Below are 128,387 nucleotides of genomic sequence, written 5' to 3' on the forward strand. Positions count from 1 at the left end.
CTCAGACTTTGCATAATATCACTTCCTTAAAATATGTCGAGGCTTTTTAAAAATGATCTAATACTTAATTTTGTATTTACTCATCTATGCATGCCAGTAATATTGATTCCTTGTTAAGAGTATGATTATATTCATGCATCTATATTCTTTTAAATTGTGCTATTTAGATCTTTTATATTCTTCCTCACTTCCTGCCTGCTTTACTTTATCAATAATTGAAAAAGAAACATTGAATTGTCTACTGTGAAGGTGGATTGATATTTTCTTCCTGTGGATTTATTTATCCTTGATTCATGTATTTTAAGGCTATATTATTAAATGCATATATGAGTCAGTGTCATGCAGCAAAGGGAAGACCCAGTCAAACACCGTAATTATGGAAAATTATAGTAAGAGATCATTTTCAAGATGTGGACAGTTGCAGGAAAGCCACAGGGAACATGCAATAATCTGGAGCTAGTAAGAGTTGAATATAGTACAGTACAGTGAGTGTCCAGAATGGACAAAGATAAGTGAAATTTAGCAATTAAAAAAATGAAAACAGATTATAAAATCAAATTAACCTTTGAAATGACCTTGCATGGGCCCATAAGGATCACCTGCTATAAACTAAGGACTACAATTTATTCAACCTATTGCTTTTACTTTGTGTTGACATACCTCTCCCTCTTTCACCCAGGAAGAGAAAAAGGGCAAAATCAAGCAAAAAATAAAAAGACTACTAAAACAAGGGGAAAAATAAGTATGCATCGAGAATTTTCCCAATTCTAGCCATCACCCTAATAACAGATAGCACAGTAACAGAAAATGATTTATAATGGGATGGTAAAGAATTCATTGCTTATTAAACATATAGTATGTATCATGATAAACAACAATGACTTCAGCCTTTGAGGAAATATTCTAGGAGAGGAGAGAGAGAGAAAAGCAAATACCTATAATGTTTCACCAGTGTTCTAACATTACAGAAAATATTGGATCATTAACCTGAAAACCCGTAAGAGAAAAATAAAAGAAGTAAACTTTAAATTTATGTATATATCCAGTCTAATAGTATTTGCTTTATTTTTACAATGACAACCACATGTACATTGGCTGCGGTAAAGGGCCTGTGGGAATTTTTCCCTCTGGTCCCTCTTGTGGCTTTTAATTTAAGGTATCCCCAGCAATGCTTTCCTCAACATTTATTTTGGATGGAGGATTCATGAAAGAGTAAGAGATATTCCATATCTACTTACTATTTCATAGCACAGTCACAGAAAAATAAAAGGAACCAACCTGAAGAATTTCCCTATTTTCAAAAAAATTTTTTTTAATTTCACAGAGGTAAGCAACCTGACTGATATATATGCATATGTGCATGAGTACATGTTTGTGTGTGTGCGTGAGTATGTTTTCAAATTGGGAAAAATAATTGGGATAAATGTCAAGAAAATAATTAGGATTTTGAACAGCACAAAAATTATTTTGTAAAATTTTTTGATCTTAGTAATTTTTGTGTTCAGATTACTCTGGAATAATTTCCCCAGCAGTTATTTTGAAGAGAGGGCACTCAGGAAAATCTAGGTGGTGATTTGATGACAAATTGAGGGTTTTGAGATTTTATTTTTATCAATGAGAGCCATTTAAGCCCAAAAAATATGAGCTTCTGAATTATACAAAAATAGGTTAGATACAGAATACTTGCGTAACTTGTGGTTCTAGTTTCCTTATTTGCAACAAAAGAGCAATAATGCAATTATATATATTCCTTATCGGATCATAGTGAAAATAAAATGGTTAGTACTTGGATAGTATTAGTGAAGTGTCTTAGAACATATTATTATTAGTAGTATATGGAATTTAAAATGCTACTCTAAATATATCAAATAAATAAGCACATAATATTCAAATTTCAACTTTTTTTTTTTTTTTTTTTTGCTATTTCTTGGACCACTCCCACGGCATATGGAGGTTCCCAGGCTAGGGGTTGAATTGGAGCTGTAGCCACCAGCCTACACCAGAGCCACAGCAATGCTGGATCTGAGCCGCGTCTGCGACCTACACCATAGCTCACGGCAACGCCGGATCGTTAACCCACTGAGCAAGGGCAGGGACTGAACCCGCAACCTCATGGTTCCTAGTTGGATTCGTTAACCTCTGTGCCACGGACGGGAACTCCTCAACTTTTCTTTATCATAGATGTGATAAATATTTAAAGAAACAGAAAAAAATCATATCAAGTTGTCCTTGATGGATTTTTACACTATATACTCTCATGTCCTTAGTCAAAAATCCTAATTCCCAGTAATTATATTTAGATGTTTATTTTTTTCACACTGTAGTTGACCTATCCTTGCCCACAATTCCTCACAGAGATTTTTCTCGAGATTTTTAAAGTTTGAAAGGGAAAAAAAAATATGGACAAACTCTTTAACTGAAAAGTTTGTAAAAAGTGAACAATTTTTTACTCCCTAAACCCTGTGTATCTAAGCATTTATTTGTGTAGAGTATGAGTGTGTACCTGTGTGTGTGTTTGGATGGGGTAAGAGAGAGAGGAAGGGAAGAAAGGGAGAGAGAGAGACACAGAGTGAGGGAAAGAGAGAGGAGGCACCTAGAGTATTTATGGGGTCTAAACAAAAACCAGGAGGAAAATGATTTGAGGATGAGATCCGGGATATTTCTGCATAAGGCAGTTGTTTCAGAGAATTCTACAGACACTGCTTTGGAGGATGTTTTTCTATATGGGACTATGTTTTTTGCAACTGACGTCCATCACACATTGAGCAGCAGTGGATCAGGCGTTAAAGATGTCCAGGCTTATCAGTGTTCAGGAAACATTCTATTCCAAGAGCTGCAATCTTGTTTTTCTACAGTTTTCTTGTAGAATTTAATGTTATCATTAAAATCATTTATGTCCTTTAATTGATCAGATTCTTCCACATTAAAAAAATGCTAGGCTTTGGCGTTCCTATTGTGGCTCATCAGTTTCCGAACCCTGCTGATATCCATGAGGATGAGGGTTTGATCCCTGGCCTCGCTCAGTGGGTTGAGGATCCCACGTTGTCGTGAGCTGTGGTGTAGGTTGCGGACATGGCTTGATCCCATGTGGCTATGGCTGTGGCATAGGCTGGCAGCTGCAGATCCTATTCAAACCTCAGCCTAGGAACTTCCATATGCTACACATGTGGCCATAAAAAAAAAAATTACTAGGTTTGGATAATATCTTTTTGTACATAAAGATGCTGTTTGCTAAGCTCTGTTTTAAACCCACAACAAAGTTATAGCAACACTTTCATTTTTTCCTTATACTTTATGTGTCTAATAAGATTCTTTAATCAATCCCCTTGGGCAGAAGATAAAAATCCATAGTTAAAACCAATAAACTGATGAAAATGCTGGTGCCTATTTCCTTTCAGAATAGTTAGTTGCTCTCCAAATATTTGTGAGAGTATTTGACAAGTTAGAATCATAAGCCCCTTTATATTGAGTGTTCCTTCCATGTCATTCATTTTTTGCAGTTAACATAAACAAGTAGATTCAGCCTTATTGCAGCACTTACTAGTTAAAGAAGGAGACTCAGAGAAGATGAATTGCTCAGTGTTCACAACAAAAAAGTAATAGGATATGAGACCCTGAATGTTCATCTTTGTTATCGTTAGGGCATCCGTCAATGAATCCTCTTGTTCCCCACTGCTGCCGTTAAAAACAATTTATTGAAATGAATAGTCTTTTGGCAAAATGTGATTTTTTTATGGAAGACATTTGGTTATAGGTAAAGGTGATGGTTTCAAGATACTCTCTGCTTCTAGGTACATTACATCAAAGTGGCAGCCACTGTTCTAAATGTGTATTTTAATCAGCAGGTCATCTTTTACTCACACTGAGTTCTTCAGCATGTCCGCAGAAAACAACCAGCTCTCCAGTCTTTCTGATGTTTCAAGGGTGACCTCTAAAATGTGCTTTTAGAATAATTAAGAAAAGGAGGAACTTTTACATAATAATCACCTTTATTCCATATGTTCAGGTGCCCAGCAATTGTGCCTCAAGTTCCCCATTGCTTGCCTCTCTGTGCTCTGAATCCTGACCATAATTGCCAGGAGGAGGAGTTGCTGAAACTCTTAGCTACAGACTAATTAAGGCTATTTCTCTACCATATGTCTAGCTTTTGTTTCAAGAAAAAAAGTTTAGTTCCAATGGATATGTGTCATTTTCATTTGTGATTTAGACTTTATGCATAAATTATATGTGGCATAGAGTAGGGAAGGGACTTAGAGTTGTACAGATGGTATCAGCAGAAGGGTATAAGACCCCATACTCTTTATAGAGGTGGAATAGAGCTGGTAGTACTTTTGGCCAGTAGATGAGGTAGCATAACTGTGCAAAGCATAGAAAATGGCATCAAATAGAGGTTCATGTCTTGGGTTGTACTTAATATCTTAGTGATTTTGTGGAATTAACTATTTTTCTACTTCCTCACATGTAAAATGAGTATCCAAAAAGTAACTCTTCATGAAAAATATTTACAAAGTTCCGGACATGAAATACACTCCCCCTAAATTTCACTTGAAATATGATACTGTTAATCTAAAAAGGATTTAAAAGATTAAGTCTGAAATAAATCTTGTGTGACCTACATCTTTTTAAATGAATAAACATTCTGAAACTTCGAAAGTTTTATTAAAGATGTATTATGTTCTGTGTCATTTGTGATGAATTAAGTGTCTGTTGGTTATGCTGGACACACCCCAATCTCATGGAAAATCAAAACAATGTCACAGAATTTGTATTTATGAGGCTGTGGGGAAACAAGCAAACAGAGCTACTGTTCCTTTTCTTGTTCCTGCTCTGTTACCTGACAGTCTTAATGGGAAACTGTGTCGTCTTACTCACGATCACCTGCAGCCACCTACTCCAACAACCAATGTACTACTTTCTCGGCCACCTTTCCCTCATGGACCTCTTCTATACCTCCAGCGTGGTCCCCAGGCTAATGAGGGACTTAGCTGCAGCAAGAAAAAACATTTCCTATAACAACTGCATGACCCAGCTCTTCACTGCCCACTTGATGGCAGGTGTGGAGATACTCATCTTGGTGTCCATGGCTTTTGACCGCTATGTTGCCATTGTCAAGCCCCTGCACTACCTGGTCATCATGAACCGGCAGAGGTGCACCATGCTGGTCATTATGGCCTGGGTTGTGGGTTTTGGACACTCTATTGCTCTCCTGCTGGTGATGCTCAGTTTACCGTTCTGTGGTCCCCATCAGATAGATCACTACCTGTGTGATGTGAAGCCACTTTTGAAACTAGTATGCAGCGATATTCATCTTGTTAATATCTTCATGATTGCAAATTCAGGGGTGGTGGTGATTGTCGTTTTTCTTGTCCTAGTAATTTCTTATATAATCATATTATATAGTCTTAGAACACACTCCTCTGTGGGGCGACGGAAAGCTCTCTCCACCTGCAGTTCTCACATAATGGTTGTAGTTTTATTCTTTGTTCCTTGTATCTACATTTATGTTTTACCTGCTGGGAATGAAAACAAGGATAAGGAAATCTCTGTGTCTTATACCGTGATTGCCCCCATGCTGAATCCTCTCATCTATACTCTGAGAAATGAGGAGATGAAAATTGCCATGAGGAAGGTGTGGTTTAAAATAGCACACTTAGAAATAACGCAAATGAGATGATATTCATTGTACCTTTTATGGGTATCTCCATGGAATTTATTATTTGAGATAGAAAGCATTTATGCTTTTTTGGGATGTTGGACCTAAGAAACAAATCACTCTTATTCAGATTGCAATTTGCACGTTAAAGCTTCCCACTCAGTTCTGGGTGTGACCCCATGGATCTGAGGCATAGAACTGTCCTTCTAAAGCGCATTACTGATCATATCAGAGCTATCTCCAAAAAATGACATGGAACCCTACTTTTCTTGAAATAAAATCTAGCCTCCTCACTTGTTTATCAACTATCTTCCTAAATTGGCCCAAGTTGAATTTATTCATCTCAGAAGTCACAGGATTGGTACAAATCATTACATAGCACTTGTATGAATTATTTTAATAGGCTTCATGGTCAGGGAGATGTGGGTGACTACTGACTCTGAATCTTGGCAGTTTGCTTTAATGATATGCATCCTTCTTTTTTCAAATATCTATGAAATTAGTAACATTTGTGTTCCATAAAGAAGTAATAGTCCTTTAGCTAACACTTACAAAGTTTTAGCAGGGCAGATGACAAACTGGACACTCATGGTTGGTATTTTTGTCTTGCCTTAGTTTCTTCCTCTGTTTCCCCTTGCTTGGATGCGATCATCCAAAGAGAGTGGACTTTACTGCATTCCCCAAACTTACTGTAAAATCTTATTCATGTGCCTTTATTTCTCTCTCTCCTCTGCTTGTAAAGACCCCATCCCTATGCTTTGTGTCTAATGTCTTACATATAATTCACAGTCCTAATGTTTTCTTATTCAGAAGATTTTGCAGCTCCATCAGTAGACCACACATATTTTTTATTCCATCTCTGTTTGTTGCTCTTCAGCTGTATGTATATTCTATTTCCAATAATTTTATGCTCAATACTGGTGTTTCTTCTTATGAACTGTGTTTTTCCAGTTTGCCTAAGACAGAAGTTTATGTGCTATATCTTTATTTTTCTTGTGTCTCTTTATTTTTTAGCAATGAGCCTGTGCAAATTAAGATGTAAATAAATAGTTACTGAATTAAGTTCAAAGATACTGTCTTCTTATTTGACTGTATACATTGCTATTATATATCTAGAATTTTCACCTATGTCTCACAATCATGCATTAATTGTAAAATAAATAATGTTAGTAAGGCTAAAATTTTAATATATACTCACATGTGTCTATGGGAGGGAACAGAATCCAGCATACTCCCAATCCCCTCTAGTGTCTTTTCACTTATTTATCTTATGCAACAAGGAAAGTACTGTTTTATCATTTCTCTTCATTTCCTTTGGATCACATAATCCCACATCAGCTCTGTGTCTTGGTTCCAGTTTCTCTAAATGTCTTTCTCTACCAAAGCACTTATGTTTTCTAAGCAGAATACAGAGTTGCTTTGATTGACTTATTCCTGCTCGACACCAAAGGCAAAGTCAAGGAAAAAACATGAAGGCAGTAGTGTTTGTCTTTAATGTCAGGGAACCCTTCTTTTGATGTTTGACATTTAATAACGTTCACATATCCAATAACATTTTTTCTTCTTGGAGCTATGGAAACCTATGGAATAATGGGGAAAACATTCTGTCTATTCTATAAGAAATTACATCTGACTAGTTATTTATTCATAGTTATGTTTAACTGGGTGTAATGTAATAATTTTCCAAAGAGAAGTATTGGAATGTAGTATGTATATTTGTGCCTATGTTTATGTGATGTTTCTGTCTGTGTGGGTATAGAGGGGGAGGTGGGGTTGGGTGATCTTGAGGATGGGTCAGAAGAAATGCTTATCCCATCGGAAAGAATGCTCTGCAGCTGTTGTGGCCCAGGGCAGGTCACTCTAAAGTGTACCTCGGTGGCATATTAATTATTGAATTAAAATGACTTAAGAAATGGCCAGTGCAAGTGGGACACTTTGACTATCCTCTCTTGTCCCTAAAAGCAGGAAATAATCTCTCATGATTACTGCAGTGGGTGGTGAAAGATACCCTTATAAGATATCCTTATCTTTCCACTGCCCAGTGGGAGGAAATAAGGGTCAAGAAGCCTCTACAACAAACTGCATTACTTCTTCACTAATTTAATACCCAAGTCCAGTCTTTTCTTAAATGTCTTACTAATTGAACACTCAAAGCATAAGTTTATTTGTTCCATCAAACAATCCTTCACCAATTTTTTGTTTTTTTCCCTCTGCAAACTTTGGCCACCACTGACTGAGGTCCCAGTTGTGTGACACTCCCATGTGCATGAATTAAAATCAAGAGCGGTAGGGGGAAAAGATCCCCTCCTGTCTCACACATTTAAAAAAAGCCCACTTATTTTTATTATCATTTATTTTCTTTTCTCAAGGGTCTACAAGATTTTATTGGCAAAAAAATATAACTACATCATATAGTAGTTCTACCGAAAACATACATTGAAATAAGATTAGTTGCCTATTTATTGGATGCTCTTTTTTGGAATTTACTTTCCTTCTATAGCACAGTGCTTAATATCTTCAAATATGACTGCCAAACTAAATTATAGCAGGTAAGTCTAAATACAGAGTATTTAATAAGTATTAGTGGTTGTACATGTATAATTTATAAGACTATCTATATAGGAATTTATTTAATTTAAAAATCAACAATTAATACATTTTATTCGAGGAATACCTTAACCAGCTAATGAACACTAATATTAAAAGGCTCACTTTTTAAAATCCCATGTGTGAGAAAGTACCAGACTGGAAGAAGTTTAGAACTCTTGGAAGTGGCCTAAAGGATTGGGGGTCATTATCATTTTCTTCAACCCTGTGTCTAGACACTTATGGACTATTCTTGTAACACCATAGAAGAGCCTATAATGATGGTCTCAAATAGCCCAGAGAAAAAAAATTCCCTCATCCAATTAATTGAACACCCATTATCTTACATATTGATCTCTTTCTCTTTTATTTGTGAGAATGTTTAAGTTTTACTCTCTTAGCAAATTTCGATTGTACAATACGGTGTTATCTGCTAGAGTCATGCCAAAGGGCCTGCAATATTTGTTTCTGTACCAAACCATTTGCTATAGACCAAATAAAACCAAATTTCAAGGACCTTTAGGTGTGGACCAAATGTCTTATGCTTATTTTGGACAGGCCCAAAAGTCCTTTTTAATTTTTGCATATATGAGTTTTATTTTCCTTTTTTCTTTCTTTGGATGTGGCATATAAATGATGCCATTTGGATATTTGGGCTAGCAGACTTCTGGGCCTGTCCAAAATAAGCATGAGACATTTGGTTTTATTTGGTCTATGGCAAATCATTTGGAACAGGACCAAATATTGTGGGCCCTTTGCCGTGGACCAAATGTTGTATGGGTATTTCAGACAGGGCCAAATGTCCTGCACAGAGCATATTCTTTCTTTTTTTTTGTCTGGCCTATTTCATTTAGTATAATGCGCTCAAAGTCCGCCCTTATTGTCACAAACAGCAGGATTTCCTTCTTTCTCATGGGAGAATGATATTCCATTGTATATATGTATACCATATCTTCTTTATTATTTCATTAATTGATGGGTGACCCTGATATTGTTTCCATTATTTAGCTATTATGAAAAATGCAGTACAAAGCAATCATAATTTCAAATGATTGTATCTCTACACTAAGTCATCAACTTTCACAGAGCCCTTTGAATTTACTGAACATCTGATGGATGCTTCAGGTGAAAGTAGACAATTTTATTTTACCTCACATTATGGTAAATTTATTATAAAATGTGCTATAATATGAAAAGGGTCAGCCACAGGGAAAAATAGGACTTACAGATCAATACAGACTAGGTGGGGACATAGCAGACACACTATCTAAAGACTTACTGAGTCCATAGCCACCTCCAGACATGCCCCTAGGCATGGCCCTCCCCACCAGATGGCCAAGACCCAGCTCCATCTACCAGTTGGCAGCACCAGCCTATCCTACCAGGAAACTTGCACAAGCCTCTAGACCAACCTCACCTACCAGTGGGAGACCCCAGAAGCAGGAAAACTATAGCCCTTCAGCCTACAGACCAAGTCCACAAACACAGGCCAGATACTACCCTGTGACCAACTGGCTCCTGGCCTTGAATGTGATATGTGAGTGCACTCACTGGTGGGATACTATCCCATTGGATGTCTCCTACAGAGAGACACTTCACCAAGGTGAAGAATCCTAACCAACCTACCACATACATAAAAATACAAATAGCAGTTTAGACAAAATGAAGTGACAGAGGAATATGTTTCAGAAGAAGGAACAAAATAAAACTCCAGGAGAACTATGTGACACAGAGAGATATGCAATCCACCCAAGAAAGACTTCAGAGCAATGACCATAAAGATGATCAAAGAACTCAGGAGGAGCATGGATGCACAGAGTGAGAACGTAGAAGTTTTTAACAGAGTTAGAAAATGGATTCCATGGTACATGCCTCTCTATTGCTAAAGCTATGTATTATAGGGGTGCCACCTATGTGGGCTGCTTGTGGCCTTCTTTTGTGTCAGGATGGCGATTGTAAGTGGTCTCCTAGGTTTGACTGGCCCTGGTTTTTGTTGGCTGCCAGGCCTTGCCTTATGTGATGGTTGCCAGCTGCTGCTTAGTGGGATCAGGCCACAAAATGACTGGATGCAGAAGCCTGAGTGGCCCTGGAGCTAATGCTTTGCAGTATTGTAATCTAGGAAATCTCAGGCCTGGTGTCTACCCACTGGTGGATGAAGCCAGGTTCTTGGGCTCGTACAGACCTACTGGCAGGCAAAGCCAGGTCCTTGTTCTGGCTGCAAGTTCCAGGGGTCCCAGAGTTGGTGTCATACTATTTAATGGGTGTTCTGAGTTGCTGACATGACTGTCATTGGGATCCAAGATTGTCCTGAAGCTTGTGTTGGCCTATTTGTGGGCAAGTCCAGGACCTCGCTGGTCCCAGGGCTGGTATTGGCCCTCTGATGTGTGGGCTGGGCTTGTAGGCTGTGGAGATATGATTTTTCCTGGGGTTTTTATGTGCCTACTGGTGAATGAGGCTACTCCTAAGTCTTACAGCATTCTTGCTGGTGGGCAGGGCTAGGGATTCTGGGGCTGGTGCCTGAACATGTTAGATGGATCTGGGTCCTGGGGTATCTGGCTGCAGGTCCCTGAGGATTTCAGCACTAGTGGCTGCACATTGATGAATGGGACTTCCTCCTTAACCCTCTGGTTGCCAGGGCCGTGTCCAGGGATAGCTTTGGGTTCATGGGAATATTTTTTTCTTCAAGATGAACTATTTTATTTTTTTTAAGATTTATTTTTTTTTCCGTTATAGTTGGTTTACAATGTTTTGTCAATTTCTGCTGTACAGCAAAATGACTCATATGTTAGAATATATGTATTCTTTTTCTCACATTATCCTCCGTCATTTTCCATCACAAGCGACAAGATGTAGTTCCCTGGGCTATACAGCAAGATCTCATTGCTTATCCACTCCAAATGCAATTGTTTTCATCTATTAACCCCAAATTCCCAATCTATCCCACTTCCTCCCCCTCCCCCTTGGCAACCACAAGTCTGTTCTCCAACTCCATGAGTTTCTCTTCTATAGAAAAGTTCATTTGTGCAGTATGTTAGATTCCAGATATGTGATATCATATTGCATTTGTCTTTCTCTTTATGACTTACTTCACTTGTATGAGAGTCTCTAGTTCCATCCATGTTGCTGCAAATGGCATTCTTTTGTCTTTTTATGGTTGCGTAGTATTCCATTGTGTATATCTACCATGTCTTCTTAATCCATTCATCTGTCAAAGGACATTTGGGTTGTTTCCATGTCGTGGCTGTTGTGAATGAACAAGGGGTGCATGTATCATCTTCAAGGAAAGTTTCACCTAGATATATGCCCAAGAGTGGGATTGCTGGGTCATATGGTAGCTCTATATTTAGTCTTCTGATGTATTTCCAAACTGTTTTCCATAGTGCCTGTACCAATTTACATTCCCACCAAGGGTGTAGGAGTGTACCCTTTTTTCCGCACCCTCTCCAGCATTTATTATTTGTTGACATGTTAATGATGGCCATTCTGACAGATATGAGGTGGTACCTCATAGTAGTTTTGATTTTCATTTCTCTAATACTTAGAGATGTTGAGCATTTTTTCATGTGCCTGTTGCGCATCTATAGATCTTCTTTGGAGCAATGTCTATTCAGGTCTTCTGCCCATTTTTCAATTGTTTTTTCTTTTTTTTTCTTTTTTTTTTTTTTTTGCTGTTGTGTTGTATAAGTTGTTCATATATTTTAGAGATTAAGCCCTTGTCAGTTGCATTGTTTGAAACTATTTTCTGTCATTCTGTACGTTGTCTTTTTTTTCCTTATGGTTTCCTTTGTTGTGCAAAAGCTTGTCAGTTTGATTAGGACCCATTGGTTTATTTTTGTTTGGATTTCTGTTGCCTTGGGAAACTGACCTAAGAAAAACATTTGTGAGGTTGATGTCAGAGAATGTTTTGCCTATGTTTTCTTCCAGGAGTTTGATGGTGTCTTGTTTTATGTTTAAGTCTTTAAGCCATTTTGAGTTTGGCTTTTCTGCCTGATGTGAGGGTATATTCTGGTTTCATTGATTTACATGCAGCTGCTCAGTTTTCCCAGCATCACTTGCTGAAAATACTATCATTTTCTCATTTTATATTCTTGCCTCCTTTGTTGAAGATTATTGATGATAGGTTGTCTGGGTTTATTTCTGGGTTCTCTGTTCTGTTCCATTGTATGTATGGATCTGTATGTCTGATTTTGTACCAGTACCACACTGTCTTGATGACTATGGCTTTGTAATATAGCCTGAAGTCTGGGAGAGTTATGCCTCCTGCTTGTTTTTTTCCCCTCAGGATTGCTTTGGCAATTCCGGGTCTTTTATGGATCCGTGTGATATTTTGGATTGTTTGTTATAGTTCTGTGAAAAATATCTTGGGTAATTTTATGGAGATTGCATTCAATCTATAGATTGCTTTGGGTATTATGGCCATTGCTTTATAAGCCTGTTTTTATGTGATTATCACACTAATTTGATTACTGTAGTTTTATATTAAATTTTGAACAAGGAATTATGAAACTCCCAACATTCTATTTTCTTTTCAAGATGATTTTGGCTATGGTGTCCCTTGAGATTCTATATGAATTTTCCAGATAATTTTCCATGTTTGCAAAAAGTCTCCTAGCAGTTTTGATAGGTATTGCTTTGAATCTATATTGTTTTATTACTAATATCCAACAATATTAAAATTTCTAATCCATGAAAATGTGTTATTTTTCCAAATCAATATCTAGCTACTGATTCTGAAAAATCATAACTATAAGGAATTGGATCTTGTGATTATGCAAGTTAACAAGTACAACTGCAGAGTACATCTGCAGAGGCAGTGTCCCAGTTTAGTCTAAAGGCTAGAAACTGCTGTAAACTAGTAAAAGTCAATGTCCCAGTTCAGAGTACTAAGCAGGAAACTTCTACAGAATCATGAAGAACTGATGGTTTACAGCACAAGTCATCAGACAGGAAGAGCTGATGTTTCAGTTTGAGGTCTTTAGGCAGGAAAATTCTCTTGTACTTAGGGGAGGCCAGCCTTTTGTTATTTGCAAATCTTCAGTTGATTGAATGAATTGAATGAGAGGACAATCTGCTTTACTCAGTCTACCAATTCAGATGCTAATATTATCCAGGAAAAGCTCACAGAGAAAGCCCAAAACAATGAGCAAATATTGAGTACCTCATGGCTTAGTCAAGTTAACACATAAAATTAGCCACAAGTCTATTACTTGTCAATTTAGCATCTATATTTGTATGTTTTTAAACCCTAGTTAATCTCCAAGTAAAGATAATACCAAGATAACAAGTCCACCTAACATGGCACAACTCTCCTGTGCACCACTGAAATCACACTGAGTCCTTCCCAAGAAAGAAAAGGACATCCTTGGATGATGTATACTCTTCTCCGTGACAGCCTGTAACCTAAATACTCTGATGGGAAATTAACAACCCTTAAATACTATGGTAGAAGGTCAATATAACATATATTACATGAAGTACTTAGAGAAAGAAGAAGACAAAGATTTTGTGTATAATAGATACACACACAGAAATATATTTGTAAGGCGTTCCCGTAGTGGCACAGTGGTTAACGAATCCTACTAGGAACCATGAGGTTGCGGGTTTGGTCCCCGCCCTTGCTCAGTGGGTTCACGATCCGGCGTTGCCGTGAGCTGTGGTGTAGGTTGCAGACGCAGCTCGGATCCCTCGTTGCTGTAGCTCTGGCATAGGCCAGTGGCTACAGCTCCGATTCAACCCCTAGCCTGGGAACCTCCATATGCCGCAGGAGCAGCCCAAGAAATAGCGAAAAAAAAAAAAAAGTAATATATTTGTAAAATAGAGAATATAGTCATTACAGAGAGTTCTCATTTCTGTAACTGGTCACATGGTGTAGCTGCTCTTTATAACTACTTTCTTCTGGTCCTCATTCTTTATTCTCTGTGCCTTCAGCAGGCATCTAAGCTGGCTCTGGATCTTTCCCTGGTGCAGTGACACAGACCTTTATTGCTGAAGGGTCCATGCCATTAATAGTTCTGTCTGGGTTGGATTGTATTTCTTTCTTTCTTTTTTTATTGATCTTAATCACCAAACATGGCAATACTAAGAGAGGCCCTTTGGGAGCCCCTGTGTTAGAGACATTAAATTTTTATTTATTTCCATTGAGGAGGAGTAGTCTAATTTGTGCTTGGTAGTTAGGATCAATCCCCCCAGCCAGCAGAGTAACTTACTTCTTTGCTTGCTGATTTAGAGGCATGCGATAAAGTGTCAGCCAGAAGTCTTAATAATAAAATAAAATATTGTGTCACCTGGCAGAAGTGTTTCTCATTTTGGAACTAAGACCTCTAAGGAAGCCGATCATAAGTAGATGGGAAGAGGAAGCAAAATTTTTGCTAATAGTTGAATAAAGGTAATAGTGAGTGGTACAATTCCCATTTTTATCTTTTGATTATGACCCATGGATCCTGGTTATGGGAGAAACAGCGATTCAAAATGGATGCTGATTTAGAGCATATGTAGCCTTTTGGAGGACTGAAGATTCTTGTCCCTGGTCTGCAAATTATTGCTACTTAACTGGTACTGTAACTAATTCTTCAAATAGCCATTCTCTTTTGTAAAAGCAATGGCTTTAGGATGGTCAGGTATATGGTAAAACCAGTGAATTTTATGAGCAGGGCCCATTGCTATACTTCATTTTCTGTGATGTGATGTGATATCCTTTATCAAAAGCAATGCTGTGTGCAATCCTATGACAGTGGATAAAGTCCCCAGGTGGTAGTTTGGGAAGAAAGACTTCATACTTAGAAGGCAAATCCATATCAAGGGTAAGTGTTTATGCCAGTAAGAATAAAATGCTGCCCATTTCATGATGGAAGTAGTTTAGGGTAATCAACCTGTAACTGGGTTGAACTCAAGCGGAATGATGTCATACTGGGACCCAAGGTTGTTTTCTGCTATTGACAGCTTGGTTTCTTAGCAGTAGTTATAGCCAGGACAGCCTTCATGAGTGGCGGTCCATGATATAGCTTATGTTTAACCTCCTTTCCTGCCACCATGGCCACTCTGTTTATGCGCCCATTGGGTGATAACAGGGGTGGCTCAGGAAAGGTGGACAAGTATGCATGAAGGGATGATTTATGAGGGTAATTCTTTGGTGAGCATTCATATAGTATGCAAGTATCTTCATGTTATTTGCCCACTATGCAAGTATGTAAAAGTACCTCTTTCTCAAATTTTATTGTTACCAATCTTTCAATCAAGTTCCTCCCAAATCCTTGACCATCCACTATATATTCTATATCTGGACATGTCTACTTTTAGGCATAGTGAATAACCTGGTACACTGCTTTAACTTATGCCCACTGGGAGCATTGCCATCACTACTGATCTTCAGGAATTTTCCAGAATGGGACTGTAGAGCTGCAGCTCTCCACGTTCAGGTTATGCCTGCTTATCATTGCAGAACTATCTATATACAAGCCCTAAATCTCCTCTTCCTCTGTCAGCTGACCATAGTCAACTCCCTGTGAGTCCATAGGTGCAGGCAGGGAGAGAGAAGGCAATTAGCAGGAGTGGGGACATGAGCATTTTTGCCATTTATCCATGTGACCTTGACTTTAGGTCCTATTTGGACCTGATCTCATATATAGCATGTCCATTTGGTGGTGGAGCACTGTTATGCACACACAGCTTAATGGCTTTGATAGGTCAGATAACATCAAGTTCGTGGTAGGCAGCTTAGGTTGCATATTGACTTGGTGACCCATGGTTAAGCATTGAGTCTCTAGTAAGGCCCACTAGCAGGCAAAGAGCTATTTCTCCAAAGGAGAATAGCTATCTGAAAAGGATGGGAAGACTCTGCTCCAAGATCTTAAGGGCTTACACCGCAGTTCACATGTGAGGCCTGCCAAAGGCTCCAGCATCTCCATCTGCCACTAATACATCAAACACCAGAGACCTGCTGGGTCCTTTGTCCCAAGCAGCAGAGAAGTTTGCATGACGGCCTGATCCTGCTGTAGAGCCTTTTATTTTTCTGTTCCCCACTCAAAACTAGCAGCTTTTGAGTCACCCAATAACTGGACCAATGCAATACACTGAAATGAAAAATTGTCTCCAGAATCTCCAGAGGCCCCGTGGACATTGTGTGATTTCTTTGCTTGTGAGAGGGGACAAATGGATGATGTTGTTTTCACCTTAAAAGGAATAGCTGGACATGACATGTACAACTGTTTTGTAATTTTATGCTCTCTTTTGGGGGGTCCCTCAATGCATCTGAGCTCTGTGAAAGCATCATTTAGATTTCTCTTCATTCACCATGGACCTCAATAATTATCAATGTGCCTGATAGGTTGCTTGGGCCCAACATATTTGTTATGTAATGAATGAAGGACAAAATGAATGGAATATATTTATACTGAAATTGCTTTTTGTGTAGACAGAGCTACATGCTTTTAAAATTGCTTTTTGTTACCAGAAAGCAAACTTACTGACACAAAAATATAACAACAACCAAAGGTCATAAGATGATGAAATCTTTCTAAGAGCCGGGAGAATATCAATAAAAGGTTTTTTCATATGATGACAAACTAAGTTTCAGTCTATTTCTTACTACTAGCTTACACAGAAGTAAACAAATTGTGCTTTCAAAAAGAGAACTACCTAGAATTCTTCTTTGGTTCTGAAAAAGATAAAGTACAAACAATTTCCTAGTCTCCACTACTTTTTGTTATTTTATTGAATGTCTTCATTTTCCTTTATAGTTACAGTTAATCATTCAGTATTCATCATGAACAGACATTATGCTATTTGCAGAAATTATTGTTAGCAAGTAGGCAAGTGCTTTATGGAGCATGACTATTTATTTAATTCATTGAACTCCCTGTCTGATATTAAAGTGTTTTTATTTAAATCATCCCTCTTTTTGATGGTTAATGAGCCTAAGTTGGTGACATGAACAGTAGAGATTCTTTTTTGTTTTTTCTTTTCACTGCTGCTCCTGTACCTGTGTCATACAGAAGTTCCCAGGCTAGGGGTCCAGTTAGAGCTGTAGGTGCAGGTCTCTGCCACAGCCACAGCAGTGCAGGATCTGAGCCAAATCTGCAGCCTATGCTGCAGCTTACTGCAACACCAGATCCTTAATCCACTGAGCATGGCCAGGGATCAAACGCATATGCTCATGGACATTATATCAGGATCTTAACCCATTGAGCCATAAGGGAACTCCATAGATAAGGATGCTTAATGCTAAAAGGAAATTCGGAAATGGTATAATATTTGTTGCTTCTCCCTTGGTGGTTCAATGGCCCATTCCTTTTATATTCTTAAAGTAGTTACATTATACAGATTTACAGTTAACATATTACCATAAACTATGGTATATAAAAGTGATCAGAGTAGGTAATAAAAATATTAGATTTTGGTTATGTATAATGAACATATATATAATAAAATATATAATAACATATTTAATTATAAATATAACACACACATATATGAATGCATGTATATCTGTACATCTACATATTTATATTTATAGACAGAAGGATGGATAAATGGACAGTCCAGCACAGTCTTCGTCTCAATATATGGTAAGTAGTATAATCATGCTGCCTTTCTATCATCATTGCTTGGCTGTCTGTCACAGCAGATAAGAACATGGTATGAGAGGTCAGCTGGTTTCTGGTTACTAGTTCATCAATATGTCTGTTTCAGAATATTCTCTGTTCGTTTTTTCACATATAAAAATGTAGATAATAGCAGTGCCTACTTCTTTATATTGTTGTAAAGATTTACTGCTGAATATAAGTGTATTTTTATTTATTTTATTTCATTGTATTGGTATGAAAGTTTATGAGTCCATAAACAATTATGAAGCTAGTAAAATTAAACTCGAATTTGCTAGAACTTTTCTGAGTCATCCCAGGCAGGGTTTTTCTTTCTTTTCCTACCTCTTCTCCCCCCTTGCAGAATCTGTAATTTATAGGGATTATTGTTTTTTCTTTATCTCATAGATAGTCTTTACTGAGATAACAATGTTCTTTTGACCTTGGCATCAGTTGAATGGACATGGGGCTCCATGCACATTTTATTGGTCACCTGGCATCACTTTCCTTCTACACAATTTCCTAATGGCATTTTTCATTTGGTCATTTCTCAAGGTATAGATTAAGGGGTTTAACATGGGAGTTATCATAGTGTAGAATACAGCAACTGCTTTATCAATAGGTAAAGTAGTTGCAGGTCTCAGGTATACAAATATACAGGGCACAAAGAAAAAGACCACTGCTGTGATGTGGGAAACGCAGGTGGAGAGGGCTTTTTGTCTTGCCTCCAAGCTCTGAGTCCTTAAAGAGTGGAGAATGACTGTATAGGAGCCAACCAAGAGGAGGAAGTTTAACAGACAGATGAAACCACTGTTGGCAGCAACAAAGAGCCCCAGAGTGTGGGTATCAGTGCAGGCAAGATCTAGCAAAGGATTCAGATCACACATAAAATGATCTATGACGTTAGGGCCACAGAAGGGCAATCTGAAGATGAAGAGGATCTGTATGGTTGCATGAAGAAAGCCTCCTACCCATGACACTCCTACTAGCAGGCCACACAGCCGCCAGTTCATAATGGTTGTATAGTGCAGAGGCTTGCAGATGGCCACATAGCGGTCATAGGCCATTGCAGTAAGTAGGATGACATCAGCACCTGCAAATAAATGTTCCCCAAAGATTTGGGTCATGCATTCATTGAAAGGGCTGGTATTCTTTTCATAGAATGAATCTACAATGAGTTTAGGGGTATTGACACAGGAATAGCAAGCATCAATAAAAGAGAGATGAGCCAGGAAATAGTACATGGGGCACTTCAGCAATGGGCTGAGGGTGATGGTGACCATAGTGAGTATATTTCCTACCATGGAGATTATGTAGACGATCAAAAACACAACAAATATGACTTTCTGCATCTGTGGGTTCTGTGTGAGCCCCAGTAGAACAAACTCTGTCACGTTGTTTCTATTCTCCATGTGTCTCATGTTATGATTAATTACATCACCTGAAAAAAAGTCACTTTTTATTAGTTCAACTTGAATTCATTAAACCTCTTCATGTATTAAACAACAGATGGTTAGATTCTATTTAATTCTAAATTCCTGTTACTTTTTTTTTTTGAGATGGAAGGGTTTGATTTCTTGAAGATTACTCAAATTCTCTCCTGGAGGAAGCTGATGTTTAAAATATAGACATGGGAATGCAGTGAACACGGAGGCAGGAGATGATCTGGTCAGACTTAATCCTATGAGATGATCCAGAGCCTCAGGTGAGGCAATAGATCTCACAGAGTGTAGCTAAGCCTAAAACATGTGGTTGAAAATGCATGCAAAGTCTACAAATTCCAAGCCAAGAATTTTCCCTTTATTCTTAGGAAATTCAGAAGTAGGAAAAGTAATTGAGAATATGAGTGGAAGGATGCAGAAGGTTTGAAAAAGAGGCAATATTGAATCTAACTCTAGTAAAGATGTTTGTGTCACTTGGAAGAAGTGGGCTGAGTTTCTGTAAGGAGGTGGAAGCCAGAGAAAGGAACCCCAATACCAGACTATAATGCCAGTGAACCTGAAGTGTCACAGGGCATTGGTGATGGGAAAGTAATGAAAGAATACAGAAGTTATTGTAATAGCTTTGGTGAAGTATGTTGTTTAAGTCCCATGACTTTCTAATAGCTTATAGATATACTTTTAATGCTTGTTTGCTATATGCATGACATGATAGCTCCCTGAGTGGGTGGTATGATTGCACGCATTTTGCAGATGAGAAACAATCTCAGAAACGAATGTTAACAGTAATGGTAATAATAACTTAGAACAGTTACCTTGCTCTTGGTGTTTTTGCAGACAGTGGTTATTTATTTCTCATTACACACTTGTGAGAAAATTCCTACTCTCACTTTCCTGCTTGTTTTACAATTAAGAACTATATGCATAAAGTTAAGGATCCTCTCCAATATCAAACAGATAATAAAGATCAGAACCATGCTTACTTTTTTCCTCCCCATATTTAACCCAAATCAATGAAATTATTTTATAATAAACAATATTTAACTAGTAAACTTCTTTTCATATAACCATAATAACCATAATTACTTTAATCCAATGTCTGAGACATGTATATATGAAGCAAAATATCAGCAGATACACAAATACTCATACACACATACACTCAGTGCAACATATTGAAATCCCCATATTTTAATAAATGTGTGGGTCTTCTTTCACTGAAAGTTCATTTTTCTTTGTCTTTTGCTCACCCTCATTTCTTCTCTTCCCGATTCCCCTCCAAAGCATAATCCCATGGACTCTATTACAAAATTTTGAAAGTGACAGTCCCAGTGTTGTGGAAAGTTATTTTGAGAATCAGAAAGCCCAGATAGTAATTTTGCCTTTCTCCACCTGTAATTTCTTAATCTGGGGTATATTTCTTGGCCCCTTAACAGCTTGTTTCCTCCAATATCAAGTGAGAATAATATTGTCCACCTCACAATGTGTTACGATAATATTTGATAAAACATATATGAATATATCCACCATGCATTTCTAGATAAACAAACGACCTTCATTTATTTTCTTGTCTTTGAACCAAGGGGTAGGAAGAATTAATATTTTGAGCAATAATGCAGGGAAACATTTAACTGCAATAGACTGTGGAAAATTCATCTCCAATTTTACTTTTAAAGAAGCCACAGAGACTCATATTATGCATAACAGTGGAACTCAGGACAAGTTCTTTATATTCACATTTGGACGAAACAGGTTATGGTTTATATCATTTAATATTCACATTTATATACTTTTGTATGTGGAGTGTATTTTTATTTTGTTTTCATTCTCATTAATTAGTCCTTTTTTTTTTTTTGGTCTTTTTAGGACGACACCATGGCATATGGAAGTTCCCAGGCTAGGGGTCAAATCAGCTTGAAGCCGCTGGCCTACACCACAGCCACAGCAAAGCCAGATCCAAGCTGGGTCTGCAGCCTACACCACAACTCATGACAATGCCAGATCCTTAACACACTGAGCAAGGCCAGATATCGAACCCGCGTCCTCATGGATACTATTTAGATTAGTTTCCACTGAGCTATGATGGGAACTCCCTCATAATTAGTCTTAATCATTAAAGTACGTGATGACAGAAGCAGCATATCTGGTGTTAGAGATCTGAATCCTATAAATTTCATAATCTCTGTGAGAGTTTTCTTCTGTCAAATTAGGCTAATGATATTTACTGACTATCTTTTGAAGAAAGTAGTGAAGGTCAAATGCTCTGTTACTGGGATGGATAACAATGATTGCTAACATGGAACGTAACAATCTTTCCGAAGCATCAGCACTGTTGAGAAATTTACCTTCTGGCTGACAGTCTTAATGCTATTTGGGGGTGTTCAGAAATAATCCCATATTCAAATTGACTTCCTCTTGGAATAAGTACCTTTCGCTCTGAAAGACATGGCACACACAGAAAGAGACTGTTCAGATAATTCAATATAAAATCAATAGTAGAAAAGTAAGGTTTTTTAAAAACAAGTCTAAGTCCTTCTAGCATGAAGCACAAATAGTTTTCACAGAAAACCTGGGAGTTGGATTTAGAATGGATTCATTTGGAACGCCATGGAGAAATGATCTTTCTGTAGACGGCTCTGGTCCCATAGGCAGAAGGCAGAGGTGTGGTAGAAGCATATTTAAATGAGTCATTTCACCCTTGATTAATCTTGCTCTGTAGATGTAAACAAAAAAGACATTTACCCGGCAATGCATGGATATTTAAAGAGGTTTCTACAAATGTTCAATTTCCTTGTCTTGTAGCTGCTATTTTCTCTCTCCTAGGAATTAATTATATCTTTTGATGGAAAGGCTCTGTCTTAGAAGCAGCTATTCTGGAGAGACATACTTGAGAAACAGTCATTCTTGAGTGGGGAATTGTGTTTTCCTGCACTTGCAACCAAAACGTATGAGGCCACTTTCTCTCTCTGAACCTGGGTTTCTAAAAAAGCCGAATGCCATGTAAATAGCAAGGATGGAATAATTCCAGCACGAGGATCTGTGATATAGTTAAAACTGTGTACTCATGTCATAGAACTTCTGTTTTATCCCGTATGAAGACACTTCTGTAAACCTGTATCCATTGCCTAAGAACCAAAGCAGGGAGGGCATAACATCAGTGGGAGTTGTTGTGTCAGTAGTTCTTGATGCCAAAATGTGTCTTTCCCCCAGTTATCACAAGACTATGAAAACAAACAAATTCTAAAAGGTTCCAGGTAAGTCACCTTGGGACCCTGTGGTGGTCATTATGGAACACCAGGTGACCTTAAAAATGTGAAGAGATATCCAAAGCACAAGACTGGGGTTCTAACACCTACGGTCAACTAATCTAGGACCAAAGAGGAAAGAACATAAGGTGGGGGAAATAAAGTCTCAATAAGTAGCTCTGGGAAAACCGACGGCTACATGTAAAAGAATTAAATTAAAACATTGCTTACCCCTACACACAAAATAAACTCAAAATGGATTAAGGACCTAAACATAAGGCCAGGTACTATAAAACTCCTAGAGGAAAATATAGATATAAAACCCTTTAATATAAATTGCAGCAACATCGTGTTTGATCCACCTCCTTAATAATACAAATAAAAAAAAAATAAATATATGGACCTATTAAACATACAGGCGTTTGCCCAGCAAAGGAAAACATAAAAAAGAAAGAAACGACAAACCATAGAATGAGGGGAAGTCTTTGCAAACAAAGTGATTGACAAGGATTAATCTCCAAAATTTAAAATATCTCATGGTGATTTATATGAAACAAAACAACACAACACAAAAACAATAAAAAGGGCAATAGATCTAAATAGACATTTCTCCAAAGAAAACAGCATGGCTAAAACACATGAAAATATGTTCAACATCACTAATAATTAGAGGAATGCAAGTCAAACTGCAGAGGTACCATCTCATTGTCAGAATGTCCATCACCAAAAAGTTACAAACAGTAAAACCTGCCAGGGGTGTAGAGAAAAGGGAACCCTGCTACACTGTGGTGGGGATGTAAATTGGTGCAACAACTATGGAGGACAGTATGGAAATTCCTTAAAAAACTACACATTGAACTACCATTTGAAAAGTAATCACAATGTGGGCATCTTTCGGAGAAAAACTAATTTAAGATACATACAAGCAATGATTCATCACAGCACTATTTACAATAACCGACATGGAAGCAACCTAAATGTCCATTGACAGAGAAATGGATAAAGAGATGTGTACATGTATACAATGTAATATTACTCAGCCTTAAAGAGAATGGAATAATGACCATTTGCAGCAACATGAAGACCTGGAGATTATACTAAGTGAAGTAAATAGGACAAGAGAAAGACAAATATCATATGATATCACTTATATGTTGAATACAATAAAAATGATTAAAAACATTTATAGGAAAAAAACACACAGATTTCAAAACCAGTCCTACAAATTACCATGGTGAAATGGGGAAGGGGAAGAATTGGAAGGGTGGGAATACCATATACACACTAGTGTATAGAAGAGATGATTAGTGAGAACCTAATGTATAACACAGGAAAATTTACTCAATTTTTGTAATAACCTATATGGAAAAAAGAATGGATAATATATATATGTGGTGTGTGTGTGTGTGACTGATTCACTTTGTGTACTACTGAAACTAATACAACATTGTAAGTCACTATACTGCAATAAAATTAAATAAACAAAAGTCTAGGGTTCTAAATTCAAACATAAGAGTTGTTCCATGTCTTTCACTTGGTGTTATTTTTATTTCTTTTGGTCATTCTAGGGGTATGCAGTGGTAAATTACTGAAGTTTATAGTTTGCTTTCCCTGAAGACTAATAACGTTGAACATTTTAAAAAATGTTATTGGCCATTGTGAAACATTTTTTCTGAAAGATTCTTTTCAAGTGCTTTGCACAATTTAAAAGTAGGGATTCTGGGTTTCCTATTAATAAGTTGGAAAGCTACTTATATATTCTAGGTATAGGTGTTTTGTCATATGCTTTATATTTATACATAAAATAAAATATATTTTATATAGGAAATGTATGCATATATGTATTTATCCTATGTAAATTTATTTGTGTATACACACACACACATTCTTCTAGTCTGTGGATAGCTTATTTTTTAAAAGCTATGCTCTCTGATTAGCAGAAGAATTAAAATTATTGCCAAGTTTCATCCTCTCTTTCTACTATGTCCCAAAGCCCTTTTCACACGTACATTGCAGTGACCTCCCAGAGTGTTTAAACTTCCACCAGATGGTGAAGAATCCCTTAATAAATATGAAAGAGTGGTGAGATTAAGAGCAGAGTTGTTTCTTTCTTTCCGCCCCCCCCCACACTTATTTATTTATTTACATTAACAGAAGAATGTTTAAAATAGCAAGGCAAAAGCTAATCCTGGGGAATCCTCAAACAACAGTTTGAAGGATGAAATTTTCCCTTTCATTCCTTGCAGATCAAACAGGTCATTTTGATGTCATTCTCCAGGAGTATCTTTTACTCTTTTGTTTCCTTTGTTCTCTGACTTCCTTCTTCTGCATTTTTTGATGACTATTTAAGCTGAAAGAATGATTGATCACAGTAGAAATAGTTGTTTAATATTTATAGATGAGAGTTCAAATGAACGCTTTTCTTATTTTGCACAGGGGATAACAGAAAGCCCAGGAATCTAAAGGATTTTATCCAGAGATACAGCACCATATCTCAGAAATCAGACTTGTATAATTTTGGTTTTCTATCTACTACACCTGTATCTGTGAAAATTGGGCATGGCAGCTGGCTCACAACTTCCACATGGATAAAGCACAGTTTAGAACAAACATTTAGTTAGCACCAGGCTGAAAACTTTTTTCTGGTGTCTATAAGATGCTCACAGGCAAGAATGTTAATGTGGAATTGTGAGTTTCTGTTGCAAACAAAAGTGACTAAAAAAATTATATTCACACATATACAAAACTCTATCACAGATCAGACCAAATATAGACATACCACCACTCTTAAATTAGCAATTAACATCTTGTAGGCAGATATCCCCTCTGCTTATGTGGAGCCGAATATATTTTAGAAATGAAGAAATAATGTAACTTGAAACAAATACATTGAAGCCTTAGATTGATCTATGGAGGCTGTTAAAAAATACTGGTCAGAGAAGCTCCTGCTGTGGTGCAGTGGGTTAAGGATCCACCAGAGTCAGCCGAAGCGCAGTTCAATCCCTGACTCGGGAACTTCCATATGCCAGGTAGAGATGAAGAAAAAAAAAAAGACTATTCATCAGAGTTCAAAAGAATCTTTAAGGGGCAGAGATAAGTATGCTTAAGTTAGAGGGGAAATTTAGATATTATGTTCTCAAATTCAAAAATAAAATAACTTTAAAAAATTTGAATTTGAAAGATTCAATTTCTGAGATAACTCAATAAACATAATTAAGAGTATTTGCACAGGATATTAGACTCATTAGGAAACTAATTGTACCTAGAAAAAGAATCAATAGAATGGCCATGATCAAAAAGACAAAGACAGGTGTTTGTGGGGATGTGGAGGAAAGGGAACTCTTATGCTGGTGGGAATGTAAATTAGTATAACAAGTGTAGAAAGCAGACTGTATATTCCTGAAAAATTAAAAATCAAACTATCATATGATTCAACAATCCCATTTCTGGGTATATGGCCAAAGGAAATAAAAATGCTATCTTGATATATATATTTAAATTTTTTGTTATACTTGATTTACAATGTTTTGCCAATTTCTGCTGTATAGAAAAGTCACACACACACACACACACACACACACACACACATATATATATATATATATATATATGTCACATTATCTTCCAGCCTGATCCATCACAAGTGATTGGATATAGTTCCCTGTGCTCTACAGCAGGATCCCATTGCCCATCCCCTACAAATGCAAGTTTTCGTCTACTAACCCCAGATTCCCAATCCATACCACTCCCGCTACCCCCAACAGCAACCACAAGTGTGTCCTCCATGTCCATGATCTGTTTCTGCTTTGTAGGTAGATCATTTGTGCCATGTTTTAGACTCCACGTGTAAGTGATATTCTATATTGTCTGTCTTTCTGTTTCTGACTTACTTCACTTCGTATGAGAGTCTTAGTTCCATCCATGTTGCTACCAATGGCATTTATTTTGTCCTAGTTTATGGCTGAGTAGTATTCCATTGTAGAGATGTACCACACCTTCTTAATCCATTTTCTCTTGATGAGCATTGAAGCTGTTTCCATGTCTTGGCTATTGTGAATAGTGCCGCTGTGAACATACGGGTGCATGTATCTTATTCAATGAAAATTGTGTTTGGATAGATGCCCAGGAATGGGATTTCTGGGTCATATGGTAGCTCTAGATTTAGTTTTCTGAGGGATTTCCATACCATTTTCCATAGTGGTTGTACCAATTTACATTCCCACCAACAGCAAAGCAGGGTTCCGTTAACTCCACATCCACTCCAGCACTTGTTGTTTGTTGACTTGTTAATGATGGCCACTCTAACTGGTTTGAGATGGTACCCCACTGTTGTTTTGATTGCCTTTCTCTAATAATTAGTGATGTGGAGCATTTTTCATGTGCCTGCTGGCCATCTGTATGTCTTCTTTGGAGAAATGTGGATTTAGGTCTTCTGCCCATTTTCTGATTATTTGTTTGTTTTTTTGTTCTTGAGTTGTATGAGTTTTTGTATACTTTGGAGATTATATTTAGTCAGTTGAGTCACTTGCAAAAATTTTCTCCAATTCTGTGGGTTGTCTTTTCATTTTTTAAATTGTTTCCTTTGCTGTGCAGAAACTTTTGAATTTAATAAGTCCCACTCTTGTGTGTGTGTGTGTGTGTGTGTGTGTGTGTGTGTGTGTGTGTCTTTATTCTAGGAGGTGGGTCAAAAAAGATGTTGCTGTGATTTATGTCAAAGAGCTGCTCTGCCTATATTTTTCTCTAGGAGTTTTAGAGTATCTGGCCTTACATTTAGGTCTTTAATCCATGTTGAGGCTATTTTTGTGTATGGTATTAGAAAATGTTCTATTTTCATTCCTTTACATCATGTCATTGTCCAGTTTTCCCAGCACGACATTTTGAAGAGATTATCTTTCCTGCACTGTATATTTTTGACCCCTTTGTCATAGGTCAGTTGTCCATAGGTGCTTGGGTTTATTTCTGGGCTTTCTCTCCTGTTCCATGGATCTCTATTTCTGTTTTTGTGCTGGTACTATACAGTTTTGATGACTGTAGCTTTGTAGTAAAGTGTGAGATCAGGGAGCCTGATTCCTCCTGTTCTGTTTTTTTCTTTTCAGTATTGCTTTGGCTATTTGAGGTCTTTTGTGTTTCCATACAAATTTCATTTATTTTTAAAATTATTAAAAATTCTTTATAGTTGACTTAAAATGTTCTGTCCATTTCTGCTGTATAGCAAAGTGACCCAGTCATACATACATATATATACACATATATAATATATATATACATTTTTTCTCACATTATCCTCCATCATATAATTTAAAATATTTTGTCTAGTTCTGTAAAGAATGTCATTGGTAATTTGATAGGGATTGCATAGAATCTGTATATGGCCTTAGGTAGAATTGTTATTTTGACTATATTGATTATCCCAATCCAAGTGCATGGTGTATTTTTCCATCTATTGTGTCTTCGATTTCTTTCATGAGCATGTTCTAGTTTTCAAAGTACAGGTCTTTTGTCCCTTTTGGTAGGTTTACTCCTAGGTATTTTATTCTTTCTGATGCAATGTAAAATGGGATGGTTTTCCTAATTTCTCTTTCTGATCTTTCATTGTTAGTATATGGAAAAGCAATTGATTACTGTAGCTTAATTATGTACCAGACACCAATGTCATATGCTATCACTTCTATGTGGACTCTCAAAAAGGATGCAATGAACTTCTTTGCAGAGCAGCTATTGACTCACAGACTTTGACAAACATATGTTTTCCAAAGGAGACAGGTGGGGACGGGGAGATAGGCTGGGGATTTGTGATAGAAAAGCTATAGAAGCTTTTTATCCTGAGACTTTACCAAATTCATTGATGAGCCCTAATAGTTTTCTGGCGGTGTCTTTAGGATTTTCTAGGTATAGTATCATGTCATCTGCAAAGAGTGATAGTTTTATTTCTTTTCCAATTTGTATTCCTTTTATTTCTTTTGCTTCTCTGATTTCCATCACTAGGACTTTCAAAAAAAATAAAAAGAAAGGACTAATAACAAGGGGTTACAAATAGATTCCACAAAGCCCCAGAGATTCTGACCCCCCTAACAGGTGTGAGGTTATATTCATTGTGGTTTTGATTTGCACGTCCCTGATAATTAATAATGTTCTGCACCTTTTTACATGCCTCTTAGCCATTTTGATATATTCTTGCAAAAATTATCTATTCATTCCTTTACCCAATTAAAAATTGGATTATTTACTTTTTATTGCTATTGAGTTGTATGATTTTCTTATATATTTTGGCTTTTAACCCATCATCAGATCTAAAGGTTGCAAACATTTGCTCCCATTGTTTTGCTTGCCTTTTCACATTTTGGTTGTTGCTTTTATTTTTTTATTCCCACACCTGTGGCATGTGGACATTCCCGGGCCAGGGATTGAACCTCCACAACAGCAGTGACCCAAGCTGCTTCAGTGACAATGCTGGGTCCTTAACTCACTGCACCATGAGCGAATTCCTGATTGTTTCTTTAATGTTTCTTTTTTCTTCAAAAAATAAAAAAAAATTGTTTGATAAACAAGTAGTCTCGCTTGTTTAGTTTTACATTGGTTGCCTGAGCTTTTGGTGTCATAGTCAAGAATCATTATGCAGACCAATGTCAATAAGCTTTTACTCTATGTTTTCTTCTGGCATTGTTACAGTTTCAGGTTTTACATTTACGTCTTGTTCCTCTTTGTGTTGATTTTTGTACACAGTATAAAATACAGGTCCAGTTTCATTCTTTTTCATGTGAATATAACTTTACCTATCACTATTTACTGAAAAGTCTATTTATTCCCCATTGAGGTGTCTTGGCACCTTGTCAAATATTAGGTAACTGTATAGGCAAGGGTTTATTTATGGGATCTCAATTCTGTTCTGTTGTTTTGGGCGTCTATTTTACGCCAGTACCATCCTTTTGTGATTACTATAGCTTTGAAATATAATTTGAAATTTGGAAGTGAGATGTCTCCATGTTTATTCTTCTTTCTCAGCATTACTTTGGCAACTCAGGGTCTCTGGTGGTTCCATATGTATTTTAGGACAGTATATTCTAATTCTGTGCAATATGTCCTGGAAGTTTGATATGAACTTCATTGTATCTTAGATGGTCTTGGGTAGTATAGCTGTTTTAACAGTATTAGTTCTCATGATCCAATAAATATTTTTCTTGGAAAATTTATTTTCCATTTATTTCTTTTCCATTTATTTATGTCTTTTTCAATTTCTTTCTTTAATGTCTTACAGTTTTTAGTGTAGAAGACTTTCAGCTCACTGTTTAAATTTCTTCCAAAGTATTTACTTCTTTTTGATATTCTCATAAAAGGGGTATTTTTTCTGATTTCCTTTTCATATAGTTTGCTGTAAAGAGATACAAACAATTTTTGTATTTTGATATTTATTCTACATCTGTACTGGATACGTGTATTAGTTTTTAGAGTTTTTTTATGTTTTAAATATATATAAAATCATGTCATCTCAGACTTTCCATTTGGATGCCTATTAGTTCTTTTTCTTTTCTGATTGCTTTTGCTAGTACTTTTTTGTTTGTTTTTACAGCCACACCTGCAGCATATGGTTGTTCCTGGGCCAGGGCTTGAATTGGAGCTGCAGCTCTGGCCTACACCACAGCCACAGCAACAAGAGACCTGAACCGCATTTGTGCCTTATGCTGTCACTTGTGGCAATGCTGGATCCTTAACACACAGAGTCAGGCCAGAGATAGCACCTGCATCCTCAAAGAGACAATGTCAAGTCCTTAACTGGCTGAGCCACACTGGGAACTCCTAGTACTTCTCATACTATGTTGAATAGACATGATGAGAATGGTCATCCTTACTTTTCACTGGGTGTTAGAGGAAAAGTTGACAGTTTTCTCTCATTGGTTACCATATTAGTTGTGGGCTTTTCATTAATGGTTTTTATTGTGTTAAGGAAACTTCCTTCAAAATCTATTTTGTTGAGATTTTTTCATGAATGGTTGTTGTGCTTAAATGCTTTTTCTGTATCTATTGACATGATTATGTTGCGTTTCTTTTTATATTTCCTTCTGTGAAGTGGTTTACCACATTGATTGATTCACATATTTTAAAGAAATCTTGCATCCTTGGTCATGGTGTATAATCTTTTGGAGGTGCTAAATGTAGTTTGCTTGTGTTCTACTGAGGTATATTTCTTATTCACAATGCTTGACTGGTAAAACTTCTTGAGCCTTTGCATATCAAAATGTATTCATTTTATTCTCATATTTTAGTTCCCATTTGGATGCTATAAAACTGAAAGTTGTTTTGGAGAAATTAAGGACATTTACCCATTAACACTCAATTTGTAGATTTGCAGACAAAAACTCTGATACAGGGTTGATTTTTTTTTGTAGCCTATTTTTATTTTGTGAATTTGGCATCCTAGTGAATTCCTAGTAATATAGCAATTGACATTTTTAGGAGTTCTATTTTAGAATCAATTTTTTTTGTTTGTTTTCTTAGACATGTCAAAATGGCTATGACCTTTTGAGAGACCACTGAATTACACCTTCTATAGGTGATGTCTTCCACTCTTTTGGCTTTATTGCCATCTTTTTGTTTCTTTTTCTTTTTCTTTTTTTCATCTCTTGTCTTTTCAGGGCCACACCCATGGCATATGGAGGTTCCCAGGCTAGGGGTCCAATTGGAGCTGTAGCTGCTGGCCTATGCCAGAACCACAGCAACTCAGGATCTGAGCCACATCTGCAACCTACAACACAGCTCATGGCAATCCTGGATCCTTAACCCACTGAGCAAGGCCAGGGATCAAACCCACAACCTCATGGTTCCTAGTCGGATTTGCTAACCATTGAGCCATGACACGAACTCCTAACTGCCATCTAATATGCTCGAGATTTCTACATTTGTCTGACATATCTTTCTGAGTATCAGAAACACATAATTCAATTGTACATTGCTACTTCAATTCCATCTTCTAGGACTCTCTCTTCCAGCCTCATGCCTCTTCACTTTGCCATCTTACTCCTTTTCATCCATTGTGTCCCATTTTTGGTGCCTTTTCATCCAGAAATCTTTCCCTGATGTGCGTCCCTCCAACATGGTTTCATAGTTCCCTGTGATACATTGTTTTATCATTTATAACACTGTGCTGTAATTTTCTACTCCCTCCTGGGAGTTTTTCAATGGTTCCTAAGCTCGTTGAAGGCAGACTCCAGATCTCTTTTTATTCACCACTGAAGCCCAGCAACATGTCTGATACATTCCTTGTGCTCAGAAATATTTAATATTTGTCATTTAATATTTAATATTTGTCATTAATGAATTAATGACAAAAGGGAAAAAAGGAATGTATTTATCCTGAAATTGTTTGTATGTAGACAGAGATGTGTATTTTTACAAATAGCTTTTAATAATGAAATGTTTCTAAAAAGTAATCACATTGAGAAAATATAACAGAAACAGCTCCTATTAAGAAGATAATGAAATCTTGCTGAGGACAGGGAGCATATCAAGCTAAACTACTTACTCATATGCTGAGAATTGTAATTTCAGTCTCTTTTACCTCCTCTTCAGTGTAAGCAGTAACAAAAACAAAGTATAGTTCCCCCAAGAGGTATAGCCAAAATTGTCCCTAGAGTTGAATCAGGCAAAAGTAGGAAATAATGCCCTGGCCTTCAGGACTACATTTTTGCATTTTTTTAAAATTATTGAAGTCATTCATTTTCCTTTGTACTTTGACTCATTCATTTAATATTGATCATGCACCTGCTATTTTGCTACCTTGTAGAAACGATTGTTATGTTGCAGGCAAGTAGTTTATATTTAAATCCCTTTCTGATATGAAACCGTTTTTTTGAATCTTTACTCTTTCTGATGTGTTACCTACATAGCATGGGTGATATGAACAATACATGATGGTCCTGAAGCCTACAAGGTAATGTGGAGATGGTCTATATAATCTTCAATATCTAACCCTCAGAGATAAGTAGGGCCAATGCTTTTATAGCCCAAAAATAGTTACTTACTCTAATGTTACAGGCACTCACACAAGCACAGTTATTACAGAAAGATCACTCAATTTTTAGTGAGAGATAATAAATGAATATGTACATTGTGTTCAGCACAGGCCCTGTCTCAATAAAGGATAACTAGTATAGTTATATGACTTTGCTATCATCATTGCTTGACAGTTGAGGGCATGAGGTAGGAAATCACTCAGTTTCCTGGCTCTCCAGTGTATCTTTTTTGATATCTTCCCCTTGATACTAGTTTTCTCACTTGAAAAATAACAATAGTAACTGTATACTTCCTTGGATTATTACAGAGAATGCTGCCCAATAACGGAAAATTTAATTTGTTATTTAATTTGTTATTAGAAGGCAAGCTTATGAATCCAGGTATCTGCTTGAATCTAGTAAAACAAAATCCCATTTTGGTAGAATTTTCTAAATATGAAAAGAGTGGCCCCACATTGTGTTATTTTCTTGTACCTATTTCTGCACCACTCAGTGCAGGGGCTATGATTCCTAACAGTTAGTTGATTTCTTTATCCCGTAAATATTCCCTGCTGAGACAGTCTATTGGCCATAGCCTCAGGTAAATCAATGTTGGGCCCAAGTCATCTTTATTTGTCACCTAAGATCGCTTTCCTGCCACACAATTTCCTAATGGCATTTTTCATCTGGGCATTTCTCAAGGTATAGATTAAGGGATTTAACATGAGGGTTATGGTAGTGTAGAATAAAGCAACTGCTTTGTCAATTGATAAAGTACCTGCAGGTCTCAGGTACACAAATATACAAGGCACAAAGAATAAGACAACCACTGTGATGTGGGAGATGCAGGTGGAGAGGGCTTTGTGCCTCGCCTCCAAGCTATAGGTCCTTAGGGAGCGCAGAATGACCACATAGGAGACCAGCAGGAGAAGGAAGTTTAAAAGACAGATGAGACCACTGTTGGCAGCAACAAAGAGCCCCAGAGTGTGGGTATCAGTGCAGGCAAGATCCAGCAAAGGGTTCAGATCACACATAAAGTGATCTATGACGTTAGGACCACAGAAGGGTAATCTGGAGATGAAGAGGATCTGTATGGTTGCATGAAGAAAGCCTCCCACCCACGACACTCCCAACAGCAGGCCACACACTCGCCGATTCATGATGGTCATGTAGTGCAAAGGCTTGCAGATGGCCACATAGCGGTCATAGGCCATCACAGTCAGCAGGATGACCTCAGCACCTCCAAAGAAATGTTCCCCAAAGATTTGGGTCATACACTCCTCAAACAGGACGGTCTTCTTTCCATGGAGTGAATCTATAATCATTTTGGGGGTACTGACAGAGGAATAGCAGGCATCAATGAAGGAGAGATGGGCCAGGAAAAAGTACATGGGGGACCCCAGGGATGGGCTGGCAGTGATAGTGATCACGATGAGCACATTTCCTACCATAGTGATAATATAGATGACAAAAAACACAGCAGATAAGAGTTTCTGCATCTCTGGATTCTGTGTGAGCCCCAGGAGAACAAACTCTGTCACATTGTTCCTATTCTCCATGGATTTCGTATGATGGTTAATTGCATTACCTGAAAAGAAAACCATTTTTATGAATGCCACCTTGACTTTGGTACACTTCCCATTATACCATATATTAAATCTCTAAATTCTATTAAGTCTTGGATACTTTTTCTTTGTTTGTTTGTTTTTTAGGGCTGTACCTGTGGCATATGGAAGTTCCCAGTCTAGGGGTAATATTGGATCTGCAGCTGCCACCCAATGCCACAGCAATGCCAGCTCCAAGCCATGTCTGTGACCTACATCACAGCTCATGGCAACACCAGATCCTTAACCCACTGAGAAGGGCCAGGGATCAAACCCGCATCCTCAAGATTCCCTTCCACTCTGCCACAACAGGAACTCCCAAGTCTTGAATTCTTTTAGTGTGTGTGTGTGTGTGTATTTGTGTGTGTTGGAAATAAAGATTGTGAGTTCATAAAGATTATTTAAATTATCTCCCAGGTAAAGTCTTTCTTAAGACTATAGATATGAGTAAGTTTTCTAAACACACTCTCAGGAGGCCACCTGTGTACATTTCATCATCACGAAGGACTGAGTTTAATTTGACATAGTACATAGCACACAGCACACATATTGGTACCCAACTCTGAAAAGCAGGTAGAAGTTGGGCATAAAGATTTATCATTGCACAGCTGCAGAATTTTTGCTTTAGTATCTAGGAAATGAGGAGCCATGGAAGGTTGTTGAGAATATGAGTGAAAGGATGGATAGGAATTTGAATAAGAGGAATCTTGGATGTTATTCTACTAAAGACCTTTGTGAGTCTTGGATGAAATGCCTGAAGTCCAGTAAAGGGGTAGAAAGCAAACACAGGAACCCCAGGAGTAGACTACCTATAATAGTTGAATGATGAGGTATCTAATGGCAGAATATGGTGTCTGATATCAGAGAGGTGGGTCTTATCATTGGCTTTATTTCTATGAGCCTCAAAATTTTCAACTGTGAAATTAAGGTTATTATTAATTGTAAATGATCTTTTCAGCAGTTGGAAAGAGGATGAAATACTCTATCACTATACCTGAAAAGTATTGAAAAATGAGCCCTGTGTGTTTTAAGGAACAATCTTTAGGGTCAGCACTATTGAAAAACTTACCTTAGTTGTCTTAGATGGTCTTGATGTTTTGGGGTGGTCAAAACCAATTTTTTTTCAAACTGGCAGCTTCTTGTAATAAGTCATTCTAAATATCAAATATATGTCAGACTTGGGAAGAGCTTATTCATATAATTCACTATCAAATAAACAATTATTAAGAAATCATATACACTGAATATGTGCCATGTTTTTGGCATGTCAAGTATACATCAATAAACTTGTTTCAAAAAGGAAGAGTTCTTATAAGCCTAAATCTTCCCACCGTTCCTAAAGCTTCAAAAGTTCTTCACAGAAACTCTGTTGGAAACATCATTCAGGATCATTTTTGCATTTAGAATGGGTTCTCTTGAAAGGCTATGAAGAAGTGATCTTAAATAAATGGGTCTGGTTCTGTGGAGCAAGAGGCAGATAGTGTAGAGGTCAAAAAGTTCACTCTGTCCATGATGAAGCTGGTTCTGGAGAGATGAATGGCAATCAAACTCATTTTCACCTTGCCCTTGTCAAGAAGACATTTAAAAAGATTTCCATAAGCTTTGGGGACTTTGTCTCATGGCTGCTGCTTTCTCTCCTAGGAATTAATTATCAGCTTTGATGGAAAGGTTTGTTTTAGAAGCAAGTATCTGCAGAGATCTGTTCAGAAACACCCATTCTTGAATGGGAAGAGGATTATCTCTACACATGTAACCTAACCTAACCAAGAGCCCCTTTCTCTATCTAAGCCTGGACCGTTAAGAAAACTGAATGTTTTGCAGAGATGCAAACTGAACTAGGGGCAGTAAAAACCAGAATGAATAATGCAGAAGAACGAATCAGTGATATGGAAGATAGAATAATGGAAATCACTCAATCTGGTCAACAGACAGAAAACCGAATCAAAAAACTGGAAAGCAATATAAGAGACCTATGGGATAATATAAAGCGGGCCAATCTATGCATAATAGGAATTCCAGAAGGAGTAGAAAAAGATAAGGGAATGGAAAATATATTTGAAGAAATTATTGCTGGAAACTTCCCAAATCTAAAGGATACTGGATTCAAGATACAAGAAGCACAGAGGGCCCCAAACAAATTGAACCCAAACAGACCCACACCAAGACACATCATAATAAAAATGGCAAAAGTTAGTGATAAAGAGAGGATCCTCAAGGCAGCAAGAGAAAAACAGAATGTTACCTACAAGGGAACCTCCATAAGAATATCAGCTGATTTCTCTACAGAAACACTCCAGGCCAGGAGGGAATGGCAAGAGATATTTAAAGTGCTCAAAGGAAAAAATATGCAACCTAGAATACTCTATCCAGCAAGAATATCATTTAAAATAGAAGGGGAAATAAAAATTTTTCCCAACAAACAAAAACTTAAAGAATACAGCAACACAAAACCCAGGTTAAAGGAAATATTGAAAGGGCTTCTCTAAACCAAAAAGAAAGGAAGGAAAGGGAAGAAAATAGAAAAGAAAAAAAAAAAAAGAGGAAGAGGAAGAACTAGGACTGAGGAAACCACAATCAGAGAGCAGTCACTCAAATAAGCCAGCATACAGATTTAATCATGAACATGCTTCAAACAAAATAAAATTAAAAAGAAAAAATAAAAAAGACTCATCAAAACCATAAAATGTGGGCAAGGGATGTCAGGAGGTAAATAACCCTTTTTGTTTATATGTATGTTTCTCTTCTTAATTTTAATATAGTAATGAAGTGTTTGAACTTACAGGACCATCAGGCTAAAACACACATTTATGGGAAGGGGTTAGCAGACTTAAAAAACAGGGCAACCACAAGCCAAAACCAAATATTGCATTTGCAAAAAATGAAAAAAAAAAACACTCAAGCAGATAATAACAGGAGACCATCCAACCAAAAAAAAAAAAAAATAAAGGAAGAATGGAGAACCATAGAATCAACTGGAACACGAGGTTCAAATGGCAATAAATAATCATCTATCAATTATCACCTTAAATGTCAATGGGCTGAATGCCCCAATCAAAAGACACAGAGTGGCTGAGTGGATAAAAAGGCAAAAACCTTCAATATGCTGCCTACAAGAAACTCACCTTAGGACAAAAGATACATATAGATTGAAAGTGAAAGGGTGGGGAAAAATATTTCACGCCAATAGACATGACAGAAAAGCAGGAGTCGCAACGCTCATATCAGACAAAATAGACTTTAAAACAAAAGACATAAAGAAAGACAAAGAAGGACACTATTTCATGATTAAGGGATCCATCCAAGGAGAGGATGTTACTATCATCAACATATATGCCCCAAATACAGGAGCACCCAAATACATACAACAAATATTAACAGACATAAAGGGAGATATTGATGAGAATACAATCATAGCAGGAGACCTAAATACTCCCCTCACATCAATGGACAGATCCTCTAGACAGAAAACCAATAAAGCAACAGAGATCCTAAAGGAAACCATAGAAAAGGTAGACTTCATTGATATCTTCAGGACACTACATCCAAAAAAAGCAGAATACACATTCTTCTCAAATGCTCATGGAACATTCTCAAGAATCGACCACATATTGGGACACAAAGCGAATCTCAATAAATTTAGGAGCGTAGAAATTATCTCAAGTATCTTCTCTGACCACAATGCCATGAAATTAGAAACCAACCATGGGAAAAGGAAAGAGAAAAAACCTACTCCATGGAGACTAAACAACATGCTACTAAAAAACCAATGGGTCAATGAGGAAATCAAGAAGGAAATTAAAAACTACCTTGAAACAAATGATAATGAAGACACAACCTCTCAAAATCTATGGGATGCTGCGAAAGCAGTGCTCAGAGGGAAATTTATAGCAATCCAGGCCTTTCTCAAAAAAGAAGAAAGATCCCAAATTGACAACTTAACCCTCCACCTAAACGAATTAGAAAAAGAAGAACAAAAAAGACCTAAAGTCAGCAGAAGGAAGGAAATTATAAAGATCAAAGAAGAAATCAATAAAATAGAGACTCAAAAAACAATAGAGACAATTAAGAAAACCAAGAGCTGGTTCTTTGAAAAGGTCAACAAAATTGACAAACCCCTGGCCAGACTCACTAAAAAGAGGAGAGAAAGAACCCAAATCACCAAAATTATAAATGAAAAAGGAGAAATCACAACGGATACAGCAGAAATACAAAAAAACATAAGAGAATACTATGAACAACTGTATGGCAACAAGTTTGACAATCTGGAAGAAATGGACAATTTTCTAGAATCTTACAGCTTGCCAAAACTGAATCAAGCAGAAACAGACCAACTGAACAGACCGATCACTAGAAATGAAATTGAAGAGGTCATAAAATCACTCCCTACAAATAAAAGTCCAGGACCAGATGGCTTCACAGGTGAATTCTATCAAACATAAAAAGAGGAATTGGTGCCCATCCTCCTTAAACTCTTTCAAAAGGTTGAAGAAGAAGGAATACTCCCAAAGACATTCTATGAGGCCACCATCACCCTCATTCCAAAACCAGAGATACCACCAAAAAAGAAAACTATCGCCCAATATCATTGATGAATATAGATGCAAAAATTCTCAACAAAATCTTAGCCAACCGAATCCAACAACATATCAAAAAAATTATACACCATGACCAGGTTGGGTTCATCCCAGGTTCACAAGGATGGTTCAACATACGCAAATCAATCAGCATCATACACCACACTAACAAAAAAAAAGTCAAAAATCATATGATCATCTCAATAGACGCAGAAAAAGCATTTGACAAAGTTCAACATCCATTCATGATCAAGACCCTCGCCAAAGTGGGTATAGAGGGAACATCCCTGAATATAATCAAAGCCATTTATGATAAACCCACAGCAAATATAATCCTCAATGGGGAAAAACTGAAAGCCTTCTCACTCAAATCTGGAACAAGACAGGGATGCCCACTCTCACCACTGCTCTTCAACATCATTTTGGAAGTCTTAGCCACAGCAATTAGACAAACAAAAGAAATCAAAGGCATCCATATAGGAAGAGAAGAGATCAAACTGTCACTGTATGCAGATGATATGATACTATACCTAGAAAACCCTAAGGACTCAACCCCAAAACTCCTTGAACTGATTAATAAATTCAGCAAAGTGGCAGGATATAAGATTAACATTCAGAAGTCAGTTGCATTTCTGTATACCAGCAATGAAACATTAGAAAAGGAATACAAAAAAATGATACCTTTTAAAATTGCACCTCACAAAATCAAATACCTCGGAATACACCTGACCAAAGAGGTAAAGGACCTATATGCCGAGAACTATAAAACTTTAATCAAAGAAATCAAAGAAGATGTAAAGAAATGGAAAGATATTCCATGTTCCTGGATTGGAAAAATCAATATTGTGAAAATGGCCATCCTACCCAAAGCAATCTACAGATTCAATGCAATCCCTATCAAATTACCCAGGACATTGTTCACAGAACTAGAACAAACAATCCAAACATTTATATGGAACCACAAAAGACCCAGAATCGCCAAAGCAATCCTGAGAAACAAAAACCAAGCAGGAGGCATAACTCTCCCAGACTTCAAGAAATACTACAAAGCCACAGTCATCAAAACAGTGTGGTACTGGTATCAAAACAAACAGACAGACCAATGGAACAGAATAGAGACTCCGGAAATAAACCCTGACACCTATGGTCAATTAATCTTTGACAAGGGAGGCAGGAACATCAAATGGGAAAAAGAAAGTCTATTCAGCAAGCATTGCTGGGAAACCTGGACAGCTGCATGCAAAGCAATGAAACTAGAACACACCCTCACACCATGCACAAAAATAAACTCCAAATGGCTGAAAGACTTCAATATACGACAGGACACCATCAAACTCCTAGAAGAAAACATAGGCAAAACACTCTCTGACATCAACATCATGAATATTTTCTCAGGTCAGTCTCCCAAAGCAATAGAAATTAGAGCAAAAATAAACCCATGGGACCTCATCAAACTGAAAAGCTTTTGCACAGCAAAGGAAACCCAAAAGAAAACAAAAACACAACTTTCAGAATAGGAGAAAATAGTTTCAAATGATGCAACAGACAAGGGCTTAATCTCTAGAATATACAAGCAACTTATACAACTCAACAGCAAAAAAGCCAATCAATCAATGGAAAAATGGGCAAAAGACCTGAACAGACATTTCTCCAAAGAAGATATACAGATGGCCAACAAACACATGAAAAAATGCTCAACATCGCTGACTATAAGAGAAATGCAAATCAAAACTACCATGAGATACCACCTCACACCAGTCAGAATGGCCATCATTAATAAATCCACAAATGGCAAGTGCTGGAGGGGCTGTGGAGAAAAGGGAACCCTCCTGCACTGCTGGTGGGAATGTAAACTGGTACAGCCACTATGGAGAACAGTTTGGAGATACCTTAGAAATCTATACATAGAACTTCCATATGACCCTGCAATCCCATTCTTGGGCATCTATCCGGACAAAGCTCTACTTAAAAGAGACACATGCACCCGCATGTTCATTGCAGCCCTATTCACAATAGCCAGGACATGGAAACAATCCAAATGTCCATCGACAGATGATTGGATTCGGAAGATGTGGTATATATACACAATGGAATACTACTCAGCCATAAAAAAGGATGACATAATGCCATTTGCAGCAACATGGATGGAACTAGAGAATCTCATACTGAGTGAAATGAGCCAGAAAGACAAAGACAAATACCTTAAGATATCACTTATAACTGGAATCTAATATCCAGCACAAATGAACATCTCCTCAGAAAAGAAAATCATGGACTTGGAGAAGAGACTTGTGGCTGCCTGATGGGAGGGGGAGGGAGTGGGAGGGATCGGGAGCTTGGGCTTATCAGACACAACCTAGAATAGATTTATAAGGAGATCCTGCTGAATAGCATTGAGAACTTTGTCTAGATACTCATGTTGCAACAGAAGCAAGGGTGGGGGAAAAAACTGTAACTGCAATGTATACATCTAAGGATGACCTGACCCCCTTGCTGTACAGTGGGAAAATAATAAAAAAAAAAAAAACTATTTCAACAACTGCTATAACTTTAAAAAAAAAAAAAGAAAACTGAATGTCATGTGCACAGCAAGGTGGCAAAATTGCAGTGTATGGAAATGATAGGGATGGAGGTGATTATAGAAATCCCCCAAAAAGGACTGTAGATATAGAGGAGTGCCTAGGGGACTTTGGGAGATCACTGTAAGTTACTAACTGCTCAAGAAGGCCATCAGAACAAGGCAGGCTTGCTTGACTTGTGGAGGCATGAGATAAACCTCAGGTCATTGGGTGAGGTCTGCATTCAGATTCAGACCAAGGGCAGGAGTTTGAGGACTGCCTATCTGCTTAGTTACATGAGCACCATGACCAGACACCAAGGAGGAGCTGCTACTCGAAGAAAGAGAAAGAGGCAGCATTTTTCCAACCCCCACTTCCTTTGGGTGAAAAACACTGTAGCCCACCAAATCCTTGAGGCAGAGACTCCTTGCCTGCCTGCTTGAATCTCTCATGATCATCCTATCTTAATAAATCTATTTCTTGCCTATTACTTTGTCTCTTGCTGAATTCCTTCTGTGCAGAGGCATGAAGAACCTGAACCTCAGTAGTCCAGATGCAGGGTGAGTGATTCTACTTTAAAGCTGTGGGGATAATTCCAATCTGTGTTTAGGCTGGATTTTAGTCCTGGAACATGGGTTCAAGTCCCAACCTGGGTTCTGGCTAAGTTCAGGGCAGTAGCACTGTCAGTTTCAAATGGTGATGTAGTTTCCTGATTGAATTGTATCACAGAAAGAGCTTCTATTTTACCTTGAATATTAAACTTTTTCTGGATGCCCACTAATGACTGCTCGAAAGCTCGATCAGCAATGGCATAAAATTAATGGCAGCCATTTTGAAGTTCTTGACTCAAAAGTTGTTTTTCCCAAGCTGCCAATCCATCTATTGCTTATGGAATGGGTGGTCAATGGGGACCTGCTCTATAGCACAGGGAAATCTACTCAATATTCTGTGATAGTTTATATGAGAATGGATATGTGTATATGTATAACTGAATCACTTTGCTGTGTAGCAGAAGTTAATACCACATTGTAAACCAACAATATGTATACAAGTATATGTAACTGTGTTTCCATGCTCTACAGTAGAATACATATATAAAAATAAATGATTTAAAAAGTCAATAAAATCTAAAAAATTAAAAAGTTGTTTTTCATATTTCTTAGAAGGGAATGCAAATGTTCAGGAACCCAGATTACAGTTACTTCTGGGATTCATGAACTGATCATTGTGGAATTCTGGGCAGCATTAAAAACATGTGGAGAGATATCTGAAGCCATATGAAGAAATGGAAATCAGACATTCCATATCCCTGTGACCTGGTAGTGTTAATTATTTTCATTGTAGCTCTGCATGAGGGTATGTAGTATGCAGTTTCAATTTGTATCTCTGTGATCACTAATGATGTTGAACATAGTTTTCATCTTCTTATTGGCCTTTTGTGTATCTTCTTTTGTGATGTTACTGTTTAAGTTCTTTGCACAGTTTAAAAATATGGGCTGTTTTTTTTTTAATTCCTGAGTTGTAAGTATTCTATATATTCTAGACACAGGTTCTTAGCCATATAGTTAAATGGCACATGTGTAAAATGTTCTCCAAGTCTCTGTGTCTATGGCTTGCATTTTCTTTTTTTTAAAAGATTTTTGTTTTTTTCTATCATAGTTTATTTACAATGTTCTGTCAATATCTGCTATTGGCATTTTCATTTTTAAACATAGTTTCACCTGATGAGCCAAGGTTTGACCAATTTTAACTTTTCATTTTTCTCAGGGTTCATGCTTATTGTGTCATATCTGAAAAACACTGGTCTGCCTCAAGGTCGAAATAGAATTTTTTTTGTCTTTTTGCCTTTTCTAGGGCTGCTCCTGTGGCATATGGAGGTTCCCAGGCTAGGGGTCTAATCAGAGCTGTAGCCACTGGCCTACGCCAGAGCCACAGTAATGCAGGATCCAAGCCACATCCTTAACCCACTGAGCAAGACCAGGGACCGAACCTGCAACCTCATGGTTCCTAGTCAGATTCGTTAACCACTCCACCACAATGGGAACTCCTCAAAATAGAATTTCTATTAATTTAGTTACCATTAACACATTTATTTCTCATTCAAAAAATTTTCTTGTTACTTTCTGTGTATGGTGTGAAGTAATGGTGAGATTTATTTTATTCTATATGAATATAATTCCAACAAATAAAGATTGAATTATTAATAAAAAAAACTTTCTACAAAGGAAAACCCAGGCCAAAAAGGACTCACTGGTAAAATTTATCAAACATTTAAGGAAGAATTAACACCAATCCTATCCAAACTATTCCAAAAAAAGAACTCTAGGGAATACTTCCACATTCATTCTATAAGAACAATATAACCGTGATTTCAAAACTAGACAAAGATATAAGACAAGAAATGCATAGCCAATGACTCTTATAGACACAAAATTCTCAACAAAATATAATAAAGGGAATAGAGCAAATGCTGAGAAAGATTATAGACCAAGAATGCGTGAGATTTATCCCAATAATGCAAAGTTGGTTCAATATGTGAAAATCAATTATAATGATATACTCTGTTGATTGAATAAAGGACCTAGTACACAGTAATGACGGGTGTTATTATTTCTATTTTTTTCCAGTTCTTTATTCACCACTTAACCCCATATTTAAATAGAATAGCTTCATCAATTCATATAACATGTGCCTTATACCCTCTCCTCTAGGCTGTAGAATACTCGCTACAATATGTGTTCCACTGTCCTGAGGATATTATTGATGTGTGAAGAAATTTGAAGAACTCTGTTTCCCCAGGTAGATTTCATTGAATGGCCAGTAGAATCCCTAAAAGTCTAAAAAAGTCCATGGGAAGGCATAAAATCTATCTTCTCTATTTCTACACCAGAAATGTTGGCACTAGAATTTGGTCTCCAATTCTAGATAGCACACTTCCTGAAAATATGACAAGTCATGTGGTTCTGTCCTAAGAATAGAGTTTACCCTGATGTGTTTAGAGTAGAGTTGAGAGACTGACTCAGGACCTCACCCTCTTTTGGTGGCATCAATCAGTGAGGAACAACTCTCAGGGGTATGCCCCCTGGATGAAACCACATGGGGTTGTTCACACAGCTTTTGCAATCCTTGATGTCTCAGTTCATGATACCCAAGGGCTTATGTAAGGAGTGCTTTCTCACATGGTTTTCCAAACCAGGAATGCGGGCTGTTAGGACATTAAAGTGCAGGGAAATAAACAAATCAGGTGAAGATGTGTTGTTCATGGATAGAGTCTCCTGAATACCTTCTTCTAAGGCAAAATCTTAAAAAAAAAAAACCCAAAGACAATTAATTCCTGAGAGGGTAACACCTTAGATAGACAAATGGGTCCTTTGACATTGTCGGTAGTCTCCCTAACCACTAAGATTTCTAAAAAAGCTGTTTTCTTATTTTGAGAGCTGAGTAAGAAGGGCTTATTAAATAATAGAGATAGTTGTGTCCCTTTTTCTATGACCACAGCCTAGGTGCTAAATATCAGAAAAATTCCATTAGCACATAGGGACTTTGGGTTTCAAATTCAACATGGATGTTTCTTTTCCTTTGACTTGAATTTCCAAAGCATTGGGACTTTGAAAATACTTGCTGAGTCCATTTAAATAATCTTGTGACACCTTAATACTCTCTGCTTCCTGTAGCTCTATCCAGTCAGTGGAGACTTGAGGAATACACTTGATAAGATTTTAAATGTAATGGTTATTTCTTATTCCTGGATACATTAGAAATTCTCCTTAGCTACAGATGTCACCATGGTGAGTTACCTAGAATTGCTGACTTTTGACCCAGTTTTCACCTTTTCATTTTCTTCCAGGGTTTTGTAGTTAAAATCATTAAAGCATAACTTTCTGATATTTGATGGGAGATACTTTGAGATGTTTTAGGATATTTTGCAGAAATATTTGTTCTCCTTACTCTATATGGATTTATCTATGGCTAATCAGGAATTGGTTTAGGCTTTACAGATTCCTCAGTCAATTTCCAGGTCAACATGGGAGAGAGAAGAAGGAGAGCATTTGGATTCTATTTTTCAAAGGAAGAATTCAGCTCAAAAACTGAGATCCCAAAAAGGAAATGGATTAAAATATAGCATTAAAAAAAGGGGGGCAGGATTTTCTGTTGTGGTTCATCAGTAATGAACCTGACTAATATCCATGAAGATGCATGTTTGATCCCTGGCCACACTCAGAGGGTTAAGGATCTCGCATTGCTGTAAGCTATAGTGTAGGTCACAGACATGGCTCCAATCTGGGGTTGCTGGGGCTGTGGTGTAGGCCCAGTTCTGAGTTGACCCCAGCCTGGACACTTCCATATGCCATGTTTGTGGCCCTAACAAAGCAAAAAAATAAAATAAAATAAAATAAAAGAAAGAAAAAAAAACCCTCTGCTGTGGTTTGGTATCTTTACTATACTCCAGGCTCAAGGACTATTTTATTCTGATTCTATTCAGACCTTCGTGGATGTTGGTCTAACAAGACAAGATCTTATTTCTGCTGCAGTCAGTGGGGTCTCAGCAATATGGCTGCATTTCTGCATCCCTGACCTCAGACAGTCCTTTTCCTGAGAGTTCAGAAAGATATTTCTGAATGTAGGACATAAAAGTTAATTCTCTTTTTCCCCTTATATACACTGGTCTTAAGGCATCTGAAGGGAGATAAGATGTGATAGTGGGAAAATAAAATCAGTTTTGGCCAGCAGAAGACTTGGATTCTTGTGTACTACTGACCAGTTTCTACTACTGATCAATTTCCTCCTTGGACCCCAGTTCCCCTATCTTTAAAGAGCATTTGAGATGATCAAATACAAAGTGCTAGGTTTTTTGTGTACAAAATTCTAGGTCTTGTCCAATAGACCCTTGAACTCATCAACATTTGATAAGTTACAGATGTTACATTCCATTTCATTCCAGTTCATTGGTTACAACAAATTTACATTCCATTTCATAGGTTAGCAAAAGAACTGCCATGGATCATGCATGGTCATTTGTGGTGGTTTTTCCAAACTCTGGCATTGCTGATTTCTAAACTGGATGTACACTGGAGAGACAATAAGTTCAAAGAGCTAGAAAGAGACAATGATTTTGAATATAGTCTCCTCTATTTATCTTGTCTTTTTTATTGTCATGTCTAGGGCAAGTCATTTAACTTCTAGTCACTGATGCCCTTCCCTTTAAAATAAAGATAATATTGTGACAACCTCATAGGATTGTTCTTAAAATTCTGGCATTGTTGATTCCCAGAAGGAAACTGTGTTTCTACTGGCAAGGCACTGAGCACCAAAGAACTAGAGACAGGCATCCTGAATTTGAATGTAGTCTTCTCTATTAGTTTATCATTATGACTTTGGGCAAGACATTTATCTTCTTGTGACCACAATTTCCTTTCCTTTAAAGTACAGGCAAGAGTGTACAACCTCATAGGATTGCTTTGAAGACTCCATGAAGTAATGCATGTAAAGTACTTGGTATAGTGCCTAGTACAGTGCAAAATTCAACCACAATGAACATGTATCATAGCAACTACATGGTGTAAAAAAATTCATCTCTGCACTCCACAGAAATGAGAAAAAGCAGATTTATACTTAAAGTTTGCATTTCACAGTGTTTGAGTATATGGAATATGGACAGCAACAAAGGTTTCTTTGCTTAGGGAGAAGTTTGTCTGCTGCGGTTCTTGCCTCTCAATTGCAGTCTGAATGCCTTTTTGTGGAATATCAAGATTATCTTGCTGCTGTTCTCTTGGGGTGCTGTTGGTTAAGGATGTAGCATTGTCACTGCAGTGGCTTGTATCACTGCTGGAGCATGGGATTGAGGCTGCAGCCATGGCCAAAAAAAAAAAAAAAAAAGATTATTTTGTTATATCATATCTTTTGTCCATTTGTCCTTTTTTTTGGAGAAGTATGGATATTAGAGGATTTAAATGGTAACAGGCACTCTACTGGTCTTTGGACTAAGATGAAAAAGAAAATAATCCCGTGCTTGGGTCTCTCAATTAACAAAGGCCATCAAAGTCATTGATTCTGACATAGACCAAGTTGTTTTGTTTGGTTCATTTTTGTGTTGCGTGGGACGAAAGGAGCCATTGAAACAGTGCAAGAGAACTGTTTTAAAAACATATTCTAACCGCCTCAAGGTTTGCAAGAATCTGAAATAATAAGTGAAATCATGAGGATGAATAAATCAAGATTGGGATTTTTGTCTGATTTTCGGTTGTTGATTCTCCCAGGGGTCATCTTCTCTAGAGGAGGTCTGGCACTTAGAAGTGCACTCAACTTTCTTCTTCAGTGTTATTGTTCCTGGAAGGATTCTTTGATGCAATGGACTGTCCAGAAAGGGGACCCCTCTCCTGGGGCTTGGAACCCTAATGCTAGCATCTCAATGAAGCCCTTGTGGGATCACCCAGAAGAGGTTTCCTTTCCATGTGCCTTATTATTGACTACATGTAACAAGAGAATTCATTTTACACTTCACTGCCTTGTGGTTTTCAGAATGCATAAGCAGAAAGAGAGTAATGGAATCTTAGGTTTAGGAAAAGTGAAAATTAATACTGACAATATTTAGTTTAATATTCTACCTTAAAGTTTGAATACTATGTGTATCTCCTCATCAGGTAAATGGAAATAGACTTTGCATTCCACTGACCTACTTGATTATCCAGGCTTGACTTATTGGCTGTCAGTATAAATTGTATAAGTTAAAATCAGACATCAATAATCTTTGGTAGACTAAAGATGGGATTTAGGATGATTATAAGGGATCCATGGGGCAATCAGGGCAGCCTCACCCTCTGCCCTGATCTTCTCAAGCCCTTGTTACCCAGTCAAGCCCTCACTCTATGTCCATTGGGTGACCTGATAACAACAAGTTCCTCAATACATTAGCGCAACTAACTGAATTATATCCAGAGAATATTTTTTGGATCTCACAATGTGCTAATGTCCACTTCCCTATGTTTGTTTTCCCATACCTATCCCAATCACTTTAAAACTTCAGTATTTCAACTTGAGGAGTCTCAGACAAAACATGGAAATTATATTTTCTGACCATAAAATTAATAATAAAAACTATAGATTTTGAAAATATTAAAAAAATAAAGTTTACACATAATCTCTCATTTGGGAGTAAAAGTCTAAGTATAATAATTTATTTCTGCATCACCTCTTTGTCAATAGACAAAACCTATATTAAATTTTATAAGAAATTTTTAAAATTTGAATTTTATTCTTAAATGGCACGTATAAAACCTAGCATCTTTAAATACGAATTGAGTAACATTCACTAATTTTTAGCTACTTTATTTTTATATGCTTATAAAATGCAAACCATTTTATCTTTTTTTTCTGGTTACTTCACAAATGCATTTTAAAGTCTTGTTCGTCTCCAAAATTATAACTTCTAATCACTACGTTATTCCATTACATTGATAGTCAAGGGAGTTTTGGTGATTACAAAGACAGAAGGAGATGTAGTTTCTTTCTTCTGGTTTTCATATGTCTTATAAAAATAATTTTGAGTCCAGAATTAAAAAAATAACCTAAGAGAGTTAACTCAGAGAAATTTTGAGGTAGCACTTCCTAGACAGTTTTGACAAGAGAAGGAATCATCTGAGAAATTATAAGAGTACTGTTAAAAGGCAGAGTTTTAAAGTATTTCATCCTTTTGTGGTTCATTTTTCCTTTCTTTTATTTTTTTTAGGTAAAGCATTCTTTCAACCATACCACAAAAATGGAGAAAAAAAGGAATGTGACCGAATTCATTTTAATCGGTTGTACCCAGAATCCTCAAATGCAAAACGTAGTGTTTGTGGTGGGTTTTTGGTTGTATACATGATAACTCTTTCAGGCAACCTGCTCATTGTGGTTACTCGTACCACCAGCCGGGCTCTGAACTCCCCCATGTACTTCTTCCTGACCCACCTTTCCTTGATAGACACAATTTATTCTTCTTCCTCAGCTCCTAAGCTGATTGTGGACGCCCTTAGCAAGAAGAAAAGTATCTCCTTTATAGGGTGCATGGCTCAAATCCATGCTGAACACATTTTTGGTGCTACTGAGATTATCTTAAGGATGGTGACCACTACGTGGCCATCTGTAGACCTCTGCTCTACACAACCATCATGAGCCAAAGGCTGTGTATTGTCCTGCTGGGAGGGGCCTGGACTGGAGGATTTCTCCATGCAACCATTCAGATTCTTCTTATTGTTGGGCTGCTCTTCTGTGGTCCCATGTCTTAGATCACTTCATGTGTGACTTGTATGCTTTACTGAAATTTGTCTGCATGGACACTCATACCCTTGGTCTCTTTGTTTAAGCCAACAGTGGGTTCATCTGTCTGCTTATTTTTTTCCTCCTGTTGATCTCCTATTTGGTCATCTTGCCTTCCCTAAAGAACTATAGCTTGGGGGCAGAGCACAAAGCCCTTTCCACTTGTGTCTCTCACATCACAGTAGTTGTCTTATTTATGTCCCTTGGATCTTTGTGTATCTGTGCCCAGTGACCACTCTTCCCATTGATGAAACTGTGGCTGTCTTCATACATTTGGCACACAGTTGCTCATACTAGTCTCTCATGATCCTTTGGATTTCGGCAGTGTCACTTGTAACCTCTTTTTCATTTCTAATTTTATTGATTTGAAAACTCTTGCTTTTTTTTTCCTGATGAGTCTGGCTAAAGGTTTATCAATTTTGTTGATCCTTTCCAAGAACCAACTTATACTTTCATTGACCTTCTCAATTGTTTTGTCTCTAAGTTATTAATTTCTGCTGTAATCTTTATATGGGTTCTTTCCTTCCATTAATTGCAGATCCCAAATTCCTGCTAGTTTGCTGAGGGAAGAAAACACAAGACCAAGTCGGTAAAGCAAGAGAGATTTATTAAGGCCTCAGAATTGGACAGACTGAGCTCTAGAGGGCACCAGCTCTGACTGTGAGGAGGTGCTGGTCTTCTAAAGGATTTGTGGTTGGAGTTCATGGAGGGAACTTGTGGCAGGAACAATGAAGAGGAGGAGGGGAAGGTCAAGGGAGGGGTAGGGGGTCAAGTCCCATGACAGAGGTCAGTTAGTCATTATAGGTGGTTAATCTATGTAGAATTTATTTTCCACAAGGCGTTGTTTCTTGTTGCCCACCTTGAGCATCCACATTCTAGGAAGGGTGTCCACAGCAAGTCTCCAATGTGAACAGCCACATGTTGGGGTGGGGTCTGTGTCTCCATCCTCCTGGGAACCTATCACTTCCCAAGAAACCTGTTTGGGAAGGAGAATAGGATCACCTGGGATGTTGTGACCCCTCTGCCAGCATCTCGGTAAGTCCTGCCACATGCACTCTGAGGCCCCCTGGACCTTGTCCATCTGGGCAAACTTTAGTTCCAGTTTGGGTTTTCCCTTTTGTGGACCCCATCTGTAAGGCACCTCTTGGACTAAGGTCCCAGGCTTAGTGGGACTTGGAAGTCAATTTGGACCAAGATCCAGGGCTTGGTGGGCCCCATCGACCTTGTCCATCTGGGGAAACTGGTTCCCATTTGGAAATTTTTCTTTAGGGAGACCTCATTTGTAATTCTGTGAGTCTCTTTTGGCTGGCTAGGATTTCGGTTTTTTTTCAGTTTTGTGCTCAAGTATTTAATTCCATCTGATGGTACCCTAGAAGAGAGACTGCAGTCTGGACTGAGTGGTGAAGTAGGATGCTGATCTGATGCCATTCCTCAGTTTGGCTGCCTCAATATAATTTGGTTGGGATAAAGATGAAAGTACTACCTGAGAGCATTTGCTCTGATGAAAAGGGACAAGATTCCTCCTGGCTGGGTTCGGTTTTCTCAGGTGACTGAGAAATTTAATGCACGGGGGTGGAGGCTGAGTCCGCACGCCATGCAGTGGTCCCATAGGGAAGCCCACTCATTCATTAAAACCTGCTTAACCAGGGACAAGAATGAGAACTGGCTATTCAGTGATCTGAGCATGGGTGGTGTCCTAGCTGCCACTGGGGAGCCGAGACATGTAAGAGAGAGCTAAAGCAAGTCTGGGCTAAAATCTAGAGGAATTCAGCTCTCAAGCAGCACACTGGCCCACCACACAATGGCATTAGTAAACTTCATCTCTGACAAATTCAACTTTGAAATGGGAAATGGGGTCTCAAACAAAAATGAGGAGCACCAGAAAGCCAGGCTCCAACGAATGCCTCAGCCAGGTTTCTATACATACCAAACGTATACTTGTAAGTATCTAACTGAGTATTAAAGGGAATGTTTTTGCCATACAAATAGTCAAAGTGGGCTCTTTTATTTCATATGCAGTTATTAGAGAAAGCTGGCTTGGAAAAGCTTTTCTGAATCCGTGACATTCCTGGGATATCCCTTCTTTGCTATGACTGACATCCCCACCACTTGGGGTACTTGAGGACCAGCTCACTGGCTGGTGGACCAGACCCAGTGGCTGCAGCTGGGACCCTTTGGTCCATGGTCACCTTCTGACACAGACAACTGGGCAGGCTTTCAAACTGAACAGCCTAGAGTCCTTCCTTGTCCTTCTCTCGGGCTTAATTGCACCCTAAACACAATCCCTGATAAGTAAAGATGAGGCACCCTGAGCACAACTGCCTGTGGGGTAAAGATGATTAGCACTTGATGTTTTTCAGGGATTTCCCTGGTTTGTTCTAATCTCTGATCAATGTGCCCTTTCCCCCAAGTGCTGTTGTTCTAGACAATAACCCATCACGATCATGCCGAGATCTCTTGACACCAGTGTTGATGACAAAGATTCCCCTAAAGAGAGAAGAAGGCATGTTTTCCCCAATCCTGACTCCTATCTGAAAGCCTGTTTTTTTTTCCTGACTTTTTCTGCAAAACACCCCACAATTCTCCCAAAGGGAGCACAGTCTTTAAGGCATTAGCCTGCTGTGGCCTCCTCTCCCTGGCAAAGCAACAAAAGCTAATTTTTTCTCCGTTAGCCCCAATTCTGTCTCTGCATTTCTATTTGGCATTGATGGAGAGAAGCTATGTTTAGGCCACAAAAATGGTCATCTACCCCTTGTAGGCTTTCACCCTGCAGCTGCTGACACATCAGTGGTGGGGCTGGACCACATCTACACCATGTTTTCATTCAGGGGCTCTTGGGAACAGGCTGCTGCGAACAGTGCCTTTCATTTCGGGGGTGAACACCCAGGCATGGGGCCACTGGGTCTTGTTCTCTCTGTGACAAGCTGCTGGGGCGGGTCAGGGAGGGGCTGAGGGCTCCCAGGTCACATCCTCGAGGTCCCTGCCAGTCTGCCATGTGGTCGCTGTTTTATGTTAGCTGTTCTGATGGCTGTGTAGTGGCATCTCATGTGGCTTTGAGTTGATTCCCCTCAAGGCTGATGATGTGAGCTTATGAGCCAGCTGTGCTCCCTGTTTGGGGAGTGTGTGTGTCCTTTGCTGACATCATAATTGGAATATTCTTTCTTCACTGTTGACTCTCTGGAGTTCCTTCTATATTCCAGAACTCACCATTTCCAATATTTTATCCCAGTCTGTAGTGATCCTTTCATCTGTTTAACAGTCTTTGGCAGAACAAAAGTTTTTCATTCGATGAGGCCATTTTATTTAGGAAAACATTGTACTGCATTGTCTTCCAATCTGCAAACATGGTGTCTCTGTGTTTGTTTGGACCTCTGATCTCTTTTACCAGCATTTTTTAATTTGTGGCCTGCAGTCCTACCCACCTTGCAATATGTTCATGCCTAAGTACCTTATCTTCTGAGGTGTGACTGTAGCTGGTGTGGTGTCATCCTTTGGATTCCATGCAGCCGTCATGGCATGGAGGAGCCTGTGGCCTGGCACATGAGCTTGCCAAGCCCACTGTCCTTCTACCTGTGTTTTTGCTGCTACCCTGAGATTTTCTAGACAGCCATGTCCTCTGCACATGGGACGTTTGCTTTCTTCCCTCCCAGAGCTTTGAATGAGAGCTTTGCTGGGTGGAGTATTCTTGGTTCAAAGTTCCTCCTCTTCATCACCTCAAATATGTTTTGCCACTCCCTTCTGGCTGGTAGACTTTCTGATGAAACACCGCTGTTATCTTTATATGGGTTCCTTTATATGTGATGTGTTGCTTTTCTCTTGTGGCTTTCAATATTTTTTCCTTGAACGTAATTTTTGTCTGTTTGATTTGTATGTGTCTTGCTGTGTTTCTTCTTGGGTTTATTTTGTAGAATTCTGTTTATGTTGTTTTGTTGATTTTGTATGGAATTGTCTGTGTTGCTTCCACTTGGGTGAGTGTTTCCTTTCCCATATTTGGGAAATTTTTGGTTATAATCTCTTCAAATATTTCCTCTGGCCCTTTCTCTCTCTCTCTCTTCTCCTTCTGCAACCCCTATGTTGCAAATGTTGGTACATTTAATGTTGTCCCAGAGGTCTCTTAGACTCGCCTTAGTTTTTTCATGCCTTTATCTTTATTCTTTTCTGCAGCAGTGATTTCCACCACTCTGTCTTCCATTTCACTTATTCATTCCCCTGCCTCCATTAACCTACCATTGATCCCTTCCCGTTTATTATTCATTTTGGCTATGGTGCTATTCATCTTGTTCTTTAAATCTTCTAGCTCTTTGGTAAACATTTCTTTAAGTTCTCCATCTGGGTCTCCATTCTTTTTCCGAGATCTTGAATCATCTTTACTCTCAACACTCTGAATCCCTTTTCAGGTAAATTGCCCATCTCCTCATCATTTAGCTGTTTTTGTGTGTTTTCGTCTCATTCCTTTGTCTGACAGTGGCTTCTTTGTCATCTCAGTGTCTACCTTTCTGCTTATCCTCCCCTTTACTGTTGGTATGGAGAGCCCTGGAGTTCTGAGGGGTGGTAATGTTTCATGTGTACCCAGAGCGTGTGTTGGGAGTCATGGTATCATACTTCTTCTCCTGTAGCTGGGTGGCTGCAAAGGATATGGGTCTGTGAGGTAGGTGGCAGTGATTCACCACTGGAAGGATTGCTATTGTAGCTTGCAGGGGTAGCAGTGTCTATTACAGTCCCTCCTGAGAGCAGGTAGCTTTGAGGGCTAATTTTCATAGCTTGCTATGTCAGCAGTCTCTTCTGCTGCCCCCTCCCTTTGCCTGGAAGGCTCCACTTCTCTCTGTAGGTATAGGAGTAGGTGCCACTGTTCTGCTAGCACTCCCCTTGCTTGGCCACTCTAGGGATCTCTCTCTCAAGCCTCAGGGGTCGGGGGCTTTTCCCTAATTATGGCTCACAGGCTTTCTCTGTAGCTGAAGGATGTGTGTTTCTAGTGGTCCCTTCCCCTGCCTTACTGCTGGGTGGAATGCCTTTGTAGTTGCTATGGGTTAGAAGGTGTGTTAATGGGCCTTTCCCAGCTCCCTTGGTGTGAAATGAGTGCCACTAATATGGGCCTTTGCAGGGCCACTGGCAGGGACCCTGCAACTTGTGCTTTTCTCCAGTCGGGGAGCCCATATCTCAGGCAGGATGCAGACACTCGTAGCCCTCTCATAGGAGTGGGCATTGTCACTGGCAGCTCTTCTGGTGCTGATTGGGCAATGCTGGTGCAAGTGTCTGAAGAGTCTCTGGGTAGAGCCAAGACACCTATGCTTGCCTTGCTTGAGAAGATTACTGGTCTCACAGGGAATGGGCACTGCCACTGGCATCTCTTCTGGGGCTGACTGGGCACCACTAGCATGAGCCTCTTCAGATCCCTGTATTTTCCCTGATCAGCAAGGAGTGGGCACAGGCAGCCAGCCCTCCTTTCAAGAATGGGCTCTTCTGTGGTTGGTCTTGCCTCTGCTTAGATGCTCTCCACTGTGGTTGCCCTACACTCTAGTCCCTCCAGGCTATTTCCTCACGGCCAATCCTCTTTTTATCCCCATGTTGCCAGCTCCAGCTCCCTCTTTGGGTCTGATCACTAAGGTCAACGTTTTAGTTTCCAACACTTGCTGGCACCCACCTACAGTTGCCCATTGCCTATAGCATGACCATTTGTGGAGAACCATTTCCTTTTTAACTGCCTCACGCCATCTGTCTAGAGTTCCTCCCCCTTTTCTGGTGTATGTTCCTGCTGCTGGGGGAACTTGCTAGGGTGTAGGAGCTATTCCTCTTTCCAGCTCCCTCCTGGGAGAGCAGGTCCCATCTCCTTTCCTTTTGCTTATTTTTTCTCTTGTTCTTCTTCTTTCCTCTTTCTCTTATCCTATCTGTTTGTGTAACATCTTTCTTGTTCTATCATAATTTTGAGTTCTTTTGTCAGTTTTTCTCAAATTTTCTGTGCCAATACTTACACATGTAGTTCTATTTTCAATCTATTTATGGGAGTATGTGAGCCTTACATCCTGCTATTCCACCATTGTACACCCTTCTCCCTCTTAAAAATATTTTTCCTCTCATATTCATTGCACTATCTTCCACAAGAACCAAATATGACAACAACATAAATGTTCATCATAGGATAAGTGGATAAAGAAGATGCAAGATATACATGAAATAGAACATTATTAGGCCATAGAAAGAAGGAAACCCTACCTTCTGGGACCCCATGGATGGAACATGAAGCCTAAGTGAAATAAGTCAGATGGAGAAGACAAAGTGTATGTTTTTATTTATATGCAGCATCTGAAAAAGCCAACCTCAGAAACAGGAGAGTGGCAGTTTCCAGGGGTTGAGTGGTGGAAAGGGAAGATATTAGTTCAAGGATACAAACCCCCACGTATAAAATGGGTAAGTTCTGAGGGTCTCATGTGCAGCATGGGGGCTATAGCTAACAAAAAGGTATTATATATTTGAAGGTTGTTAAGAGAGTTAGATCTTAAATGTTATCACCACACGCACATACACAATGTCATTAATGGGGTGGGGTATTAATTAAACATATTTGATGCACATTTTCTAATAGGTATCTGTATCAAATCATCACATTATATACCTTATAGTTAGATATGTTTGATGTTAATAATATCTCAATAAAGCTAGTAAAAAAATAGAAAGCAAGTCAACTTTATCTAAAATGTCTAGGTAAATGTATGATTAGATACTATCATATTTTCCTCAAAATGCTTGGCTAACAGTCCACGCTAAACAAATATGATCAGATGCCATATTTTCATCCCATTACCCTTCCCACCCCCCTTTTAAATCACAGCAGATTGTACCCAGGATAATGCCTGACTGGGAGAGTTTGTTACTCCTTAGATTGGGCAATGACCAAAGTTTAGCCTATTTAGCTCAAGGATAAACCAGATTTACTTGGGATTTCCTCTCTGAAATCCTGAATAGGGACCTAAGAAGCTGAAGGGAAGGGGGAGAATATTGTAAAAGATATGTGGAGAAAGAATTTGCATCTCGACAAAACAGAGCTATATAGAAGCAGACTTTGTTTGTTGTGTTTTGTTTTTGCCATTTCTTTGTCTGCTCCCATGGCATATGGAGGCTCCCAGGCTAGGGGTTGAATGGGAGCTGTAATTACCAGCCTACACCAGAGCCACAGCAACATGGGAGTCAAGCCACTTCTGCAACCTATACCACAGCTCACAGCATGCTGGATTCCTAACCCACTGAGCAAGGCCAGGGATTGAACCCAGAACCTCATGGTTCCTAGTCAGATTTGTTAACCACTGAGCCACGACAGGAACTCCTGAAAGCATACCTTTTAAGTGAACAGAGAACATGAAGGACAAAGAGTACAAAATGTAAATCAAGGAGTTCCTCTTCAGGCTCAGTGGTAATGAACCCAAACCCAACTAGTATCCATGAGGATGTGGGTTTGATCCCTGGCCCTGTTCTGTGGTTTAAGGATCCTGCATTGCCATGAGCTGTGGTGTAGGTCACAGATTTGGCTCAGATCTGGCATTGTGCAGCAGCTGGTATCTGATTTGACTCCTAGCCTAGGAACTTTCATATGCCCCAGGTGTGGAGCTAGAACAAACAAACAGAAAAAAACCCAAATTATGTGTTAATCCATAGTGATAAAAAGAACCAGACAGGAAACACCAGTTGGTGAAAGACTTCTGCATGTTCTTTGAAACATAGAGACGAGTGATAAGTAACTGATTTAACAGATAGAGGAAGTTACAAACATTTGAGAATGGAGATAAATAGGATAGGATAGAGGATAATAGCATGTAGTTCACCTGCAAAACTCCTGAGATGCTAAGAGCTTAGAGCATCAACTCCATAGAATGTAGGAGGGAAAGGCACCTTGAATCACATGAAGACTGTTTTCTCTCTCCAGCCCACTTTCTCCATAGCTGGGCAATACTTCCTCTACACCATCCCACAAAAGACTGGAGGTTTGTTTGCTTGTTTGTTTATTTATTTTTTTTTTAGGGCTGCACGCATGGCATATGGAGGTTCCCAGGCTAGTGGTCAAATCCAAGCCACAGCTGCTGGCCTATGGCACAGTCACAGCAATGCAGGACCCAAGCCTCATCTGTGACCTCTTTCACAGCTCACAGCAATGCCAGATCCTTAACCCACTGAGCGAGGCCTGGGATCGAACCCACAACCTCGTGGTTACTAGTTGGATTATTTCCCCTGTTCCAAAATGGGAACTCCTATTTACTTTTAACTGAGTTTCAGGTATCACTGTAGAGAGCAGTGGTGAAATGTACATTAGCAGGTACTAAGATGAAGTGAAAATCTACACAGTGAATGCAAGATCCCTTTCCTCTCACTGCTCCCATGATGTCAGCAGCCAGTACAGGTCATGATCTCACCATTTCTCAAGCGCACATAGCTCAAGTAAGGGGGTGTATTTTTTTTTTGTGGGGTAAGAGGGGAAATTATAAGATCTGCATTATACTGCCTAATTACCCCAAAATTAGATCTACAAATATGTATACTTGGAAATTCCAAATAACTCTTTTATTTCTTCTACTTTAAATATGAAATAAGGAGTTTCTGATTTCAGGTAAGTGGCAAAACTAGTGAATGGGAAAATGAGCAATAGAAACCCATCTTCAAATGAAAGCAAAGGGGGACTGGATTGTTGGACCACAAATTGGCTACAGCGACTTTATTTTTCTCTGTAATTTAGGTCTGATCCCAAACCTGAAAATTAACGCTTGTAGTTAACAAGACTCATTTTTTTCCTACAACTTTCTAAGGTTAGTGGTCATCTATTAATATCTAATTATTCATGTATTACTACTATATAAAAGTCCTCGCCTCATCCTTCCTGCCAAGCAACAAGTGTATTCTTGCCAATCACCTATTGTGCAGTTCTCTGAAGATTTCTAGTGAATATTCATCTACTAGGTGGTGTTTATCATGAAAAAAAAAGGTAAACAGCAATTAGTTGTCCTATTTCCTGCATATCATAGTAAAACTACAATTGGTATTTTAGAGAAAATGAAGGAGGCACTGGGTTTTATCAGGCTCATTTAGTTCTTGAAAACAGAGAATATATCTTTTTAAAATCAAGTTAATATTAAGGGTCCTGGTGCCTTTGGATAAGGTAGAATGTCATTAGTAGTTCAGGGTTCTTTTTTTTTTTGTCTTTTCTAGGGCTGTACCCATGGCATATGGACGTTCCCAGGCTAGGGGTTCAATCAGAGCTGTAGCCGCCGGCCTAAGACACAGCCACAGCCATGTAGGATCCAAGCTGCATCAGCAACCTACACCACAGCTCACAGCAATGCCAGATTCTTAATCCACTGAGCGAGGACATGGATCAAACCCAAAACCTCATGGTTCCCAGTCAGATTCGTTAACCACTGAGCCACAACAGGAACTCCAGTTCAGGGTTCTGGACCAGACTCCAACTGTAATTGTTATCATATGAGTGTAGATATGATTCATCTTTTTCTATGAATTTACATTTTTAAAAAATGTATAGGGCTGACTGTTCTTTTCTCTCTTTCAAGAAAGAGGAAGCTACTTAGAACAACTAGGGCCTTGCAAGAATATTTGTGAGTTCATGCTTCTCACTCTTCTTCATGCAAGTGTGTCTATTTTAGATTTCAGAGTCCCACCCTTGCTGTATCAGACCACTGACTTCAAAATAAATCCTGTGAGGGTATACATTCAGATCTCTTTATAGTTCTCTTATCTGTGGTGTAGACTCCTTGGAAGGAATTTGAGTATACATTTCTGTCTGCAAGAAATGTGGTGACAGTGACACGGGAGTTCTAAACCCACAGCCTGTCCAGAAGACATATTATATAGAGTGCATTTGCAGAGGTACCCAGATTGGATCTGGGATACAACCCTCTTCATATTTTCCTTGTCTTGAAATAGAAGGCTTCAACTGAAACCCTATAAACTGGAATCTTTTACTATGCAAACTTTGCAAAAGCAGAAATCAAACTGTAGCAGCTGTGATCAGTGATACAAACTGCTTGAGATAGATTAGCCATGAAAAATATACAATCTGATTTTTAAAAGGTGAGGTAGGAGTTCCCACTGTGGCTCAGTGGGTTAAGAACCTGACACAGTGTCCGTGAGGATATGGGTTTGACCCCCGACTTTGTTCAGTGGGTTAAGGATCTGGCATTGCCATGAGCTGTGGTGTAGGTTGCAGACACAGCTCAGATCCCACGTTGCTGAGATTGTGGCATAGGCCTGCAGCTGCAGCTCTGATTCAACCTCTAACTTGGAAACTTCCATATTCTGCAGGTGCAGCCTGAAAAAAATAAAAATAAAAAGGTGATTATATATGTTACTGGATTTCATTGTGGAAGTCACATGTTTCTGGCCCCACACTGAGAAATAAATGATGTTTTTCTCAAACTAAAAAAAACTGTAAACTTCTTGGGACAATAAAGTTTATATAAATTTAATAAAATTAATATAATTTAGTAATATTTAAATAGAGTTCCAAATAAGAAAAAAAATACTCATATCACATTTTCTATATGATTAAAATACAAATAAGGCAACAAATTGGAGTTCCCATAATGGCTCAGTGGTTAATGAACCCAACTAGCATTCATGAGGCTGCGGGTTTGATCCCTGGCTTCACTCAGTGGGTTACGTAGCTGGTGTTGCTGTGAACTGTGGTGTAGGTCGAAGACACAGCTCGGATCCTGCGTAGCTATGGCTGTGATGTCAGCCAGAGGATAAAGCTTCAATTCAACCCCTAGCCTGGGAACCTCCAAATAAAAAGACAAAAAGGCAAAAAAAAAAAAAAAAAGATTCTTAATGATCATGTAACTAGAGACCATACTGTTGATGAATGCTGACAAAAGATGATGTCAATCTCCATTGTGTAAATATAATTTTCGTATATTTATAATTATATAAATATAATTTTCTAAATATCTCGGTCTTTCACAAATTATTCTTTCTGGATTATATTAAAACTCACGGAAAACCATTCACATCTCTGATATAACTATTTATGCTTCAAAGCCTAAAAACACTCCTCCTGGTTACAACATACTTTCTGTAATTCATTATTATTTTGAATTCCCTTCCATCAACTACATGTATTCTTTACTTCTAGCTCACCTGAAGATGCCTTCATTTGGGCCATCTAGGTCATAATCATAATAACCCACTATTATAAACAAATTATTGAAATGAGTATGACTCAACAGACAAGGAAATATTTCCTCCCAAATATAAAGGGTCATTTTAAGAGCAGAAAGGATTTTTTTACAGATAGACTATTAATATGAGTATAAGCCCAACAGTCAGAACCTCCTTAAGGAAGAAATACTCCTACAAAAGGGTGAATTTTCTCATTCTGTTCTGTCACTGTTCTAGAAGAATCTAGGTAAACATGTGACAAGAATTTCCAATATAACCCCAAGAAAAAGAAGAGAGGTTTCTTAGATTAAATATATTGTCCTTTAAAATATGAAGATGCTATGCTTACTTGAACCTGGTGCTTTTTCCTGAGTCAGGAAGAACAAACAAGTTGAAGGTGCACAATGAGACACGAGACCACCATTTCTAGTAAATAAACTCTTTGGAAGGAACACCTGTCGAGCCGTGGTTATAAGCAAATAGAAGTATAACTATAAACACAAGTCAACGCACAGGGCAGTGGAAACAGGAGATCAAACCACAGGGATATCTGGCAGACCAGAGAGGCAGAGACCCAGCAGTGACCATCGAAGACAAGGTGTCTCACAAGACTGTAAGACCGTCTCTTCTACATAAACTTGACTCAACACTAGCATGTGTGTTCACATGGCTTATATTCCTAAAGAAATTAATATTCACACCACATGTTAGGATTATGTTAACTCCATAAGAAAAAGATCTTATTTGGTATGGACTTCCTTTTCAGTCAATCCAAACGATGAGGAAAGCTGAAACTTCTATTCATCTCCTGTCATCTGAAACCAACTTCTTGGTCCACAACTTCCTCATGGCATTTTTCACTTATGCCTTCCTTAGTGTATAAATCAAAGGGTTGATCAAAAGTGTTCAAAGTATGGAGGTCACAGACATAGCTTGGATCCCAAGTTGTTGGGCTGTGGCGTAGGCCAGCAGCTAGAGCTCTGATTCAACTCCTAGTCTGGGAACCTCCATATGCCATGGGTGCGACCAACACAGCTCACAGCCAATGCTGGATCCTGAACCCATGGAGCAAGGACAGGGATTGAACAGGCATCCTCATGGATACTAGTTGGGTTTATTAACAGCTAAGCCATGATGGGAACTCCTTCTTTTCCATTGTTAAAAAGCACATTTCTTTGACCTGGCTTCCTCCACAAACTACCTTCAGATCTCTTCGCCTTCCTTAAAAAATGAAAAAAAAAAAAAGAGAGAGAGAGAGAGAGAGAAATTGCATGCTACAAATTATTGTTTGCTATGATAAAGATAATGTTGGAGAACCAAACAGTCATGATTTCTGTCCTCAGTGAGTATTAGTTTAGAGAACTTTAAGATTCTGAGCAATGGAAATAAAATGCATGGCTTCTAGCACTTATGATAGCAACATTTTTCTATTTGAAATTATTCTATTCATTGATTATGTGAATCAGGATTTACAGGTGTCTGAGTTTTAGCCACAAGTGCTAATGTGCCCTCCATACACAGAACACCCACTCACATCTTTATGAAACTCCACTCCTTTAAGTATGATTATCACTGCTATTCATGGTTTCACTTATGATTTTTGAACAAGCTTCCTGAGACTACGCTGGGATTCTTTTTGTTAGTTTAACCCTACCCAGAAGAGTGGCTCAAGTCTCTATTCTCTCTGTTTTCTTGGACGACCTTCCCCAATTTCCAAATAATTTAAACTCTCATTTACAAGTAAAGATTCCCAAATCTAGTTTTAGAGTCCTGACATCCATTTCAAACCATGAGAGAATCCCAAATGAGTATTTTCACACATATATCCTGTGGCTACCCGAATTTCAACCTGTCCTCATTGTCTTACTATTCATTCTCAGCTCCTCAACCATAGATACCAGTACTCAGACATTTGAATCAACTTTTGTTATAATCACTTGTGAATCCTTGTTTCCACTTAGGAGCATATAAAATAATGTGTGGCAAGAGGATAAACCATGAAATGAAACAATCATGAATATCATTCTCAGGATTGAACGTCCCAAATACATAACCTTGCAAGCTGCTTGACTTCTGTGCATTTCAGTTTTCTCTCACATGAAATATCCCACTGTTCATTCTTATCTGGTGGAATATTTATGGGAAACACAAAATGTAACTTATGTACAGTGACAAACATAGAGGCTGTTGCTAAATATATGGTAAGTAAAATTATTTCAATGAAACACCTTCATCAATAAGTGTACATTTACTAACAAAAGTTAGAAAAACAGTTGGATATCCATTTGAAAAAAATATGAGATATCAATTCAGTTTGCAAAAAGAGGTTTATAGTTAATCAAAGTACTACTTGCTCTAAGTCTGTAGATCCACGTTTGGGGATGTGTGAAGCTCACAGCAGAGAAATTAATTCCAAAGCACTGCCTCACACTCCCTGGATTATACTTGCAAATAAATTACAAGGGCTATAAAATTTGTCTTCTTGGTGAAGGCAAGATGGCGGAATATTAGGGGGACATGCTCACCCTCCTCCACAAACACAACCAAAAAAACACATCTACAGGTTAAATGACTCACAGAGAACAGGAATCACTGGCAGAAGAACCTAAACTCCAATAATGGCAAGAATCTCATGATGTTACTGGGTAAAACAAGAAAAAAGAGTGAGCGAAGGGAATCATGGGTGGACGGGCACTCCAGAAAGGCAACTGTGGAGGAGAAAGCGATCCCACACCCTGAAAAGTCACCTACTGGATGGAAAGATCAACCAAATCAGAGGGATCTCTAGATGCAGGAAGAGCACAGCAGTAAGTCTGAGATCTGAAGAGCAGAGTGAGAACCGAACAGATCATCTACTACTGGCACAGTCACCAAAAACTGAGACACTTGGGTGGGGGCTGGGCACCCAGACCTTGGCTCCGGAGGTGAGTCTCCAGGAGCAGGCTGGGGTGGATGGCATGGAGACTGCTTGTACTAGGAACCAGAGAGTCTGGTTGGCAGGGTAGAGACTGACTGGGGAGACCAGGAATTGGTCTATCATGTTGGTGGGGCAGAGACTGCCTGGGAGACTACAAAGCAGAGTATCATGGGTAGAGGGAGCAATACGCCACTGTCATCACAACATTGTGGTACTGATATCAAAACAGACAGACAGACCAATGGAATAGAATAGAGAACCCACACATACACCCTGACACCTATGGTCAATTCGTCTTTGACAAAGGAGGCAAGAGCATAACACGGGACAAAGAAAGTCTATTCAGCAAGCATTGCTGCGAAACCTGGGCAGCTGTATGCAAAGCAGTGAAAGTAGAACACACCCTCCGACCATGCACCAAAATAAACTCAAAATGGTGGAAAGACTTAAATAGAAGACAAGACACCATCAAACTCCTGGAAGAGAACACAGGCAAAACACTCTCTGACATCAACCTCATGAACATGTTCTCAGGTCAGTCTCCCAAGGCAACAGAAAGAAGAGCCAAAAGAAACCAGTGGGACCTAATCAAACTGACAAGCTTTTGTGCAGCAAAGGAAACAAATACAAAAACACAATGACACCTTACAGAATGGGAGAAAAGAGTTGCAAACGATGCAACGGACAAGGGCTTCACCTCTAGGATACACAAGCAGCTTATACAATGCAACAGCAAAAAAGCCAACCACCCAATGGAAAAATGGGCAAAAGACCTGAATAGACTGTTCTCCAAGGAAGATATACAGGTGGCCAACAAGCACATGAAACAATGCTCAACACCCCTGAGTATAAGAGAAATGCAAATCAAAACTACCATGAGATATCACCTCACACCAGTCAGAAGGGCCATCATTCATAGGTCCACTAATAACAAGGGCTGGAAGGCCTGTGGGGAAAAGGGAGCCCTCCCGCACTGTTGGTGGGAATGTAAGCTGGTACAGCTACTGTGGAGAACAGTTTGGAGAACCTTAGAAATCTATACCTAGAACTACCATATGACCCAGCAGTCCCACTCTTGGGCATATATTCTGACAAAAGTTTCCTTGAAAAAGACACATGCACCCGCATGTTCACTGAAGCACTACTCACACTAGCCAAGACATGGAAACAACCCAAATGTCCATTGACAGACGACTGGGCTAGGAAGATGACGTGTGTATATATGTGCACAATGGAATACTATTCAGCCATAAAAAAGAATGACATAATGCCATTTGCAGCAACATGGATGGAAATAGACACTCTCATACTGAGTAAAATAAGTCAGAAAGAGAAAGACAAATACCATATGATATAACTTATAACAGGAATCTAATATACAGCACAAAAGAAACTTTCCACAGGGAAGATAATCATGGACTTGGAGAAAGACTTGTGTCTGCCCAGGAGGAGAGGGAGGGAGTGGGACGGATCAGGATCATGGGGTTAACAGATGCAACATATTGCTCTTGGAAAGGATCTACAATGAGATCCTGCTGTGTAGCATTGAGAACTATGTCTAGATACTTATATTGCAATAGAACAAAGGGAGGAAAAAAGTATACATGTAAGTAAAACTTGGTCCCCATGGTGTACAGTGGGAAAAAATTAAAAATTAAAAAAATAAAAATGACTTTATTATATATGGATATTAATTAAAACTGGCAAGGAAAGAAAACTTCAGAGAATTATCCTCTCTAGGATAGCAGTATCTTACATCATCATGTCTTAAAATATTCCCCCTTGAATGCAGAGAACATTTTTTCTTCAGAAATCTGTGAGAGGGCTGTGTTGACTTAAAAAAAATGCACAATGTGAAAGCTGAGAATTTAGTTTTATTTTGGGCAAAATTAGGACCTAAGCCCAGGAGACATCATCTTAGGTAGCCCAAAGAACACCCTCTGAGCAGGTGAGGCAGGGGGAAGCTAGGATATATGAGTTTTTGCAACAAAGGGAAGGTAGTAGGAAGAAGAGACTAACATGTCACCAGAGTTACAGAAGAAGATTTACAGAAAACCTATTTCTATGGGAAGATGTAAAGGTCTGGGCTTACTGGACTCATTCCTTCAATAGGTACCTCAGTTGTGGGCCAGTATTCTTTGTTTCTTTCCTGAGTTCCCTCAGGGCTCACCAGCCCACCCTTGGGAGTGACTGCATTGACTGATGACATATTTTGTTTTGTCCACTTATTACAACCTAGGAGCTCTGAAATCCTGCCCAAAGAGAAAAGGGGAAATACCAACATATGTGTTAAAGGTGCATGCAGCCATGCACACATTTTATGAAGTTTGCCTCTGGTGTCATGAATGTTACTACTAGTCATGAAGAGCAGACACTACCATGAAGGGCTTTAGTGTTTTTTTTTTTTTTTAAGAGAAATGAAGAGATGCAAGAAGTGGGCTCATAAAATCTCCTAACAATATCTATCTGAAGACCTGCTCTTCCACTTTTCCCAGAGCACAGCGTGCCTCACTCCTGGTCTTTACCCTGACCTCTGCTCAGGGTTGCTGTGGGTCTGCAGCTGAACTGGTTCATGGTTTAATCCGTGTAGAGGCAGATGGCAAGTGCTAAACTCCAGTTCACAGGTGCTGTCAAAATGGATGAGTGGAACTGGAAATTCACAGTGCCTTCCAACAAGTAAGTGACATATTATTCCAATCTTTGTACTCAGAGGGGCATCATTACAAAATAATCCACCATCACTTGCTAACATATTTCCATGCATCTTGTAATTATACTTCCCTCATACTCTGAGAAAGAAACGGGGGAAAATGAACAATGTAACTTTTTTAAAAATAAGATTTACCATTAATATAAGAAATTAACAGAATGAAACATGACCATGAGGGTGGGAATGATCTTTAGAAATCAACAAATATTTATGAATATAAGGTATGTGAAACTCATGTATTGTTGTTTGGGGACAGAAGACTTTAATCCATCAATTGTAGAATATTTTCTGGAGATGGCAGAATACAGAAATGCTTACAAATGGTTTATATATAAGATAGCTTAGCAAAAATAAGTTTTGTTAGGAACTCTGGGTACTAAAATGTTAGAAGAGATTATTCATGGTTCAAAATTAGAGTCAAGTTTAATGGAGGTATTGACCTTTACACAGCTTCTGGAGAATGCCTGGTTTTCTAGCTTCAAGTAACATCTTTGAAAGGAATATTGTCTATCACAGTGTAAATGCATTGCCCTTTCTATTCTTTCAAATGATATCATAGGATTTTGATCTGCTCTTGGCTCATGTCAAAATTTATTTTGATAAAAAACTACTTCTTAGAGAAGGATCAGAGGAAACACAACAATGAATAGTCTTAAGTCTACAAACAATAACTGGCCTTACATTTGGAAGAGGAGTTCCTGAAAATTCTTTGAGTAAGATCCTCCCTTTTCATCAGTATTTTTGCCACATGCTGGGTTTCTTCACTTGTGAGCTTATCTACTATTGTCCCTTCAAAGTTCCTGCTCTCTGATAAGATTCTGAATAAGGAATAAATACTAATTTAATGGTATATAGGGGAATCACATGTGGGAATTATTAGTAGCGTGTGTTGAGTTTCATTGTGATCTTTTGATTCTCATATCAAGTTGTTTTCTTGGACACCTCTGGGCCAGATACTCAGGAATCATGAGATTTAGGAGAAGGAGGAACTCCAGGAGGGCACTTTTTTGTTTTGTTTTGTTTTTGTTGTTTTTTGGCTTTTAAAGGAATAAAATATGCAGGGACAATCTGTTCACCTTTCTGCAAAGAATGGCAAATTCTGCAGAATAATAGAGTGTAGGTTCTCCCCCAAAGATTTTTGTAACTGACTTGGGGAGGGGTGCATCATTTCAGAGAGAATCCTTACAGAAAATGCTTCTCACTGTGGTCTCCACAGAAGCATAGACTTGTAAGCATGGAAGGATCCACTGAACACTTTATATTCCACCCTTGAATATTCTCCACCTTTGCCTGATTTTCTTTCAGCTCTTCTCTGTTCTTGCCACACCAAAAATAGTCTGTTTAATCTGTTTAACAATCTTGGCCATTCTAAACTTGGCTAATCTTGTTTGAAGAGTTGAGGTTAAGACCGTAATATTTAGAAGATGTGCCTTGCAGGACATTTGATCCTGTCCAAAAAGTCATAAAGACTTTTGGTTCATGCTAAAAAGGTCCTTGACATTTGAACCCAATGTCTCACTGGACATTTTAGGTAGGACTGAATGCCCACAATCCCAAGATGTGCTATTTTGCTGATGCTGTTTGGCCTCCAAACTAGTGTAATGTGTGTATGTGTCAGATTCTTTTGAAAATATGAGGAAAATGTCAACCATCTTTGGGAAACATAAACTTGGACATGTAGTCATATACATACTGCAAATAAATTTTTTTCTTTATCTTTTTAGGGCCACACCCATGGCATACGGATGTTCCCAGGCTAGGGGCTGAATCAGAGCTGTAGCTTCTGGCCTACACCAGAACCCCAGCAATGCGGGATCCAAGATGCATCTGTGACCTACTCCACAGCTCACAGCAATGCCAGATCCTTAACCCACTGAGCAAGGCCAGGGTCTTGTGTCCTTATGGATGCTAGTCAAGTTTCTTAACTGCTGAGCCATGATGGGAACTCCAAAAGATGTTAATCAATATCGGGAAGATATGAAAAATGCAAAGCTTCTGACAGCATGTTCTAAGGTCCAAAAATTTATGTAAGAAATCTAAATGCTTCAGGTGGTCATTTGTGTAGGTATCCAGGTCCCAATTTCTTACGTTCTATTTGAAATTCACCTTTTATTTTTATTTTATTTTATTGTCTTTTTGTGTTTGCCAGGGCTGCACCTGTGGCATATGGAGGTTCCCAGGGTAGGTGTCTAATCAGAGCTGTAGCCGCTGGCCTATGCCAGAATCACAGCAACATGGGATGTGAGCCACATCTGAGACTTACAGCACAGCTCATGGCAACACCGGATCCTTAACCCATTGAGTAGGCCAGGGATTGAACCCACAACCTCATGGTTATTAGTCATATTTACTAACCACTGAGCAATGATGGGGACTCTGGAAATTCATATTCTTTTGGAGGACTTGTACCTGTGTCACTACTTGTTCAAAATTGATCTCAGTGTTGCTGTTTTTGGCTAAGTAGACAGCATGTTTTTCTGTCTACCATAATGATAGATAGAAGACCCTACAAATTTGATACAAGACTCTATAAACTTGATCTTACTATATTTTAAGATCAGAATAGTATGACAATGATCACATAAATATGATCATATCTTAAAGATAGTAGGGAATGTTCAATTTCAATTCAATGAACACCTACATTATACTAGGCAGTTAGATTGGGATTGTGGAGAAAAATATTCTGAGAATATGTAGCATTTTGATATTCTTTTTTAAGAATGAAAAGTAGAATAAGCACATGAATTCTTGTGCTGCAAGCAGTAATAATTCTTATATTGTAAGAAAAGCTATAGTGAAAGTCTTCAGAGAGCAGGAGAATGCATTTCCCTTCTCACAGGCAATCACAGGAGGCCAGCTGGACTGTTTTGTCCTAAAGTTCAAGGAAAACAGAAGCATCTAAAATAGTCCCAGGATAGAAGGAGAGGGCAGGATAAATTTGAAAATGCTACACTTACTTCTCTTTAATTCTTGGCTTCTACATTAGTTTTATTATGGAGATCATATCATTATTTTTACTAATCTTTTTGTGTGGCCCAAAAAAGAAAAAGCAAAAGAAAGAAGAAATTACACAATAGAGCCCGATATGCATTCATAAATTAGCAAAATTAACGAGAGTTACATCTAAGTCAGGGGGATTATTTGAAGACTGTTATGAAGAATATCGTATTCATAAGCTTATTGAGACTCATAACAACCTATGCAGTGGTCATGAAAAATTGAGGAACAAAGAGTTAGAGAAAATTGTTAAGAAACCACAGTTAGAATGTTTCCAATGTTTAATACTCTTTTTTCTAAAATATTTCATCATATTAGATATCACATCATAAGTGAATATCTTTAATTTTTTGCAGGTAAATCATTTCACATTCAACCTTTCCCTTCATTCATGAAATCATGTGGCTGAACAATAATGTGACTGAGTTCATTCTGCTTGGGTTGGCACAGGATCCTGTTAGGAAGAAAATAGTGTTTGTCACTTTCTTTATTTTCTACCTGGCGACATTGATAGGTAACCTGCTCATTATTGCTACCGTCAAGACCAGCCGGACACTTGGGAGTCCAATGTACTTCTTCCTTTTCCACTTATCCTTATCTGATACCTGCTTCACTACTTCCATAGCTCCTAGAATGATTGTGGATGCCCTTTTGAAGAATGCCACTATCTCTTTTAATGAGTGCATAGTGCAAGTCTTTTCATTCCATTTCTTTGGCTGCCTGGAGATCTTCATCCTTATCCTCATGGCTGTTGACCGCTATGTGGCCATCTGTAAACCTCTGCGCTACACAACAATCATGAGTCATGGAGTCTGTGGGGTGTTGGTGGCTGTGGCCTGGGTGGGATCCTGTGTGCATTCTTTAACTCAGATTTTTCTAGCCTTGAGTTTACCATTCTGTGGTCCTAATGTGATGGATCATTATATATGTGACTTGCAGCCTTTGCTGAAACTTGCCTGTGCAGACACCTATGTGACCAACCTACTCTTGGTGTCCAACAGTGGAGCCATCTGTACAGTGAGTTTTGTCATGCTGATGGTCTCCTATGTCTTCATCTTGTATTCTCTGAGAAACCACAGTGCAGAGGGGAGGAAAAAAGCCCTCTCCACCTGCATCTCCCACATCACCGTGGTCATCTTGTTCTTTGGTCCTTGCATATTTATATACACACGCCCTGCAACCACCTTCTCCATGGATAAGATGATAACTGTCTTTTATACAATTGGAACCCCTCTGCTCAACCCTCTGATTTATACGCTGAGGAATGCAGAAGTGAAAAATGCCATGAGGATGCTATGGAGCAAGAAGTTGATCTCAGATGACAAAAGATGAATGGAAGTTTCAATATTTTCTTCATAGCTTAGATTGACTGAGAATCAGTCCCTCAAGAATATTATATCTTACTGTGGTATTCATTTAATCTTATCATGGGGCATGGATATTTGGTTCCTTTAGAAAAGGGAGCACTATAAACACAACAATCTTTAGTGTTCCATCAGCTTTACGTAGAGGAAGAGATGGAGTCAGGTACAAAGAGGTATGTAAGGTTCACTGCTTTAGATGCTTTTCACTACTATGTCTCTGTCTCTCTTACCTACCTAGTGTCACTTTGGTTTCATCTAGCATCTTCCATTTTTCATGATGATTTCTGGTGTTGTCTGCTTCTTGATACTGGTCTATAAGCTTATATTCATATATTAGCAGGTTTTACCTCTTTCAACTATTTCCTTTATCAAACACTGTGGTCTCATGTCTACTCATGGACCTTTAATGTAGTAAGCAGTTCTTTCTGGTCAAGAGAAAGTATCCAATTCAAAGAACTATAGAAACTTCATGTTATAAGAGACAATATTTAATACAGTTATCTCTTTATATAACTTCTTGAGCTTTTACTTCAAATTGTCACCTTGTGTTACCCAGTCCTTCCAGAACAGTGATAAAACACTGAGAAAATGCACACTTCTGAGGTAGGTCTTTGAACTTAAAAGGTTTGACATTTGGATTTGTAGTTAAGATAGAATTCTTTTTATAAAATCCAATTCATCACCCTAATTAGGTTCTTTTTATTTTAGTGACTGGTATTAAGGTTTCTTGCACCAGGCCAGTTATAGTAATATGTTTATAATGGGTTAATATGTTTATAGCATAGATAAACCAAATTAAGGAAGACATATTTATATGAGCTAGAAGTAGAGAGGACAAACAGGTGACGTTAGTGAATTTTAAAATGTCAACAGGATAAAACAATTAATGAGACAACACAAGGGATGATTTTTAAATTTTGAAACAGAAACATTTCCATAAATTATGAATTGACACTCTGTAAAAGGTAAAACTGTGAAAAGAGTAAAAAAGAAATCAGTGGTTGTTGGGGATTTAAGCAGATTGAGTAAAGGGATGAATCAGTTGTGTGTGGGACATTTTAAAGGAGGGAAAATCATTCTGTTTGACACTCTAAAGGTAGATACATGATATAACACACACTCTAAAGTCCATAAAACTCTACAACACAGAGTAACCCAAACCCAATTGTAAACTACAAACTTTACTAAAAATGAATATTGATTTGTCATTCATAACAAATGTATTATATTCATGATAAGTTTTTGGTAAACAGTATATTGGTGATGGGAAATCCCTGTATATATTTTTTGGTAACTTTTCTGTAAGTCTACAATTATTCTTTTAAAATAGTCTATTAAAAAGTTAGAATAATGAGAAATCTCAATTTTTCATTACCATGTTCAAAAATAGTTTATTTGAATTTTTATATGAATTCACTATGTATGTAAGTACATCTTTTATTAAGCCATACATACATATCCCCAAATATTCTATAGTTTACCCTTGTATGCTATACAACTACTATTCATGAATATTTCCTGTGTGCAAATAGGTTTTTAAAATCTTGAGCATTATTATAATGTTGTAACCATTAATTTGAATGTTGCAACATGAAAATTGACATGAAAAAGTTTTCATTTCATTCTACATGATAGCCTTCAATACTTTTATTAAATTGAATTAATTAATTTGTCTATATAGGGCTGCACCCTAAATTGGAAATTTAGGCATATAGAAATTCCCAGGCTAGTGGCCAAATTGGAGCTATAGTTGCCAGACTATGCCACAGTAATCCCAGATCTTTTTGGTTTTTTTTTTTTTTTGTCTTTTTGCCATTTTCTTGGGCTTCTCCAAGGGCATATGGAGGTTCCCAGACCAGGGGTCAAATCTGAGCTGTAGCCACTGGCCTACACCACAGCCACAGCAATGTGGGATTCAAGCCGCATCTGCAGCCTACACCGCAGCTCACTGCAACACTGGATTCTTAACCCACTGAGTGAGGCCAGGGATTGAATTTGCATCCTTGTAGTCAGGTTTGTTACTACTAAGCCACAACAAGGACTCTGAGTCTTCAATTTTTGATATATACATATCTAAAAAGTGCTTGTATCTTCATTCCTTGTTTCTTTTCTTTCTCCCCCCTGCCTTTGGCCATGCCTGAGGCAAGGGAAGTTCCCTAAGCCACTGCAGTGACAATGCTGGATCCTTAACCCACTGCACCACCAGGGAACGCCCACTTTCTTTTTTAATATACCAATTTCATGGATCATTTAATGTTAATAATCATAAAAGAGGACACAATTTTTGTTAGTTGTTTAACTCTCTAATAAAAGAAAAAGAAGTTTGGATTTTACTCTCATTCTATCTTGTGTAGATTTACCTTAGGTTCTAAAAGGATGTAAATGTCAAACATACCTTTTCAAAGTTTCAGGTAGGATTTTCTGTGCTAAAAATGGATGAGAGAGTTAAGGTCAAAGATTAATTTTAAATGTACTAGAAAAAATATGCAAAACAGAATTGACTTGAAATATTCTACCATATTCATTTTGCCATGCCTTATTCTAGGAACTGAAAATGTGGTAGTGAAGTCAGAAAAAATATCCATGGTCACATGGAGATTCCTATACCAGGGGGTAAAACTGGACAAATACTGATCATACCAGGGGTTTGAAAAGGGCCAGGATCTACCATAGAGTAAAATAATTGAAGAGTGTGATGTTGGCAACCCTGAGGGAATAGATGTGTACTATGCAGGACAGGATGGTCAAGAAGGGCCCATAAGACTTTATAATTAAGACCAAAATTAGGAGTCTTAATATTTTGCCCCCCAGGGGATAGTTGACAAAGGCTAGATACACTCTTGAGTGTCCCAGATACACTACTGGTTGTGTGCAGTGGGCACTGCTATTGGCATCTGGTGAGTAGAGGTCACAGATACTGTTGAACAGCTGAAATGCACAAGACAGGTCATCACTACCAAGGACTGTCTCTCTGACTCAAAATTTTAGCAGTCCTGTGGTTGAGGAACCCTGACCAGTATGAATGATTCTTGAATAGATCAACAGAAACAGAGTCCTAGGCACATGGAGAAGCAAGTGCAAACCGACTATGCTGATCTTATGGGGAGGAAAATCAGTGAATTCAGTGACCAGAGAGAAATAAGAGTGAAACATTGAAAATGAGACCAGAAATATAATAGAGACCCTAAGTATGAAGGGCTTATGGGATTTTTCTGGAGAGAAATGAGAAGGCATTGGAGGTATTGTGACATGATCCAAATTATGGTTTAAAGGATTACTCTGCCTCACTGACCACAAAGAGTGAAAAGGGGATATTCATTTTGAGAACACCATAACAAACTAGGAAAGAGCTTATGGTAATTTGGTCCAGGTTGGTAGCAGTGTGTATGATGAGTAAAATCTGCTCATGGATACAAGTTTTCACCATTGATGGGAATATAAAGTGATACCTTCACATATGATCAACTTCTGACTTTATTTAACATGAAACATACACTTCCACATACATCCAATAATTCCATCCTTAACTACTTCTCTAGGTGATAAAACCTGTTCACAAAACTTGTGATGTAATGCTCATAGTTAGTTTGTACTTAATAGCCAAGAAGTTGAAATCAGTCAAGTGCACTTAAACAAAAAGAAGGACAAACTAGTTTATAAATGCAATGAAATATTCCTCAGCAATAAAAAAGGAATGGAGAACTAATATACACACAAATTTTTTTTTCTAGGTGAAAGAAGTCTTAAAGAGTACTTTTTTTTTTTTATTTTTAGGGGCACACCTGTGTTATATGGAGGTTCCCAAGCTAGGGGTCCAATCGGAGCTGTAGTTCCTGGCCTACACCACAGCCGCAGCAATGCAGGATCTATGTTGTGTCTGTGACCTATACCACAATTCATGGTGACCCTGGAGCCTTAACTCACTAAGCAAGGCCAGGGATTGACCCTTCATCTTCATGGATACTAGTCAAGTTCATTAACTGCTGAGCCATGATGGGAACTCCAAAGAGTCCTTTTTGGGGAGTTCCTGTTCTGGTTCAGTGAGCTAAGAACCCAAGATCGTGTCTCTGGTAAGCAGGTCCTATCCATGGCCTTGCTCAGTAGTTAAGGGTCTGGGGTTGCCACAAGCTGTGACAGAAGTTGCAGATGAGGCTCAGATCCCTTGTTTCTGTGGCTGTGCTGTACACAGGCAGCTGTAGCTCTGAGTTGACCCCTCACCTGGGAACTTCCATAGACTGCAGGGGGGGGGAGCTGTAAGAAGAAAAATAAATAAATAAATAAATTTTAGAAAGAGTACATTTTTATGTTTTCATTTTTATCAAGGTCTGCAAAACTCAAAAGTGATGGAAAAATGAAAGAAAAGAGCAGTTCCATATATGGGGGGAGGGAGTGGATTTATCTAGGAGTCAGTATGAGGGAAATGTGTGTGATCATGGAAATGTCTATATCTTGATAGTAAGAGGTTTGGTTTCATGTCTTTGTAAACTTTGTTATGTGTTTGAAAATTGTCATAATAAACTGTTGTGAAAAGCACATTTTCTTCAGCATCCTATCATTGTTTTATTTCTGACAGAAAAAGTGTCTCTGTGTGCTTTCGTACACGTTTGGGGAATGTATCTTTTTGGAGACTCGTTTTCTATACTTTTTTGATCATAACATCATAGTATACCGATTTTCCAAAATTACTACAAACTCTCCATGGAACATTGACAGATACAGAGCATTTCACTTTATGGATCATGGGACATTTGATCCATTCCTTTACTGTTTGAATCATACCATGTCCTAATTTTCACTTGAGCAAACATTCTTGTGACAAGGGATTCTTTTCCACATTTATGATGAACTAGATGGCAACTCTCCACTTAATCGTTTATATTCCACAGAGCCTGAGACTCACTGCATATTAACAGTGATTCTTTTCAGTCTCTGCATGAGACTCAATAACTCTCTGGTGTGTTACACTGAATGACCAAGGAACACATTGCCCTTTTATTGAGACTGAAAATGCCAACAAAGAAAAGCCCAGGACTGGATAGCTTCACAGGTGAATTCTACCAAACAGGTAAAGCCAAATCAATACAAATAGAGGATACACCTTCTAAAAATAGAGGAAACAGCTTCAAGTTCTCTTTATGGGGGCCAGTATCACCCTACTTCCCAAGGCATATAGAGGCATCATAACGGAAGAAAATTATAGTCATATATCCCTGAAGAAAATAGGTGCAAAACTCTAAACAATCTATTAGCAAGCTGAAATATTCAGCATGATAAAAGTATCAAACAACCAACTCCAAGTAAGGTGTTCCGATTGTGGCTCACTGGTAATGAACCTGACTAGTATTCATGAGAACACAGGTGGTTTGACCCCTGGCCTTGCTGAGTGGGTTAAGGATCTGGCATTGCCATGAGCTGTGGTGAGTATCTGTTTGCCAATGTGGCTCAGATCTGGCATTGCTGTGGCTCTGGAGTAGGGTGGCGGCTGCAGCTCTGATTCAAAACCTAGCCTGGGAACTTCCATATGCCACAGGTATAGACATTAACATAAATAAAATAAAATAAAATAAAATAATTACTCCAAGTGGGAATAATTCCTGGAATGCAAGATTGGCTCATCATTTGGTTCATCAAAGGCAAATCAGATAAAGTGATACACTACATTAACAGAATGGAGCTTAAAAACCTTATTGTCTTCTAGGCAGATGCAGAAAAATCATTGGACCGAATTTAACCTTGATTTTTATGATTAAAAGTCTCAACAAATTTGGACTGGAGAGAAATTTCTTCACTATAGTAAAGGCCATATATAAAACCCCACAACCAACTTCATACTCAATGGTGAAAAAGTGAAAGCTTTCCTTCTAAGATCAAGAATAAGGCAAGGATACCCTCTTTTATGACTTATATTATAACATACTTTTAAAAGCTCAACCTAGAAGTATTAGGTAAGAAGTAAAGATTTTCAAACCACAGAAGTGAACTTATCTCTTTCTTATGTACAAAATACAAAATGCTCTACAAGAAACAACTTTCAGAGTTAATAAATGAATACAATAAAGTTGCAAATTACAGAATCAACATTAAAAATCATTTTGATAGGCACTAACAATAACTTTTCTGAAAATGAAATTAAGGAAGTACCCATTACAATAGTATAAAAATAATACTTACAAATAATTCTGTCAAATGAAGCAAAACATTATTACACTGGACTCTACAAATCATTAAAAGGAAACAAATTAAAGAAGACAAAATCAAAGAAGACACCTTGTGTTCATAGACTGAAAGATGAATATTGTTAAAAAGTCCATACTATCCAAATTTATCTACAGATGCAATGCAATCCCCTTCAAAGTTCCAATGATTTTTTTTTTTGGGGGGGGAGGAGAGGACATGCCTATGTCATGCAGAAGTTCCCAGGCCAGAGATCAAATATGAGCCACAGGACTGACAACACCAAATCCTTAACCACTAGCCCACCAGGAAACTCTGGGAATGGCATTTATTTACAGAAATAAAAACAATCCTAAAATTCATGTGGAAACACAAATTTCCCCAACTAACCAAATTAGTAGTAAGAAATAAAAATAAAGCTGGAAGCATCACACTTCCTGATGTCAAAACATATTAAAAAGCTACAGTAATTAAACAGGATGACACCACCATAACAAACAAATGTATCAACCAAATACACAGAATAGGGACCCCAAAAACCCAAGTATATAGTCTCAACAGCTCTTTGATGCAAACTAAGAATATACAGTGGAGAAAGCAGAGACTCTTGAACAAATATGTTGAGAAACTGGATAACCCATCCATACAAAAGTGTACCCTTACATTACACCATATGCCCAATCAGTTTAAAACGAGTTAAAGATTTTAATGAAGGAACTGTAACTGTAAAATTCCTTGATGAAAACAGAGATGAAATGCTGCATGACACTAAGCTTGTCAATGATTCCTGGGGAAGAGACAAAAGCACAAGCAAAATAATCAAAGTTAGATAAGGGAGGCAACATCACTAAACACAGCAAAGGAAATCTTATACAGGGTGAAAACCCAACTTACAATGGGAGAAACTATTGGTAAATCACATAAACAACATCAGATTAAGATAGAAAAGAGGCAAAAAATTCCTACAAGTCAATAGAAAAGAATTAACAACCTGATTAATAAAGCATAGAGGACTCAAGTAGACAGTTCTCCAAAGAAGATAACCAACTGGTATATGTGGTCAACATCATTAATTATCAGGGAAATGTAATTAAAACCACAATGACATATCATCTCCCATTGAGTCAGATGTATGCATCAAAACAGCAAACACAGCAAGGGTTGGCACATATAAGGAAAAATTGGAACACTTGTATACTGCTTGTGGTGGTACAAAATTATGCAATCCCTAAGAATTGTTCCTCAAATAATTGAAAATAGAATTACTATATGATACAAATTTTCACTTCTGGATCTACATATCCAATGTGTTGGTATCAGGAATGCAAAGAGGTAACTACATGCTCATCTTTATTGTCGCGTTGTTTCCAACACCCAAGATATGAAAACATCCTGTTTATTGAAAGATGAAATGATTAAGAAAAGATGGCATATAGATACAATGGAATATCACACAGTCTTTAAAAAAGGAAATACTGCTATATGCAACAACTTGGATGAACCTGGTTAATATTATGCCCAGTGGAATAGGACAGTTATATAGGGACAAATACTGTATGATTCTACTTAGAAGAAGAATATACAACAATCAAACTCATAGAAACAGACAGCACTTGCCAGGGCTAGGGAAAATTTTTTTTTTTGTCTTTTTTTTGCTATTTCTTGGGCCGCTTCCATGGCATATGGAGATTCCCAGGCTAGGGGTCGAATCAGAGCTGTAGCCACCAGCCTACGCCAGAGCCACAGCAACGCGGGATCCGAGCCACGTCTGCAACCTACACCACAGCTCATGGCAACGCCAGATCGTTAACCCACTGAGCAAGGGCAGGGACCGAACCCGCAACCTCATGGTTCCTAGTCAGATTTGTTAACCACTGCGCCACGACAGGAACTTCAGGAAAATTTTTAATTATAGAAGATGAGTAAGTACCAGAGTGAGTGTAAGACATGTGCTTATAGTTAACATTATTCTGTTGTGTAATTTAAAGAGGGTGTTTCTCAAGTGTTTTTAATCACAATAAAAACTTTATAAAATAAATAAATATGTAAAAGAATTATCTTCTTTCAAAAACTAATAAAATTCTTAAAATATAAAAAGGAACATATAGAGATGACAAATAAGATAGAAAAAGATAATCAACATCAAATGCTATTAAAGAATTGCAAGTAGGAGTTCCCACCCTGGTGCAGCAGAAATGAAACTGACTAGGAACCATGAGGTTGCAGGTTGGATCCCTGATCTCACTCCATGGATCAGGGATCTGGCATTGCTGTGAGCTGTGGTGTAGGTCGCAGATGCAGCTCTGATCCTAAGTTGCTGTGGCTGTGCCTGGCAACTACAGCTCTGATTGGACCCCTAGTCTGAGAGCATCCATACGCCACAAGTGTGGCCCTAAAAAGAAAAAAAAAAGAATTGCAATTAAAACAACAAGATGCACCTATGAAGCTATAAAAAGGTGCAGACCATGCACCTATAAAAAGCCAAATTCAAAACAGGACAACACAAACTGTCAAGCATGTAGAGCGGCAGGAACACTTCTGCATTGTCCATGGGAATACAAAGTTGAATAACCACACAGAAAGACACTTTTGTGTTTTACAAAACTAAATTGATATAAACCCAACAATCTCACAACATAGTATTTACACAAATGAGTTGGAAACTTAAGTCTACCCCAAAACCTGCACACAGATATTTATAGAAATGTTAACTCATAACTACCAAGACTTAGAGTCAATCCAGATGTTCTTCAGCATGTGAAAACGTAAAGAAACAGTGCTATATCCACAATGAACTAATAATTATTGAGCACTAACAAAATTTAAAAAGCACTCTCTAGCCATGAAAAGACACAAAGGAATTTTAAACACATACTACTGAGATGAAAGAGGATAATCTGAAGAGGTGACATGCTGTAAGATTCCAACTATATAAGATTCTGAAAAGAACAACAACAACAAAAGGAAACAATAAAGAGCTCTGTGGTTGGTGGAGTTGGAGAGAGGGAGGTGTTAACCAAAAACAATAAAAGAGCCAGTTATTTACCAATAAAGCAGGCTTATTCAGGAACACAGAAGAATCACAATTAGAAACACGTAACTCTCATGAACCACATATAAACGTGGTAAAGCAGAGTGGAAATTCTTTTATAGCAAAGAGGCAGTTAGGAGGGGCTGTTATACACGAGTCCATTGGAGGAAACTGGGAGCTTGATAATAGTGGCTTTTGTCACCTGAATTTAAGTCTCTTGTTGACTGAGGTGTTGCCAGGCAAGGATACATTCTTCCTCCTGCTGGTGGCAATGAAGTATCACATCCCACCAGAGAGAGGAGGCCCTTCTCTTTCTGTTGGGATCTGTGTTGATGGTATGTGCCTGAGAATTCCCTCCCCCTGCTGGTTTTCTAACCCCAGTTTAGTGGGGCTTCCCTTTATTAAGTTTAATAAGAGGGATGAGTAGGCAGGACACAGAGGACTTTAAGACACTGAAATTATTGTGTATGATATTATAATGGTGGTTACCTGTCATTACACACAGACCCAAACCTATGGGGTGTACTATACAAGGACTGAACTCTGAACATAACCTATGGACTGTGGCTGATTATGATGTGTCAATGGCGTTATCAGTTTCCTTGACTGTAACACAAGTACTACTCTAGTTCAGGATTTTTTTTTCTTTTTAGGGCTGCACCTGTAGCATATGGAGGTTCCCAGGCGAGGGGTCTAATGGGAGCTACAGCTGCTGGCCTATGCCAGAGCCAAAGCAATGCCAGATCCAAGCCACAGCTCACGGCAATGCTGGGTCCTTAACCCACTGAGTGAGGCCAAGGATGGAACCTGCAACCTCATGGTTCCTAGTTGGATTCATTTCAGCTGTGCCATGACAGGAACTCCCATCCTTTCTAATTATAAAGCCAATGACAACAACAACAATGCCGAGATCAATCTTGGAACAACCAGTGACTCAGTTATAAGTCTTCGAAAAGAATATGAATTTCTAATAGAATATAAGTTATTGAGACCTGGATACCTAAAGAAATGATCATGTGAAGCATTTAGATTTTTTTAGAAAAGTCAAAAACCATGTGATTATCTCAAAATATGTACCCCCCCCACATTTGACAAAATCCAACATCCATTCATGATAAAAACTCTTACCAAAGTGGGTATACAGGGAACATACCTTAACATAATCAAAGCCATTTATGACAAACCCATAGTCACTACACTACTCAATGGAGAAAAGCTGAAATCCTTCCCACTAAAATCTGGAAGAAGACAAGGAGGCCCACTCTCACCACTTTTATTCAAGGCAGTATTGCAAGTCCTAGCCACAGCACAAAACCAAAGAAATAAAAGGTATCCAAATTGGAAAAGAAGAGGTAAAATTGTCACTGTATGCAGATGACATTCCACTGTCTATAGAAAACCCTAACTCCACACAAAAACTTCTCAAACTGATCAATGAATTCAGCAAAGTAGCAGAAGACCTTATTAACATTCAGAAATCTGTTGCATTTCTGTTTAGTAACAGTGAAATATTAGAAAAGGAATATAAAAATGTAACACCTTTTATAATTTTATCCCAAAGAAGTAAATACCTAAGAATAAACCTGACCAAGGAGGTGAAAGACTTAAATGCTGAGAACTATAAAACATTATTCAAGGCAATTAAAGAGGATTTAAAGAAATGGAGAGATATCCCATGCTTCTGGATTGGAAGAATTAATATTGTTAAAATGGCCATACGATCCAAAAATCTACAGATTCAGTGCAAGCCCTATCAAATCCATGACATTGTTCACAGAACTAGACCAAACAACCCCCAAATTTATATGGAACCATAAAAGATCCAAAATTGCCAAAGAAATCCTGAGGGGAAAACAACATCAACAACAAGAACATCAAAACTGAAAATAAGCAAGAGGTATAACTCTCCCCAACTTCAGACAATATTACAAAGCTAAAATAATAAAGACAGTGTGGTACTGGTACCAAAACAGACATATAGACCAAAGGAACAGAATTGAGAACCCAGAAATAAACCCCAACACACATGGTCAATTAATCTTTGACAAAGAAGGCAAAAAATTATAATGGGAAAAAGACAGTCCCTTCAGTAAGTGGTGGTGACAGAATGGAATAGCTGTATGTAAATCAATGAAACTAGAACACACTCTCACAAAAATAAACTCAAAATGGCTTAAAGACTTAAACCTAAGGCAAGACACCATACAACTCCTAGAAGAGACATAGCAAAACATTCTCTGACATCAATCATACAAAGGTTTTCTTAGGTCAATCTCCCAAGCCAATCGAAATAAAACAGAAATAAGCTAATGAGACATAATCAAACTTAAAAGCTTTTGAACAGCAAAAGAATCCATAAAAAAAGACAACCTATGGAATGGGAGAAAATAGCTGCAAATGATACCACCACCAAGGGCTTGATTTCCAAAAGATGCAAACAACTCAACAACAAAAATACAAACAACCCATTGAAAACTGGGCAGAAGACCTAAACAGACATTTCTCCAAAGAAGATATATGGATGGCCAACAGGCACATGAAAAAATGCGCAACATCCCTGATTAGTAGAGAAATGCATATCAAAACTACTATGAGGTAGACCTGTCAGAATGGCCATCATTAATAAGTCTACAAAATCAAATTCTAGAGAGGATGTGGAGCAAAGGGAACCCTCCTTCACTGTTGGTGGGAATGTAAAGGGTACAATCACTATGGAAAACAGTATGGAGGTACCTCAGAAAACTACATATAGAACTATAATATGATCTAGCAATCCCACTCCTGGGTATACATACAGATACAACTTTCCTTCAAAAAGGCACATGTACCCGAATTGTCATGGTAGCACTATTCAGAATAGCCAAGACGTGGAAAAAACCTAAATGTCCAACACTAGATGAATGCATTATGGAGATGTAGTACATATTCACAATGGAATTTTACTCATCCACGAAAAATAACAAATAATGCCATTTGAAGCAATATGGATGGAATTAGAGATTCTCATACTGAGTCAAGTCAGAAACACACATGTACCATATGATAGCACTTAGGTGTAGCACTTAAAATATGGCACAAATGAACCTATCTACATGAGAGAAACAAACTCATGGACATAGAGAGTAGACTTGTGGTGGCCAAGGGTGAGGGGGAGGGAGTGGGATGGACAGGGAGTTTGGGGTTAGTAGAGGCAAACTATCACATTTGGAGTGGATAAGCAATAAGGTCCTGCTGTATTGCACAGTGAACTATATCCAATCACTTGTGATGGGACATGATGGAGGATAATATGAGAAAAAGAATGTACATGTATGCATGACAGGGTCACTTTGCTGTACAGGAGAAACTGACAGAACATTGCATATCAACTATAATAAAAAATTCAAAAAATAAAAGCCATGAGTTATGGAAATGACACAGAGCTTAGTGTATGAAAGCTATTCAGTAAATATGTGGTGAACATGATTATTTTGAAATTGATTCCTTTAATATATGTCTTTGTTTTTTTGGTCTTTTTTCTAGGGCTGCATCCACAGCATACAGAGGTTCCCATGTAGGGGTCTAATTGGAGCTGTAGCTGCTGGCCTGGCCCAGAGCCACAGCAATGCAGGATCTGAGACATGTCTGTGACCTACACCATAGCTCACAGCAATACCGGATCCTTAACCCACTGAGTGAGGCCAGGGATTGAACCCACCACCTCATGGTTCGTAATCAGATTCATTAGTCACTGAACCATGATGGGAACTCCATAATATATGTTTTTTATAACATGAATTAACAAATAAATGGAAATGAAATTGGCAAATATGAGACATATCCAGTTTGCCCAAATAGGTCCAAATATATATTCATCATTGGAGTATTTTCTATATGTCTGTCATTCCTTGTTAATGAATGTCTGGAGCCCATAGAATAGAACCTCTGGTTTCAGGCACCAGTGTTTCCCCTGGATTGTGATTGTAAAAAAAACAAAAACAAAAACATAAGACCTAGCAAAGTTTATGTCCTGATGCAGGAGTGTGTAATTTAGGGCACTGGGTGAGAATATGGTAGATTTTATTGGTCCACTTTCGCTTCTACCAGTGACATAATTTCTTCTTTTTCCTGTCCTCCACCACTCTCTTGATCTTCATTCTCCTGGATACCTTCTTTTTTTTTTTTTCAGACCAAGGGAAATGATAACTAGGAATCCTTGTTTGTATCAGATTCCTGAGTATGATGTGGATTAACTTGCTAGTTTTATAGGATAAGTGGACAAACTAAAAGTTGAGTTTATTATATTTAGGATGAATCTGACTGAACAGAAACTTTGGGGAATAAACTCTGGGACATTAATAACTTACATCATTAAATCTTAGAGTATTCCCAATGGAATTCAGGAATGAATCATTTTGCGTTTTTTTTTTTTTCTCCCCAGTGTTCTGTAATAAAGCTGGTAACAAAAAGGGTAGGCAGATGTGATGATGATTCAGAGAGTCTTCTAACTGTAAGTGACAGATTATTTTCACCATTTTATTTGTTTTCTTCTTTATTTTTTGCTTATATAAAATTGGAGCATATTTGTTTATCTACCATACATGATAGACAAAAGATATCCTCAAGTTCATAATACTAATGTGGCTTATAATCAGCAAAATGCTAAAACAATACGGTAAATATTACTTCTTATGAGGTTGTAGAAAATGTTCAATTTAAAAGTTCTTATTGAGCATCACACGTCACAAGGCATTGGGTTGGAAGTGCGGAAAATAATATCTGAAGAACATAAAGTTTTCTCATATTCTTATTCCAGGAAGGCAGCTAAAATAAACACACACATTCTTGTTGTAAGCTATATGATGTAATACTACAAGAAATGTCATACATAAGGCCTTTAGAGAGCAGAGGATACATTTCCTCTCTCACAGGTAATCACTAAAGGCCTTCTAGAGGATATTTCTTAGCATGTTGGTCCTGAAGTTCCTAGAAGTTCAACAGCTAGAAATGGAAAGGCATTCCATGAAGAAAACAGAGGGCAAGATGAGTGTGGATACTCTACACCTATGTGTTTTTAATCTTTAGCTAGTACACTACTTACATGATAGAGATCTCATGTGATCCTTCTACTGATTTTTACATGCTCGCACTGCATCAAGGACAGACCCTGATTATACAAAGACATTAACATAGTTTACTGGAGAACTACAGCCTTTTCTATATTTTAACATATTTCAGATTACAAAATAGGTTAAAATTCCCTTTTGTAGGATACAAAGAGAACCACTGACATGTACTTGAGGACACAGAAAAGGTTTTTCATATAAATTATTAAATATGTGGCTAATGTAGTCTGGAGTGCTTGGAACTTGAATGTAGAGAAATGGGCTTTTTGGAAAACTAATTTCACTCCTTCTTCTGCAGATATGAGTGGCAATATCCATGTCTTTGTGATACCAAATATTTGATGGGGATTCATAATTATTTTTCATGTATCATATGTATTTATGAATCTTAGTTTATCTTAAATATGCAAATACAAATGTAAAATAAAAGAAATATTATTGTCCTAGTAAAGGATAGGGAAATAGATTTGGTAACATACAAACAGAAAACTGTATATTCAAAGGAGTGACCAACATCAAGCAATACTGAAGTGACAGAGACTATCCCATCATCTTGCCTTTAGTGCCTACATATTTTAAGCTTCAATACTTTATGATATGTCACTTTTAAATTAATAATGGAGGAAAGAGCTTATTGACATGATTAAGATACCAACACCAAGACTCTGTTTCCTTAAGATTATGTATAAATCCAGAGATTTTTTTTTTAATAATTGGAAACCCAAACCCAAAGTGAATAATTTGATTAGACCTTTTCCCAAGAGGGGTTTTTGTTTTGTTTTGTATTTTTGGTGAAATGAGAGGCATTTCATCTCTGTTGAAGAGAAGAAAATTCCCTCTGGAAGGGAAAAATGTTTAAAGGAAATCTCGTGCCTAGTTAGCTTATCATAATCTGTGCCGTGGCTGCTCACAACTTAGAGACAACATATTGAAGGTTGGATAGGATAGAGGAGAAGCAGATTGGAATAAGCACATCTTCCAGATTATATTTAAATATGTTACATTCCAGTCTATATTTTTACTTTCATAGAGTGCCACTGCCAGCATCATCTTCACAAGAAAGAACTAACGAAAAAAAATCTGGTTTTGGAAATGACCCCACAGTAACAGTTCTTTCTAAATGTGAAATAAAACAAACTCTTCACTGAAAGAAGGGACATTTCAAGCTGAATAATTGTTTGCCAGGACAATACAAATGGAACAAAGACATCAGTTACTGACTATCTATTCTGACTCTTTTGGAAAATGAATTTCCCTCCTTCTTCTGCTCTTTGCTCTGTTCTAGGAATATGGGGTTTTCAGATTCCAGAATGAGATGAATATCACTATGATCAGACCCTACACCAAATGCCAGGTGACATCTTCACCCAAAAGAAAACCACCCCATTGGTAACATGCTTAAGTAAAAGCTTGATTTTCTAAAACATGACCTCCCTTTCATTTAGAAGTGTAACTTCAGGAAATCTGAGTGTTCTAAAACATGCTTTTCAAATTGGAGAATGAAAAAATAGCAATAGTTATTTTTGAGATATCATCAAATAACAAAGAATATTCCTTCTGTTCATTATATATGCCAAGGACTACATATAAAGATGCTTGACGTTTGCAACAGATTATTTGAAGGTAATATGTCTTTCCTCTTTTCAAGCTGGAGATCTGAGAGAGTTTGTATGGAAGAGATGAAGCACATTTATATTTATAAATGACATACTGTTTAAAAAATATATACATATCAAATATGAAAAGGATAAATGAATGAAACAAGGTATCTTTTAGGTGCCAAGGCTGGGGTACTACTTTAAGGCAGCCAAATATATTCTAAATGATGAATGATGCACAAAGCAAAACACGGGATTCAGTGTGTATTGAATATGGCCAAAAGATAACAAAGCAAATAATGAAATAAGCCATATATATTAACTATATATTCAAAAAATTAACCATGTCAAATCTAACAAGGGATTGCAGTTAAAGAGTTTTACAAGAGAGTTTACCATCCACAAGCTTATATGAGGCTCAACATGACCCTATGTAGTGGTCATTACAAATTGAGAAACAAAGCATTATTAGTTAGAAGACACAAACAAATTATTGGGAAACCACAGCTAGAATATGCCTCATAAGCAATATTTATATTGACTTAAAATGTTTCATAGTAGCATAGATCATGCCATATTGTAATTCTTTATTTTATTGCAGATAATCCATTTCACACACATCCCTTCTCCTCATTCATGAAATCATGCAGCTGAACAATAATGTGACTGAGTTCCTTCTACTTGGGTTGGCACAGGATCCTGTTAAGAAGAAAATAGTGTTTGTCACTTTCTTGATTTTCTACTTGGGGACATTGATGGGTAACCTGCTGATTATTACTACCATCAGGACCAGTCGGGCACTTGGGAGTCCAATGTACTTCTTCCTTTTCAACTTATCTTTAACTGATACCTTCCTCTCTACTTCCATTGCTCCTAGAGTGATTGCAGATGCCCTTTTGAAAAATGCCACTGTCTCTTTTAATGAATGCATAGTGCAAGTCTTTTCATCCCATTTCTTTGGCTGCCTGGAGATCTTCATCCTTATCCTCATGGCTGTTGACCGCTATGTGGCCATCTGTAAGCCCCTGCACTACACAACCATCATGAGCCACCGGGTCTGTGGTGTGCTGATGGCTGTGGCCTGGATAGGATCCTGTGTGCATTCTTCAGCTCAGATTTTTCTGGCCCTGAGCTTACCTTTCTGTGGTCCCAATGTGATTGATCACTATTTCTGTGACTTACAGCCTTTGCTGAAACTTGCCTGTGCAGACACCTATGTGACCAACCTACTCTTGGTGTCCAATAGTGGAGCCATCTGTACAGTGAGTTTTGTCATGCTGATGGTCTCCTATGTCATCATCTTGTATTCTCTGAGAAACCACAGTGCAGAAGGGAGGAAAAAAGCCCTCTCCACCTGCATCTCCCACATCACTGTGGTCATCTTGTTCTTTGGTCCTTGCATATTTATATACACACGCCCTGCAACCACCTTCCCCATGGATAAGATGATAGCTGTGTTTTATACAGTTGGAACACCTTTGATCAACCCTCTGATTTATACGCTGAGGAATGCAGAAGTGAAAAACGCCATGAGGATGCTATGGAACAAGCAGTTTATCTCAGGTGACAAAAAATGAATACAAGTTTCAACGGTTTTCATCACCACTTAGATTGATCCAGTTTTCCCTGGAGAGTATTATCTTTTATTGTTAATGTAATCCTATCATAGGTATTAGTGTCAGTTTCCTTCAGAAAAAGAAGCACTGTGAACACATATGCTGATTAGTGTTCGTTTTTAGGTACTGTTCAGTTTTCAATTTTATACCAGGGATAAACAGGAATGTAAGATTCATTGCTTTTTAGTTGTTTTTCACTGCCGTTTCCCTGCTCCCACTCCCCGCCTGCCTAACAGTGGTTTTGAGCTAATGTTTTCACTGTCATCCTTCATGTTGACTTCTTGTCTTCTCTGCTTATATTTACACTTTTAAATGCTTACATCCACAGCCTAAGAGGTTCTCTCCAAAAGCCTGACTGACATCTTTCCAATAGTTTTATTTATTAGACACTGTGGTCACATCTGTCAGAACACGGACCTTCAACTTGAATGTTCTTCCTGACTCAGCACAAAGTACCATGTTCAAATCAGAGAGAATCTTACTGTTGGAAATGACAGATTTTCAACCTTTGTGTGGTATAATTTGAATTCTTACCGTATGTTTCCTTAGGTTCTTCTAACAGTGGCAAAATATAAAGACAAAATTCTACTTCTGAAGTAGTTTTTTGACTTTAGAAAGGCGTTGACTATTGGATTTATACTTATAGTGGTATTCTTTGGGTAAAATTGATGTTACCAATTTGATTCCTTCTGAATGTGGAGGTGGCACAGGCTTCTTTTGAATTTCACAAGTTTTAGTGTTTGAAGATTCAGTTATTGCAATTATACAATTGAGGGCCCAAATTAAGGGTGATACATTTACATGGTTGGGAAGCAGAGAGTGTAAGCAGTTGAAGTTAGTGAATGTTAACCTATTAATAGGTTAAAGTAAATAATGAAATACTCAGGGGAGGATCTTATGCTTTGAAACTTATATGGGTATGTTATATCATGGGTGTGGACAGTGAATTCCATCCAGGAATCACACTCCTTTGCATTTTCCCAAAGGCATTGAAGACTTATGGCCACACAGAAATCTGAATGCACTTTTATAGCAGTTTTCTTCCTTTTTTAAAAAGGATTTTTATTTTTTCTCTTATACCTGCTTTAGAGTGTTCTTTCAACTTTCTACTGTACAGCAAAGAGATCCAGTCATGCCTACATATATCCATTCTTTTTCTCACATCATCCTCCATCATGCTCCATCACAAGTGACTAGATAAAGTTCCCACGGCTATACAGCGGGACCCCATTGCTTCTCCACTCCAAAGGCAACAGTTCACATCTATTAAGCCCAGCTTCCCAGTCCATCCCAATCCCCTCCTCCTTAGCAACCACAAGTCTGTTCTCTAAGGCTATGAGTTTCTTTTCTGTGGTAAGGTTCATTTGTGCCATATATTAGATTCCAGATGTGTGATATCATGGGGTATTTGTCTTTCTCTTTCTGACTTACTTCACTTAGTATGAGAGTCTCTAGTTCCATCTATGTTGCTGCAAATGGCAGTATTGTGTTCTTTGTTATGGTTGAGTAGTATTCCATTGTGTATATATACCACATCTTCCTAATTCATTCATCTATCAATGGACATTTAGGTTGTTTCCATGTCTTGGCTATTGTGAATAGCGGCTCAATGAACAAACAGGTGCATGTGTCTTTTTAAAGGAACGTTTTGTCTGGAGATATCTCAAAGCATGGGATTGCTGGGTCATATGGTAGTTCTATATTTAGTTTTCTGAGGTACCTCCATACTGTTTTCCTTAGTGGTTGTACCAATTTATATTCCCACCAACCATGTAGTAGGGTTCCCTCTTCTCCACATCCCCTCCAGCATTGGTTATTTGTGCACTTGCTAATGATGGCCATTCTGACTGGTGGGAGGTGGTACCTCAGAGTAGTTTTGATTTGCATTTTTCTAATAAACAGGGATGTTGAGCATTTTTTTCATGTGCTTGTTGGCCATTTGTATATCTTCTTTGGAGAAATGTCTATTCAGGCCTTTTGCCCATTTTTGCAGTTGGGTGGTTGGCTTTTGTGCTCTTGAGTTGTATACGTTGTTTGTATAGTTTAGAGATTAAGCCCTTGTCCATTGCATCACTTGAAACTATTTTCTCCCATTCTGTAAGCTGCCTTTTTGGTTTTCTTGTGGTTTCCTTTGTTGTGCCAAAGCTTGTCAGTTTGAGTAGGTCAGTTTTCTTCTTAACTGAGAAAACTCAGAAGCAATTGAGATGTCCTTCAATAAAACTGGTATATCCAGACACATATGAATCAGTGTCACTAAAGAAAAACTATGAAGACATAAAAGACATGAAGAGAACTTGCATGCATGTTACTAAGTAAAAGAAACCAATCTGAAAGGATTAAAAAACTGTGTGATGGTAATCGTATGACAATCTGAAAATGACAAAACTATGGAGGGAATAAAAAGTTCAGTGGTGGTGAAGGGTCACAGCGGAGGGATGGATGAACAGGTGGAGCAGTGAAACTCTTCCATATGGGCCAATAATGGTGGATGCTGGATATGTGTCATTATACATTTGTCCATATCCATGTGAGGCCCAACACCAAGAGTCAACTCTAATGTCAGCTCTGGGCTTTGGCTGAGAGTGATGTGTCAGTGTAACTGCATCGACTGAACAAATGTATCCCTCTGTGGGTTGTTACAAATGGGGAAGGCAGTGTGTGAATGGGACAGGGCATACCTTGGATATCTCTGTGTCTGATGCTCAACTTTACTGTGAATCTAAAACTCCTCTAAAAAATATAAGCTATGACAATAAAGATGTCAAGAGAGAAGACCGAAATTGGATGCTAAACAAAAAACACCTGCTCAGCTCAAAAGAAGAGAGGAAAGAGAGAACATAATAAAGGAGACAAAGCAAAAGTAAACTGCAACAGGATGAACTTAAACCCCCACATTTTCACAATCACATTATATGCAAACATGCTATATTTAAAAGACAGAAATTTTCAGAATAGATATAATAGAAAAAAACTTCAACCCAGAAAAGCAATGGACTAATTAGGGATGCCCTAGCATGAAGCTCAGAAACAGAAAGCATGCACAAATGAGTCAATGCTGGGATTCAATTTATATGGAGTTCATGAATAGGGAAAACTAAAAGAGTGATACAATTCAGAACAGTTGCATCAGGGGAACAGATTGAAAAAGGGACTTGGCAGAACTTTGGGGGTTAATGAAAGTATTCTAGAGCAAACATTTGTTGATAGTTACATGAATACATACATTTATCAAAAGTCATCAAACCATATGTTTAAAATCTGTATCATTTTCATAAAATCTAGCTCAGAAAAAGAATTGTATTGAAAACACTTACTAAGTCTCCCTAAAAAACAATTCATCAAATCTAGTGATAATTTCTATAGAAAACAAGCAGAAGAGCACCTGTTATTAAGACTATCATTCCACAAATAAAGATATACAGAAATGTGATTTGAAAATTGGTACCCAATAGTAATTTTTAACAGCTACAATGGACTTCACCAAAGTGAAACACTTTGGTAATAAAAATGTTACTATCAAATAAGTGAAAAGCCAGCCCACAGTTTGGGAGAAAATAATTGCAAATCATTTGTAAGCAACTTGTTCCCAGATTATATAAGTAACTCCTTATTAATAAAAAGACAATAACTCAGTCAAAAAATGCCAAAACATCTGAATAAGCATATGTCCACTGAATATATACAAATGGCCCAAAGTGGAGTTCTCTTCTGACACAGTTGGTGAAGGATCTAGCATTGTAACTTCAGCAGCTTGGGTTGCTACTGTGGCATGAGTTCAAATGCTGGCCTGGCAACTTTCATATGCTGTGGCCTCAGGCAAACAAACAAACCAACACATGGGCAAAAGCAGATAAGAGAGGTCAACAACTTCCATCTTTAGGAAATGCAACCCTAAGCCATAATGAGATAAAGCTTCATACCCACTAGATGCCTAGAATCAAAAAATACAGAGTGATAAGTACTGGTGTGTATGTAGAACAAGTGGAGTTGTTCTATATTGCTAGTGAGAATGTAAATGATGCAGCCACTTTGGAAAATGGTTGGGAAGTTCCTCAAAAGGATACATAATAACAATGACCCAGCAAGGTCTCTACCCAAGAGAAATGAAAATATATATTCACAAGGATACATGCACACCAATGTTCACCACAACATCATTCACAATAGCCACGATGGGGAAACAATCCACAGGTCAATCAACTGACGACTGGATAAATGACACATCCAAGACCTAGAAGACTATTTGCAATAAAACAGAAATACTGATTCTTACCACATCATAAATGAAACTTTAGGAATATTATGTGATGTGAAAGAAGAATGTTACAGCAGACAACATATTGCATGATTGTTTTTTTGGTAAAAATGTCCAGAAAAGAAAATCCTTATAGATTAAGGTTTGACTAGGGCCGCTGGTAACAGGAGTAGAGAGGAATGAGGAGTGACTACTAATGGATATGGGGTTCTTGGGGGAGTGAAATGTAGGTTGTAAAATTAGGTCATGTTGATGCTTGCATAGATTCTATACTAAAAATCATTATACACTTCAAACGAGTGAATAATACAGTATATAAATTCTATCTCAATAAAGCTGTTAAACTAGATAAACATGAAACCTAGTAATCATTTCTACAAAACAAAAGACCATAGGGCAGATATCATTACAAGTTTATCTGTTTATTTTTTTCTTGGCTGCATGGGGTGTGCAGAAGTTCCCAGGCCAGGGGTCGAAACTGCACCCCAGCAGAGACCCAAACCACAGCAGTGACAACACCATAGCCTTAATCCACTGAGCCGCCAGGGAACTCCTTTCCAAGAGTGCCTCAGATTATATACCTGGCCTGAGGATTTTTGCATGCCACAGGCGTGGCCAGAAAATGAAAAGCTGACTCAACCTCAAAACTACTTGAACTCATTTACAAAATCAGCAAAGTAGAAGGATATAAGATTCACATTCAGCAACCAGCCTCATTTCTCCATCCTAACAATGACATGTTAGAAAAGGAATACGAAAATACAATACCTTTTGAAACTGCACCCCCCAAAATCAATAACTTGGAATACACCTGGCCCAGGAGGTAAAGGACTTATATGCGGAGAACTATAAAACATTAATCCAGGAAATTAAAGAGGATCTACAGAAATGGAAAGATAGTCCATGTTCATGGGTGGAAAAATCAATATTGTAAAAATGGCCATACTACCCAAAGCAACCTACACATTCTATGCAATCCCTAACAAAATACCCATGACATTTTTCACAGCACTAGAACAAACAATCCAACAATTTATAGGGAACCACAAAAGGCCCAGAATGGCCAAAGCAATTCTGAAGAACAAAAACCAAGCCGGAGGCATACCTCTCCCAGACTTCAAGAAATATCACAAAGCCACTGTCGTCACGACAGTGTGGTACTGGTATCAAAACAGACAGACAGACCAATGGAACAGAATAGAGAACCCACACACACCCTGACACCTCTGGTTAATTCATCTTTGACAAAGGAGGCAAGAGCATAAAATGGGAAAAAGAAAGTCTATTCAGCAAGCATTGCTGCGAAACCTGGGCAGCTGTATGCAAAGCAGTGAAAGTAGAACACACCCTCCGACCATGCACCAAAATAAACTCAAAATGGTGGAAAGACTTACATAGAAGACAAGACACCATCAAACTCCTGGAGGAGAACTAGGGAAAACACTCTCTGACATCAACCTCATGAACATGTTCTCAGGTCAGTCTCCCAAGGCAACAGAAAGAAGAGCCAAAAGAAACCAGTGGGACCTAGTCAAACCAACCAGCTTTTGCACAGCAAAGGAAACCAAAACGACAACACAATGACACCTTACAGAATGGGAGAAAAGAGTTGCAAACGATGCAACGGACAAGGGATTCATCTCTAGGTTACACAAGCAGCTTATACAACGCAACAGCAAAAAAGCCAACCTCCCAATGGAAAAATCGGCAAAGGCCCTGAATAGACTGTTCTCCAAGGAAGATATACAGACAGCCAGCAAGCACATGAAACAATGCTCAACACCCCTGAGTATAAGAGAAATGCAAAGCAAAACGACCATGAGATACCACCTCACACCAGTCAGAAGGGCCATCATTCATAGGTCCACTAATAACAAGGGCTGGAAGGCTTGTGGAGAAAAGCGAACCCTCCTGCCCTGTTGGTGGGAATGTAACCTGGTATAGCCACTATGGGGAGCAGTACGTATGTACCTTAGAAAACTTTATGTGGAACTACCGTATATGACCCACTAGTCCCACTCTTGGGCATATATCCAGACAAAACTCTCCTTAAAAAAGATACATGCACCCACATGTTCATTGCAGCACTATTCACAATAGCCAAGACACGGAAACAACCCAAATGTCCATTGAAAAATGACTGGAGTAGGAAGATGTGTTATATGTACACGATAGAATACTACTCATCCATAAAAATGAACCACATAATGCCATTTGCAGCAACAGAGATGAAACTATTTCACTCATTTTCATACTGAAATAAGTCAGAGAAAGTCCAATAACCTATGATATCACTTTTAACTGTAATTTAATATACAGCACAAATGAAGGTTTCCACAGAAAAGAAACTCATGGACTTTAAAATAGACTTGTGTCTGCCCCAGGGGGAGAAAGAGGGAGTGGGAGGGATTGGGAGGGTGAGGTTAACAGATGCAAACTGTTGGTCCTGGAATGGATTTACAAAGATATTAGGTAAGGACCTAATGTCTAGATGCTTACATTGCAACACAACAATGGGAGGAAAAAGTTGTGTACATGTATGTATAACTTGCTCCCCATGCCGTACAGCAGAAAAAAATACATAACTAACTAAATAAATAAATGAAAATTAATAAAACACTTCTTCCCCCTAAATGGAAAACACTTCAATGTTTTATTAGTAATTAGTATATTACAGTGACTTTAAATCCCTACTTATAATGATTAAAATTTCAAATGATCAACATTGTATTCTACAATTTAATTTCTGAGTCATACACAAAGACGCAGTAGTTGGGTTAGCGGGAAACAAACAGCATGTAGCTTGAGAAAGGTCACCTGCCTCCAATCTACAAAATAGTTCCATGTGAACTACAACATGGCATCTGATCCAGCAGCCAAGCACAGAGCACAGGGCTACCCATCAGGGACAAAAGTCCTAGGTGCTACTATAGTTCCATGTGTCTGAGGTGTCTCAAGGTGAGAAAAGCTGAGACCTTGAACCTTTAAATTCTCTGAACCTTTGGGCTGGCAGAGTCCTTCCTTTACCCTTGCTCCAAAATAAGTGTTCCCTTGACTGGAGAATGAGCAATGACTTCACCTGAAACAGGATTCTCAAAGGACACATGTTCCCTGCTCAACATCAGATACCACAACCTTCATTAGATCGAGACCAATACATAGAATCAAAGTTCAGCATAACACAGGTAAAGCTCTGAATATGAAAGGAAGTAGCCTACACCCCCAATGTGTCTGCAGGACTTCATTAAGATGAACTTGTGAGAGCTGGGAAAACACTTTGGAGGAACGGACCTTGAAACGGTTCGATTTATTTGGTGGGAAGAACTTAACTCTGGTAAAGATATTCTGGATTTGGAAAGGGAACCTGAGGCTCAATATTTTGGCAGCCTCCACTGGTTGCCATTTCCATGGAGCTTGGACAGGATTATGGGTTATAGCAAATTACAGGAAGATGCATGGGCTTCCTGGGAGAGAGGAGAGGTTGACAAGGGATCAGTTTGGGACCATGTGTTGAGGAAAGGGGAATGAATACTCAAAACTTCTTGAGAATGATTGATGGCAATATCTAATCTGTCACCTGAAATAATATCATAATCTTCCAGCCAGAGGGAAGGCTTCTGAAGGCCACATCATAAATTCAGTTTTGGTGCAAGACTGTCTCTGAGTAGGTGTAGCAAGTCAGTGAATCTATCTTATGATTATTTCCCTATTCTTCAAATATATCATTGGAATATATGTATATGCAGCATCTGAAAAAAACTCATGTAAATTGTTCTATAAGAAGGGCCCCTACATCACAAATTAGAAAATTAAAATCATATTTTAAAATGAATTTCAAAGATAAAAGCAACTATAAAAGATTTGAAGGATTCCAGTTCCCCATAATTGTGCCATTTAATTAGCTGGTCTGACCCATGCAACAAACACATGGATGCTTGCATATGGCCATGGACTGCTATAATACCACTTAGGGAGTATTCCCAATGGAAATCTCAGTGCAAGCTGTATTAACTCTATTATAGTAGAACATCAAGCACTAGGCTTGGAGCCCTTCTCCAAGTCCACCTCTGGCTGTTGCCCTCCAAGTCAACCAGTTGGCACAGGAATCTGGACTAACCACCCATGGGGACTCAACCCAAGTATGCCTTCCAGGTAGAAGAAACCAGGAAAGCCCTCACAGAGTATTTTAATTAGATGTTGCCTGCAACCACCCACTTGGCCCTACACTCCTTATGGCCAGGAGCCGGGATACACCTAAAACCATGGGCAACCAGCAGCTCACCCCTAAGTGGAACAACCCCACTCGGTGAGCCTAACCTCCCATTCTGCCTCAAGTTGCCCAGGATCACTCCATGGGGACATCAGATCCCAGTGAAGAAGGGAATCCCAGTCCCAACCTCCAGAAAAACACTCTGGGGTGTGGTTCCAATGGATCCCCTAGACTGCTTGTGGAAACCTCTCTCTGACCTGAAGCGTCTCTTCCAAAAAATAACACAAGTGGAACCAGGGAGATTCAGGCCCCAGTAGTGGGTTTCCACATCAAGGCACACTTGCCAACAGGCCAAAGACTGAGATAGCTTCATGTTTCCAAGTATCTGACATCCTTTCTCTTCAAAAGGCTAGAAAAATAGAGACCAACGCTTAGGGCTGAAGCCTGGTAACAAACACACACATCTAAAGGCAGTGGAGGCAAAGTTCTGCTCCTTAGGTGTGGCAATGACACTCCTGGAAATCAGCAGGAAGATGTTACAGAAAATGGACCTTTGCCCCTCAGCGCCCCTTAAGGATGAGGAGTAGGACAGAAGGCAGAGAGGATGCATCACCAGCAAAGCCCATTAACAACTATTGAGAAATGAAAACAGAATCTGCTAATAAAATGCAGGCTCACCTTTTTTGTTGCCTTTGTGCTCACTCCTGTTTTCCTTGCCCAAGAGCAGAGTACTGTGCATGGAGCCCTGGCACCTGGCGCTTTGGACCAGAGTTCCTCCTGTGAAATGGCCTTGCCACACCTCAGCCCAGCAACCTTGTGCTGAAGCCTTGGGTATGACACCGCAATTCAAGAGAGCGAAGGGGCCCTGCAATTGTGGTGCAGCACTGAGGCCTGGAGCGTGAGCTGCTCAGCTGTGCTGGCCTCATGAGAACACTGCACCCCCGCACCCACGCTGATGAGAACTCGGCCTCCTCCCCTCCCCAATGAAGAAAACCTGGCCCACTTCCCTCCCCCTCCATGAGAACCCCGCCCACCGCCTGTCTGTTTAGGAGAGCATGTGCTCTAGAGAACCAGCTGGTGCGTTTCTGTTCTTTGATCAAAGAAAATGGCTTCCAGAGTTCCAGTTGTGACTCAGCAGGAACCAACCCAACTAGTATCCTTGAGGAGGCCTGTTCCATTCTTGGCCTCGCTCAGTGGTTTACAGATCCCGTGTTGCCTCGAGCTGTGGTGTGGGTCACAGATGAGGCTGGGGTCCTGAGTTGTTGCAGCTGTGGCATAGACTGGCAGCTGCAGCTCCAATTCCACCCCCAACCTGGGAACTTCCATATGTGGCAGGGGTGCAGCCTTAAAAAGAACTATTAATAATAATAAGAAGAAGAAGAACAAAGCTTCCCTTTGCTTTTGATCCGAACCTGACTCAAAGAGTTGGTCATAATAGCACCATAGAAGCTTTTAAGCAGGGGCGAAGGGGAGCCGAATCTACCTTTCTCTTGCCTAGCTGTTCAGATGGTTTGGAAAAGGAAAGCATAGTCTCTATTAGAAGGCCCAATGAAATCAGGAAAGCATCTGCAGTGGACAGCTCATAAATTCCCTCTCAAAGTATGAACCAGTTTCTTTTTGGACATTGTATTACAAAGGAAGAAGGAGGGGAGGGGAAGGCAGGGAGGAGACGGAAAATAAAGCATTAATGAGGGGACAGGAAAGGGTAGGAATGTGAAAGGGATAAGAAAGAATATTAGTGGTCAAGAGTCGACCTTAATGGGGTACAATCAAAAAGTGAAAAAAAAAAAAAAAAAAAAAAGAAAGCCTGCACTATGTTTCATTCCAGGTATGGGCTAGAAGTGAACTTTTTCCCGCCAGTTTTTCCAGAAATCAGCAGAGACTCTATGAAACACAGTGAACCCCAATAGTACTATGGAATCCACTCTGTTCCAGTCAAATGGAACTTCTAAAAAAGCAGGACAATTAAAATTCAATAAATACCTCCAAAAAGAGATCTTTGTAATATATATGCTATATTACACATCAAGCAAATTGTGTGAAATATATGTAATTATATATGCACATTATTCAAGTGCACAAGACAATCAAAAACAATTACATACCTCTGTTTACTGAAGATGTTTACTGAAGAGCTTTGGATTAGTGTTATGATTCCAGGTGCAACTATTAATTGGTTTTCAAATTTAGTAAGTTGATTTTTTTTTTTACTTTTTTTTAAACAAATTGAAAAGGCACCTGGAAATTAAATCTGTCAGTTCTCTGAAGTGGTTCTGATTATGGAGGGAGACTTTGGGTTAAGGACTTTGGGCTTTCCCCAGAGTCATTAAGCTTTTATATCATTCTCTTTAAAGTGACCCAACAAGAAGTCGAGGAAACAGCATCTGTTGCCAATAGCACTGTGAAGTGGCAGGTTTCAGCTGGTGAGAAGCAGACTGGGAGCATCAAAGACATGACTTCGACCAAACTTTGAGGTGTGTGGGTCAGAGATTCACTGAAATTAATAATTTACAAAGAATTCTTAAAGCATCACTCTTAACTTTATTTTGGAAAAGCGTACCCAAATTATCACAGGAAGGGGAGAAAAATAAAGCAAAACTCGAGCCCTGGGCAATACTGGTGGGATATTTTTTCTTCTTAAATTAATATTAAAGGTTTGTGAAAAAAGAGAATTTAATCAAATATCAATATTTTGGATACTTGTAATATAATTGCAAGATACTGTCCTCAGAAATGAGGGGAAAGTATAGTTTTACAGATGATGATAAGATAATGAAGTGCAACCATACAAGACTACGAGAGAGTATATTCCCAATTATGGCTAAGGAAATGGCATAATTTCAAAGGAAAGTGAGGTGTTATCAGGTTGACATGCTCAGAAATGGGAGGAAGGTATTCTCTGAGATGGGTCCTGATTCACAGAGAAAGACGACATTCTCATGGACATTAGAAAATGGACAATGGAGGCACAGTTGCTAGGCTTGTGTTTAAATGCCCAGTTTCTTCCAGATGAGAACCAAGAAACATAATTCACAGTTGTCAAAACTGCTACAATTTGAGCCTTCTTAAATGGGAGGGCTCTCTCAGTGGGGAATAGTTTTGTTTTTTTTGTTTTTTTTTTTTTTCAGTTCAGGAGGAAAAACAAAAGGGGAATGAGCATGTAAAACAGGGGAATGTGTTTGAGTGTGAAATAGAGTTATTATTATTATTATCATTATTCTTGCTATCAATAGTTTTCCTATATAAGAGAAGCCAGTAATATAATGAGACTAATCCCATATCTAACACACAGATCTGAGGAAACACAGCCCTGTAGTTTCCCATAAGCTGGAAAAGCCAGGCCCAACGTTGCTGTGAAGGGTAGAGGAGAGCCCAGAGTTCAGTAGGGACTGTAAGCCCTGAACTTGAACTTGATGGATCTTTGGACTGTGTCTCAGGTGGACACAATTCCTGATGCTTCCCTAAGACACTGTGCAATTCTACCCCAGCCCAGAACTAAAGGAATCGTTAACATCTATAGCTTGGTGTGAAGAGTCACTTCTGAGCTCCTTTAAGCAAAACTATGTCCCAAAGCCCTTTTCACACGTACATTGCAGTGACCTCCCTAGAGTGTTTAAACTTCCACCAGATGGTGAAGAATCCCTTAATAAATATGAAAGAGTGGTGATATTAAGAGCAGAGTTGTTTCTTTCTTTCCATTCCTCCCCCCTTATTTATTTACATTAACAGAAGAATGTTTAAAATAGCAAGGCAAAGCAATCCTGGGGAATCCTCAAACACAGTTTGAAGATGAAATTTCCCTTTCATTCCTTGCAGATCAAACAGGTCTTGATGTATCTCCAGGAGTATCTTTTACTGCTTTTGTTTCCTTTGTCTCTGACTCCTTTTCTGCATTTGATGACTATTCTAAGCTGAAAGAATTGATTTGATTGCACAGTAGAAATAGTGTTTAATATTATAGATGAGAGTCAAATGAAAGCTTTCTTATTTTGCACAGGGGATAACAGAAGCCCCAGGAATCTAAAGGATTTATCCAGAGATACAGCAACCATATCTCAGAATCAGACTTGTATAATTTTGGTTTTCTGTGTACTACACCTGTGTAATCACTTGTATAATTTTGGTTTTCTATCTACTACACCTGTATCTGTGTAAAATTGGATGGCACCTGGCTCACAAATCTTCACTTGGATAAAGCACAGCAGAACAACGTAGAGCACCAGGCTGAAACTTTTTCTGGTGTCTATAAGATGCTCACAGGCAAGAATGTTAATGTGGAATTGTGAGTTTCTGTTGCAAACAAAAGTGACTAAAAAAATTATATTCACACATATACAAAACTCTATCACAGATCAGACCAAATATAGACATACCACCACTCTTAAATTAGCAATTAACATCTTGTAGGCAGATATCCCCTCTGCTTATGTGGAGCCAAATATATTTTAGAAATGAAGAAATAATGTAACTTGAAACAAATACATTGAAGCCTTAGATTGATCTATGGAGGCTGTTAAAAAATACTGGTCAGAGAAGCTCCTGCTGTGGTGCAGTGGGTTAAGGATCCACCAGAGTCAGCAGAAGTGCAGTTCAATCCCTGACTCGGGAACTTCCATATGCCAGGTAGAGATGAAGAAAAAAAAAAGACTATTCATCAGAGTTCAAAAGAATCTTTAAGGGGCAGAGATAAGTATGCTTAAGTTAGAGGGGAAATTTAGATATTATGTTCTCAAATTCAAAAATAAAATAACTTTAAAAAAATTTGAATTTGAAAGATTCAATTTCTGAGATAACTCAATAAACATAATTAAGAGTATTTGCACAGGATATTAGACTCATTAGGAAACTAATTGTACCTAGAAAAAGAATCAATAGAATGGCCATGATCAAAAAGACAAAGACAGGTGTTTGTGGGGATGTGGAGGAAAGGGAACTCTTATGCTGGTGGGAATGTAAATTAGTATAACAAGTGTAGAAAGCAGACTGTATATTCCTGAAAAATTAAAAATCAAACTATCATATGATTCAACAATCCCATTTCTGGGTATATGGCCAAAGGAAATAAAAATGCTATCTTGATATATATATTTAAATTTTTTGTTATACTTGATTTACAATGTTTTGCCAATTTCTGCTGTATAGAAAAGTCACACACACACACACATATATATATATATGTCACATTATCTTCCAGCCTGATCCATCACAAGTGATTGGATATAGTTCCCTGTGCTCTACAGCAGGATCCCATTGCCCATCCCCTACAAATGCAAGTTTTCATCTACTAACCCCAGATTCCCAATCCATACCACTCCCGCTACCCCCAACAGCAACCACAAGTGTGTCCTCCATGTCCATGATCTGTTTCTGCTTTGTAGGTAGATCATTTGTGCCATGTTTTAGACTCCACGTGTAAGTGATATTCTATATTGTCTGTCTTTCTGTTTCTGACTTACTTCACTTCGTATGAGAGTCTTAGTTCCATCCATGTTGCTACCAATGGCATTTATTTTGTCCTAGTTTATGGCTGAGTAGTATTCCATTGTAGAGATGTACCACACCTTCTTAATCCATTTTCTCTTGATGAGCATTGAAGCTGTTTCCATGTCTTGGCTATTGTGAATAGTGCCGCTGTGAACATACGGGTGCATGTATCTTATTCAATGAAAATTGTGTTTGGATAGATGCCCAGGAATGGGATTTCTGGGTCATATGGTAGCTCTAGATTTAGTTTTCTGAGGGATTTCCATACCATTTTCCATAGTGGTTGTACCAATTTACATTCCCACCAACAGCAAAGCAGGGTTCCGTTAACTCCACATCCACTCCAGCACTTGTTGTTTGTTGACTTGTTAATGATGGCCACTCTAACTGGTTTGAGATGGTACCCCACTGTTGTTTTGATTGCCTTTCTCTAATAATTAGTGATGTGGAGCATTTTTCATGTGCCTGCTGGCCATCTGTATGTCTTCTTTGGAGAAATGTGGATTTAGGTCTTCTGCCCATTTTCTGATTATTTGTTTGTTTTTTTGTTCTTGAGTTGTATGAGTTTTTGTATACTTTGGAGATTATATTTAGTCAGTTGAGTCACTTGCAAAAATTTTCTCCAATTCTGTGGGTTGTCTTTTCATTTTTTAAATTGTTTCCTTTGCTGTGCAGAAACTTTTGAATTTAATAAGTCCCACTCTTGTGTGTGTGTGTGTGTGTGTGTGTGTGTGTGTGTGTGTGTGTCTTTATTCTAGGAGGTGGGTCAAAAAAGATGTTGCTGTGATTTATGTCAAAGAGCTGCTCTGCCTATATTTTTCTCTAGGAGTTTTAGAGTATCTGGCCTTACATTTAGGTCTTTAATCCATGTTGAGGCTATTTTTGTGTATGGTATTAGAAAATGTTCTATTTTCATTCCTTTACATCATGTCATTGTCCAGTTTTCCCAGCACGACATTTTGAAGAGATTATCTTTCCTGCACTGTATATTTTTGACCCCTTTGTCATAGGTCAGTTGTCCATAGGTGCTTGGGTTTATTTCTGGGCTTTCTCTCCTGTTCCATGGATCTCTATTTCTGTTTTTGTGCTGGTACTATACAGTTTTGATGACTGTAGCTTTGTAGTAAAGTGTGAGATCAGGGAGCCTGATTCCTCCTGTTCTGTTTTTTTCTTTTCAGTATTGCTTTGGCTATTTGAGGTCTTTTGTGTTTCCATACAAATTTCATTTATTTTTAAAATTATTAAAAATTCTTTATAGTTGACTTAAAATGTTCTGTCCATTTCTGCTGTATAGCAAAGTGACCCAGTCATACATACATATATATACACATATATAATATATATATACATTTTTTCTCACATTATCCTCCATCATATAATTTAAAATATTTTGTCTAGTTCTGTAAAGAATGTCATTGGTAATTTGATAGGGATTGCATAGAATCTGTATATGGCCTTAGGTAGAATTGTTATTTTGACTATATTGATTATCCCAATCCAAGTGCATGGTGTATTTTTCCATCTATTGTGTCTTCGATTTCTTTCATGAGCGTGTTCTAGTTTTCAAAGTACAGGTCTTTTGTCCCTTTTGGTAGGTTTACTCCTAGGTATTTTATTCTTTCTGATGCAATGTAAAATGGGATGGTTTTCCTAATTTCTCTTTCTGATCTTTCATTGTTAGTATATGGAAAAGCAATTGATTACTGTGGCTTAATTTTGTACCAGACACCAATGTCATATGCTATCACTTCTATGTGGACTCTCAAAAAGGATGCAATGAACTTCTTTGCAGAGCAGCTATTGACTCACAGACTTTGACAAACATATGTTTTCCAAAGGAGACAGGTGGGGACGGGGAGATAGGCTGGGGATTTGTGATAGAAAAGCTATAGAAGCTTTTTATCCTGAGACTTTACCAAATTCATTGATGAGCCCTAATAGTTTTCTGGCGGTGTCTTTAGGATTTTCTAGGTATAGTATCATGTCATCTGCAAAGAGTGATAGTTTTATTTCTTTTCCAATTTGTATTCCTTTTATTTCTTTTGCTTCTCTGATTTCCATCACTAGGACTTTCAAAAAAAATAAAAAGAAAGGACTAATAACAAGGGGTTACAAATAGATTCCACAAAGCCCCAGAGATTCTGACCCCCCTAACAGGTGTGAGGTTATATTCATTGTGGTTTTGATTTGCACGTCCCTGATAATTAATAATGTTCTGCACCTTTTTACATGCCTCTTAGCCATTTTGATATATTCTTGCAAAAATTATCTATTCATTCCTTTACCCAATTAAAAATTGGATTATTTACTTTTTATTGCTATTGAGTTGTATGATTTTCTTATATATTTTGGCTTTTAACCCATCATCAGATCTAAAGGTTGCAAACATTTGCTCCCATTGTTTTGCTTGCCTTTTCACATTTTGGTTGTTGCTTTTATTTTTTTATTCCCACACCTGTGGCATGTGGACATTCCTGGGCCAGGGATTGAACCTCCACAACAGCAGTGACCCAAGCTGCTTCAGTGACAATGCTGGGTCCTTAACTCACTGCACCATGAGCGAATTCCTGATTGTTTCTTTAATGTTTCTTTTTTCTTCAAAAAATAAAAAAAAATTGTTTGATAAACAAGTAGTCTCGCTTGTTTAGTTTTACATTGGTTGCCTGAGCTTTTGGTGTCATAGTCAAGAATCATTATGCAGACCAATGTCAATAAGCTTTTACTCTATGTTTTCTTCTGGCATTGTTACAGTTTCAGGTTTTACATTTACGTCTTGTTCCTCTTTGTGTTGATTTTTGTACACAGTATAAAATACAGGTCCAGTTTCATTCTTTTTCATGTGAATATAACTTTACCTATCACTATTTACTGAAAAGTCTATTTATTCCCCATTGAGGTGTCTTGGCACCTTGTCAAATATTAGGTAACTGTATAGGCAAGGGTTTATTCATGGGATCTCAATTCTGTTCTGTTGTTTTGGGCGTCTATTTTACGCCAGTACCATCCTTTTGTGATTACTATAGCTTTGAAATATAATTTGAAATTTGGAAGTGAGATGTCTCCATGTTTATTCTTCTTTCTCAGCATTGCTTTGGCAACTCAGGGTCTCTGGTGGTTCCATATGTATTTTAGGACAGTATATTCTAATTCTGTGCAATATGTCCTGGAAGTTTGATATGAACTTCATTGTATCTTAGATGGTCTTGGGTAGTATGGCTGTTTTAACAGTATTAGTTCTCATGATCCAATAAATATTTTTCTTGGAAAATTTATTTTCCATTTATTTCTTTTCCATTTATTTATGTCTTTTTCAATTTCTTTCTTTAATGTCTTACAGTTTTTAGTGTAGAAGACTTTCAGCTCACTGTTTAAATTTCTTCCAAAGTATTTACTTCTTTTTGATATTCTCATAAAAGGGGTATTTTTTCTGATTTCCTTTTCATATAGTTTGCTGTAAAGAGATACAAACAATTTTTGTATTTTGATATTTATTCTACATCTGTACTGGATACGTTATTAGTTTTTAGAGTTTTTTTATGTTTTAAATATATATAAAATCATGTCATCTCAGACTTTCCATTTGGATGCCTATTAGTTCTTTTTCTTTTCTGATTGCTTTTGCTAGTACTTTTTTGTTTGTTTTTACAGCCACACCTGCAGCATATGGTTGTTCCTGGGCCAGGGTTGAATTGGAGCTGCAGCTCTGGCCTACACCACAGCCACAGCAACAAGAGACCTGAACCGCATTTGTGCCTTATGCTGTCACTTGTGGCAATGCTGGATCCTTAACACACAGAGTCAGGCCAGAGATAGCACCTGCATCCTCAAAGAGACAATGTCAAGTCCTTAACTGGCTGAGCCACACTGGGAACTCCTAGTACTTCTCATACTATGTTGAATAGACATGATGAGAATGGTCATCCTTACTTTTCACTGGGTGTTAGAGGAAAAGTTGACAGTTTTCTCTCATTGGTTACCATATTAGTTGTGGGCTTTTCATTAATGGTTTTTATTGTGTTAAGGAAACTTCCTTCAAAATCTATTTTGTTGAGATTTTTTCATGAATGGTTGTTGTGCTTAAATGCTTTTTCTGTATCTATTGACATGATTATGTTGCGTTTCTTTTTATATTTCCTTCTGTGAAGTGGTTTACCACATTGATTGATTCACATATTTTAAAGAAATCTTGCATCCTTGGTCATGGTGTATAATCTTTTGGAGGTGCTAAATGTAGTTTGCTTGTGTTCTACTGAGGTATATTTCTTATTCACAATGCTTGACTGGTAAAACTTCTTGAGCCTTTGCATATCAAAATGTATTCATTTTATTCTCATATTTTAGTTCCCATTTGGATGCTATAAAACTGAAAGTTGTTTTGGAGAAATTAAGGACATTTACCCATTAACACTCAATTTGTAGATTTGCAGACAAAAACTCTGATACAGGGTTGATTTTTTTTTGTAGCCTATTTTTATTTTGTGAATTTGGCATCCTAGTGAATTCCTAGTAATATAGCAATTGACATTTTTAGGAGTTCTATTTTAGAATCAATTTTTTTTGTTTGTTTTCTTAGACATGTCAAAATGGCTATGACCTTTTGAGAGACCACTGAATTACACCTTCTATAGGTGATGTCTTCCACTCTTTTGGCTTTATTGCCATCTTTTTTTTTCTTTTTCTTTTTCTTTTTTTCATCTCTTGTCTTTTCAGGGCCACACCCATGGCATATGGAGGTTCCCAGGCTAGGGGTCCAATTGGAGCTGTAGCTGCTGGCCTATGCCAGAACCACAGCAACTCAGGATCTGAGCCACATCTGCAACCTACAACACAGCTCATGGCAATCCTGGATCCTTAACCCACTGAGCAAGGCCAGGGATCAAACCCACAACCTCATGGTTCCTAGTCGGATTTGCTAACCATTGAGCCATGACACGAACTCCTAACTGCCATCTAATATGCTCGAGATTTCTACATTTGTCTGACATATCTTTCTGAGTATCAGAAACACATAATTCAATTGTACATTGCTACTTCAATTCCATCTTATAGGACTCTCTCTTCCAGCCTCATGCCTCTTCACTTTGCCATCTTACTCCTTTTCATCCATTGTGTCCCATTTTTGGTGCCTTTTCATCCAGAAATCTTTCCCTGATGTGCGTCCCTCCAACATGGTTTCATAGTTCCCTGTGATACATTGTTTTATCATTTATAACACTGTGCTGTAATTTTCTACTCCCTCCTGGGAGTTTTTCAATGGTTCCTAAGCTCGTTGAAGGCAGAATCCAGATCTCTTTTTATTCACCACTGAAGCCCAGCAACATGTCTGATACATTCCTTGTGCTCAGAAATATTTAATATTTGTCATTTAATATTTAATATTTGTCATTAATGAATTAATGACAAAAGGGAAAAAAAGGAATGTATTTATCCTGAAATTGTTTGTATGTAGACAGAGATGTGTATTTTTACAAATAGCTTTTAATAATGAAATGTTTCTAAAAAGTAATCACATTGAGAAAATATAACAGAAACAGCTCCTATTAAGAAGATAATGAAATCTTGCTGAGGACAGGGAGCATATCAAGCTAAACTACTTACTCATATGCTGAGAATTGTAATTTCAGTCTCTTTTACCTCCTCTTCAGTGTAAGCAGTAACAAAAACAAAGTATAGTTCCCCCAAGAGGTATAGCCAAAATTGTCCCTAGAGTTGAATCAGGCAAAAGTAGGAAATAATGCCCTGGCCTTCAGGACTACATTTTTGCATTTTTTTAAAATTATTGAAGTCATTCATTTTCCTTTGTACTTTGACTCATTCATTTAATATTGATCATGCACCTGCTATTTTGCTACCTTGTAGAAACGATTGTTATGTTGCAGGCAAGTAGTTTATATTTAAATCCCTTTCTGATATGAAACCGTTTTTTTGAATCTTTACTCTTTCTGATGTGTTACCTACATAGCATGGGTGATATGAACAATACATGATGGTCCTGAAGCCTACAAGGTAATGTGGAGATGGTCTATATAATCTTCAATATCTAACCCTCAGAGATAAGTAGGGCCAATGCTTTTATAGCCCAAAAATAGTTACTTACTCTAATGTTACAGGCACTCACACAAGCACAGTTATTACAGAAAGATCACTCAATTTTTAGTGAGAGATAATAAATGAATATGTACATTGTGTTCAGCACAGGCCCTGTCTCAATAAAGGATAACTAGTATAGTTATATGACTTTGCTATCATCATTGCTTGACAGTTGAGGGCATGAGGTAGGAAATCACTCAGTTTCCTGGCTCTCCAGTGTATCTTTTTTGATATCTTCCCCTTGATACTAGTTTTCTCACTTGAAAAATAACAATAGTAACTGTATACTTCCTTGGATTATTACAGAGAATGCTGCCCAATAACGGAAAATTTAATTTGTTATTTAATTTGTTATTAGAAGGCAAGCTTATGAATCCAGGTATCTGCTTGAATCTAGTAAAACAAAATCCCATTTTGGTAGAATTTTCTAAATATGAAAAGAGTGGCCCCACGTTGTGTTATTTTCTTGTACCTATTTCTGCACCACTCAGTGCAGGTGCTATGATTCCTAACAGTTAGTTGATTTCTTTATCCCATAAATATTCCTTGCTGAGACAGTCTATTGGCCATAGCCTCAGGTAAATCAATGTTGGGCCCAAGTCATCTTTATTTGTCACCTAAGATCGCTTTCCTGCCACACAATTTCCTAATGGCATTTTTCATCTGGGCATTTCTCAAGGTATAGATTAAGGGATTTAACATGAGGGTTATGGTAGTGTAGAATAAAGCAACTGCTTTGTCAATTGATAAAGTACCTGCAGGTCTCAGGTACACAAATATACAAGGCACAAAGAATAAGACAACCACTGTGATGTGGGAGATGCAGGTGGAGAGGGCTTTGTGCCTCGCCTCCAAGCTATAGGTCCTTAGGGAGCGCAGAATGACCACATAGGAGACCAGCAGGAGAAGGAAGTTTAAAAGACAGATGAGACCACTGTTGGCAGCAACAAAGAGCCCCAGAGTGTGGGTATCAGTGCAGGCAAGATCCAGCAAAGGGTTCAGATCACACATAAAGTGATCTATGACGTTAGGACCACAGAAGGGTAATCTGGAGATGAAGAGGATCTGTATGGTTGCATGAAGAAAGCCTCCCACCCACGACACTCCCAACAGCAGGCCACACACTCGCCGATTCATGATGGTCATGTAGTGCAAAGGCTTGCAGATGGCCACATAGCGGTCATAGGCCATCACAGTCAGCAGGATGACCTCAGCACCTCCAAAGAAATGTTCCCCAAAGATTTGGGTCATACACTCCTCAAACAGGATGGTCTTCTTTCCATGGAGTGAATCTATAATCATTTTGGGGGTACTGACAGAGGAATAGCAGGCATCAATGAAGGAAAGATGGGCCAGGAAAAAGTACATGGGGACCCCAGGGATGGGCTGGCAGTGATGGTGATCACGATGAGCACATTTCCTACCATAGTGATAATATAGATGACAAAAAACACAGCAGATAAGAGTTTCTGCATCTCTGGATTCTGTGTGAGCCCCAGGAGAACAAACTCTGTCACATTGTTCCTATTCTCCATGTATTTCGTATGATGGTTAATTGCATTACCTGAAAAGAAAACCATTTTTATGAATGCCACCTTGACTTTGGTACACTTCCCATTATACCATATATTAAATCTCTAAATTCTATTAAGTCTTGGATACTTTCTCTTTGTTTGTTTGTTTTTTAGGGCTGTACCTGTGGCATATGGAAGTTCCCAGTCTAGGGGTAATATTGGATCTGCAGCTGCCACCCAATGCCACAGCAATGCCAGCTCCAAGCCATGTCTGTGACCTACATCACAGCTCATGGCAACACCAGATCCTTAACCCACTGAGAAGGGCCAGGGATCAAACCCGCATCCTCAAGATTCCCTTCCACTCTGCCACAACAGGAACTCCCAAGTCTTGAATTCTTTTAGTGTGTGTGTGTGTGTGTATTTGTGTGTGTTGGAAATAAAGATTGTGAGTTCATAAAGATTATTTAAATTATCTCCCAGGTAAAGTCTTTCTTAAGACTATAGATATGAGTAAGTTTTCTAAACACACTCTCAGGAGGCCACCTGTGTACATTTCATCATCACAAAGGACTGAGTTTAATTTGACATAGTACATAGCACACAGCACACATATTGGTACCCAACTCTGAAAAGCAGGTAGAAGTTGGGCATAAAGATTTATCATTGCACAGCTGCAGAATTTTTGCTTTAGTATCTAGGAAATGAGGAGCCATGGAAGGTTGTTGAGAATATGAGTGAAAGGATGGATAGGAATTTGAATAAGAGGAATCTTGGATGTTATTCTACTAAAGACCTTTGTGAGTCTTGGATGAAATGCCTGAAGTCCAGTAAAGGGGTAGAAAGCAAACACAGGAACCCCAGGAGTAGACTACCTATAATAGTTGAATGATGAGGTATCTAATGGCAGAATATGGTGTCTGATATCAGAGAGGTGGGTCTTATCATTGGCTTTATTTCTATGAGCCTCAAAATTTTCAACTGTGAAATTAAGGTTATTATTAATTGTAAATGATCTTTTCAGCAGTTGGAAAGAGGATGAAATACTCTATCACTATACCTGAAAAGTATTGAAAAATGAGCCCTGTGTGTTTTAAGGAACAATCTTTAGGGTCAGCACTATTGAAAAACTTACCTTAGTTGTCTTAGATGGTCTTGATGTTTTGGGGTGGTCAAAACCAATTTTTTTTCAAACTGGCAGCTTCTTGTAATAAGTCATTCTAAATATCAAATATATGTCAGACTTGGGAAGAGCTTATTCATATAATTCACTATCAAATAAACAATTATTAAGAAATCATATACACTGAATATGTGCCATGTTTTTGGCATGTCAAGTATACATCAATAAACTTGTTTCAAAAAGGAAGAGTTCTTATAAGCCTAAATCTTCCCACCGTTCCTAAAGCTTCAAAAGTTCTTCACAGAAACTCTGTTGGAAACATCATTCAGGATCATTTTTGCATTTAGAATGGGTTCTCTTGAAAGGCTATGAAGAAGTGATCTTAAATAAATGGGTCTGGTTCTGTGGAGCAAGAGGCAGATAGTGTAGAGGTCAAAAAGTTCACTCTGTCCATGATGAAGCTGGTTCTGGAGAGATGAATGGCAATCAAACTCATTTTCACCTTGCCCTTGTCAAGAAGACATTTAAAAAGATTTCCATAAGCTTTGGGACTTTGTCTCATGGCTGCTGCTTTCTCTCCTAGGAATTAATTATCAGCTTTGATGGAAAGGTTTGTTTTAGAAGCAAGTATCTGCAGAGATCTGTTCAGAAACACCCATTCTTGAATGGGAAGAGGATTATCTCTACACATGTAACCTAACCTAACCAAGAGCCCCTTTCTCTATCTAAGCCTGGACCGTTAAGAAAACTGAATGTTTTGCAGAGATGCAAACTGAACTAGGGGCAGTAAAAACCAGAATGAATAATGCAGAAGAACGAATCAGTGATATGGAAGATAGAATAATGGAAATCACTCAATCTGGTCAACAGACAGAAAACCGAATCAAAAAACTGGAAAGCAATATAAGAGACCTATGGGATAATATAAAGCGGGCCAATCTATGCATAATAGGAATTCCAGAAGGAGTAGAAAAAGATAAGGGAATGGAAAATATATTTGAAGAAATTATTGCTGGAAACTTCCCAAATCTAAAGGATACTGGATTCAAGATACAAGAAGCACAGAGGGCCCCAAACAAATTGAACCCAAACAGACCCACACCAAGACACATCATAATAAAAATGGCAAAAGTTAGTGATAAAGAGAGGATCCTCAAGGCAGCAAGAGAAAAACAGAATGTTACCTACAAGGGAACCTCCATAAGAATATCAGTTGATTTCTCTACAGAAACACTCCAGGCCAGGAGGGAATGGCAAGAGATATTTAAAGTGCTCAAAGGAAAAAATATGCAACCTAGAATACTCTATCCAGCAAGAATATCATTTAAAATAGAAGAGGAAATAAAAATTTTTCCCAACAAACAAAAACTTAAAGAATACAGCAACACAAAACCCAGGTTAAAGGAAATATTGAAAGGGCTTCTCTAAACCAAAAAGAAAGGAAGGAAAGGGAAGAAAAAGAAAAGAAAAAAAAAAAGAGGAAGAGGAAGAACTAGGACTGAGGAAACCGCAATCAGAGAGCAGTCACTCAAAGAAGCCAGCATACAGACTTCATCATGAACATGCTTCAAACAAAATAAAATTAAAAAGAAAAAAATAAAAAAGTCATCAAAACCATAAAATGTGGGCAAGGGATGTCAGGAGGTAAATAACCCTTTTTGTTTATATGTATGTTTCTCTTCTTAATTTTAATATACTAATGAAGTGTTTGAACTTACAGGACCATCAGGCTAAAACACACATTTATGGGAAGGGGTTAGCAGACTTAAAAAACAGGGCAACCACAAGCCAAAACCAAATATTGCATTTGCAAAAAATGAAAAAAAAAACACTCAAGCAGATAATAACAGGAGACCATCCAACCAAAAAAAAAAAAAAAAAAAAAAGGAAGAATGTAGAACCATAGAATCAACTGGAACACGAGGTTCAAATGGCAATAAATAATCATCTATCAATTATCACCTTAAATGTCAATGGCTGAATGCCCCAATCAAAAGACACAGAGTGGCTGAGTGGATAAAAAGGCAAAAACCTTCAATATGCTGCCTACAAGAAACTCACCTTAGGACAAAAGATACATATAGATTGAAAGTGAAAGGGTGGGGAAAAATATTTCACGCCAATAGACATGACAGAAAAGCAGGAGTCGCAACGCTCATATCAGACAAAATAGACTTTAAAACAAAAGACATAAAGAAAGACAAAGAAGGACACTATTTAATGATTAAGGGATCCATCCAAGGAGAGGATGTTACTATCATCAACATATATGCCCCAAATACAGGAGCACCCAGATACATACAACAAATATTAACAGACATAAAGGGAGATATTGATGAGAATACAATCATAGCAGGAGACCTAAATACCCCCCTCACATCAATGGACAGATCCTCTAGACAGAAAACCAATAAAGCAACAGAGATCCTAAAGGAAACCATAGAAAAGTTAGACTTCATTGATATCTTCAGGACACTACATCCAAAAAAAGCAGAATACACATTCTTCTCAAATGCTCATGGAACATTCTCAAGAATCGACCACATATTGGGACACAAAGCAAATCTCAATAAATTTAGGAGCGTAGAAATTATCTCAAGTATCTTCTCTGACCACAATGCCATGAAATTAGAAACCAACCATGGGAAAAGGAAAGAGAAAAAACCTACTCCATGGAGACTAAACAACATGCTACTAAAAAACCAATGGGTCAATGAGGAAATCAAGAAGGAAATTAAAAACTACCTTGAAACAAATGATAATGAAGACACAACCTCTCAAAATCTATGGGATGCTGCGAAAGCAGTGCTCAGAGGGAAATTTATAGCAATCCAGGCCTTTCTCAAAAAAGAAGAAAGATCCCAAATTGACAACTTAACCCTCCACCTAAACGAATTAGAAAAAGAAGAACAAAAAAGACCTAAAGTCAGCAGAAGGAAGGAAATTATAAAGATCAAAGAAGAAATCAATAAAATAGAGACTCAAAAAACAATAGAGAAAATTAATAAAACCAAGAGCTGGTTCTTTGAAAAGGTCAACAAAATTGACAAACCCCTGGCCAGACTCACTAAAAAGAGGAGAGAAAGAACCCAAATCACCAAAATTATAAATGAAAAAGGAGAAATCACAACGGATACAGCAGAAATACAAAAAAACATAAGAGAATACTATGAACAACTGTATGGCAACAAGTTTGACAATCTGGAAGAAATGGACAATTTTCTAGAATCTTACAGCTTGCCAAAACTGAATCAAGCAGAAACAGACCAACTGAACAGACCGATCACTAGAAATGAAATTGAAGAGGTCATAAAATCACTCCCTACAAATAAAAGTCCAGGACCAGATGGCTTCACAGGTGAATTCTTTCAAACATATAAAGAGCAATTGGTGCCCATCCTCCTTAAACTCTTTCAAAAGGTTGAAGAAGAAGGAATACTCCCAAAGACATTCTATGAGGCCACCATCACCCTCATTCCAAAACCAGAGATACCACCAAAAAAGAAAACTATCGCCCAATATCATTGATGAATATAGATGCAAAAATTCTCAACAAAATCTTAGCCAACCGAATCCAACAACATATCAAAAAAATTATACACCATGACCAGGTTGGGTTCATCCCAGGTTCACAAGGATGGTTCAACATACGCAAATCAATCAGCATCATACACCACATTAACAAAAAAAAGGTCAAAAATCATATGATCATCTCAATAGACGCAGAAAAAGCATTTGACAAAGTTCAACATCCATTCATGATCAAGACCCTCGCCAAAGTGGGTATAGAGGGAACATTCCTGAATATAATCAAAGCCATTTATGATAAACCCACAGCAAATATAATCCTCAATGGGGAAAAACTGAAAGCCTTCTCACTCAAATCTGGAACAAGACAGGGATGCCCACTCTCACCACTGCTCTTCAACATCATTTTGGAAGTCTTAGCCACAGCAATTAGACAAACAAAAGAAATAAAAGGCATCCATATAGGAAGAGAAGAGATCAAACTGTCACTGTATGCAGATGATATGATACTATACCTAGAAAACCCTAAGGACTCAACCCCAAAACTCCTTGAACTGATTAATAAATTCAGCAAAGTGGCAGGATATAAGATTAACATTCAGAAGTCAGTTGCATTTCTGTATACCAGCAATGAAACATTAGAAAAGGAATACAAAAAAATGATACCTTTTAAAATTGTACCTCACAAAATCAAATACCTCGGAATACATCTGACCAAAGAGGTAAAGGACCTATATGCCGAGAACTATAAAACTTTAATCAAAGAAATCAAAGAAGATGTAAAGAAATGGAAAGATATTCCATGTTCCTGGATTGGAAAAATCAATATTGTGAAAATGGCCATCCTACCCAAAGCAATCTACAGATTCCATGCAATCCCTATCAAATTACCCAGGACATTGTTCACAGAACTAGAACAAACAATCCAAACATTTATATGGAACCACAAAAGACCCAGAATCGCCAAAGCAATCCTGAGAAACAAAAACCAAGCAGGAGGCATAACTCTCCCAGACTTCAAGAAATACTACAAAGCCACAGTCATCAAAACAGTGTGGTACTGGTATCAAAACAGACAGACAGACCAATGGAACAGAATAGAGAATCCGGAAATAAACCCTGACACCTATGGTCAATTAATCTTTGACAAGGGAGGCAGGAACATCAAATGGGAAAAAGAAAGTCTATTCAGCAAGCATTGCTGGGAAACCTGGGCAGCTGTATGCAAAGCAATGAAACTAGAACACACCCTCACACCATGCACAAAAATAAACTCCAAATGGCTGAAAGACTTCAATATACGACAGGACACCATCAAACTCCTAGAAGAAAACATAGGCAAAACACTCTCTGACATCAACATCATGAATATTTTCTCAGGTCAGTTTCCCAAAGCAATAGAAATTAGAGCAAAAATAAACCCATGGGACCTCATCAAACTGAAAAGCTTTTGCACAGCAAAGGAAACCCAAAAGAAAACAAAAAGACAACTTACAGAATGGGAGAAAATAGTTTCAAATGATGCAACTGACAAGGGCTTAATCTCTAGAATACACAAGCAACTTATACAACCCAACAGCAAAAAAGCCAATCAATCAATGGAAAAATGGGCAAAAGACCTGAACAGACATTTCTCCAAGGAAGATATACAGATGGCCAACAAACACATGAAAAAATGCTCAACATCGCTGATTAGAAGAGAAATGCAAATCAAAACTACCATGAGATACCACCTCACACCAGTCAGAATGGCCATCATTCATAAATCCACAAATAACAAGTGCTGGAGGGGCTGTGGAGAAAAGGGAACCCTCCTGCACTGCTGGTGGGAATGTAAACTGGTACAGCCACTATGGAGAACAGTTTGGAGATACCTTAGAAATCTATACATAGAACTTCCATATGACCCTGCAATCCCATTCTTGGGCATCTATCCGGACAAAGCTCTACTTAAAAGAGACACATGCACCCGCATGTTCATTGCAGCCCTATTCACAATAGCCAGGACATGGAAACAACCCAAATGTCCATCGACAGATGATTGGATTCGGAAGAGGTGGTATATATACACAATGGAATACTACTCAGCCATAAAAAAGGATGACATAATGCCATTTGCAGCAACATGGATGGAACTAGAGAATCTCATACTGAGTGAAATGAGCCAGAAAGACAAAGACAAATACCTTAAGATATCACTTATAACTGGAATCTAATATCCAGCACAAATGAACATCTCCTCAGAAAAGAAAATCATGGACTTGGAGAAGAGACTTGTGGCTGCCTGATGGGAGGGGGAGGGAGTGGGAGGGATCGGGAGCTTGGGCTTATCAGACACAACCTAGAATAGATTTATAAGGAGATCCTGCTGAATAGCATTGAGAACTATGTCTAGATACTCATGTTGCAACAGAAGAAAGGGTGGGGGAAAAACTGTAACTGCAATGTATACATCTAAGGATGACCTGACCCCCTTGCTGTACAGTGGGAAAATAATAATAAAAAAAAAAAAACTATTTCAACAACTGCTATAACTTTAAAAAAAAAAAAAAGAAAACTGAATGTCATGTGCACAGCAAGGTGGCAAAACTGCAGTGTATGGAAATGATAGGGATGGAGGTGATTATAGAAATCCCCCAAAAAGGACTGTAGATATAGAGGAGTGCCTAGAGGACTTTGGGAGATCACTGTAAGTTACTAACTGCTCAAGAAGGCCATCAGAACAAGGCAGGCTTGCTTGACTTGTGGAGGCATGAGATAAACCTCAGGTCATTGGGTGAGGTCTGCATTCAGATTCAGACCAAGGGCAGGAGTTTGAGGACTGCCTATCTGCTTAGTTACATGAGCACCATGACCAGACACCAAGGAGGAGCTACTACTCGAAGAAAGAGAAAGAGGCAGCATTTTTCCAACCCCCACCTCCTTTGGGTGAAAAACACTGTAGCCCACCAAATCCTTGGGGCAGAGACTCCTTGCCTGCCTGCTTGAATCTCTCATGATCATCCTATCTTAATAAATCTATTTCTTGCCTATTACTTTGTCTCTTGCTGAATTCCTTCTGTGCAGAGGCATGAAGAACCTGAACCTCAGTGGTCCAGATGCAGGGTGAGTGATTCTACTTTAAAGGTGTGGGGATAATTCCAATCTGTGTTTAGGCTGGATTTTAGTCCTGGAACATGGGTTCAAGTCCCAACCTGGGTTCTGGCTAAGTTCAGGGCAGTAGCACTGTCAGTTTCAAATGGTGATGTAGTTTCCTGATTGAATTGTATCACAGAAAGAGCTTCTATTTTACCTTGAATATTAAACTTTTTCTGGATGCCCACTAATGACTGCTCGAAAGCTCGATCAGCAATGGCATAAAATTAATGGCAGCCATTTTGAAGTTCTTGACTCAAAAGCTGTTTTGCCCAAGCTGCCAATCCATCTATTGCTTATGGAATGGGTGGTCAATGGGGACCTGCTCTATAGCACAGGGAAATCTACTCAATATTCTGTGATAGTTTATATGAGAATGGATATGTGTATATGTATAACTGAATCACTTTGCTGTGTAGCAGAAGTTAATACCACATTGTAAACCAACAATATGTATACAAGTATATGTAACTGTGTTTCCATGCTCTACAGTAGAATACATATATAAAAATAAATGATTTAAAAAGTCAATAAAATCTAAAAAAATTGAAAAGTTGTTTTTCATATTTCTTAGAAGGGAATGCAAATGTTCAGGAACCCAGATTACAGTTACTTCTGGGATTCATGAACTGATCATTGTGGAATTCTGGGCAGCATTAAAAACATGTGGAGAGATATCTGAAGCCATATGAAGAAATGGAAATCAGACATTCCATATCCCTGTGACCTGGTAGTGTTAATTATTTTCATTGTAGCTCTGCATGAGGGTATGTAGTATGCAGTTTCAATTTGTATCTCTGTGATCACTAATGATGTTGAACATAGTTTTCATCTTCTTATTGGCCTTTTGTGTATCTTCTTTTGTGATGTTACTGTTTAAGTTCTTTGCACAGTTTAAAAATATGGGCTGTTATTTTTTTAATTCCTGAGTTGTAAGTATTCTATATATTCTAGACACAGGTTCTTAGCCATATAGTTAAATGGCACATGTGTAAAATGTTCTCCAAGTCTGTGTCTATGGCTTGCATTTTCATTTTTTTAAAAGATTTTTATTTTTTTCTATCATAGTTTATTTACACTGTTCTGTCAATATCTGCTATTGGCATTTTCATTTTTAAACATAGTTTCACCTGATGAGCCAAGGTTTGACCAATTTTAACTTTTCATTTTTCTCAGGGTTCATGCTTATTGTGTCATATCTGAAAAACACTGGTCTGCCTCAAGGTCGAAAAAGAATTTTTTTTGTCTTTTTGCCTTTTCTAGGGCTGCTCCTGTGGCATATGGAGGTTCCCAGGCTAGGGGTCTAATCAGAGCTGTAGCCACTGGCCTACGCCAGAGCCACAGTAATGCAGGATCCAAGCCACATCCTTAACCCACTGAGCAAGACCAGGGACTGAACCTGCAACCTCATGGTTCCTAGTCAGATTCGTTAACCACTCCACCACAATGGGAACTCCTCAAAATAAAATTTCTATTAATTTAGTTACCATTAACACATTTATTTCTCATTCAAAAATTTTTCTTGTTACTTTCTGTGTATGGTGTGAAGTAATGGGGAGATTTATTTTATTCTATATGAATATAATTCCAACAAATAGAGATTGAATTATTAATAAAAAAAACTTTCTACAAAGGAAAACCCAGGCCAAAAAGGACTCACTGGTAAAATTCATCAAACATTTAAGGAAGAATTAACACCAATCCTATCCAAACTATTCCAAAAAAAGAACTCTAGGGAATACTTCCACATTCATTCTATAAGAACAATATAACCGTGATTTCAAAACTAGACAAAGATATAAGACAAGAAATGCATAGCCAATGACTCTTATAGACACAAAATTCTCAACAAAATATAATAAAGGGAATAGAGCAAATGCTGAGAAAGATTATAGACCAAGAATGCATGAGATTTATCCCAATAATGCAAAGTTGGTTCAATATGTGAAAATCAATTATAATGATATACTCTGTTGATTGAATAAAGGACCTAGTACACAGTAATGACGGGTGTTATTATTTCTATTTTTTTCCAGTTCTTTATTCACCACTTAACCCCATATTTAAACAGAATAGCTTCATCAATTCATATAACATGTGCCTTATACCCTCTCCTCTAGGCTGTAGAATACTCGCTACAATATGTGTTCCACTGTCCTGAGGATATTATTGATGTGTGAAGAAATTTGAAGAACTCTGTTTCCCCAGGTAGATTTCATTGAATGGCCAGTAGAATCCCTAAAAGTCTAAAAAAGTCCATGGGAAGGCATAAAATCTATCTTCTCTATTTCTACACCAGAAATGTTGGCACTAGAATTTGGTCTCCAATTCTAGATAGCACACTTCCTGAAAATATGACAAGTCATGTGGTTCTGTCCTAAGAATAGAGTTTACCCTGATGTGTTTAGAGTAGAGTTGAGAGACTGACTCAGGACCTCACCCTCTTTTGGTGGCATCAATCAGTGAGGAACAACTCTCAGGGGTATGCCCCCTGGATGAAACCCCATGGGGTTGTTCACACAGCTTTTGCAATCCTTGATGTCTCAGTTCATGATACCCAAGGGCTTATGTAAGGAGTGCTTTTTCACATCATTTTCCAAACCAGGAATGCGGGCTGTTAGGACATTAAAGTGCAGGGAAATAAACAAATCAGGTGAAGATGTGTTGTTCATGGATAGAGTCTCCTGAATACCTTCTTCTAAGGCAAAATCTTAAAAAAAAAACCCAAAGACAATTAATTCCTGAGAGGGTAACACCTTAGATAGACAAATGGGTCCTTTGACATTGTCGGTAGTCTCCCTAACCACTAAGATTTCTAAAAAAGCTGTTTTCTTATTTTGAGAGCTGAGTAAGAAGGGCTTATTAAATAATAGAAATAGTTGTGTCCCTTTTTCTATGACCACAGCCTAGGTGCTAAATATCAGAAAAATTCCATTAGCACATAGGGACTTTGGATTTCAAATTCAACATGGACGTTTCTTTTCCTTTGACTTGAATTTCCAAAGCATTGGAACTTTGAAAATACTTGCTGAGTCCATTTAAATAATCTTGTGCCACCTTAATACTCTCTGCTTCCTGTAGCTCTATCCAGTCAGTGGAGACTTGAGGAATACACTTGATAAGATTTTAAATGTAATGGTTATTTCTTATTCCTGGATACATTAGAAATTCTCCTTAGCTACAGATGTCACCATGGTGAGTTACCTAGAATTGCTGATTTTTGACCCAGTTTTCACCTTTTCATTTTCTTCCAGGGTTTTGTAGTTAAAATCATTAAAGCATAACTTTCTGGTATTTGATGGGAGATACTTTGAGATGTTTTAGGATATTTTGCAGAAATATTTGTTCTCCTTACTCTATATGGATTTATCTATGGCTAATCAGGAATTGGTTTAGGCTTTACAGATTCCTCAGTCAATTTCCAGGTCAACATGGGAGAGAGAAGGAGAGCATTTGGATTCTATTTTTCAAAGGAAGAATTCAGCTCAAAAACTGAGATCCCAAAAAGGAAATGGATTAAAATATAGCATTAAAAAAGGGGGGGCAGGATTTTCTGTTGTGGTTCATCAGTAATGAACCTGACTAATATCCATGAAGATGCATGTTTGATCCCTGGCCACACTCAGAGGGTTAAGGATCACGCATTCCTGTAAGCTATAGTGTAGGTCACAGACATGGCTCCAATTTGGGGTTGCTGGGGCTGTGGTGTAGGCCCAGTTCTGAGTTGACCCCAGCCTGGACACTTCCATATGCCATGTTTGTGGCCCTAACAAAGCAAAAAATAAAATAAAATAAAATAAAAGAAAGAAAAAAAAAAAAAACCTTCTGCTGTGGTTTGGTATCTTTACTATACTCCAGGCTCAAGGACTATTTTATTCTGATTCTATTCAGACCTTCGTGGATGTTGGTCTAACAAGACAAGATCTTATTTCTGCTGCAGTCAGTGGGGTCTCAGCAATATGGCTGCATTTCTGCATCCCTGACCTCAGACAGTCCTTTTCCTGAGAGTTCAGATAGATATTTCTGAATGTAGGACATAAAAGTTAATTCTCTTTTTCCCCTTATATACACTGGTCTTAAGGCATCTGAAGGGAGATAAGATGTGATAGTGGGAAAATAAAATCAGTTTTGGCCAGCAGAAGACTTGGATTCTTGTGTACTACTGACCAGTTTCTACTACTGATCAATTTCCTCCTTGGACCCCAGTTCCCCTATCTTTAAAGAGCATTTGAGATGATCAAATACAAAGTGCTAGGTTTTTTGTGTACAAAATTCTAGGTCTTGTCCAATAGACCCTTGAACTCATCAACATTTGATAAGTTACAGATGTTACATTCCATTTCATTCCAGTTCATTGGTTACAACAAATTTACATTCCATTTCATAGGTTAGCAAAAGAACTGCCATGGATCATGCATGGTCATTTGTGGTGGTTTTTCCAAACTCTGGCATTGCTGATTTCTAGAAGTAAACTGGATGTACACTGGAGAGACAATAAGTTCAAAGAGCTAGAAACAGACAATGATTTTGAATACAGTCTCCTCTATTTATCTTGTCTTTTTTATTGTCATGTCTAGGGCAAGTCATTTAACTTCTAGTCACTGATGCCCTTTCCTTTAAAATAAAGATAATATTGTGACAACCTCATAGGATTGTTCTTCAAATTCTGGCATTGTTGATTCCCAGAAGGAAACTGTGTTTCTACTGGCAAGGCACTGAGCACCAAAGAACTAGAGACAGGCATCCTGAATTTGAATGTAGTCTTCTCTATTAGTTTATCATTATGACTTTGGGCAAGACATTTATCTTCTTGTGACCACAATTTCCTTTCCTTTAAAGTACAGGCAAGAGTGTACAACCTCATAGGATTGTTTTGAAGACTACATGAAGTAATGCATGTAAAGTACTTGGTACATGCCTAGTACAGTGCAAAATTCAACCACAATGAACATGTATCATAGCAACTACATGGTGTAAAAAAATTCATCTCTGCACTCCACAGAAATGAGAAAAAGCAGATTTATACTTAAAGTTTGCATTTCACAGTGTTTGAGTATATGGAATATGGACAGCAACAAAGGTTTCTTTGCTTAGGGAGAAGTTTGTCTGCTGAGGTTCTTGCCTCTCAATTGCAGTCTGAATGCCTTTTTGTGGAATATCAAGATTATCTTGCTGCTGTTCTCTTGGGGTGCTGTTGGTTAAGGATGTAGCATTGTCACTGCAGTGGCTTGTATCACTGCTGGAGCATGGGATTGAGGCTGCAGCCATGGCCAAAAAAAAAAATAAAGATTATTTTGTTATATCATATCTTTTGTCCATTTGTCCTTTTTTTTGGAGAAGTATGGATATTAGAGGATTTAAATGGTAACAGGAACTCTACTGGTCTTTGGACTAAATGAAAAAGAAAATAATCCTGTGCTTGGGTCTCTCAATTAACAAAGGCCATCAAAGTCATTGATTCTGACATAGACCAAGTTGTTTTGTTTGGTTCATTTTTGTGTTGTGTGGGACGAAAGGAGCCATTGAAAGCTGTGCAAGAGAACTGTTTTAAAAACATATTCTAACCGCTTCAAGGTTTGCAAGAATCTGAAATAATAAGTGAAATCATGAGGATGAATAAATCAAGTTTGGGATTTTGTCTGATTTTCGGTTGTTGATTCTCCCAGGGGTCATCTTCTCTAGAGGAGGACTGGCACTTAGAAGTGCACTCAACTTTCTTCTTCAGTGTTATTGTTCCTGGAAGGATTCTTTGATGCAATGGACTGTCCAGAAAGGGGACCCCTCTCCTGGGGCTTGGAACCCTAATGCTAGCATCTCAATGAAGCCCTTGTGGGATCACCCAGAAGAGGTTTCCTTTCCATGTGCCTTATTATTGACTACATGTAACAAGAGAATTCATTTTACACTTCACTGCCTTGTGTTTTCAGAATGCATAAGCAGAAAGAGAGTAATGGAATCTTAGGTTTAGGAAAAGTGAAAATTAATAATGACAATATTTAGTTTAATATTCTACCTTAAAGTTTGAATACTATGTGTATCTCCTCATCAGGTAAATGGAAATAGACTTTGCATTCCACTGACCTACTTGATTATCCAGGCTTGACTTATTGGCTGTCAGTATAAATTGTACAAATTAAAATCAGACATCAATAATCTTTGGTAGACTAAAGATGGAATTTAGGATGATTATAAGGGATCCATGGGGCAATCAGGGCAGCCTCACCCTCTGCCCTGATCTTCTCAAGCCCTTGTTACCCAGTCAAGCCCTTACTCTATGTCCATTAGGTGACCTGATACAAGTTCCTCAGTACATTAGTGCAACTAACTGAATTATATCCAGACAATATGTTTTGGATCTCACAATGTGCTAATGTCCACTTCCCTATGTTTGTTTTCCCATACCTATCCCAATCACTTTAAAAATTCATTATTTCAACTTGAGGAGTCTCAGACAAAACATGGAAATTATATTTTCTGACCATAAAATTAATAATAAAAACTATAGATTTTGAAAATATTAAAAAAATAAAGTTTACACATAATCTCTCATTTGGGAGTAAAAGTCTAAGTATAATAATTTATTTCTGCATCACCTCTTTGTCAATAGACAAAACCTATATTAAATTTTATAAGAAATTTTTAAAATTTGAATTTTATTCTTAAATGGCACGTATAAAACCTAGCATCTTTAAATACGAATTGAGTAACATTCACTAATTTTTACCTACTTTATTTTTATATGCTTATAAAATGCAAACCATTTTATCTTTTTTTTTTCGGGTTACTTCACAAATGCATTTTAAAGTCTTGTTCGTCTCCAAAATTATAACTTCTAATCACTACGTTATTCCATTACATTGATAGTCAAGGGAGTTTTGGTGATTACAAAGACAGAAGGAGACGTAGTTTCTTTCTTCTGGTTTTCATATGTCTTATAAAAATAATTTTGAGTCCAGAATTAAAAAAATAACCTAAGAGAGTTAACTCAGAGAAATTTTGAGGTAGCACTTCCTAGACAGTTTTGACAAGAGAAGGAATCATCTGAGAAATTATAAGAGTACTGTTAAAAGGCAGAGTTTTGAAGTATTTCATCCTTTTGTGGTTCATTTTTCCTTTCTTTTATTTTTTTTAGGTAAAGCATTCTTTCAACCATACCACAAAAATGGAGAAAAAAAGGAATGTGACTGAATTCATTTTAATCGGTTGTACCCAGAATCCTCAAATGCAAAATGTAGTGTTTGTGGTGGTTTTGGTTGTATACATGATAACTCTTTCAGGCAACCTGCTCATTGTGGTTACTCGTACCACCAGCCAGGCTCTGAACTCCCCCATGTACTTCTTCCTGACCCACCTTTCCTTGATAGACACAATTTATTCTTCTTCCTCAGCTCCTAAGCTGATTGTGGACGCCCTTAACAAGAAGAAAAGTATCTCCTTTATAGGGTGCATGGCTCAAATCCATGCTGAACACATTTTTGTGCTACTGAGATTATCTTAAGGATGGTGACCACTACGTGGCCATCTGTAGACCTCTGCTCTACACAACCATCATGAGCCAAAGGCCGTGTATTATCCTGCTGGGAGGGGCCTGGACTGGAGGATTTCTCCATGCAACCATTCAGATTCTTCTTATTGTTGGGCTGCTCTTCTGTGGTCCCATGTCTTAGATCACTTCATGTGTGACTTGTATGCTTTACTGAAATTTGTCTGCATGGACACTCATACCCTTGGTCTCTTTGTTTAAGCCAACAGTGGGTTCATCTGTCTGCTTATTTTTTTCCTCCTGTTGATCTCCTATTTGGTCATCTTGCCTTCCCTAAAGAACTATAGCTTGGGGGCAGAGCACAAAGCCCTTTCCACTTGTGTCTCTCACATCACAGTAGTTGTCTTATTTATGTCCCCTGGATCTTTGTGTATCTGTGCCCAGTGACCACTCTTCCCATTGATGAAACTGTGGCTGTCTTTGGCACACAGTTGCTCATACTAGTCTCTCATGATCCTTTGGATTTCGGCAGTGTCACTTGTAACCTCTTTTTCATTTCTAATTTTATTGATTTAAAAACTCTTGCTTTTTTTTTCCTGATGAGTCTGGCTAAAGGTTTATCAATTTTGTTGATCCTTTCCAAGAACCAACTTATAGTTTCATTGACCTTCTCAATTGTTTTCTTTGTCTCTAAGTTATTAATTTCTGCTGTAATCTTTATATGAGTTCGTTCCTTCTATTAATTGAAGACCCCAAATTCCTGCTAGGTTTGCTGAGGGAAGAAAACACAAGACCAAGTCAGTAAAGCAAGAGAGATTTATTAAGGCCTCAGAAAGGGACAGCCTGAGCTCTAGAGGGCACCAGCTCTGACTGTGAGGAGGTGCTGGTCTTCTAAAGGATCTGTGGTTGGAGTTCATGGAGGGAACTTGTGGCAGAAACAATGAAGAAGGAGGAGGGGAAGGTCAAGGGAGGGGTAGGGGGTCAAGTCCCATGACAGAGGTCAGTTAGTCATTATAGGTGGTTAATCTATGCAGCATTTGTTTTCCACAGGCCATTGTTTCTCGTTGCCCACCTTGAGCACCCACATTCAAGTAAAGGGTGTCCACAGCAAGTCTCCAGGATGAATGCCACATGTGGGGGTAGGGGTCTGTGTCTCCATCCTCCTGGGAACCTATCACTTCCCAAGAAACCTTTTTGGGAAGGAGAATAGGATCACCTGGGATGTTGTGACCCCTCTGCCAGCATCTCGGTAAGTCCTGCCACATGCACTCTGAGGCCCCCTGGACCTTGTCCATCTTGGGAACATTTAGTTCCTGTTTGGGAATTTTCCCTTTTGTGAGACCCCATCTGTAAGGCACCTCTTGGACTAAGGTCCCAGGCTTAGTGGGACTTGGAAGTCAATTTGGACCAAGATCCAGGGCTTGGTGGGCCCCATCGACCTTGTCCATCTGGGGAAACTGGTTCCCATTTGGAAATTTTTCTTTAGGGAGACCTCATTTGTAATTCTGTGAGTCTCTTTTGGCTGGCTAGGATTTCGGTTTTTTTTCAGTTTTGTGCTCAAGTATTTAATTCCATCTGATGGTACCCTAGAAGAGAGACTGCAGTCTGGACTGAGTGGTGAAGTAGGATGCTGATCTGATGCCATTCCTCAGTTTGGCTGCCTCAATATAATTTGGTTGGGATAAAGATGAAAGTACTACCTGAGAGCATTTGCTCTGATGAAAAGGGACAAGATTCCTCCTGGCTGGGTTCAGTTTTCTCAGGTGACTGAGAAATTTAATGCACGGGGGTGGAGGCTGAGTCCGCACACCATGCAGTGGTCCCATAGGGAAACCCACTCATTCATTAAAACCTGCTTAACCAGGGACAAGAATGAGAACTAGCTATTCAGTGATCTGAGCATGGGTGGTGTCCTAGCTGCCACTGGGGGAGCCGAGACATGTAAGAGAGAGCTAAAGCAAGTCTGGGCTAAAATCTAGAGGAATTCAGCTCTCAAGCAGCACACTGGCCCACCACACAATGGCATTAGTAAACTTCATCTCTGACAAATTCAACTTTGAAATGGGAAATGGAGTCTCAAACAAAAATGAGGAGCACCAGAAAGCCAGGCTCCAACGAATGCCTCAGCCAGGTTTCTATACATACCAAACGTATACTTGTAAGTATCTAACTGAGTATTAAAGGGAATGTTTTTGCCATACAAATAGTCAAAATGGGCTCTTTTATTTGATATGCAGTTATTAGAGAAAGCTTGCTTGGAAAAGTTTTTCTGAATCCGTGACATTCCTGGGATATCCCTTCTTTGCTATGACTGACATCCCCACCACTTGGGGTACTTGAGGACCAGCTCACTGGCTGGTGGACCAGACCCAGTGGCTGCAGCTGGGACCCTTTGGTCCCTGGTCACCTTCTGACACAGACAACTGGCAGGTTTCAAATGGAACAGCCTGGTCCTTCCCTGTCCTTCTCTCGGCTTATGCACCCTAAACACAATCCCTGATAAGTAAAGATGAGGCACCCTGAGCACAACTGGCCTGTGGGTAAAGATGATTGCACTGAGGTTTTTCAGGAATTCCCTGTTTGTTCTAATCTCTTGATCAATGTGCCCTTTCCCAAGTGCTGGTTGTTCTAGGCAATAACCCAGAAGACAACCATCACGATCATGCCGAGATCTCTTGACACCAGTGTTGAGACAAAGATTCCCTAAAGAGAGAAGAAGGCATGTTTTCCCCAATCCTGACTCCTATCTGAAAGCCTGTTTTTTTTTCCTGACTTTTCTCAAACACCCCACAATTCTCCCAAAGGGAGCACAGTCTTTAAGGCATTAGCCTGCTGTGGCCTCCTCTCCCTGGCAAAGCAACAAAAGCTAATTTTTCTCCGTTAGCCCATTCTGTCTCTGCATTTCTATTTGGCAGATGAGAGAAGCATGTTAGGCCCAAAAATGTCATCTAACCCCTTTTAGGCTTCCCCCTGAACTGCTAGACACATCAGGTGGGCTGACCAACATTCTACACATTTTCATTCAGGGGCTAACTGGAACAGGCTGCTGCAACATGTCTCATTCTGGGGTGAACACCCAGGCAGGGGCCACTGGTTCCTTGTTTCCTTCTGGACAAGCTGCTGGGGCGGGCAGGAGGGGCGAGGGTCCCAGGTCACATCCTCGAGGTTCCCTGCCATCTGCATTGCGAGCTGTTTTATGTTAGCTGTTCTGAGGTGGTAGTGGCATCCTCAATGTGGCTTTGAGCTGATTCCCTCAAGGCTGATGAGTGAGCTTATACCAGATGTGCTATAACCTCTGGGAGTGTCCAGTTGTCTTTGCTGACATCTCATTGGAATATTCTTTCTTCCGTGACTCCTGGAGTTCCTATATCAGAACTC

The 128,387-nt window shown here is 38.3% G+C and overlaps 5 protein-coding genes and 2 pseudogenes across 6 annotated transcripts; 4 read left to right on the plus strand and 3 right to left on the minus strand.

The window, feature by feature from the left end:
- Positions 4,673 to 10,335, plus strand: LOC110259557 (olfactory receptor 4P4-like). The gene is made up of 2 exons (XM_021085050.1): positions 4,673 to 5,636; positions 10,262 to 10,335. The coding sequence occupies exons 1-2, from the start codon at positions 4,673 to 4,675 to the stop codon at positions 10,333 to 10,335; spliced, it is 1,038 nt and encodes a 345-aa protein (XP_020940709.1).
- Positions 18,300 to 19,229, minus strand: LOC100515945 (olfactory receptor 4C46-like). The gene has a single exon (XM_003124172.3). The coding sequence runs from the start codon at positions 19,227 to 19,229 to the stop codon at positions 18,300 to 18,302; it is 930 nt and encodes a 309-aa protein (XP_003124220.3).
- LOC110259269 (olfactory receptor 4C46-like) lies at positions 31,868 to 97,675 on the minus strand. 2 transcript variants are annotated; one of them, XM_021083051.1, is made up of 2 exons: positions 97,331 to 97,675; positions 31,868 to 34,075 (listed from the first exon to the last, which is right to left on the minus strand). In XM_021083051.1, the coding sequence occupies exons 1-2, from the start codon at positions 97,389 to 97,391 to the stop codon at positions 33,117 to 33,119; spliced, it is 1,020 nt and encodes a 339-aa protein (XP_020938710.1). In that variant the 5' UTR covers positions 97,392 to 97,675; the 3' UTR covers positions 31,868 to 33,116. The 2 variants fall into 2 exon arrangements, 1 of the variants encoding a protein (XP_020938710.1); XR_002341484.1 differs by lacking the exon at positions 31,868 to 34,075 and adding an exon at positions 87,189 to 87,270 and having other exon boundaries at positions 97,331 to 97,403.
- Positions 69,161 to 71,814, plus strand: LOC110259271 (olfactory receptor 4C16-like). Its single transcript, XM_021083053.1, has one exon. It carries the CDS (start codon positions 69,699 to 69,701, stop codon positions 70,629 to 70,631), a length of 933 nt encoding a protein of 310 aa, XP_020938712.1. The 5' UTR covers positions 69,161 to 69,698; the 3' UTR covers positions 70,632 to 71,814.
- On the plus strand, positions 86,586 to 88,148 carry LOC110259270 (olfactory receptor 4C16-like). Its single transcript, XM_021083052.1, has one exon. It carries the CDS (start codon positions 87,216 to 87,218, stop codon positions 88,146 to 88,148), a length of 933 nt encoding a protein of 310 aa, XP_020938711.1. The 5' UTR covers positions 86,586 to 87,215.
- Positions 108,778 to 111,364, minus strand: LOC100516317 (annotated as a pseudogene).
- LOC110259559 lies at positions 124,488 to 125,456 on the plus strand (annotated as a pseudogene).

Source organism: Sus scrofa, chromosome 2 (genome assembly GCF_000003025.6).
Source record: "Sus scrofa isolate TJ Tabasco breed Duroc chromosome 2, Sscrofa11.1, whole genome shotgun sequence".
Lineage (NCBI taxonomy): Eukaryota > Metazoa > Chordata > Mammalia > Artiodactyla > Suidae > Sus > Sus scrofa.

What these genes read in the sequence shown, in the direction of transcription:
- LOC110259557 (XM_021085050.1), top strand. Translation starts at nt 4,673, where the DNA reads ATGTTCTGTGTCATTTGTGATGAATTAAGTGTCTGTTGGTTATGCTGG. An exon ending in TGCCATGAGGAAGGTGTGGT is followed by an intron (nt 5,637 to 10,261) that starts TTAAAATAGCAC and finishes CCTTATGTGATG; the next exon opens with GTTGCCAGCTGCTGCTTAGT.
- LOC100515945 (XM_003124172.3), bottom strand. Translation starts at nt 19,229, where the DNA reads ATGGAGAATAGAAACAACGTGACAGAGTTTGTTCTACTGGGGCTCACA.
- LOC110259271 (XM_021083053.1), top strand. Translation starts at nt 69,699, where the DNA reads ATGTGGCTGAACAATAATGTGACTGAGTTCATTCTGCTTGGGTTGGCA.
- LOC110259270 (XM_021083052.1), top strand. Translation starts at nt 87,216, where the DNA reads ATGCAGCTGAACAATAATGTGACTGAGTTCCTTCTACTTGGGTTGGCA.
- LOC110259269 (XM_021083051.1), bottom strand. Translation starts at nt 97,391, where the DNA reads ATGCACAGTACTCTGCTCTTGGGCAAGGAAAACAGGAGTGAGCACAAA. An exon ending in GCACAAAGGCAACAAAAAAG is followed by an intron (nt 34,076 to 97,330) that starts GTGAGCCTGCAT and finishes TTTTCTTTTCAG; the next exon opens with GTAATGCAATTAACCATCAT.